Genomic DNA, 121,896 nt, shown 5'->3' with positions numbered 1-121,896 from the left:
GTGGAGGTGCAATCTTGCATATTGGTGTCAAGTCAGTCAAGTTTTTGTCAGTCCAGTCAGTCCCCGTGTTTATTGCTGATAGCAGAACCTCTCATGTCGCATCAAGTTTCTACTGCCAGTAATATGACGACATTTCAAAAAGAACAAAAAAAAGAATTTTAGAATGGATTGCCTCGCGAAATCCTTTATGGCAGGGACTCATTATCTGATTGCGTCCCAAATAAGTGACTTTCTCCAGAGCCCATTGTAAAGTGGAGAAGCTCAGTTTGCGATAATTTTCAAGCAAAAATTTAGTATAGCGCTTTCATATCCAATCGTGCAGGCCTGCTTGTAAGAGAGAAAATTGTCAAACAAAACTGTCAGTGCACTGTTAAAAAATAAAATACCAGAATAACCACATATATAAAATCGTAGCCTTAGGACTTGTCCCAGAATATTCCTTCTCTAAAAATTAAAACACACCAAATCTAATTAGCAGGTTCAACTTGGTAACGAACAAAAAATGTATCAGCCAATTAAATCCCCCAAACTTTTCCTAGTCATGCATTTTGTACTTATGTATGTCATTTTATTTACCTTCCCCCTTTTTTTCTGAAACAAAACTTCTTTTGCTCCACCTTTTTGTTTCAGAAACACCTAAATAAAAATTTAAAAATCTCAATCATAGTCAGGCACAGCTACATCCTAATGCTTGCGAGTTACCATAGGCAACCACGCTTTGTGTTGTTAACCCCTTCTACAGGTACCCTCTTGTGATGTGTGCACTTCCTGTATGATTTTGTGCTACCCCCAGTACATGTTGTGTGCACGTGAGGTGTTGCCTTTCCGTTTTGTCCAGCAGTGCACTTGCATACCTCAGTACTTGTCTTCCTCCCCCTTTTGTGGTGGTCTGGACACTTTTTCAATTCTTCACTTCAAGGCAGTCGTTTGTCTCCCTGGATTCCTTAACCCAATTTGATTCCCCAAAATAAAACAACAGCATTCCTCTGTCCTCACTTGCTCCTTCTTTCACTGTGGTCTCTTCTTCCACTTTGCAGTCCAATGGCAGTCAGTTCGCTTCAGCTTTGTCCTGTGTATTCTCCCACTGTCTCTTTCATTGCCATTTTGCTCCAAACATGGCAAATGTCAAACTCAGAAAGTCTCCTCATAAGTCCTTCACCCACAGTGAAGTTGCAGCTTGCTGGAACCGCATCTCTACATCCATCCAGTCGTGATGATGGATCTTCTCTTTCTTTCTCTGATGTCGTTTGCCCATAGCGCTGCTGGACCTCTATGCTCAGGACTCTGCTGTTGTAATGTTCATGCCTGTGCTCCTGAAACTGCACTCCGTGTCTTCAAGAAGAGATTAGCTTCCTTGGAGCTTTCTTTTTCAGGATGAGGAAGGAAAGCTGCAAAACAATTCAGCCAAAACTCGGGCTGGGTGTTTCTAATGATCTTTACCTATAATTGTCTTCCGACTGCTGCTTGTGGAGAATTGATCCAGGTCCATCTCCCCACCTGCAAGTGACACACTGAGACAACTTGATCATTCACTGTCCTGGTCCGGAGTCTGTGGACTCCGTGTTTATGTTTAAGTTTATTAACATTCTGTGGTTTTGTTTATTTTGGGTTGTTTCTAATTATCCCTAGTGTTTTGTGTCCTCTGTGCCCTCCTGTTCCACATTCCTATGTTCTGTCTCCCCAGTCTGTGTTAAATTTGCATCTCTGTTAGAGTTCAGTTGGTGTGTTTCCTGTTTTATTTTGAAGGTCTTTTCAGTATTTCTAGTTTCACTTCCCCTTGTGTTGTAATGTCCAGTTAATTCCAGCCGTGTCTCTCTCCTGTCTTAAAAACCCTGAAAGTAAGATTTTAGTTGTTCTTGACTGAGAAAAACAAAACCCTCTTCATATTATTATTACTTTTTTTCATCAACCACACTCCTGTTCTGTTTTTCTTTTGTGTCCACTAAGGGCAGCTGGTGACCTGCAGTATCACCCGCTCCCCCCAGTTGGAGACAGTTGCCCTCTCACAATTCCACACTTTTTTGGTTTTGTTGTTTTTTCTTTTTAATTTTTACCCTTTTTTTTTTTTACCATTGTTTTACACCCGCACATCAACGTCTTAATCCACTTCTCCAACCTCTCTTTTCCTTTCTCCCCAACTGCTCTCATCTAGCTCTTGATCAAATTCTCCATATTATTACTATTATTGTTTTGTCAATAATTCCCTGTAATCCGCTCTGTCTCCCCTTTTGTCCCTCAAAGGAACACACACACACACACACACACACACACACCTCCATTTTGCTCCTCAGGGCACTTACACACACCTCCTCCATTTTGGTCATCAGGTAGTTTAAACACACACCTACACAACTTTCCTTTGTCCTCAAAGGAGCACCCCCACACACACACCTTTTGTTCTTCAGATTCAGCCACATGCTACTCTCTGCACAATCACACTTCAAACCTAAGTTTTCTTAAAACACCAGCTCACAACAAAGTAGAATTTAGGGAGGAATATTTAACCAATCTGCTCCCTCGGCCTCAAACCGTTTTAGTAGAATTTAGGGAGGAATTTTAACCAATCTTCTCCCTCGGCCTCAAACCGTTTTAGTAGAATTCGGGGGTCCTGAACTTCCCAGGCCTCAAACCTAGCTCCAGAAACGCCGTCTGGGCCTATGAATTCGTCAACTCATAGGAGGGGCAGCCACATCCAAGGACAATAGAATTTAGAAAGTCCTGCTTTCTGGGCCTCAAACCCTCACTTTTAGAAAAACCAGCTCTGTTCTACACACATCTCTTATCAAAATTTACGGACTTCTGCGTTCAGGACACTTTTGGGTGAAATTTAGCTTATTTCCAATATGCAGATTCGATTAAACAGGTTCTGCTTACCTTGTTTTTTGCCGGCAATACCCTCAGTGTCCATTCCGCTTCAGCCAAGGTCCAAATGGAGATCAACTACCAAGATCCGGGTCACGGCACCAAATTGTCGAGACAACGCCGGTCTCTCCGATTCTTTTGGTCCTGGTAGAGATCACTCTGAGATGTTTCCATTTTTACACAATCCTTTTATTACCCATTATTCTTACAGATGCATCTGGAGATCCGCACACTGCATTCCTATGCAGTCCTATGCTAAAGGCTGATCTGAAGAGTTTTACACAGCAGCTACAGTTATAGTCTCTGGTCTCCTCCCCCTTACAGTAAACACCCCCACAATGGAAATACACTAGTACAGTGGCCAAGGGCGCTGACACCCTGACCCCCACCTCCTTTTAAGGTAGTGTCCATTTGCCCTTTGTCTGCCCCTCACCCTCAGTAACTCTTGCTTCATGCCCTGGGGGTGGGGGTTGATTGTCCTTCTGCCCTGCACCTCAGTTCTTTGTTCCCATCCAAGGCCTATTTTCTATTTTGTATACTTACACCCATTACCACAATATTATAATGTTGCAAGCAATCACAAACTACATTCTCTTTAACTCTGATCTACATTAAGGAATCTATTCTCAACACAGCTGACGTAACTGTGCAGGGGCGGATCTAGCAAAGTTTAGCCAGGGGGGCCGATAGGGCATGAACAGGGAAAAGGGGGCACAAAGACATACTTTTCTTTCTTATTCTCATTTAAAATGTCTAGCTTTTAAAAATAATTGTCTGACTCTTACACCCAAAGTTTTAATCTGATGTAAAATATATAGAAGTCCATTACTGTATATAGTAACTGTTAAGTCTAATATACCCTAGTAAGCTATAGTACTTTTTCCTTTGGGAAGGTACCATCTGTGCAGTCTGCAATTCTGTTGAAGAAAGATGTTGAATCTATTTAATTATTCTTGAAAAATAATTTATTTTTGTGCATTTTTCCCCCTGCATCAAATTAAATTTGATTACATCGATTAAGCATCATGAGGTGGAGGGTGGTTCCCTATTTTTTTTTTTTGCTGGGAGTTTGCAACCCTATTAGTTAGGTTGCTTAATATTTCTGCTAAGTACTCTTTAAAATACCAGAATAGGGAGGATGGTGCAGGTTTAAGTTTATTAGATTGATCAGTGTTGCTGAACTATGAAATATTTTCGGCGCAGTGTATTTTTTACATACAGGTATAACAGAATAGCTTTAGTGTTGTTATTTATTTAAACTTGAGTATGAACTTATACAAAATGCAACAAGATATTAAAAAAACCGTTTTATTGATTAAAAAACACACTATATCGGATTCATATCGGTATCGGCAGATATCCAAATTTATGATATCGGTATCGGTATCGGACATAAAAAGTGGTATCGTGCCATCTCTAGTTTTTACATATATTCCTTTGAAAATACTAAAATTTGTATATTTATTTATTTATTTTTGTTTTTTTGATAGCATTTATTTATAAAATAAATCTGACATTTTAAACAGTTACTCGCTTCTTGAGTAGTCTTTTCTAAGTACTTTTTTACTCTTACTTGAGTAACTTTTTTGACAACTACTTTTCACTTTTACTTGAGTAATAATATTTTAAAGTAATGCGACTCTTACTTGAGTACAATTTTTGGATACTCGACCCACCTCTGCTGTAATGATGGTCTGCAGTGAGAGGGCTACAAAAGTGTTGATCCCAAAAGTCAGAGCATAGCACTCCATGGAGAGGTTAGAGGCAATCTGAAACCTGAATTATGAGAGATTCAGCACATACTCTAAGACTGCAATAGATTTGTGTGGTAATGAACCACTAAGCTGACTCTAAACTAATATTGTCATCCTTTCCTCTGTATTGAACTGACAAAACAGTCAGTTTGAATGAATTCTTTAAGTTGTTCTTGTCATTTTTAAAACACATTTAGAGGAGCAGCGTGGAGGAATTCTAACATGCACTTATGTTGTGATGGTGATGAGGAGCATGTAACAGGATTTAAATATGACATAACCGACGTAGCATACCCAGATGCTGCTCGTGAATGTCATCAGAAACATAGCGCCTGACCCTATAGCTGAGAACATCCCCAAAGCCAGCTCTCCCCACACAACCCAGGTCACCTTGATGTAGCCCACAGAGAAGGCTGCTGCAGCACCTGGCCCATGAAGAAGAAAAATAAAGCAATTAGTCTGACATCCCAGCGGATGGTGCCTCCACTGTACATTTGCATCCTTCCCATTGTCATTCCCTGATTTATCCATTACTCCTAACCTCCCTTTAATGGGAGAATAAAGGCCGCGGTGGCCTCATGCACACTCATGCATTTCCTGGCCTCCACAACGCTTGCTTATTATGATGAACCAGTTTCACCCAACTCCTGGAAACAACTATCAGTAATAATCAAAGAATCCCTTACCTTTTAACTCTATCTCCTTAATAGAAGCAATTACTCTTCTTCTTCTCACACTGAGGCGGGCCGAGCTTAAACCAAAAGGACCAGGGTGCTGCTATTCCCTTTCAAAATCAATACACATTGTCTGTGTAATCAGTTAGCACAGATATAGCACAGCTGATTCCCTTTAATTGCAGGTTTTTATAGATCTATGTGCATTCAGAAATGGCAGCCTGTAATGACATTGTTAAATGTTATTTTGCTACATGATGTGGTCGTGCTGCAGTCTTCTCGCCTTTTCTAATTGAAGCAGAGACAGAGAACTCTGATTAGAGTCCTGCTTCCAGCTCACTGCAGTACAAATGAGTGGACCCCCTCTTACATCATTTTTCCTCTATCCATCCATCTTCATCCGCTTTATCCGAGGCCGGGTCGCGGGGGCAGCAGCCTAAGCAGAGAGGCCCAGACCTCCCTCTCCCCAGCCACCTCCTCCAGCTTATCCGGGGGAACACCAAGGCGTTCCCAGGCCAGCCGAGAGATATAATCTCTCCAGCGTGTCCTGGGTCTGCCCCGGGGCCTCCTCCCAGTGGGACATGTCTGGAACATCTCACCCAGGAGGCGCCCAGGAGGAATCCTTGTCAGATGCTCGAACCACCTCAGCTAGCTCCTTTCGATGTGGAGCAGCAGCGGCTCTACTGTGAGCCCCTCCCGGATGGCCGAACTTCTCACCCTATCTCTAAGGGAGAGGCCAGCCACCCTTCGGAGGAAGCTCATTTCTGCCGCTTGTATTCGCGATCTCGTTCTTTCGGTCACTACCCACAGCTCGTGGCCATAGGTAAGGGTAGGGACGTAGATCGACCGGTAAATTGAGAGCTTCGCTTTTACACTCAGCTCCCTCTTCACCACGACAGACCGGTGCAGTGTCCGCATCACTGCAGCCAGAACCCCAATCCGTCTGTCGATCTCCGGCTCCCTTCTCCCATCACTTGCGAACAAGACCCCGAGATACTTGAACTCCTCTGCTTGGGGCAGGAACTCATCCCCGACCCGGAGTGGTCACTCCACCCTTTTCCGGCTGAGAACCATGGCCTCAGATTTGGAGGGTTAGGGTTAGGGATTGAATGGCCCGTAGCAATGGGCCAGACACCCCATACTCCTGCAACACCTCCCACAGGACACCCCGAGGGACACGGTCGAATGCCTTCTCCAAGTCCACAAAACACATGTAGACTGGTTGGGCAAACTCCCATGCACCCTCAGGTATCCTTGAGAGGATAAAGAGCTGATCCAGTGTTCTGCGACCAGGACAAAAACCGCATTGTTCCTCCTGTATTTGAGGTTTGACTAGCGGACGAACTCTCCTTTCCAGCACCCTGGCATAGACTTTCCCAGGGAGGCTGAGGAGTGTGATCCCCCTGTAGTTGGAACACACCCTCCGGTCTCCCTTCTTAAAGATGGGGACCACCACCCCGGTCTGCCAGTCCAGGGGTACTGCCCCTGATCTCCACGCAACAATGTAGAGGCGTGTCAACCAGGAAAGCCCTACAACGTCCAGAGCCTTCAGGAACTTGGGGCAGACCTCATCAACACCAGGGGCTCTGCCACCAAGGAGTTGTTTAACTGCCTCAGTGACCTCGCCCCCAGAAATTGGCGGGTCATTCCCCTCAACCCTAGACTCTGCTTCCTCCTCAGAAGACGTGTCAGTGGGATTAAGGAGGTCCTTGAAGTATTCCTTCCACCGCCTGACAATTTTCTCAGTCGACGTCAGCAGTGGTCCGCCAGCACTATACACAGTGCAGGTAGAGCACCGCTTTCCCCTGACGGTTTGCCAGAATCTCTTCAAGGCAGTCCAAAAGTCCTTTTCCATGGCCTCTCCGAACTCCTCCCACACCCGAGTTTTTGCTTCAGCCACTGCCCGAGCCGCATTCCGCTTGGCCTGTCGTTACCTGTCGGCTGCCTCCGGAGTCCCACAGGCTAACCAAGCCCGATAGGACTCCTTCTTCAGCCTGGTGGCTCCCTTCACCTCTGGTGTCCACCATATGGTTCGGGGATTACCACCATGGCAGGGACCAACCACCTTGCGGCCGCAGCTTCGGCAATGGAGACGCTGAACATGGTCCATTCGGACTCAATGTCCCCAGTCTCCCTCGGAATGCTGTTGAAGCTCTGCCGGAGGTGTGCGTTGAAGATCTCGCGGACTGGGGCCTCTGCTAGACGTTCCCAGCACACCCTCACTACGCGTTTAGGTGCACCGAGTCTGTCCAGCGTCCTCCCCCGCCACCTGATCCAACTCACCACCAGGTGGTGATCAGTTGACAGCTCAGCCCCTCTCTTTACCCGAGTGTCCAGAACATATGGTCGCAGGTCTGGTGGTACAATTACAAAATCGATCATCGACCTATGGCCTAGAGCGTCCTGGTGCCACGTGCACTTATGGACACTCTTATGTTCGAACAAGGTGTTCGTTATGGCCAAAGTCCAATAACAAAACACTGCTCAGGTTCAGATCAGGGAGGCCGTTCCTCCCAATCACGCCCCTCCAGGTCTCGCTGTCGTTACCCACGTGAGCATTGAAGTCTCTGAGCAGGACAACAGAGTCTCCAGGTGGGGCACCTTCCAGGGGGCACCCTCCCCGGGCCTGGCTCCAGGGTGGGGCCCCGGTAACCCTATCCCGGGCAGGGTAAACTGTTCCCTCAATGTTCTCTTCATAAGGGTCTTCTGAATCGCTCTTTGTCTGGTGCCTCACCCAGGACCAATTTGCCATGGGAGACCCTACCAGGGGGCAAAAGTCCCCAGACAACATAGCCCCTGGGATCCCTGGGACACACAAACCCCTCCACCACGATAAGGTAGCGATTCACGGAGAGGTGTTTGTTTTGTTTTTTTTGTTTTTTTGAATAATCAGCCCATTGCTCTGGTGAACAGCCATATAGCTAGCATACTTTCTTCTCAGGTAACACTGGACAAGACCCTTAGTACACAGTCTCACTGCGTGCTTCCCTTTTTCGTTCTAGGGTGCGGGTCCACCTGCACAGTATCCAGCTGGAGGCTCTTCCACAAACCCCTTCTTATAGCGGTCCAATATGTCAGCTGCACTACAGGGTCAACAACTGGCACGCTTGCACCTATTGCACTGTTTTTGTTTCACAAGTAGCTTTAAAAACACAATGTTTGTAAGAATTTGTATTTTCTATCGCAGTTTGTCATAAATGGAACAATATGCGACACAGTCGTGCTGACACTGTCGAAGGCTACAAAACAGTGATGGTGTGTGCAGAGGGGGAGGTCGATGCAGTCCCCTTTATTTAACCTGTGAACTAGCCTGGCCTCTACTGAGCCACAATGTAAATTCAAGCTGGTTGAAAACTAAGTTATTGCATACAGTATATCCCATTCATTATGCTGCAATTCTGTACATTTTTTTTCTTTTAGGAAATTAGCTCTTTGTGCATATCAGTATTTGTATCTAACACCCAGAATTTGCTAAGACAGAACTGTTGCTTTGAAAAGCTAATGGGTACTGCCAGTTACTGTATTTGTAAAGAACCAAACTATTTGTGCAGGACCCTTTTAGATAAACTGTTCTCACTAAGGAAATGAATATATTCTGTTGTCAAGGTGGGGTTAGGGTTAGCAGGACTGAATGCTACATCAGGGATGGGTGGGGTGGGGGGCTCGTTCCTCTGTTGTCTCCGCCCTGCTGACAGAGTTGCAACACTTTAAATGACAGTCAGAAGAAATGGCTGATGAACTGAAAACCACTTACTTGCATTGGGTATTAAAAAAGTTTAAATTAAGGTGTAAATATATACAGTATATATATTAAAATGAATTTTAAGTAAAAAGAAACAACCAAAGCATTCATTTATATGGATGTATGAAACATTCTTTTATTGTTTTTGTACAAAAAAAAATGATTTCTATTCATCATGTTGAAGTAAGTAATTTAAATACTTTTTTTCTGTTACTTATGAACTAATGTGAGGTCAATTTAGGGATGGGAAACCGTAACTGACACACTATAACGCTCGATACGTGTTCAGAATCTGTGTTCTTCGCTGCCTGGAGTTTCATCTTTGTCTGGAGGAATTGTCTCTTTTCTGCTTCTTTGTGCTCACCAAATACTGAACAGACCCCGAAGTAAAAAAACAACAGAGATAACCAAGAAGTAGCTGGAATACACGGTGAACTGCAAAGAAGAGTACATGTTTAAAAGGTTAATGACACTAATGGACAAATAAACAGTGCTGCTGTACATATTTTGTGATCTGATGGCTTACCTGGGGAATGATGGCCAGGCCTAGCCCTCTACTGTCAACTACAACAGACGTGATAATCGTCTGTAGAGCCAGTGCTCCAAAGGTATTTGCCCCAAAGACTAGTGCATATCTTTCCATTGAGAGATCAGCTGCAATCTGATACCTGCAAGCATAGAATTTGTCTTAATCTAAAGGTTGGGGAGGTTTTGTTTTTTTTAGGTTTCTTTTTTTTTTTTTTTTTAGGCTTTTTGCTCTTATATCTGCAATAAAAGGTAAAGTATAACCCTGATGTGACTTGACACTCTTACATTGCTATAGTTATCAGCGTCATGTACAGTGACTTGAAAATGATGTAACCGCTGTAGCAGACCCAAATGTTGCCAGTGAAAGTCATGAGGAACAGTGAAGCTGCACTCAGTCCAGAGAAACCACCCAGGGCCAGCTCTCCCCACTCCTCCCATCTTACCTCAGTAAAGCCTATCCCGTAGGCAGTGGCTGCACCTGGAAAGCATGTACACGTGGGATAAGACAAATTAGGACAGCTGATTAGGTACTGAGAAATCTTATGTGTCCCTGATAACTTCCATTTGATTTAGGGAGGGGGGGAAATGCCATCTAATGTTGCTTACTTAAGAGGTTTGAGACTGCCTCCACGCCTCCGTTGTAAATGCTGAAGTTCTGAGAAGGCTGCACGTGCTCCCAAAGCACCTGTGCAGTATGGTGTGGGTATCATTAGGTTGTTCAAGGATGTGTGTGTGTTTAATTATTTCTGTTTAAAATATATATCTAAAATGCCTTTTACTAACACAAGAGAAGGCTTCAGCAGCTACAAGGCACTACTTGTTCACTGCAGGTACACCCATCGTAAAGCAGCTCCCAGTAGCAATTTGGATTGCTGCAGTGATTCAGATGCTTTTATAGCTCACATTTTTGTTTATGCTGCCTTCATAACTGACCTGCACATAGTTGACAGTCTGGTTATACCCACAGGTAGCCATTGCCCACCACACAGACCAGTAGAGCAGCTGTCTAGAGGAATAGCAGTGGCGGAAATCCCTCCACAGCTGGAGGAGGACTTGGCCGCAACTCTGCGTAATGATAGATTCCTCAAGGTTCTCAGCATCAGGCTCTCCTTCTCCACTCTCCATCATTTCACCTCCTCCATCTTCCAGTGATGCATTTATTGTGTTTGACTGTTCTGCTGCAGTCTGTCTCCCACGTTTTCGATGAAAGAACATACTCTTCTGTGGCATTGGCAAGAAGAAGGAAGTGAGGAGAGCGATGGCAGTGAGAACCAGAGTGAACACCAGGATGTTGTTGTATGACATGAGGTCGAAGCTGACAAGCAGCTGACCCAACACGGAGCCCACTGTATACCCCAGGAGCTGGACACTGCGGCTGTAAGAGGTGGCCTTCCGGTATCTCTTCAAATCTATTACACTGTAATAAAGAGCATATTCAAAATGTCAAGTCTCCCCTGAGCAATGCTAAAAATCCAAATCTGTGAGATGTACTACATGACCTGTAAATGTAGGAGAAGTAGGCCACGTCGCTGGCCGTCGCAACTCCGCAAAAGAACTGCATAGCCTGCATGGCTGGCACACTTGCTGTCCACAGCAGCACTGCTTGGGTGATGAAGATCATAACACACTGAAACACCACTACAGGCATGTAACGCAGCCAGTCAGTGACAAGGAACACCGGCACTAGCACGGACAGATAGGAGTATGTCCACACTGGGAAAATTTGATTGTTGACCTGACAGGGAAAAACTCATCAAAGGCAAGAAATGCATGACTTTATAGCAAATGATTAAAGGTTTTAGAATCTTGATTGGATTTCTATCACTTAGATTTTTTTTTGATTTTTTTAAAGATGCCAGTTATCTCTCTGCTATGAATCACCAGCTTGTGTGTGCATGTGTGTGTGATTATTTGTCATTGTAGCATGTACAAAAGAGCAAGTTACCAACTTTTTCACCATAAGGACCGAAAAACTGAAAATCATTTCTTTTCTAAGTCTGTTTTGATTGAATTACACTATAGCCTTTCTAGCATATGTCATATATACCTGCTCAGTTGTCAGATTCTTATCCGGTCCTGTCAAAAATGGGATGAGAAAAGGCTCCAGTGGTCTAACTGTGCTGAAGAATCCATAAATGCAAAGCAGAATAGTCGGATACTTCCAGTCTGATCTCCACTTCTTCACTGCCTCCATGTTGGCTTTCCTGTTTCATGTGTGAGTGTGTGATGGGGATAAAATACCTCACAACTCTCTAGGCATTTTGTTAATCAGCAACCTGGTCAAAGAGCAACACAATCTTGGTGACACTCTAGCACAAGCTGAGATAAAACTTTGATAAATTAAACAGGTAAGCCCCCCAAACTCTGGACTTTCATACCAATCAGAAGTAACTGTTTTATTATGTTGTTTGTCTTCCTGCCTGGGTTGCAGATAGCAAAAATACACAACACATAAATGTTTGCTTTTCAGTGTATAAACGTTTAATGTTACAGTTTGTAGTGTTTAAGAAAAGCATATTTACAAGCTCTCGTTAGTTAATTTGCAGCTGTTTAAGGTAAATTAGTTCCAATCTTCCAAAAACCTGTCGGGCACTGACACAGGTCAGAGACGCTCTGCAGCAATCACCTCCTCGACACACTCAGGTTCCTTGGTTTCCATGTGCTGCGGACAGGGATTGTTTACGCAGGCGGTGTAGGTTCCTCGGATCAAAAAGAGCAGCGATATGACAGCATAGTAGCTGCCGTAGATGATGAACTGCAGAGCAGAGAGACGACACATAATCCTAAGCATTATTAGAATTATTTTACCTATGCTATGGCAGTGAATCACCTGCATCAAATAGACCTGGATGCAACAGCTAATGATAACCACCAGGTGTCACTCTGTCCTCACATTTCAGTGCTTCAGTTAAGCAGCAGAACGCTGAAGGGGCCATCGGGTTCTTGACTTTGAGTTGTTGTTAAATCCCCGTGTGCTGCCATTCAAATACGCAGTAGTATAATTACAGCCTGTACACGTACCTGCGTCACGATGTCCAGCCCCAGTGCAGCTTCATCAACAACTGTGACTGTAATGATGGTCTGCAGTGAGAGGGCTACAAAAGTGTTGATCCCAAAAGTCAGAGCATAGCACTCCATGGAGAGGTTAGAGGCGATCTGAAATCTGCGGTGACAAAGTCCTTATAATTATGAGAGATTCAGCACATACTCTAAGACTGCAATAGATTTGTGTGGCAATGGAACCAGTATGCTGACTCTAAACTAATATTGTCATCCTTTCCTCTGTATGAACTGTTGGCCAGACAAAACAGTCAGTTTGAATGAATTCTTTAAGTTGTTCTTGTCACTTTTAAAACACATTTAGAGGAGCAGCGTGGAGGAATTCTATCATGCACTTACGTTGTGATGGTGATGAGGAGCATGTAACAGGATTTAAATATGGCATAACCGACGTAGCATAACCAGATGCTGCTCGTGAACGCCATCAGAAACACAGCGCCTGACCCTACAGCTGAGAACATCCCCAAAGCCAGCTCTCCCCACACAACCCAGGTCACCTTGATGTAGCCCACAGAGAAGGCTGCTGCAGCACCTGGCCCATGAAGAAGAAAAATAAAGCAATTAGTCTGACATCCCAGCGGATGGTGCCTCCACTGCACATTTGCATCCTTCCCATTGTCATTCCCTGATTCATCCATTACTCCTAACCTCCCTTTAACGGGAGAATAAAGGCCGCGGTGGCCTCATGCACACTCATGCATTTCCTGGCCTCCACAACGCTTGCTTATTATGATGAACCAGTTTCACCCAACTCCTGGAAACAACTATCAGTAATAATCAAAGAATCCATTACCTTTTAACTCTATCTCCTTAATAGAAGCAATTACTCTTCTTCTTCTCGCACTGAGGCAGGCTGAGCTTAAACCAAAAGGACCAGGGTGCTGCTATTCCCTTTCAAAATCAATACACATTGTCTGTGTAATCAGTTACCACAGATATAGCACAGCTGATTCCCTTTAATTGCAGGTTTTTATAGATCTATGTGCATTCAGAAATGGCAGCCTGTAATGACATTGTTAAATGTTATTTTGCTACATGATGTGGTCATGCTACAGTCTTCTCGCCTTTTCTAATTGAAGCAGAGACAGAGAACTCTGATTAGAGTCCTGCTTCCAGCTCACTGCAGTACAAATGAGTGGACCCCCTCTTACATCATTCTTCCTCTACTTTGATATAAAATTAAGTTGAAAAGTAAATTTATCTCAATTTATCTCATATGTCATTTATTAAAAGCTATATTATATATATACTTTTAATAAATGAGGTCAGACCAAAACAAACAATATGTATTTCACCCTGACTGATGTAGACACATTCATGCTGTTACAGTCGTTTGACTGGAACATCTTGTAATTATTATTTTTAATCTAAAAAAACCCACTCTAACACCAATCTTACCTACAAGAGAGCACGCAGCCTCTACTCCTCCATTGTAGATGGATGATGTGGCAGATGGCTCTATATGGTCCCACATAAGTTGGATGTAGTTAAAGACCTGCACGTAGCCAGCTGTGGCCAGAGCCCACCACAGGGACCAGTAGATTAAATGTCTGAATGGTGATAATTATTACAAGAGATTATGATGATGACTGTACAGCTACTTCTACTGTTTAAAAGAAGTACCCTATGAATACATTATAAAAATTTGGACCAATTAGTAGTAATCCCAGGTGTTGATTAAATGCAAGTGGGCACTCAAAGCATCTTAGTGATTAAAAAAAAATATTGAAAGAAAAGAAATGCCTGGAAGAGTAGGACTCCCTGAAGCTTTGCCAAAGCAGATGAACTGCAGCGGCCACATTTTCTCTGCTGCAGTAGCCAGCACTGCCATTATATTCCATCTTCCCTTTCCCCGAGCCTTCTCCATCCTTATCCGTCACTGACTCCTTCTCTCCCTGTGGCCCCTCTTGCTGGCAGTCTACAGCTGCAGCCTTCTTCCCTTCGAAGAACATGCTTGTCTGGGGCATGGGCAACCAGAATGAGACGAGAAATGCCACGCTCACAATTCCCAGGGTAATAGTATTGATATAGAAGTAGTCCAGGCCTGTTGGTTACAATTGATCATTCATTAGTGTTTAAAGTTCAGTTCATAATTTTCTTTCTTGTCATGCATCAAATGTTATTTTTCATATTATTGTGGTCAAATACTACGAAGCCCATACCAGCAAGGGAGACAAGCATTTGGCCAAGGGTGGCGCCAAATGTATATCCAGCCAACATTGCACTGCGCAGGTAACCAGTAGCTCTTTGGTAATTCTCTACTGGAATTACACTGTAAATATAGGAAAAGTAGGCAACCTCCGTGGAAGTCACTACAGCATAGTTGACCTGTTGATGGAATAGAGCAGTTGTAAAGAGGCAGTAGATCATGATAAACTCTATTAAATGCATTAACGACGGTATGATTTAAGTTACAATAACTGGAATAAATACAAAAGCTTTTAAAAGATTTCTTCAAGGGTAAGAAAGTGATCCAAACCTGCCCGGCCCTGTGTAAAAAAGATTGTGACTACATTTAACATTAAAAGTTGTTTGATGATCCAAAGGATGTAAGTGTGTCAAGTATGCAAAATAGTAAGAAATCAGGAAGTGGGCAAGTATTTTTTTCACAGCACCTTTCAGTGTTATATTAATCATTCTTGAAACAACAAGAAGTTTTAACTGACCTGAAGGAAAGTCATAGCAGGAAGACCTGGGACAAAGCACAGTAGGATATAGTTGGTGATGAGAAAGAACCCCTGTACTATAATAAGTGGTTTGTACCTCAGGAAGTCAGTCAGGAGGAAGACGGGGAAAAGAAAGGCCAGGTAGGAATACGTCCAGATAGGAAACAGGTAGTTGGTTACCTGTAGGAAACCACAAGCACCATAAAACAGTACTGATGATCCCATTTGTGCTTCTTTTTCATGACATGCATATCGCACTGCTTATGAAAACTGATGCATGTTTTTTGTTTCGTTTTGCTTTCATATAAGTACTGAAACTGCAGAACAGATTTGCTCCACTATCAAAGGACCCTGGATCTATATCGGACAACCATCCATCTAAAAGTAGCGAAGTAAGGTCTGAAAATCTGTTGAAAAGTAAAAGGCCACAGGGAAAGCTAAAGGCTAGGCCTGAAACTCTGATTGTTGGTCACTCTGCTGTAAAGGATGTACAAAGGATGTGCGGTAAGAACACTAAAGCCCTCTGCTTTCCTAAGGATATGGTCAACAACCTGAAGGAGAGAATTCTTCAAATTACAGATGAATATCCAACTGTGACAAACATTGTTCTGCATACAGGGTCAAACGATGTGTCCAAACAACAGTCGGAGGTTCTGAAACGGGACTTTACTGGATTATTAAATACTGTAAACTCTCTGAATGCAGCTGTATTCATCAGTGGACCTGTACCCCCGTCAGAGGAGGAGACGAGAGATTCAGCAGGTTGTTTGCACTGAATAAATGGCTTATATCTGTGATCTGTGTTGATTTCGACTGTGTAATTATTGTTGGGGATTTTAACATCCATGTGGACATCCCTCAGGACAAAGGGACTAAAGACCTGAGTAACACTCTGGGCAGCTTTGGGCTGACTCAGCATGTAGTAGAGACCACACATAATAGAGGACACACTCTTGACCTACGTCTCTCCAAGGGCCTGAGCATTTTGAAGGTTACTGTGTCTGATGTGGGCCTGTCTGATCATTACTGTGTTTTCTTTGAAAGTAAAATTTCAGCCCACACAAATATATCAACAGCAGTGATCACAAAACGGTGTATAACTGAATACAGTAGTGAGATCTTTAACCAGGTCTTCCCATTAACACCTGACCTGTCCAGAGGTTCAGTCAATGAGCTCGTCAATAGCTTCACTGCTAAAATGTTAAATGTAATGGACACTATTGCTCCCATTAAGGTGAATGTTATCTCTGGAAGGAAAAAGTCTCCATGGAGAAACTCCTCACTGGTGAAAAATGAAAAAAGAGAGTGTAGGAAAGATGAGCGCAGATGGAGAAAAACAAACCTCCAGGTTCATTATGACATCTATAAAGAGAAACTTCACAATTATAATTTACAACTGAGGAGTGCAAGGAGGTCCTACTTCTCTGACATCATCACCAAAAACAGTCATAATGCTCGGGTCTTATTTTCTAGAGTTGATAGGCTAACAAATCCTCCTGTGTCAGTGGCAGCTGAACTTCATTCAACCATGGCCTGCAGTGACTTCACCAAATTCTTCACAGACAAAATCCAAAAGATTAGACAAGCAATTGGTACATCAACAGCAGATTCAGGATATATACCGTGTCCACTGAAAAACTGTTTAAACACCATCAAACAGTTTCACCCTAAACAGCAAAGACCTGGAGGAGTCTTTGTCAATTAAACTCCTCCTCTTGCTGTTTAGATGTCCTGCCAACAAGTTTTTTCAAAAAGGTCTCAAAGACTTTGGAGTCAGACCTGTTACAGATCATCAACTTTTCTTTAATGTCAGGTGTGTTTCCAGAACCACTAAAAACTGCTGTAATTAAACCTATACTGAAAAAGGACAATCTTGACAAGACACAAATGAATAAACTACAGGCCGATCTCAAATCTCCCATTTTTAAGTAAGATCATTGAAAAAGCAGTTTCTCAACAGCTCAATTACTTCTTAAAACAGAATAACTGCTATGATGCCTTCCAGTCAGGTTTTAGACAGAACTACAGCACTGAAACCGCTCTGACCAAAGTGTTTAATGACATATGTCTGAATACAGACAGTGGAAAAATGTCAGTCTTAGTTTTGCTGGATCTCAGTGCAGCATTTGATACAGTTGACCACAACATATTACTCAAACGACTGGAGAACTGGGCAGGTCTTTCAGGAACTGTACTAAACTGGTTCAAAACATACTTAGAAAACAGGAAATACTTTGTATCAATAGGTAACTTCACATCTGAGCAGACAAGTATCACATGTGGAGGTCCCCAAGGTTCCATCTTGGGGTCCCTTCTGTTTAACATTTACATGCTCCCACTGGCACAGATTATAAAGAACAACAAAATAAACTATCATAGCTATGAAGATGACACACAAATATATATCACAATGTCACCAGGAGACCGAGGCCCTGTACAGGCTTTTGGTAAATGCATTGAGGAAATTAATGACTGGTTGTGCCACAATTTTCTCCAGCTAAACAAAAACAAAACTGAGGTAATAGTCTTTGGCGCCAAAGAAAAACGATCACAGGTCACCAGAGAACTTCAATCTATACACCTAAAAACCACAAACCAGCCGAGAAATTTGGGTGTAGTGATGGATGCAGACCTAAACTTAGAAAAACACATTAAGACAATAACAAAATCAGCTTACTATCACCTCAAGAATATATCAAGGATAAAAGATCTGATGTCTAAACATGACCTCGAAAAACTAGTCCATGCATTCATCTTTAGTAGGCTTGACTAATGTAACAGCATCTTTACAGGTCTACCTAAAAAATCAGTCAGACAACTACAGCTCATTCAGAACTCTGCTGCTCGAGTCCTCACTAAGACCAAAAAAGTGGACCACATCAGTCCAGCTGTGAGGTCTTTACACTTGCTGCCTGTCCGTCAGAGGATAGACTTTAAAGTTCTGATGCTGGTCTATAAAGCTCTGAATGGTTTAGGACCAAAATACATCAGTGACCTCCTGACCCAGTATGAACCTTCCAGATCCCTCAGGTCATCTGGATCCGGTTTTTTTTATCTGTTCCCAGAGTCAGAACCAGACACGGAGAAGCTGTATTCAGCTTTTATGCTCCATATATCTGGAACAAACTCCCAGAAAGCCTCAGATCAGCTGAAACACTCAGTTTATTTAAATCCAGGTTGAAGACTCACCTATTCTAAGCTGCATTTGAATAAAACACCAAATCAACACTTTTAAGCTTAAATTTCAAAACTTATATTTTAACTACTGATTTTATCTACTGTTTTTTTAATCAATTTTAAATCATGCTTTTTATTGTTTTTGTTTTTTAATGTCTCTGTAAAGCACTTTGAATCACCTTGTTGTTGAATTGTGCTATATAAATAAACTTGCCTTGCCTTGCCTTTTAATAAAAGACAGAAAGTGTGTCCGTAGTCCTTACCACTTCTTCAGAAATGTTCTTGCGTGGTCCAATAAGGTATGGTGTCAGGAAAGGTTCTGCAACCCTACAGTTTGCAAAAAATCCGTAGAGTGACAGGATGGCTGTGGGGTAAGCCCATCCAGATGACTTCAGCTTGGCCCAGCACCCCATGTTAGTATCTCAGCAAGATTTCCCTGCTGTTGCCTTTTGTTTTTAGTTGCACTTCAGTCTTGATTTAAAAAGCACTATCTGGTTTAATACCAAAGCACTTTGAGCTTTCGTCAGGTTACCTTGTAAGTAGCTAGAATATACCACATAATCTTTATGATCTACACATGCCTTATTCATGCTTTACAAGTAATAGACTTTGACCTGTCGGGGAGCAACAGACGAGAAGAACGGTGAGGAAATAAGTACAGTCATTTATTGTGGGATTGGAGTGACTCACACTCTTAATAGGCATACTGATATTGGGAATATACAAGTGACTATTCCCTCCCAGAGTATAAAGACAGAGCTGCTAATAAAACAAAACTTGAAATATTTGGATGTTTTCAAACAATTTATTACTACAAATGACTGCACTCACTGCATTGAGTTATATGAAAAGATTGGCTAGAGATTGCAGGCAAAATGAAGGCATCCGCATACAGTGGGGTGAAAAAGTGTTTGCCTCCTTCCTTATTTCCGTTTTTTTGTATGTTTATTACACTGAAATGGTTCAGACCATCACACAAACTTACATATGAATGCCACCAGACATACATTTAAACACAAAATGCTGTTTCGAAATGAAAGTGTTTATTATTAAGGGGGGAAAAATCCAAACCTACATGGCCCCTGTGTGAAAAAGTGATTGCACCCTACGCCTAAGAACTGGTTGGGCCACCCTTAGCAGCAACAACTGCAATCAAGTGTTTGTGATAACTGTCAATGAGTTACAGAGAGCAGAGAGCTGCTTTCTGGTATGCACCACAGTTCATGAACAAACTACAGTGTATAATAAACTTTGAAACTCATTACTCATCAATCAGTTTGGAAAATTGGGAAATTTTGCATATTTATTTATTTATGAATTCAGTAAATGAAAAAACAAGGGATCGTCTCCCAAAAAGGTGTTTTATGGCATTCACCAAAAACGGATTGTTGGTGTCGTAAATGACTTGTTAGCTCCTGATCTGGCAAACATACCGGAAACATATGTCTTAGTAGTGATAAGTCATTTTGAGCAGGAAATGCCCAGAAGACAGTGGAGATTATTGTGGACTTCAGGAAGCACACAGCCCCACTCCCCCCCATCATCCTGACTGAAACCCTCATCACCTCTGTGGACTCATTCCGCTTCCTGGGTACCACCATCACCCAGGACCTGAAGTGGAAGCCCACCATCACCTCCGTCATAAAGAAAGCCCAGCAGAGGATGTACTTCCTGAGGCAGCTGAAGAAATTCAACCTGCCAACACGGACGATGATGCAATTCTACACTGCAATCATTGAGTCCATCCTCACCTCCTCCATCACCGTGTGGTACGCTGGAGCGACTATCAGGGACAAACAGAGACTGCAGCATGTTGTGTGCTCTGCTGAGAAGGTGATTGGCTGCAGACTCCCATCTCTGCAGGACCTGTACACCTCCAGGACACTGGGGCGTGCAGCTCGGATCTCAGCTGACCCTTCTCACCCTGGACACAGTCTGTTTGACCTGCTCCCCTCAGGCAGGAGGCTCCGGTCCATTCGCACCAGAACCTCTCGCCATAAGAACAGTTTCTTTCCCTCTGCTGTTGGACTCATGAACAATAACCGTATGACTGTTCCCACCACTAACACATGACCCTACGCTGTGTTCACTGCATCATGCCATGTTTGGCACTGATCCCCACCTGCCCTCATGTACATATCTATCTACTTAGCACTTTTAATTCTTATTTTTATGTCTATATAAGCATTATATGACAGTATGTTTGCACTAAGTACCGCAGCAATTTCCTAATGTTGTAAACCTGCTCAACATTTGGCAATAAAACCCTTTCTGATTCTGATTCTGATTCTGAAAGAACATTCTTGTCACAAGGTAAAAGCTGCAATTTTTTAGTTTAGCTTTAATTAACTATAAAAACCTTGCATCACAGTTATGTACACATCATTTATGCCTAAAAAAGGACTTAATTTATTATAAAGTAGGACTAATAACGCAAAAACTGTTATTTGAAAAACAGGTTATTTCTTTATTTTATATACAACCCTTTCGTAAATCTAGTTTACTAAAGTCTATTAGAGCAAATATATTAGACATTGAAAAAAAGTGATCGTCTTCCAAAAAGTGACTGCCCGTGTTTAAACTGCTGTACATGACTTGCTGGCCTATAATATTTGAAATATATGTCAAAAGTAATCCTTATGAATGATATCAACTCATCTTGAGCTACAAACAACATTCCTGTCACAAGGTAGAATTTTAGAAGTGACTGTTATATATCCTTTAGGCTATGTATCCCGTTAAAAAAGTCTCACTGGCATTAAAAAATTATTTTTTAAGAGCGATCTGGCAAAGACGGCAGCAGCATAACAATAGTTCTTTAAAGATATTTTAACTGGCCAAAAAGGACCAGGTCATAAAGATACTTGCAAAACTGGTAATTATTTTATATATAGTCTAAAGTCTGTTTATCAGTATATGTAACAAAAAACACACATAGAAACTTGAAATCACTTTTTGGCAGACCAGCACTTTTTGGTACAACACCGGTCCTTTAATTCCCTTTAAAACCGGTCTGAGCGGGCACGCTCTGTTTTGTGTAACTACTTTTAAATCCCGGTAGCTCTGCAACCATGAGCTAGCGCAATAATTGTTTTTGCATATGAAACCGGAGGAGTTGTACTTACATCTTATGCCATCAGCTTGTCCTCGGTCACAGTTTCCTTCCACATATAGCTTTGCAAAAACTGCATAAAAAGCGCTTGCAGCAACAAAAACATAATATTCCAGAAACACGCTTTGCCGATCCGATCAGCTGTTCATAACACTTCCTACATTGGATTAGACGTCAGCGCGAACTATCGCATGTCCGCTATGACCTGGCCGAAACCGGAAGTGACGAAATGTAGTTTTTTACCGTCCGGGCCTCAATGAGCCTATACGGGTGTTTTTAAAAGTTATCTTTGACTTTATGACTTTCTGTGTCGTTTCTGGGATGCTTAGGTCTCATATTGCACTGCTGGAAATAGTTTATTTTGATGCATATGCTGCTTTTTTGCAAATTTGCATCATAATATTTATTTTTGTTTTTAATGCAGCATATAAAAATTGGTGTATTTCAAAAATAAAACTATGAAGACACTCAAAATAAATTTCCTGTGGTGGGAAACTATTTTGTGCAACTTTTTTGTATTTACAGTTTTGAGGGATAAGCCTCTTAAATTTCTCTAACTAGAAATATATGTTAAAAAAACAAAAACGATTTTCGATTTTTTTTGTAGTTTATTGCACTTTTTTTGCAATTTATGTAATCACTATGCACTTAATTCATACATATTATTAAAATCTAGGCTGTAATGGTTGTATTGATGTATAGCAACTTGAAATGCTCCCAAAAATGGCACTACAGCATGTAAAAATATAAAGTAAGCTCTGGCGGACTTGGTTCTATGGTAGGTCTTAAAGGGTTAAGGCTTGTATTAGGCATGCGCGGTAAGCGCACGCGAGTCCGGTCGCCATAACAACGGTTTGTTTCTATGTGATGTGATAGGACCTTATTAGAAGACAGAATGAAACTCAAGCGGTTTCTCCTCAGATATTATCCGCCAGGTAATACAAGTTATGTTTGTAGTCCTATCTAAAATGTTGCTTCTCATGGAGGTTATATGACTGTGCCTAACCTTCATATTAAATCGTTATGACCTAAAGTTTGTCTGACATTAGCTAGTTAGCTAACGCTTTTCAAACTCCAATCGGGAGAAGGGTTAGAGAGTTTGTCATTATAAGACATAACAGGTTAGGTTAACTAGAACCCAGGTGTTGTAATGTCAGCCTCTCTTTAATTGTTTTATTTTTTATTTTTTTATGCTGTCAGGTATAATCCTTGAATACGAGAAAGGAGGATTTCTGAGGACCAAATCAATAGATCTTTTGGATTTGACTCCAGAGTGCGTGAGTTGTACCTGTTAGGATCTCTCTCTCTCTCTCTCTCTCTCTCTCTCTCTCTCTCTCTCTCTCTCTCTCTCTCTCTCTGTGTGTGTGTGTGTGTGTGTCTGATTTCAGCACTGAAGATAATGTCAATAACCAAACTGTTACAACCTACGGTTACATTACCACTAAAAAACGACTTTCTGCAGATAGTTTGCCTGCCTATTTAAAAACACTCTGTAACCATGTTGCATTTATTATGAAGTTGGACTGTGGAGGAGTTGCAATTCCTTAATGTGGCATTACATTAGACTAGAGATTTCTTTTAAATGACCCAATTACTTTAGGAATACCAACATTACTCATTTCAGCTCTTACTGGCAGTCACAAGGGTGTAAATCTGACAACACGGGGAGTGATATTTTCACACACATTAAACATACTTTGGTGAAATTGTAGAGTAAATGTAATCTTTGTTAAGCTGTATTTGTTATCCTAAACCCATTTTCTGTTTCAATTTTCTTCCCCTTTTCTGTTCCTAATGTCTTGTTTTGTTTTGTTTTTGTTTTGTTTTTTGTTTTTTGTTTTTTGTTTTTTGTTTTTTAACTTTTTTTTCTCTCTTTTGCCATCAAGCTACCTAAAATTACAAAAAGACTTATCACATTTTATGTTTTAATATTGTAGAACAAATCCAGATGAGTTGGTGGAAGAAATCAGACAGTCAGAGCCTCTGGTCACAAAGGCTCAGGCTGATCAGGTCAAACAGCTGGTTATTCGACTTCAGAAGAAACAGACCCAGCAGGACCATCACAGGTTCTGTTTCTCCAAGGTCAGACACAAAACAGCAGTAAATAAATCAACACGTAGACATGACGCTTAGAAGGAATTCCTGCTGGTGAAGACATTTATCTATTTCCCTCACATTGTTGAAAGTTATTTGGTGCTCCTTGTAACCTTGATTTTAATGAAAGCATGGTTTTATGAACTAAAATTTATTTTGTCTGTGAAACATGGCACACGTGTTGCTTATTGAGTTATGATATTAATGCTTGTATTCCACACAGACTGTTGGAACAGTAACATTTTTTGCAGCATGAATAAACGGGCAAAATCCATTAGCTCAGCAATTAGCAGATGCTATTTACATATGTGGAATGTGATTTGTGAAATTAGTAATCACTGTTTTAGAGAGGCACTAGAAAGCAGCAGTGATCGGGTTACTAAGTCGCTAGTGCTTCATGTGCATGTATTAGGGGAGTTAAATGGCAGTCAGGGTCAGTTGCATTGCTGGAGATCAGAGGTTACTGAATTTATTTTGCCTGCATCTAAAAATTGGGAGATCTTTTTGTTCTTAATGAGAGCAGAAAGTTATTCCACCAGTGGTGGGCCAGGAGGAAGAAGCCTTCACATTACATTATAGTCAAATGAATTATACATACAGAAGTTACATGGGTAATTTTAAAGATGAATGTAGTCAATAACTAAATTGGATTTTTCAGACCAGTTTCAATTTCTTTTGCAGGAGCTCAAGGCACACATACTGCCACTGACAAATGTTGCCTTTGATAAATCTGGGTCAAGGTGAGTTTTTAACACTGAGTAACCTGCCACTTTGTTGTTTAGGAGAAATTACAGTTTGTGCAATTCCCCCTTTTCTCTCACACTGCAGGTTTATAACTGGGAGTTACGACAGGACATGTAGAGTCTGGGACACAGCCTCAGGCACAGAGCTGCACGTGCTAGAAGGTCACAGAAACGTGGTGTATGCAATTGCGTTCAACAACCCTTATGGGTAATGAGCTGTTTTAGGAAAACCTTTATAACATGGGAGGGCCGCATTGCTCAATTTAAGATTCACATGAGTGTTTCATCTTAAAAATGAATGTTTCCTTGCTTTATTTTCTCTCTATTAAACTTAGAGACAAGATTGCGACTGGCTCTTTTGATAAGACCTGCAAACTGTGGTGTGCTGAGACTGGCAAATGTTTTCATACTTATCGGGGACACATGGGAGAAATAGTATGTATAATGATTTGTTTTAAATGAATTTCATTTGTGTTAGTTTTTGGTTGATTGCTGATTCATATTCGAAACACAAGTCAGTATTTAAGCTACGTGAGCATTTAAACTACAAGGTTCTGCTATGGTATTGTGTTTAGTACTTTAACAGGACCTATTATTTTAATTACTGTCTACATTTTTATTCTTGGACTCATAGTAGCTTTGCATGATTTACAAGTAATATTCATTTATCTAAGACTGAGCCTTGGGCAGCTTGTTTCATCTTCTGTTTGAGGCAAGATATTTTACTCCCATTAAGTCCATCTGCGCTCTAAATGAGCTTTTTTTCCTGATTGGCTGTGATTGACTCACAAACAAGAGGTTGGGTTGGGCTTCTGTAAGCATATGGCTGAGATGACCATATTCAGTAAATTGCCATATAGAGCCAAGAATAGAAACAACTGTTTCAAATTGAGAGTTTAGAGCAGTTCGTATGCCACATGCTATTCAGCTTTGCTACGGAATACAATACAATACAATCTAATTAAAAAAGTTTTGTAGGTGTGTCTTGCATTCAACCCCCAGAGTACGCTGGTGGCCACAAGCAGTATGGACACCACTGCCAAGCTGTGGGATGTGGAGAGTGGGGAGGAAGTGGCCACACTGACTGTGAGATACCTTTTCCCCAAACTCTGTCCCATTGCTTTTCTTGCTCTTCTTATCCTGGTGTTGTGACCCACATTCATTCATTAATGATGATTCATTAACTTTTTGTCAAGTGCTCTTGATGACCAACATTTTTAGCCGTTCTTACATTCACAAATGATCTGATAGGAATGTGACTAACTCTTTAAGAAGGCGCTGATAGCCCTCTCTAAGGGGAGTAGTGAGACCTCTTTAATGTGCAGACTGCACGTGGGTTTATAGTGTGACTTGCTGAATCTGTCTCAGCAAGGAGCAACTCTCTGTCCCTCTCAATTCACTTAGCTTCTCACACCATGAAGAATCAGTAATGCAGTCAACTGAGTGCAGATTCTTTAATCTATGTTCTTTTTTTTTTTAGTTAACTTCAATTTTATAAATCTACCGGTAAGGCTAACCTGTGTATTTATGTTAACAAATTCAGGAGACTATAATGTGGGCGGCTCACACTAGCTATGACACCATTTAGTTGTCAGACTGCACACGCCTTTGAAAACATTAAACATTATGCACAAAATACCTCAAATGAGCCCTAAAAAGTAAAATAAATGAGGGACAGGTGATTTAAGTGGGCAAGAGCCACCACTTATGAATTGGACCACACTTACCTTCAAACTCATTCTGATCTTAAATACACACTTCTAAAGTTTGGAGGCTGTACTTTGCACTGTTGGGACAAATCCGTCCAAGGACAGTAAGACATAAACACCTGGAAAAGTACTTAAAGCTGCCTTTGATGTAGTTCCTTCTAGGACAACAGCCACATTTTTCTGCAGGGACACACACACACACACACAAGGCGAAAATAATCAGCTGTATAAGCCACACTGTTGTGGTTGGTAAATATTTGCATTTTATGATGCACTTTTTCATCCATAATGTGAGCGGCTGTGAGGGAGAAACGAAATAAGACAGTGAGAGATAATGCCATCTCCTTTCAGGGTCACACCGCAGAGGTCCTCTCGCTGTGCTTTAACACAGTGGGCAGTCAACTTGTCACCGGTTCCTTCGACCACACAGTCGCTATATGGGATGTTGCTTCAGGAAGGTCAGAAGTTATCAATATTATGCATCGATTTGTGCATGTGTCATCTTTTATACTTCACAGAGAATGTAACACTTATCGATTCTGCCTTACAAAGCTGTGAGACTGATTAATTGCTGTTCAATTCCTTGTTTTTTCCCCTAGACGGGTCCACACACTCATTGGTCACATGGGAGAAATAAGCAATACTCAGTTTAACTGGGATTGCTCCTTGATTGTTACTGGTTCCATGGATAAAACCTGCAAAGTAAGCTATCATTAAGCCCAAATATCTTTTTTGTTGTTGCCAAAATCTCTTGTCAGAGGTTGAAAACATGTCTGTTTGTATTTACCATCTCAGTTGTTTGAGCATTTGTATTTGCTCGCTTCAATTTCCCACTCTCTCGCAAACTCCTGTCTCTAAGGTCTATGGAGAAAAATTAAATCCTAATTCCTTAATTACACCAAGATGAGTCACGCTCACAAGTGAGAATTATCCACCTCGCTGCATTCCTCTGAGGGAGATGGCCATAATAAAGCCACTTTAGAGTTTAATGCTACATTCACACATGCATACTTCATGAGTTTGGTGTTTCCATGAATGCATGCTCCAGTTATGTAGTTCGCTCCTGTGTGCATGTATTATTCTGTTTTTTGAGATGTGTAAATGTGTTCGCAGGTTTGGGAGACTGTCAGTGGGAAGTGTGTTGCCACCCTCACTGGACACAAAGAAGAGGTGTTGGATGTGTGTTTTGATTTAAGTGGTCAACTCATTGCTACTGCCTCAGCTGATGGTGAGACAACACTTCAGTCAAAAGATTACATTCCGAGTAAAACTGTACTAGCACAGTATTACAAACGTACCCTAAATATACTACTTGTGCAGAATTTAAGATTCTGCATTTAAGATTTCTACAAATACCTAAGCTTTATTGGTTGTATAAATTTGGATTTTCCACAACAAAAGCAACATTTTTATAATTTTGTAAGCTGTACCCTTGTGCTGAGAACTCTCTCTCTTCCTGAAACTCTCAGGGACAGCAAGAGTGTTCAGTACAGCAACACATCAGTGTCTTGCAACCTTAGAAGGCCACGATGGCGATATCTCCAAGGTAAGTTGATGAAGCCAAACTGTCTGTTCTAAAAGAACAATTTAAGTTATGGCTATTTTTGTCATCTATTTATCTGTAATTAAATGAAAAAGCATAACTGTGTTGCTCAAGCTTTTTCAGCATTTTATCACTCTTCTCAACTTTGTGAGTATTAACTATTATTTTAACTTGTAAAGTGTAACCCTGCCCCTTGGTACACCTTACGTATATCAGGTTTTTGCTGTTGGCAAAGCTGGGTTAAGGTGAGTTTAGACATGTTTTGGCATTTTAAATAATGCTTAATCGTTACTAAGGATGTCGAAGTTTGCCATACCCCATACCATTATACCACCAGCAGCCTGAACCATTGGCTGTATCCCAATTCAGGGTCTGCAGCCTTAAAGGCCGCATTTTAACGGCGATTACCTCACAGTGACGCGACGAAGGCTGTCCCAATTCAAAGGCTGCTCGAAATGCGGCCCTCAAATGCGTCCTTCATTTCCCTGAATTTTAAGGACGTGGGGGTGTAGACTTCGTGGCCCAACATATCCCAGAATGCATAGTGCGGCGGTGGGTGTGGATAATTTTGCAGAAAAAAAAACGGCGGATGAGGGGCACCCGAAGAGTAAACTTTAAGTATGTACTGAATATTATGTCACTTATTTATGTGCACATGTTTAATAACAAAGAACATTAAAACTTTACTGTTGGCCACATGTCGGCAAAGTTATGTGACATTAGTGACGTTTGTGCTAACTTGGTTTTACAGCCTTTACTTTAAAATATACGCCGTTCAATAGCTGAGCTTAATCAGAGAAGGATCAAAGCTCATGTAGAAACAAACAAACAAATGAACAAAGGATTTTCTCCTTCATTTCTGTCAAACAAAGCTGTATGAAATGTTTCCAGCTGTTAGTATCATGGTTGCTAGGCAACCTGGGCAGCGCGACGGAGGCTAGACCGTCCCATTTCACAAGCCTAGCACTTCCGGCCTTAGCGGTCTTTAAGTACGCGGCCCTTGAGGATCGTTGAGGCTGCGTACTTTGAGGCTGCAGACCCTGAATTGGGATACAGCCTTTGATTCAGGGGTCAGGCTGCTTTCATGTTGTTTTCACCAAATTCTGATCGTACCATCTAAACCTTGCAGCAGAAATTGTGACTCATCAGACCATACAATATTTTTCCAATCTCCTGTTGTCCAATTTTACTGAGTGCCTTTGAATTGTAGCCTCAGTTTCCTGTTCCTAGCTGACAGGAGTGGCTCACAGTGTGGCCTTCTGCAGCTGTATTGACATCTTGTGTGTTCAGATATGCTCTTCTGCATATTTTGGTTGTAAGGAATGGTTGTTTGAGTTACTGTTGCCTTCTTGTCAGCTTGAAGGAGTCTGGTCATTCTCCTCTGACCTCTGACATCAACAAAGTATTTTCACCCAGAGAACTGTCGATCACTGGATATTTTCTCTTTTTTAGTCCACCCTATGGTTGTAGGTAAAATTCAGTAGACAGTAGTTACACTGGCCCATCTGACACCAACAAACATTCCATGCTCAGCGACACTAAAATCACCTTTCTTCCTAATTCCGATTCTCAATTTGAGGTCTTTTCAACCATGTCTATGTGCCTAATAGGTGCCTGAATGCACTGCTGTGATGCCGTGTGATTGGGCGATTACTTCTTTGTAGCTATTATAGTTAAAGAGCACAGATGTGAGACTGTTATGTTTTTTAAGTTACTGATTTCATAGCAAACTTTTACCCATTTGTGAGTCTTATGTTTGAAACCATTCCGAAAATGATCTCAGTATTCGTATGGCAAATGTAGTAATAAAAATAAGAACAAATTATTAAGTATTCTATAACCAGGGCCACAGCCACAACTTTGGGCATGCATCATGCAGCTAGCAGCTGTGAATAAACTTGTGATTTTTGTGTAATATTGACTCAGACCACAGTTTTCCTCGCCAGTGCTTTAAATAGGTCATTTTTTAAAATTACCTAGGTAACATGTGACAGAGTGTGATGCTGAAATGGAGGGACAGGACTCGAAGCTTCAGGATGTTTTGAGTTATCGCCAGAAATCTGTGGGCACAGTTCTAAACCTGATTAACATGGCCTGCTAGTAGTAATGCAAGCACATGCATGCGAATACTCTGGCATGAGGCACTGCTGTCTGACCCTGCACTGACCTTGTTCTTTATTTGGAGCGATATCACCCATTTAATATTTGTCAAGTGCGATGCTCTGCACGAGTGTGGGGTTTCCACAGGTCCTGGCTCAGAGGGCTTCTCTGTATGCATTTACTAAAACACATTAGACAGCCAGTAATAAACAGGCTGGATGGAAGATGATTCCAGGGGATTATGACACTAATCTCTCCCTAACAGGACACCAGCCATCCTCCTGTCCATGCTTCTTAACCATTTTCTTCCCCATGTTTTTCTCCTTCTATTTCAGTGTCTCACTCAGTAAGCTTTTAATTTTATTTTTATTACATCTCAGTCACTGTAGTAAATTCACTTTGCTACCCTTTTGTTTGTGAATAATAATATATTATAAATGATGGAATGCTAATTAAATGACTAGTTCTAAAGGTCTAAAGGTATTTTTTTCTTTGTGGAAGATTGTATAAATCAGCATTCCCCAACCTTTTTTGCGCCATGGACCGGTTTATGTCCAACAATGTTTTCACGGACCGGCCTTTAAAAATAAAACCAGTATCGGTAGCAAAAAAAAAAAAAAGATTTATCCACAACACACGGGAAAAGACCCAGGGAAACCGAGTTAATGAGAAAAACGATAAAAAAATAACGATAAAAATCCTGAAAACCATAACTTTCACACTCAAGCTTCAACTCTCGCGGCCTGGTACTAAACGACTCATGGACCCGAGGGGTTGGGGACCGCTGGTATAGATAGCTTCTTGTAACTGTGTTTTCAAACTAAGCATTAAGAGGACTCTTTCCTATTCTGGATGTTCCATTTGCTTTATTCTTGCCCTTAATTCAAATCAAAATGACAATCTAATGGAAAAAAATCAGTGTTTGATTAAATTTGTAGAGCCCATTTACAGCATGCTCCAAACTTTCATTGAAAAAATCCATATGGTGTAGGAAGTAGCATTTTTGCAGGTCCGTGTTGAAATGTGTTTTAAAATTAACTTTAACCTCTACAGCTAACCAACAAAAATGGTTCTCGTAGTTTTGAGTCATTCTTACGCTACAAACAAGATGTGATTGGTTAGGCCAATGTAACCTAGTGACCATGCAAGAGAGACGATATTGAGTAATGCCAGATTAAACAAATGCTTTAGCCTTGTTAATCCTTCCTCCATTTTATATATACAGTTATATAAAAAGGAAAGTTCACTTGCTTCCAGTCTGGTAAAAATAATCTCAGATTAACAAGAACACATGACGTGGTGTCATTATTTATTTAACACAGCGGTGTCCAAACCCAGGCCTTGAGGTTTTAGATGTGTCCTTGGTCCAACACAGCTGAGTTAAATGGCTAAATTACCTCCTCAACATGTCTTGAAGTTCTCCAGAGGCCTGGGAATGAACTAATCATTTCATTCAGGTGTGTAGACTCAGGGTGAGATCTAAAACCTGCAGGACACCGGCCCTCGAGGCCTGGAGTTGTCCAAGCCTGATTTAACATAAAACTAAGCCAAATGTAAAAGAAGTGTGTGAAAGGCTAAGAACACCCTTGTTGCTTCCATAGGGGTTAAGAGGACAAGTAACTGCTAACTGCTGCAAATCAAATGCATTTATTGATCATCACTATCAGTTACCATGCTAAATGTTAAAGTTCACAATGGCATAAAGAGAAACAGACTGAACAAGTTTGGCTTGTTTGTGAGGGTGCCTGGAGAAAGCGTGTTCTCTCTAAAAAGAACCACATGACACCTGCAGCAATATCCTTTTAACAGACAAGACCACAGTGGAGATGTTTGTCCACAATGCAGTGTTTATGAGGATATTTCCAAAACTGCAAAATAGAAAATGTATATCGACACAAACACCTCATACAAACTGTCAAGCACAGCGGTAGAGGGGTGATGGTTTAGTTTTAGTTTGAAGCTGCAGGTCCTTGGCAACTTGGAGTCACTGAGTTGTCTGTGACGTTTTCTGTATACCAAAATATTCTAGAGCCAAATACAAGGCTTGGACTAAGTTATGTAATGAAGCGGGACAGTGATTCTAAACAGACCAGCAAATCTACAACAGAATGGCTGAAAAGGTAAAGAGTCAGGGTGTTGCAATTGCCCGGTTTAAGTCGAGAACTCAAACTGATTAAAATGCTGTGACTGGAGCTTAAGAGAGCTGTACACATGAATGAATGCCCTCAAACCTAAGTGATCAGTCTAGCTACTTAGTATTTTTATCCTTGAGGTATTGGTTCTATCGCTAGTCAGCTAACATAAACTAATGTAAGGCAGCAACCAACAAAACAACCCTGTGACGTCTTGTTGTGTACTGACACAACATATGACCTTAAAAACACTTATTTCTTAAATCCAGCTTCTCAGACAGTGACATTAGACTAGTGCTCCATGATGTAATTTAGCCTTTCTACACATAGTGTTTCATGTCCACTTTAATATGCAGTATGCAACTGAGACACTCATCAGCTTTGTTTACTTTTTATCTCATTCCTTTACTCTTTTTGATCTTTTTCTCTTCGCTGTCCATTTTAAAACATCAACCTTCCATTTTGGCACCTGTCATAGCTTCCACCCACACACACACCCCACCCACACCTCAATCTTCTTTCCTTGCCAGCTTCTTCTCTAGACAGTTTCCATTTCCTGTCTGGGGGTCTCTCGTTGGCGCTGAGTTTAGAATTTTAATAAAAAAACATACTTTACTTTCATGGCCATCTAGGGCCAACTTCATTTAATCATCCCTTCCTTTACCTCACTGTTAGGATATAAAACCACTCAGGGAATGATAAACCCAGACTATAATACAATCAGTTTCAGCCATGATTTTCATAACGCTCCTCTATCATCTCAGAGTAGTTCCACTGGTGCCTTTATCCTCCTTAAGCATTTTAAGTTGAATGACCTCAATGGAGTAATGCTACTGATATGGTAAAATTGGTCTAGACTTACCCATTTCCACCCCTCATGTCATTTCTACTTTCTCTGGCATAATCTCTTATTCAGCAACTTTGTTGCAAATGTAGCACAACCCTCGAAAAAAGGCTAACTGTCCTGGCTCTGCCTCTCTTGGTAGATCTGTTTCAGCCCTCAGGGCACCAGAGTCCTGACTGCCAGCTCAGACAAGACAGCTCGGCTCTGGGATGCACACTCTGGAGTCTGCTTACAAGTCCTGGAGGGGCACACAGACGAGATCTTTTCCTGCGTCTTCAACTACGAGGGTGACACAATCATTACAGGTACATAGAACTGACACAGAAAACACACATAAACCCCATCTGACCACCGTACACTGTTAAAATGTAGCTGTAGGAGGCAAATGTACTCTTCATCACAAGCCGTCACAAATGCTTAATTGCAGTTTTTAGATGAAAAGCGTGCAGCTGTGTCCTTCTGTGCAGCTATCCATTTGTATTTGTGCTTCCCTGCAGGCAGCAAGGATAACACATGCCGGATCTGGTACTGAACATTACCTGAGGCTCAGGAGGGCATTTACATGAACACAAGAATCAAATTGTGTTTGCCAAATATCGCCCACTTTGTGTCTGCTCGATTGTGGACTACTGTAAAAGAAAAACACAAAAAAATCACAAACTCCTGCTCAGTTTATTCTTTGATTTCTGTTTGAAGTTAATGTGGTCCTAGAAATCAACAGCAGCTTGGAATCTCTGCTCAGAAGATGTCATCAAAAGGAGTCGAATTCTTCAACTTCAAAAGCTGTTTATGTTTTGTTCAAGCAATAATTGACGTTATAGGAAATAGATGGATTAACTGTACATCATATAGTACCATGCAAAAGTCTTGAGCCGCCACTTGTATTTTGCTAAATACTAAAATGATGATTTCTGGAAGCATGGAAATAAAGTACAGAAGCAAAAACAAAGTTTGTACAATTCTAATAATTTTGGAAGTCAATCTTTAAATTTGCTTTGTTGTCATTTCTTCAAGTAGTTGTCTTTAAATTGCGTCAGACTTTATGACACACTGCAGTCTATGCTGAGAAAGGACAAGTTGTCGGTTAATAGCTCTTTGGGAATGACGTTGTTGGTCCAAACATACTTTTATGTCTGTCAAACTGCAATTCTTGGCATCTTTGATAGATTCAACTAAAGAAATGGAAACAAACGAGTGTTTTTGCAAAAGGCTGCCACTAATAAAGTAGCAGCCTCTAAAGAAAGAGTTCTTTCCTGAGTTGTCTGTTATGTGTAGCCACAACACTCGTTCATCCATTAAATTAGATGCTGTTTAACTTATTATTTATAGGTCACTGTTAAGTGGCTTAATGTACAAAAACATCTGAAAATGTTCTGTTATAAGGACTGGACTGAAAATGAGTGAAAAAGCAGCCAATGTCCAAAGAAAAGCTTAAAAAGAAGTTCAGAAAGTCTTAAAAACTTTTTCTCAAGACCACTTGAAAAATGACAAATTAGTAAAGTCTGGGTTATTTGAAAATGAAGAAATGAGGGGTGGGTTTAGACTTCTGCTCAGTATTGTTGTTTTGAAACTAGCTACATAACTTGTGTCATACTCCAACAACAGCAATTGTAAACATTTTTGCATCTACCTCCTAAAACCATCGTGTTGGCGCATGCACAGAAATCTGCGACAAGCTTATTGGTGGTTTTCAGGTAACTTCACATCATTGTAGGAGTGCCCACCTGATGAGAAAACACAGGCTTTCCTTTGCTTCCCACCACTATTTTTTGCTATACAACATGCTGAATGAGTCTGTGACTTAGTTCACAGTGACAAACAAATCACACAGCAACGCTTGCAAAGTCCCTTCCATACAAGAGCAATGTAAAAATCACATAAATTCCTCCTTGTCCACACTAAGGTTGTTAGTCACGGGTAATTTAAACTGACATTGGAAAAAAGCTCTGATTAGATTTATGTCATGTTACATTGTGTACACCCAACTAACATATTACTAACCTGTCAACTACTGCCCCACAGTGTTGACTGTAGTGACCCTGAAACCTCTAAATACTGTTGGGTAGCTGCCTACCATTAGTTAATTAGCACTCACCTTTGCTTTGACAATAAAGAATTTCTTGTTCTTCATCACTCAAACTGCAGATTTATTGTCCAACCCAGACTGAAAATACATTGACTATCCTTTTGTAGTCTGTGACTGAAATTCTCTGTATTGACATATGGATTTTAAATCTCCCAAACATGATGTTCAATCAGATATCTTTATCTTCTTTCGAGAGCTCATCAAAAAGCTGGTGGTTTGAAACTGATGGAAAATTGGCAGGCAGCTCTATAAAGTGTCTGTCATAGCTGGCATGTTAGAACAGCGTTTTTCTCGCCAAGTCCCCGCATTATCACACAACTAAAAACTATGATGTTTGGGAATTCTCAAATTGCTACTTTAAAGCTCTGTGTTGAAATATGGTCTTATGGATTTTTTATGATAGGGAGATGTAGATTAAGATTATAAAACCTTTATACCTTCTTATAGATTTGTGCTAGACCCAGCTACACTACATGAACAGAGCTATAGGGCCACGGTATTAAATCTTTAAATTCAAGTGTCTTAAGTGTATAAAATCAAGCACCTAGCCACGCAGTCTGTCTTTGTGAGAAAATGTCTCTTTCTAAAGAGCTCATTCAATTAAAATGTGGGACTGTAATAGGACACCACCACTGCAAGTCAGCCATTATTTTTGTTCATACTACCTTCTCTTTCCCCGCACCCCCAACCAGTCACAGCAGATGGCTGCCACTCATTGAGCCTGGTTCTGTCTACCAAAGGTTTCTTCCTGTTAAAAGGGAGTTTCTCTTTCCCACTGTCACAGAGACCTTGCTCACAGGGGTTTGTGTGTTTCTTGGGGTTTCTAATATTGCAGGAGACTGCTGTTTTGAATTGGCGTTATACAGTTGTATACAACTGTGATGTATACAGCACTGTTCCTGAATGCAAACTACAATAAATAAACCTATCAGTATGGTTGTGTTTAGTAGTTTTAATTCTCTCTCTTTTTGGGGAAACAGTTCAATGGAGTGTAATAGTGTGCATAAATGTACCCCTGAATATTGAGATTTTATTTTCCCTGGTTTACAAATGACACAACACTTGCTCTTATTTCACATCACAGAAATTTATTGATGTCAAAAGATAAATACATTCATTTCTACTGTGACCAAGTTTACAGCTGTGTCATGTGCTTTTCCCCCCGCGATGGTGTTGTAACACAAGATTACCACTAAGTAGAGAAATATACTGACCAAATCCACATACAAATTCAACATTACAAACCTTACTCTGTCTTTTTAGACATAGCAAAAGCTAAAGGAGCGGTCCACTACTCCAAGGTGCAGCAGTTCAAAATCTACAGTATATACAGTACAGCTATCCAAAATAATCCCTTCTTAAGTAACATGAATAAAATATCATACGTACTGAGTTTCAAAGTCACAACAGAGGTGGTACGTTAGCCAATGGACACAACAAAAATCTGGACCTTTTACTTACATTAAGTAAATGTGTACTTCAATGTGACCATCAGAAGAAAGTGTCAGGGCTTTTTTGGGCTTAGATTTAAAGAGCCTCTTTTAAAAGTAGTTTTAATACAAAAGGTTTGACCATGTTGAGCTGCGGGAAGGCTACAACCTGATTTTCCTACAGTATGTCCTATAGGTGCCTTTCTCTGAGTGAATAAATAAATAAAATCATGATTCGACTGTGTGAATTTGTAAATATATATTTTCTATATAACCTGGAGCAGTTAGAACCTGCTGACTATGATCACTGGAGGGCTCATTCATTCCCATCAGGAACGTCCAACCCGTGTACCTACAGTTTGCCGTGTGTTTGCGTGCATGTCGCTAGAGAGGTAACTCTGGAAACAAGAACATGCTCTCGTTAAAGGGAGATCGGTCCAACTGGACAAGGGTGAGAGGTATGAATTTCTCAAGTATGCCGATTGCGTCGTGCTTTCAGCTCTCAGTAGGAGACACTTGGTGTGATGAGACAATACACGCGCAAACAGGAACATGTTACAAATGTGAGCGAATGAGTGAGCTTGTATTGTTACTGTTTGCGATTAGAGGTGGCAAGTGTCCTAAAGTGTCTCCAGAAGCCAATCGAACAGGCTTGACTGGAGAGACTTGCCCGCTTCTTCCGCTTTCTCGTGCAGCTTACAGAACTGAACCACAGCGCCAAACAAGTCTGCAATCCTCCACGCCTTCTGAGACATCAGGTGGACTACCCTCAGGAACTGGGACAAAAAAAAAAAAAAAAAAAAAAAAAAAAAAAAAAAGTACAGTCTCATGAGCTTTAGATTTATTTTTTTTCCCCCCCACAGTTAAATCAGGTAAGAAAATGACCAGAACAAAAAGCAAAAACAATACATCAGTAACATGATCTGCTTATAAATTTATTATTTGACAAGCCAGCAGCTTTGCCTACCTTTGCAACTCTCTTCTCTTTGGACTTCCTGAAGTAGAGAGCAGGAAGGCCCAGCTCCGAGGCAGCGATCCACTGTAGAGCCACTCTCAGCTCCAGGTCCATGCACTCTGGCTCGAGGTCACAGTTTACCACCAACAGCTCCCTGATGCTTCCGTCGCCTGCTGTTCTTGCTGAACTGCTCTCTAACAGATCAAATATAATATGGCATAACGTAGTACGAGTCAGCACTGAATAACACCTTGATGATAGCTATACTGTCCTCACTAACAAAGCAGTGTTGGGGTGCACAGACAATTCAGCCAGTTCTAAACTCACTGAAACATCAAAAGAAAATGCATGTAGTCACGCAGCATGTTCAGCTCTCCTGGGCTCAGTTTTGCTTCGTCTTTAAACAATGATAATCTTTGAGATGAAACACTTCTGGAACAATGGACCTTTAAGATTTTATGAAGATATGAATACACACACACGTGCGTGTGCGTGCGTAATTTTTGAGGCTTAATCACAGCACTCTGCCTTGAATCCCTCAAGAGTTCCTGATGAGTAATAAGATGTTTAAACTGAGGAAGGTGTATAATTCACAAGTGGATATAACACTTTAAGATTTTAAGAGCAATTATTTGGCGATTCAAAAATCCGACATTCCAATATATCGATCAGTGTTTTGTTTACACACACACACACACACACACACACACACACACACACACACACACACGATCCAACATTTGTTGCGTGTTTTTATTCATTTACTCACCCAAGTCTGCTCAGATCAGCTGGTTGTTGTACACCACTTTGCATTAAATTGTTTTTCATTATTAATCTCTGGCTGATCAACTAATAGGTTTCGACCTGTTAAAAGGACGTTTTTCCTTTCCACTGTCACCAACTGCTTGCTCATAATGGGTTATATGATTGTTGGGGTTTTCTCTCTATTATTGCAGGGTCTTTACATTTCAATATAAAGCACCTTGAGGTGACTGTTAATTGAACTGAATTGAGATTGTGCTGTGTTGCCAGTAGGGAAGTTGCAGATTGTCCTCTGGTGGACAAACTATGCGACATCAACACTCATAATTTCATTAAATGCCATTTCTCTACTTTTTGATTTTTTTTTAACAGTTAATAAATACCAATACCAGCAAATTGATAAATAGCTAATATCCACTAAATTAGCCAGTTTCTAAATAACACCATTGATGACTACAAATTTGAAACTGCACTCACCAAATACAGTCTCTTTGGCTCCTGCCAGGTGGCATCTCTCAGTCTCCTCGCTGTAAAGAAAGAAAATAATGGAGACTAAAAGTTTCACATATGTTTGACATACATTAATGAAGCAGTTTGAAATTTTGGGAAAAGCAGTACCATTAATGCTTAAGTGGGAAATAACCAACTTGCAATGCTATAGCAAGGAAAAGCATCAAGCCTGGCTCTCCAAAGGTAACAAAATCTGGATACAAGCACATCTTGAAAGCTCGCTAATTGCAAAGTTGCACATGTTCTGGTAACCTAAAAGCAATGCAACAGTATTTATTTTCATGTAATTAAAATATAATTACATATATTTGTGCACAAGGACCAAGGCTGAAGATCAATATTGGATGCCTGCGATCTTCAGGCCCTCTACATTAAAAACAGGATGCTGTGTGGAAATCAGATATCGCTGTCTGTGAGTTCACCGTGCCATCCGCAAATGCAGGTTAAAACTATCATGCGCAGAAGAAGACGTGTGACGTAATCTAGAAAGTGCTGAAAGGTATACACAGTCTAGAGCAACATCCAGATGACAACACTTTCAGAGAAGGCCTTGCATATTTCAGCAACAGGAGTCCAGTCCAGAGTTTTTGCCAGCTGACAACATCTGGTGCATGATGAAACAATATGAAAAAAGACAACTCAGGACTGCTGAACAGCAGAGGAGAGGAGAGGCTGCACAGTGGCAAACATGACCATTTTTCTTGGGGGGGGGGGGGGGGGGGGGGGACATCTTCGACCATCAAAGTGACCCTTTTTCTTTTTTTAAAAAAAAAAAATGCAACATTTTCTCAGTTTAAACACTGGATATGTTTTCTATGTTCTGTTGTGAGCAAAATGTGGGTTTGTAACATTTGAAAAATCACAGAATTCTCTTATTTTATGAAGCCTGCAAACATTTGTGGAATCAGGGTTTTAAAATAAGATTTTTTTAATAGTTCACTAAATTACAAACCTTTTTGGATATTTTTTAAAAAAAATCTGCACTGTTAACCTGATTATTTACTGTTTAGACAAATGAAACAGAACAGAATAAATGCAGAAAATTCAAAAGGCTTTTGTCTGTTAAACAGAAAATTGTTATTTGTTCTGGAATGACGCTTAATATCCTTGTTGAGCATGTGTGAGAGAAAATAATACCTGCAAGGTTTGTGTGTATTAAAAATGTCACTGTTGACACACCAGAGACATAATGAGAAATACAGTGATAGCAGAAACATACTGGATTACTGTGCTTTGAGAGGGAACATCAGAAAAAGAATCCAGGTCTACCAGGCCTAAGCTAGACGTGCTGCTGGTCCCATTCCTAGGAAGGAAAAAACAAACAAACAAAAAAACAGCAAAAGTGTCATTTAAATGATGTCTCGAGACATCCAACACGATCGTTCACTTGTGAAGAAAACAATGTCCAAGCGCAGGGATGCGGGTCATGTTATTAGCTGGTGATTAACATATAAATAGCAGCTGCAGCAGAACTGGGCACTGAAGCTGGGAGAGCTGGTGATTTGTGTTTTTTGCCTGGCAGCTGGTCTGTCTGGAAATGGGGATGAGGCATATTTGGAGGCAGTTAGGTGGAGAGGGTGGACAGGCAAGGCCGGCAGCCGTGCCCTTGTGTCACAACATAGATCAGGGATGAGGCAGAGTTAAAGTAAGCAGGTAGATGGAGAGGTTGCAGTGTTATGGTGGTGCGCACAACTACTCTTGCTCTGAACACAGTACCTTGCTACTTCCTATTAACTCTCAGAACTGCCCAGGTCAGTGATTGTCCAGTTTGAGAAATTAAATGAATCATTATGGTATACATCTCTTCTTTTTGTTTTAAGGAAAAAGGGGACCTTACACCATAAACTTATTTTAATAGGTGATTAGTTGGGTAAATAAATGAGAATTTGATGAAGCAGAGAATGGTTTAGTGGATGTTATGAGCTGGCCTTTTGATCCATGGTATAAGAGCTCTTGCACCACTGCAGCCTACTGCTGCAGGAGGAGATCTGGCCCTGTATGGCTTTGCAGAGCGAGCTCTCTTGCCATACACTGCATTAGCAGGTGTGGATACTGGAGCGGCAGGGAGTAAATTGGCATTGGCACAGGAGAACACAGTTAGTAGCAATGGGCCAATGAGAGCAGGGTGAGGGTGTGAGCAGCAGCGTTTGGAGCGGTATCAAAAGAGCAGCAGTTACTGACCCCTCGCTCAGGTGGATAAAACTACTGGTCTCCTCGTGGGGGTCATCTTCAGGGGTTATGTGAGACCAGCTCCCCATGCTCTCTTCACTGCTAGCACTCATAGAACGCTTGTCCCTCTTCACTACTGCAGCCACAGCCACGGCTGTCCTGTCCCTGTCACTGCTGGAGAGAGCAAACCGCAAGATGTCCACAATGTCGGCGGCAATGCTTTGGTCACGTTGGCTACTGTTCCTGCTCTTCTATGCACTACTAATGTTACGCAGACACCCAGATTTGTTACTACTAACCTCCTTTCTATAAGCCCATATCGGGATCATGTCTTACTGTAAACAGTAACTTTCTACAAATGACAAATGCCTTTGGAGTGTGAAATGATTATTAAAAAGAAAGCTAATTCCTTTGAATATCTTTAATGCATCAGCACACTGCATTTCTCATGGGCACTGTTGGATTTTCAGCTCTTTTTTTTCCAGGACACTGATTAAATTAAGTCATAATCAGATGATTGAGAGCTGCCATCCTCAATTCTGCAGGGAAATCGGGTTTTATTGAATAGGCGAGTGACTGACTTGCACTCGCACACAAGGGACAAACACATGCACTCCACTTGTTTCTGGATTACACGTTTTATCAAGCGTTATCAAAAAACACAATAAAACTCTACGTTGAGCTTTCATACATTCCACTTATCGGCTTCTCTTGAACATTAGCGATGCTGCTCATACACTTTAGTGGTGTCATTTGGGTCCAAATGGAAACATGCAGTCTTTGTTACCCTAGAAATGTGAATTAAAAATGTTCTCCTTGACAGTCCTACAATCTGCTGTCTCCCGTGAAAGCCCCCTCAAGACATTTACAGCATTAGAATAAATCTCACCACCATGCCGAGTCCCTGTCTTACTAAAACGTCAGTCTGGTTTCAATTACTCGTGTATCTGACAATGCAGCCCTAAAATTCTTTGTCATTTTGGCTGTCTCGGTAGAATCTCAGTTCCGAATCTATCTATTTCAAAATCAGTGAGTGTTTTGTGATCTTAGTGTGAGTGCAGCTTGTACCGATAAAGGGGACTTCAGCGGCCACTCTGTGGATAAAGGATGAAGCTGCTAAAAGCTTTCTGCACACACAGTACATCACCCAGACAATGTGAGTCACAGCCTAGACAAACCTGCTAAAATAGATTAGTTCACCCAGTAAATAGATCCTCTGCGTGCCCGCTAAGCTTTGATCAAACTCTATAAATAGCACTGTACACCTGCATTTTATGTGTTTAGTCCAGATTTTCATACTTGATGTTTAAAAATAGTCGAGCACTTTTTTAAATTCTCTCCCTTACTCTTGTCAGAGAGATTGATCTCTACGTTTCACATCCAGTAGATGACTATTCTGCTGCAGGGTTATTAAAGAAAACTCTGCCTGAAGAAGGAGGGGTCAGACTCTCACACAAAAGCCTGTGAGCAGTGTAATACCTGCTGCTGTTGGTGGGAGCTCTCTCCGTATGCTTGGTAGCCGGCGTGTCTGAGGACGCTTCTTGATGTCCCCCTGTTCTTTCAGGGTTTGAGACAGTCTCTTCATCTCGCTGATCTCCTTCGATGTGGATCAGCGGCACATTTCTGGGGCCCCTTATGCAGGCTGAACCACTGTCACTTCCCCCGATGCTGCCAGCTTGCTCCTGGCTCAACCTACTTCGGCTACAGCGTAGATGGGATTGCTTGAACCCCCTCCTCCTTTCACCAACAGGCATGTGCGCCTGTGGATGTGACCCAGGTGTGCCTCCACCTACATCTTGCTGTCCCCCCAGCGCAGATTTGCCAATATCCACTATGTCAGCTGCCAGGCGATTGGCAAACTGCTGCACATGGGGCTGCAAGTCTCCTGCAGCTTCCAAATCAATACTGTCTTCAGGATCAGCGATGATCTTGTTCTTTCTCATCAAGGACTCGATAGAGCTTGACCAGGTCTCATGAATTAGCATATCAGTAATCTGGTCAGTCTTACCCCTCTGATAGAGGCATGAGTCTGACTTGCACAGTCCTGTGGCTGACACAGAGTTGGTGGGGAAGATATTTAATGTGTCCCCGTGCACATTCCGCGCAAATCCATCAAAAGAGTTTGCTTTTATGGGCGAGTTGACAGTCAGGCGCGAGTCTGAGGAGCGCCGGTCTGGCACCGAAGACTGACGTATACAGAAGGGTGTTCTTAGAGGAGGTGGGAACAGGCTGTTGCTCCACTCTTTAGTCTTTGCAATGCCATATTCTTTGTTTTCCTTATCCATATCCCGAAGCATAAACCTGTAGAACTCCTCTGTGATGCTCTCGGTGCTCGACTGTTTAGACAGGCACGATGACGCCCTGACATTAAGGTGGCCGTTTTTCTTTGATGCAGCCTGCTGTACAGCAGCAGCCAGGATGCTGCTGGCATTCTTCCCTGCATAGTAGTCCAACAGAAGGTCAAAGCCTCTGCCCTCTGTCTCCATCTGGTTAACCATGAACCGAGAGAACTCATCTGTGATGCTCTCGCAGCTGGACTGCTTAGAAATCGAGCTGCCGCGACTCAAGTTCTGACCTAACCGGCTGCCCGGGCCCAGAGTGTTGGGTGTGCCGGATGGGTCCGCGTCTTCTTCTGGAATGCTCTCATAACTGGATGCCTTCCCACGGCTCCACCTCTCACACTGCAGTCTGCTGCGCTGCTGGCCTGTTTTGGAGGTATCCACCACATTGAGTTCAGGGCAGTTCAGGATCCTAGCCGTGACCTCAGAGGCAAAGAGGGCAAATGGGTCCTGCGGTTCGTCAGGGTTTACCGACTCGTCTACCACCCGGTTGACCAGCCGCTCCATTAGCTCTGGCTGCTCCTCAGTTTTCCTTTTAATTTCACTTAGGCGGGGCGCCCGATGTTTTCTGGAAGCTGAATTGCTGTTCTGACCCTCTTTTCTCCTCAGTACTGTGCGGCAAGCAGGGATCAAATAGCCCTCGGGGACTTCAGCAGAGGACCCTTTAAGGGCACAGAACCAGGGCTGTTTCCCAGTGGAGTTTTCTAGACAGATTGCTGCAAGTTCTGTGGCCATAGACACCACCGTGGAAGCCAAATCATCAGCATAGCAAGTAATTGGTGTCCTGGACTCTGAGTCTATTCTGAAAGAGTTCAGGGAGGACTGAGGTGTCAGAGAGGCCTGTCTGCTGTCACTGCCTGTCCCCAGTCGTCCTCTCCTCTCTGTGACCTGAACTGGGATTTCACTTAAAGGCTCTCTGATTGCACCACTGCCCTGCTGGCTGTCAGAAAAGTCTTTGGCTGGCAAGGAAGTGGGTTTAGACTGAGTTTGTCTGCACAATGACTGCTGCTGTTGTTCTTTGATGTTTGCTGCTGAGGACGATGCAATGACATCACCTTCCTCAAGCGCATATTTCTCCTTCAGCCCTGCAACTGTGGATAACTTATCTGTGCAGTGCAGCACGCTGCTTAGATTCTCATTATGCCCAAATAAGCACTGTAATTGGCTTAATGGATCCTTGGCGTCCTCCTTGATGTTAGCAGGTTCCTTAACACAAGCATCACCCTCTCGTGTGTCGCGTGACCCTTGGTCACACGTGGCGATATGGCTGATCTTTTTCTGTGTCAGGCAGAGAATATCAAACAGCAGATTGTTGACACTGTCTTGCAGAAATACCTGAAAGCTTGGCGCCTCCTTCCCGGTACCCTCCAGTTCCTTTTTCTTTTTTGCCTTCTCTAAAGCATGCTTGAATAGACTGTCTGCCACTTCATTTATTAATTCATCCACCTCCCTTTCATCCGTGTAGCTTTTTTTCGAAAACGTAATGCCATCTACTATCCTGTTATGCGTGGTTTCCAGCAGATGGGCTACACTCCTGTAGCCTTGTGGCTGAGTCAGCACCTCAGCCGCTTCCCGATGCAGGACTTCAGCAATGTTGGCACGAAACGCTTCAACGCTGGTTCCCTCTGCCACGCTGCAGTGCAGCGTGAAGGCTGCGGAGGCCTCGGCAGCAGACAGCAGACCGCGGGACGCTGTGTAACTTTCAGCGGGATCTGTGTCCGAATCGCCGCCGTCTCCGGGCTCCTCCATTAAGTCCACAGCTGCGACAGCGCCGGCTACCTGAGCCATGCCACACATAGCTGAGGAGAAGGAGTACTCTTCTTTATCTTCTGGTTCCTGCAGCTCCTCATCGACGTCCTCTTCCGAAGCAGATTCCATGGCGAGCTGTTCTGTTAGCTGCGGGGTAGTAATAGTGCCAATAACATTGGCAGCACAGGCCAAAGCCACCTCTACATGTTTGGATACGTGTCCGCCATTGTCATGGGGATTGTGAGCCTGCGTCTCAATCTGTTGCTTTTCTCCAGTTTTGGTAGCGTGGTCGGGCACGTGAGGCACCTGGTTCTCCGGCCATTCTGCAGCCCCGTCAGCGCTGTCTGGGCTCTGAACAATGACAATTTTAGGGAGTTCAAAAGAGCAAGTGTGCTGTTGGGAAGGCTGTTTAGTCTTTGAAGGGCTCTTGAAGTTGGGAGGGCAACTAGAGAGGGACACACTGATGGCTGCCTCTGAGGCAAAGGAGGTTTCATCTTGAGAGAGCCGTATGAAGGCATCCTGCAGTACCGACTCAGCCAGATTGGTGGCGTAGTACCCCGCTGACTCTTTAGTCTGGATGCTTGCTCGCTGATGCCCTTCCTTTTTCACCTCGGCATCCTCCCTTTGCTGATGACGTGCCAGCTGTCCCCGATGACTTGCAAGTCTGACACAGTGTTTCTGTGCAGCTTCTGGCACGCTCTCTCCCAGGTCACCGCTCTCTGGCTCTGTGAACAGACAGGGGAAAAAATAAAAGCCGTGGAAAGAGAGAATGACAAACGTCTACACCGATTAGGAAGCAGCACCACCGGTTTCCAAAATGTCACATCAACAGTAGAATATTATCCCGATTTGCCCTCCACTGACTCTGTGTCAAATTAAAATTTCCCTTAGAGAAAATACATTTCTGAGTGCAACAATAATTATAATTTTTACCCAGCTGAAAACAAACCCTGCTGTACTCACCATTTCTGAAGCCGTCGTCCTCGCTGTCATCTCCCAAGTGTTCTGAGGCCGTCAGGAAGTCTTCCTCTATGGATGAGATAGAGCGATTGGTGTCATCATCGAGGCGCTGTCCAGCCGCTTTGCCCTGCTGACACTGCCGCTCTTTTCCCCACTGGAGGCCGATCAGGAACTTGTTGATCTCAAAGATGATGCTACCAGGCTGTGTGGAGCGTCTCTTCCCTGAACACTGAAGCAGGCACACACCTGTGCATCTCTGCCCACCCTGAACGGAGCACAGACAACTTTTATGTACGCTCACACATACTCAGTATATAATGTATCCAAAGGTCTAAAAGTATTAAAAAAACCTACTACAGACAACACATAGGTAAGCACAGTTAACACATATAGTCACAAACTTTACTATAAATCTCTTAAAACATTATACAGCTCTATTGCCATTGTTTTTCTTCCTTATATTTGATATACTATGAATTGCTTCGGACCTGCTAATGAAAGTTTAATAGGCTGTGTAGGCTCCTAGGGCTGTTTATTGATTCTCACAGCAGTTTTAAACATTTATTTATTGGATGAGCTTCAAAAAAGCAACTGCAACAGGGGAATTTTTTTATTTAAAGACAAATACACCAACAGAAAGGCTTACTAGTTAGCTACGTGTCTGCATGTATTTTTAATGCTGTTTAAAAATTCAGAGTATGGAATTAAAAAGCCACTTTTTGCTCGGTACCTGCAGGTGTGTTTTCTTTACACGCACCTGCTGAAAAAAAATCTGACTCGAACAAAGTCGTATTTGCGGTAGCATCTGGATGAATTAAGTGTGAACGCATCCTTTGCGTTGAAAAAGTTCAAACCAAATGTCTTTTTTTTTATGGAAATGTTTTACTCTTGATGTTTGCTGCTTTGTATTCAGACATACTTTGAAACCAGTTATCTGTTACCGGCCCAGTTTTCACATGACTATATTTGGAACACGTATCGCTTTTTTTGCACAAAAATAAAAGTCAAACCTGAAGTTCGTGTTTGCCAAGATAGCCGTGTGCCTCAAAAGATGAGGACATGCTTTTACTAGACTAAAAATGGAAGAATTGCTTGAAAAACGAATGGACTCCTCATGTGGGGTCTTTTTCCCAGGACAAAAGGTTCACATCTAATCGCACAGCGCTGCTGTACGAGAACAGCTTGTGCTCTCGGCCAGTCAAGCCAAAGGCTGGAAATACTTGTAACGAATAGAAAACCACTACAAACTTACCTGAGCTGAGGGGTGTGGGTGTGCTTGGCAAGCTTCTGTGGCTTCTAATCCACCCAGCAGTAAGATCTCATTTTCTTTCGGCTGGTGGACGGTCAGTAACTCAACAAGCTTTGGCAGATCTGGAGACACAGATGCCAATTTCTGCAAGACACAATCCAAGCACAGAGACAATACTAGATGATAACAACACCACGTTTAGTCAAGTCACTTCAAAGCTGAACATAATGTGCTCTCTGCGGTTCCAAGTCAGAGACACATAATTATAAAATCCTTCCTGTGAGAGGACTTGAACCATGTGGAATGATCATTGATCGCCCACCACCGCCACCACCAGCTGCAAAAGACTGCAAAATCTGCATATTTTCTACATCATCCCTCTAATTTTGGGTAATGATCTTGAATCCATGGCAACTGAGCCAATGCATGTATTGTATGTGAAATACAAGGACCAGAGTTCCTGAGAGATGAAAAGTGGGAAGGAAGGAGGAAAAAAAAAAAAAAGGGGTGCAAGGAGAGAACAAATGAGCGTGGAGGAGAAATCTGCTTACCTTGACGCTTTTGTCATCACGACAGTCAGTTTTCTGTGGGTCCAGATTTACAAAACAGACCTGAGAGTGAAGAAAAAGAAGGCGTCAGGATGACGGGATTTTACAGTAATTTTGAAGTTTCTGCACGACTTGTCCATCAGCTACACTACAGAAGCCGTCTGTTCAGTCCACCACATTGTCATATTGACAGAGGCCTTTCTAAGGAGATGCTCTTGTCTCAGAGGGGCTGGTAGGAGCAGGTGTAAACCAGAAATGATTTTCTTTCCCCATGTCTCTCCTCTTTTGCTTTTCCTCTTCAGCTGTCTCCACGCTTTCACAGTGTGCCTGTCACAGTCCCCGTCTTTCATTCCCTGCCGGTCTCGCGTTCCCTCGTTCCCTCGGCTCTGACTGCAGGTTTAATGGTCTGTGATGGAGTTCTCATGTCAGTGCTGGGACCCCGGGACTGTCCAATACCTGCTGTTTGATTCTGCAGCACACAACCTCTGCCCTAAGTTGGTGTAGCCAAGTTTGTCCTGTGTGGCTAAATGAATACAGCTCAGCCGCAACAGCATTGGAAGGGGAGTGCAGTTCACCTTGAGTAGTACCCCTACTCAATATGAATGTGCAGGGTGCTTCGAAGTGCCTTGGGCAGAGCGATATGTTTGCAATGCAATCACGATTTCATAATTTAAGAGAAGGAAATTTTAGATACTCAGAAAGCGAGTATTATATATCTGTCATTGTTAATGGAAAGTATGAAAACATTCAGGATTAGCAAGGTAAAATCAGAACCAGTATTTTTCAGTTATTGGCCTGATCTGTTCTGTTTCTGTTTAACAGATGGGTATATATGAGTGCATTACTGTAATAACTATAATACAAAGGCAATTTCAGAGAAATACAATGAAGGAAATTCAAGAGGAGGGTGACCCCGCGCTTGATCGACAAAAGCCACTTGAAGAGAAAGGTGTGTAATAGTTTGGGAGGTCAAAGGAATCCAGGGAAGCAACTCTTGTTGACTCCTGCCCTGTATGTCCTCCTTGCAGCCCTGCATGGAGAACATAATGCTCTCCAGACAGAATCGTCCAGCCTGTCTGCAGTTTGCATTTAAAGGTCATAGTGGCAAACCAGAGGGTTGTTAAAAAATGTCTTGTGGATGGATGTGACAAAAAAATAAATAAATAAATAAAAATCCTCCAAACAGTTTGTTTGGAGAAGGGGAAACCTGGTTATGTCCGTGCCATGCGTTGGGCTGACTGCGCTACATCTCGGTCAGGGCTGCTCGCCACGATTGATGGAACAATGAATTCTGAATCGTAGCAGCAAACTCTAAATGAAAATGTCAGGATATGAATTGAAGCAATAGAGAAAGTGGGTCATGCGGCAAACAGTCACCCTGAGGATGCGAGTGGTTTTATAGAAGATGGATAAGGGGGATAAAGTTAACGTTTTGTAACGTGACCGTAATCAAACAGAAATTACATAAAAGGACCTGAGGGAAGCAGTTCGAGTGAGGAAATCTACCAACATCCTAGAGCTGAAGCTGTACAGTGAGCTGTTTTATACAGAGAACAAGCCAAAAACTCCAACAAAGGACTGATCCACAGTTACTGGACATATTCAGTTGCACCTATTGTTGGATTAGGTGGTGGAACCAAATACTGAACATAAGGTTTGCATATTTTGTGTCCTCACAAAGTCTAGTTTGTTTTCATTTTTAAAAAAATTTGGCTCTTGTTGTTGATTTTTTTTTAGGATCATGAAAGGTCACAGTGTCTAACATCTAACCATCTGTTGGTTGCTCGTTAAATTTAGTCATTCTTAGTTACTGTGGTATCTTCTCTTCTCTCAGTGAACTTGGGGGGTGGGGGGGAGAGAATACCGCTAGCTCTCCCTTTCACTGCCGCCACCTCCACGTCCGCTCTACCTGCTAACCCCATTCTTTCCTCTACAGACCTGCAAAAACAATATAGATTCAAATAACCAAATTTTGACGCCCATCACCGTTTGAAATAATTTCCTTTGAACCTCCTGAGGTGTGCCTGGCATTTGCTGCTAGGCGTTTAAACAGCAGTTGTGAGACGGCACACACACCTCACGACTTTCATCTTTTCCTCATTTATCGGTGTTTGCTTAAAGAAGATCTAGACCCAGAAAGTCATGTCAAAGTATAGAAGCCACAACAGATCCACATGTATTTTTTGGGTATTTTTGGTGGGAAATCATGTCACATTTTCTAGCTGCAGATGTTAAAGTGAAGCAACAACTGCTGCGATAAATAGGCCATTGTACTCATGAGTTTATATTCCAACAGGAAAAAGAGCAGAAGCAAATCCTCACATCTCTAAAACACAGTCAGGGCTTCTTCATCAAAGAAAATGGTAGGGTTAAAAGAAACAAAAGACTGGTAACTTTCAAAGAAAGGGCAGTGACAAAAAAAAAACAAAAAAAAAACCTGTCTGCAAAGTCAGATGGAAGCAGTCAAAATATCCTTCAGCCAAAAGCATAATGTGACACATTCAGAAAGGCCAATTTCCCCCCTCACCTTCAATCTGCTATCCTCCAGTCAAACAATGATTTGTAAACTATGAAGGCTAATAGGATGAAAAATGCTGCTCGAAAACAGATTCAGCCAAACAGAAAAGATGTGAAGTCAATGGCAGCTGACAATGACAGAATCTATGAAAAGTCTCTCCAGTCGCACCCTGATGAGGATGGTGGATTTTTATTTAATTATGGATGGATGGATATTTAGTCATTCATTTATGTTCGTCTGGTGCCCTTCATGGGCCGCATGTGTCACCTATAACATTCTCCTTTGCTGGCTCGCTATCAAAATAATCAGAGCAATCTACTCAGCGAGGAATGAAAGCAGTTTGCCGAGTTGCTCGTCTTTTCAGATCAGTTTACAGGGCGTGATGACGACCTTTTCTGTTGTCACAATTGCTGTTAAATGCCAGTGAGATACACATTAGGCATTAGATTACACACCAGTACAAAAATATTTCCACATGCTGGACCTAATCTGATCCAAAAATGAGGCTGATAATTGATTTTTTAACTTCTTTCACTTTGTTTGGTTTTGTGTCTGCAGTTTTTCACTTCCTGTCCACTTGCTCATCACGGGATGAACAGCCGGTTCCGTTCCCTAGCTTATGAACGTCTCAGCAGTATTCGCTTGTGCTGATTATTTGGAAATGTTCCCAGAGAAAGCCACCACGACATCTCCCACCCGTCTACCAACACGTCGCCTGCGCACAACCCACAGGCAGAACAAAACGAGCGATCCAGACTCGTGACCTTGAGAGGGGACTGAAGCAATTTAACACTATCTGACGGCGAGAGTCGAGAGGAGGTTGTTCTACATTTGGGAAAGGAGAGGACCATTCAGCCGTCTCATGGTGACACAAGCGCAGGGACATGCTCTGATTCTATCAGACATAGTGGACAACACGCAGGTGCGTCAGCCCGTCTCTGAAGGACTGACCAGGTGGGTGAGATAAAGAGGAATAAGAAATGGTTTGATGTTAGAACGTGATGAAGAATAATGGGCTCCAGTTTTAAGCAACAGCCAGTAGTAAGAGGTTATAAGCTTTGACTTATATTTTATATCAGTAGTTACATTATGGCTTCATAGTGTAGTGGTTTACACGGTTGCTTAGAAAGTCAAAGATCCTCAGCTTGAACCTGGGAGGAGATACAAACCTATTTGGGGTTGCATCAGGAATGACATGTGTACAAATCTCTTAACTCAAATATGCAGTGAGGCTGATTAACAGATAAAAGTAGCTTATCACTAATTATATTCATTTTCTAAGGGAAGTTCATGGTTAAAGTTCCACTAACTGATGGAGTAACAAACCTTGGACATGCTGACATTTACAATAATCACCTTCGAAGTGGTTTATTGAGCCCGCCGAGCAGCCGCAGAGCATATTAACACTCATTTGGAGTGTCTGACCACCTCATGAGTCTTAGATCAATACTTACTCCCTCTCCGTCTGAGATTTGACTGCTGCTTTCACCAGCTGATTGCCACCTACCAAACTGAACCAGGAGCAACACAGTGAAAGCAACGAGAGCGTTCAGAAAACAAAAAGCCAAAGGGGCTCATTTCTATCAAACAGCTGTTTCGCAGAAAGTAACGGTGTGGTTTAAGAGTATTGTGAAAATAAATTGTACATTTTTTTTTAAGGGTGTGCACGTCTACACGCAGGCTCGTGTTTGTGTCAGAACTCTGGCTAAGACCTGCCGTTGAGCGTCTCCCCACGCTTTCTTGCTTCACTAGGTGCTCAACCCGTGAAAATTTACAGCTGTGCTCGGCTTCAGCCCAGACAGTCAGCGTGGGAACTCAGGGTGACTCTGACCACCTGTGCTGACAGACCACCAAAACGGTCAGAGATGACCTTTACTAGAGAAGGAAAACAAATTTCAGTTTTACCATCAAGCTTGGGTGCTAGATGTCCTCGCCCTTGTTTTAACAGACTTGAAGGAAAAACAAGTCACATACTGAACTTTGAAGCCAAACATGTGTTAAATTGTGCATTTATTTTTGGAATTAACCTTGTGAAATGTTTGATACTGCTTAACAAACAGGCAAGCAGACCATTGGCTTTTTTGGGGGCTTTTTTATGATGTAGCTGATCAAAGATTACATTTTTCTTTGATTTAACCTTTATACAGGTACATGTAGGGATGGGTATTGATAAGATTTTCACGATTCCGATTCCATTTTCAATTCTGTTTAACGATTCGATTCTTTTTTTAAAAAAGGAGAACACTAAGGTCGATTAGCTTAGAACTTTGTTTTATATCTTCTCTTTGAACAAGATAGAAATTTAGGAGTAACATGGCCTTACAAACCCAACAGTGAGATCTTAAGAGATCCACAGCCTACGGCTCTTCAATGGGGTGTCACAGGGTCCCCAGGAAAAAAAAAAAAAAATTGTAAATGTAAAATAATAAAATAAATATTCTTCAGTAGCAATAACAAAGTATAACATAAATTATTCTGTAGCAATTACACAAGAATATCCAGTAATGTCCCTGCCTACAATTAAACACATTCACTTACCGAAAATTGGGGGCATCTGCTGTGGCAAATGGGTGCAAGCCTTTTACCACAAACTTAGTCACTGCTCGGTGACATTCGTCTATCCTGGTCTGAAAGGAGACGCTACCGGTAGACTGCAGCGACAACTGCCAGCATCTGAGCCAGCCAGACTCTGTCTCTCTCATCATGGTCACCTAAATGCACAGTAATGGCAGGTTTTGTAATGAGGCAGATCGCGCTAACTAACGCTAATAATATGCACTGTTAGTTGATTATTTACCTGCCGCATTAACGGGAGAGGACGTGCAAACGTTACCACTGATGCTGGGTTGAGATTCACGAGTCCGGAGCGGAATTAAAATCACGACATTCATTTAAGGTTATCTTGTGTTTTGTGAGCAAATGCTTTTGCATATTCATAGTGTTTTCTCCCTTAAATGAAATATCTACTTTGCAAGTATTGCAAGTTGCCCTGTTGTCATCTGTTCTCGTAAAGTATAACCAAACTTTTGAGTGTTTGTGCCGCTTAGTTGCTGTGTTCCCTGCCAGGTAAATGACGCTCCGCAACGTGGTGATGTCATTCGGGGCGACTGGAATCGATAAGGGAATCGTTTGCAAAAATGGCAAACAATACCAAGGAATTGAAACAGTGGGAACTGGTTCTCAACAAGAACCGGTTTTCGATACCCATCCCTAGGTACATGTCTCATTTACAGAGAACTGTTTGATGACCACTAGCATAACATATCACCCCTCCATTTTGAGCCTATTGGAATATATAGTGTGTGAATGAGCGGAGGATTGCCTGATACAGACTAAATAAATGTTAAACACAGAATACTTGTCAACATGCTGAAACTGTCCACAGGGCAGTTGTACAGTTTCAGCTTCTGTATGATACAGTTAGATTTATAGTGAGTGTCCATCTATGACCCCAACTCTGCAGGCATGCACACATCCTGCACAGGGGTACAATTGTCCTGACTTATTTAAGCATAAAATCCTATTTAGCCAAACTGTCAAGCAAGCACATTTCTTCCTTTGTACTAGTGCGCACACACACACACAAACACAAACAAACAGAGCCTTTACAGAGAGAGTTTCAATACAACATTATGTGCACAGACATGGACAATATAAGACATCATTACAAACATTCTGCGTCCTTTGTCCATCAAAGCCTCGTTCCTCCAAAGCAGCCCCCCTCTCTACTCTGATCCTCCTACACACAGCTGCTGCTCTTGGTTCTGCTGTCTCCTCTTTTTCCTTTAAGAGTGGCTCTTTTTTTCCTCGTGCCTTAAAATACATATATCCTGAACATTTAACCCTATTTACGCTTTCTCCTCATCTTCCCTCCCCCCAAAAAATAACAATAAATTCCACAAACGTGAACTAATTACTGAAATAATACTACATAAATAGTAGTACTTGTCAGACATTTACTTTGGTCTTTTTATGCAGTTGTCCTGCAGGTATATTTTGCATGTCCTGTGTTTCCACTGGTGGTGTAATTTTTTTTTTTTTTTTTTAAAAAAGGAAACACATGGACATGGTCCCAAGCTTCCTTTCTTTCTTTCTTGTAATGTGTTTTGACTTATCTCGGTAGCTGGCAACTTTAATTATAATCCATTTTAAGTGTAAGTGAATGCAAACTACGTTTTTGAGGGAGGGGGGGAGAACATCAAGGCTCAGTGGCTCTGCCATATTAATTTTGCAAGCTACACTGTGCTAGTGTTGAGACCAGACAGGCATGCTGTTCACACAGACTGATGATTATAAACAGCCTGAAATTGTGGTCGTACATTTAAGTACCTGTTTATAAAATGCATAACATCAGCTGTCCACGAGGCCATAAAGGAAAAGAACACATGCTGCACACCGAGACTGGCCAGGCTTAGTCGCTTCCTATTTGATATGCGTGATCAGATATAGCTTTAAAATAGAAAAACCAAACAAAGCAACAACATGTACTATTCTCAAATCCAGATGTGAAAAAGAGGTTAATTTTAAACAGCTGTGCCTTTCTATTGCTGAATCACACCGTGTTATACGGTCACTGCTTGGCAGTGAGCTGCTGAATTTAGCGCCCCAGGCTAAAAGAATGCTACATACAATGTTGTGAAAAAGTATTTGTTCGCTTGCCACTTACATGTTTCAGCTCAAACAAATTTACTTCAGTAATAACTTGAGTAAATAGAAAATTCAGTTTTTAAATTATGATTTCATTTATTGAGAGGAAAAACCAAAAACAAACACTGTATGAAAAGGTAGCTGCTAGCTTTCCACACCCAGGCCTGATTACTGCCAGACCTGTTGAATCATGAAATTCTTTAAATAGAACCTGACAAAGTGAATAGACTCAAAAAAAAAAAAAAAAAAAAAAAAAAAGGCATGATCTAAAGAAACAGATGGAAAAACAAAGCTGACATCTATCAGTCTGTTATCTGGAGGCTTTGGGACTCCAGTGAACTATAGTGAGAGCCATTATCCTTAAATGGAGAAAACTTGGAAAGGTGGTGAACTTTCGCAGGAGTGGGCGGTCCACCAAAATTACTCCAGGAGTGCATCGATAATTCATCCAGGAGGTCACAAAAGCCAGAACATTAAAGAACTGCAGGACTCACGTGTCACAGTTAAGGTCAAAGTGCGTGCTTCAACAATTAAAAAAGGACACTGAGCAAAAATGGCTTCCAACGGAGAGTCCCAATGAGAAAAACAAAGACCCGTCTCACATTTGCCAATGATGATCCTAAGACTGACAAGGCAACCCCTAAAATTTTTGAAACGCCTGAGTCCTGTTACATCTGCTGTAAAACTAACACGGCATTTCATAAACAGATCATCACACCAACATGCAAACATGGTTCTGGGGTTGCTTTGCTGCTTTAAGACCTGGGCTGTAATTCATGGAACCATGAATTCTGCTCGCTACCAGAAAATGCGGAAACACTCCAATGTGGCTGAATTAAAACCATTGCCAGGTGACACAAAATGTCTTGACTGCAGTTCTTGCTGCCAAGATTGGCAGAACCAGTCATTAGGTTTAGAGGACAAGGGCAGGACAATGCTCTTTTACACAGGGCAGGTAGGTTTGAGTAGCTTTGTCAAAATCTGTTTGATGATCTGAAACATTTAAGTGTGACGCAAAAAACTAAGAAATCAGAAAGGCGACAAATACAGCAGTTTTCTTCTGATTCTTCTTACTATATACGTCAGTTGGGTTGACAGATACATACATTCACCAAAGGGTCATATTTTTCAGTAAATACAGGTGGAAACATGTCAGTAGGATCTTTTAAGTGATCTCAAACCTTAAAGGACTGAGGTGAAAATGACTAAGAGTAGGTTATAGGTCTCTGAAGGCCCCGGGTAGGTGATGCTTCCGTTTTTGAAACGCATACATTCAATTGTGTCTACACATTTGGAGAAGTGCTGAGATGAGCTAACAATACAGTTTATCACAAAGTTTGCAATGCAAAGAGTGATTTGGCTTTATCACTGGATGAGAGTGCGTAGGACGTTAATCAATGCTATTTCTATTTACATCTGTTGTACAGTTACACTCCCATTTCCTCTCTCCAGAAATGTAATCCTATTATCACCAACCCCAAATCCATTCTGGTACGCAGCCACAGAAACACAGTCATACTAATATTAAATCTGTTAAATAAGACATTACAGTAAATGTAAGTGCTTTGAAGCAATTTCATTATTAGCCATTATTTTCATATTTTTTTCCCTCCTCCACTGCTTTTACTATCTCTATTGTCACCTTGCTAAGCTAAGAGAAACGCGTGTGTCCACGTTCAAAATGCATTGTTTTAAATTTGCAAAGTCAGTGTGCTAAAGCCAACGCACGGTATTAAGCCAGTGCATAAAATTACACACCTCCCAAATGTGTTACTGCACATTAGACTGGCTTCCAGCTCCAGAGACAGCTACACATCACTTAAACAAGACCACGTCCAAGCTACACGTTGAACTAAGACTATACGATCAATATTAAATAAACATGCACTAAAAACTAGATTTCCAACACACTATGGATTAAGAATGGTATGTCGCTCTAGTTTATGTGCGTTTGAAGGCAGGTGAGCAGATACTTTTGGAAATACAGTGTCTCTCAAAACAATTGCCTCTGCACTGTGGCCCCTGAGCAGACAAATTAATCTTCGCATCAACTATAAATATTCAGACTTAGTGACACACAATGCAATATAAAGACAAAAAAATAGGACTTTAGACCACAGCTTTGCAGCACAGGCAAAAATCTCTCAAAAAGAGGGACAGTCTAAAGAAGAAACTGCGAGAAGTGGTTTAAGTCTTGGATGAAGGAGGTTTTGTTTCCTGCTCCAATCCTGCTCTAAGTCAGCGCTGCTGCCGTGGCCGATGGCATATTTATTCTGTTCCCCCCCTTCTCTCTCTGCCAGGAAGAGAAAGGTCAGGACACGACACACTACCCAAGTGAGAAGTGTTTGAGTCTTGTGATGAATAGGTCATTTTCCTACATGGACTGCAGTTCAAAGGGGAAGATGGATGGTGAGAGGAATGGAAAGTGTTCGGCAGAGGCTCTGAAGGCTAACCTAAACTTCTCGTGTCAGTTTGGGAAACATTTCCTGCATGTGAAAAGTGCCGACAATAGTTTAAATATAAGGACTTCTGTTCTTTCTAATTCTTCTTTTATTGCTGGAGTTTTATGAACAGCTTAGTTTTAAATTATGTAGGTAAATAAATGTAAGTAGCAGATAGAACAATAGAAATTCGCAGAGGTTAAGCAACAATTTGCCTCGCAAATGAGAAAAAAATTAGGTGCTGCATTTCTCTTCAAAATGCTCATCTTGTCAGAGCACTCAGGGGTGTGATGAAATTCAGTGTGACTATTGCAGCAACATGACACTTCTCTGTGACTTCATGCATTAAAACATGAGTGAATGATCAAAGGTGACAACGCGATGCAGCCAGAGGTGGATTATGAAGCGAAACACAGAAAATCCAGAGCTTTTATCTTTTATTTAGCGCACAGTTTTTGGCCTTCCACACTCATTATTTTAGACTACTCCTGTTCCTAAACACGCAAACACTGATGCTTTTCCCCCTTTCCCTCACTCAAGCGATCATTCCTCAGAAAACTTAACCTAATAGACTTGTTGGCCTTTGGATATCAAGGTTTAAACTGTACATATATTTGTATATAAAAGTACATTTTCATCCGTGTGGTTCTTTCGTGGTGGCATTAACTGTAAATTCCAGTTTGACTGATTCTCTGTGCAAGCTGCAGAAAAGCTGAACAGCGAATTGAGAGTCACGAGAGCGATTTGTCATGTTGTCGTCCGAGAGCGTTGCTCCAAGGGGATGGGTCTCATCTGTTTGCAGTCGTATTAACGTTTTCCTCTGATTCATAGAAAACAGTAGAGTAAAGAAAACAAATGGCCGTCGTCTTATTTATACAAAACCTGAAGATTAAGATGCTAGGGCTTACGTTATATGGAAGAAAAATTAACACTGTTTGCATAATTCTTAGGTAGAAACTATAAACTCAGGTAGGAGCTGGAGAATAGTCTTCTGCAGAGTCGTCTTTATTTTAATGTTGGCGCTGGTCACACACAGCTTTTCATGGAAAGCAAAAAAAGTCCCTCCGTCCCTCACATCATTTGCTTCAATTCATTGATGTTTACAGGCATTTATGCATATATAAGCTTTCTTCACATTTCAATCAGGTTGAGGTTTGGACTTTGACTGGGCCACTGCAGCAACTTGATTCTTGTTTTTCTCCATTTGCTGGTGTGCTTGGATTCATTGTCCTGTTGCACGATTCAGTTATGGCCAGGTTTTCGCTGTCAGAAAGACAGCCTCACATTTGAATACTTTGCTCTGCAAAGTCTAAGGAGCTTGGAAAGAAATGCATCTGGACTTCCCAGATGCTCCCAGACTCCTCTTTCAAATCATCTGAGAAGAGTGAAAGAAGCCATCTATGTCCACTGTGAACAGAGGCCTGTGGCTTACGACACCAACTGTCTGCCATCTATAATCCAGTTTTGAGATCCCTTCCCAGAAGCCTCAGCACCCACTCACAACCTGGGCCATTTGACCTCAGAAAAATCACATGATAGTGTGGGGCTAGGTTTCACCTGAAACCTTGGCTGATTGTGACCCACACCCATTTTCACACCTTGGCTCGTGTAACTAGGTAGAGGATCATTAGGGGTCCTCTTGGGACCCACTTGGGGACACTCCCATAGGGCTTAAAATCTGGGACTCTCCACCAATCGCTCTTAGAACTGAAGAAGCTTCTTGGATAAGAGCCGAAAGGTCTTCAAGGAAACTTGAATGGATGACTCAGAACCTTAGCAGAGACATATCTGCTGTACAAAGTTTATGGTTGGGTCAGTAATTTTGCGATACCCAGATCCTTTGGCAGCAAAATATAATCAGCCCTCCACCTTAACAGTTGGTATGAGATGTTTGTGATGATATGCTGTGGTTGGTTTTTGCCAAGCATGGCGCTATGCATTATGGTCAAACATTTTCACTTTGATCTTATTTGTCCAATAGACACTGTTCCTGAGGTCTTATAGTTTACATGTGACTTTGCCAACCGAAGCTGTGCTGCCATCTTCTTTTAAGAGAGGAAGAGACTTTCTCCTGGCAACCCTCCCGCACAAGCTGTTCTTGTTCAGTCTTTTTCTAATTGTACTGTCTTGAACTTTAATATTTAACACATTTGGGGTTTTTTACGTTTGCTCTGAGCATTACACCGTCTGACCTTAAGGTGAATTTGCTGCGACATCCACCCCTGGATTGTCTTGTGTTGCAGTTTGTGTCTGGATTGATGCTACAGACCCAGAAACTGCCAAAACTTTCTCATTTGATAGAGGCGCGCACACTTGCTGATGATTCAAGTGCATCTGATTAGCAGAAAGTGGCTGCCACTTGTCCTTTTAACTCCTATGAAAGCTGTATGTGTGTACTTATTTTTTCACGATTGCGCAACCAGTGGATAACAGGTGCATTTTGAGCGATGTACAGATCATCAGCCCTCTATAAATCTATTAAACTTAAAGTAGACATTTTTTCATCTTGTCCTTTTTTTCCCCCTACGTAATCTTGCAACTCTGTTACTTTGGATTATTTTTTATTATTAAACATGCTCAAAGATAATAATAATTAAATAAAACGGGTCAGTGTATGTCTAAGTAATTCCTATAAGGCAAAAGCTCAAAAACCCCAGTAGATAATAGGATCATCTCAGACACACAGCTCTGAAACCCTAACCAACTGCTGTTCAAATGTTTTGTTTGTGAAAGACAACCAAACTGAAGCAAGTTGGTTTAAATTGATGGTGACCTTAAACGGCTTTTTGATGAAAAATGCAGGATCAGTATGTGAAACAGGAATGTCGGGATCTCAGTGAAATAGAAAACTGACAAAACAGTTGTTCGAAGCTTGTGCACATCATCTACAAGAATGCAGCTCATGTCGGGTGGTTGCAGGAACATTCAATTCAGCATGCAGCTGCTCACACTTACGAAGTGTGACATGAGTGTGAGAACGGTGCTCTTTGCTAAATTACTGCTATTCCTGTTACCTTGGTAATGATTACTAAGCACTCGAGGCATCTTTTATGGATGGGGGAAAACAATGTGCAAGCACTTTATTGCTTATTAAGTGGTGTTTTACTGCCACTTACATTAGCGACATAAAACTGACCATCTTAGCCTGTGACAGAGATAATTATAGAAATTAAAAGTAACTCTTGCTCGTGTATTGATTCAGTAGCGGGGATGAACTGCAGTAAGTTCAATGGCACTGGTTAGCTAAGGCTTAAAACCCTGTTACTGTTGTCAGTTGTGTTTCACTGCAGACACACCTGTCAAATCCCACTTTTACCCCCAACGCTAACCTCAAAAATGTGCTGTGAACTGAGAGCAACAGAAGTAGCAATAAAACGATAAAAATCCACAGCAGGTCTGTGACACTGCAGTTTAGCATGGCGATAATAAAATAATAGTAATTATCAGTGATTCTAACATGCTGATGTAGCACTTATCATGTTAACCATTAAGAACATTTACACCTACAATCTGGATGATTTGGGGAGAATCAGTTTGGGATACTTTCTACGACTGCCCTTCCTCACATCAGAAAATGCACATCAGGAAATTAAATTCCACTTCAAAAACTACTGGAAATATTCAGTGGACAGAGCATGTTGGACAGTCAATCCCGTAAATATTGGCTTTGTTATTCACAAATCTGTGCAATCCAACATCAACTTTGCACAAGGGAACTGTCCGTTTATGTGATTGTGGGATGCAGCACCATTCAGACGGAATATGACATTGAATGTGTACATCATGTATAAAAACTTGATGACAACTCGCTGCAGATGACCTGCGTGCTATAAACTGACAGAATCATTAGAACTTGTAGACGTGGAAAGCAAAGCAGCTTTTGGTCCATAGAGCTGGTCCTGCAGTCAATGAGACGAGGCTGCAAGATGTGACCGGTGATTTAGAAGTGTTGCTTGGATTCTCCTGGTAAATATGTGTAGATTACATATAAATGGGATTTTTTTTTTTTAAAAAAAAGTCAAGAAGCAGGGAGTTGAGAGATAATCTGCAGCTGAAGGTAAGAAATTTGATTTTATCCCTGAGGGGCTTGAATGTAGACTTATTATTAGGCTGTGACAGCGTGAAAGAATATGCCATTCTTATTGAGAAACAGCTGGTGTTATTAGAGAGAACAGATTGTGTACTTCAGCTACTTTCCTTAATGAGTCCCACCTACATTAAAGATTGTGAGACTCCGGGGTAAAGCATTTTATTAAGAGCGTTGATCTAGTTTATATCACATTTCAACGATGGTGTAAAATTGAACTGATATGCTTGAAGGATCAAACACCGGTCATTCCCGAACAAGAACTAAGTGCCTTTTAGCCCCTGACAGATGCAAATCCTGAATGTACTTCATACTCGATTTGCAATTCATAAGACAGAGTGACGCTAAGGAAAATAAAAGGCTTCCACTCAGTGTTTTCACTCTGTTAATTTACAATTTCACAAAGTGAACAAAACAGTAAATTGAAATGACGTGCGAAAAGTGTTCACGCGACAGACGTAATGTCACTGAAAGTGATGAATGATTATCAAAGACCCTGCTCGTTAAAGTGAGCTTTCAAAAGCAGAAAGCAGAATAGAGTTGCACAGTTTGCATCTACTCAAAGTTTTTGAGTAGATTATGAGCAAAACCTTTCAGTTCAATAGCAACAAGAAGCTACCACGAGCCTGCTGTAAAATATCTGTTTTTAAAGACAAGCTCAGTGGAAGCAGACTGAAGATGGGCCTTCACATCGTTCCTGCCTTAAATTTCAAACAGTTTCCTTTCCATCTCTGAACATAAAGACTGAACACTAGAGCCGATGTGGTCAGACTTTGTTGCCAACACGTATGCTACTCACCATGGTGCAGCCGCCCTCCATGTCGTCATCCAGCAGGCCCAGTCTGCACAAAGCCTTTTCATTCCTCAGCCAGTACTCCGATGAGTCCAGCACACTGTTACTGCACAGAACCTGAAGCACACAGATGAACTCTACTCAGATGCACCAATGCACACAGTGAATGACACCCCACCACCACCACCACACACACTTTGAGTCACCCATCCACTTTCATCTGCCACTCTGTGTTTTCCCTTTAAGAGGATGGGATCAATTGACCTTTCTCTAGGACATTTATTTCAGTTTAAGTGTCCGCAGCTAGGCATCAGAAATCTGTCAGCTAAGCAGTCACAGATATTGTGTCCTCCCTTAGGTGATATTTTCATGAAACGTCACAGCTGGTTATTTATAATGTTCTTCTCTGTAATAACCTGGTGTGTTGTAACTGCTGGCCAAGCTGTTTTAATAACCTCTCAGTTATTACTTATGACAGTAATTGGTATCGACCTCATTAAATGCATCTGTGATCTTTCATTTGTAAAAGAAGATTGTTTTGTACTGCTCAAGTGCAGCAGATAAAAGGTTAAAAATCACATTTTATACATTAATAGCATTCTTGTGCAATTATTTTGACACGTGACTGTGTTGTTCATTCTCACTATTTTTAGTGACAAACCATGTCCCCCCATGCTTGCACCCTCTGGAACAGGCCATCTGTGCAGGCCTTCAGCCAGGTAAAAGTGACGCAGGGTCAGCTGATCTCGCCGAGAGCGATAATATCAAAGGCTGCTGCCACAGGTCAGCGGAGCCAGAGGCCCAATTATAAGATAGATATCACCTTCTGTCTGTACAGGACACTTTGGTGGAAGTCAGTTAAGAACATGAGCAGTAGGCTAATTAGACTCCACCAGCACACATACATAATGTACAGTCAGGCACACACACACAAAAGATCTACGGTACACTTTGAAAGGAAATTCAATCTAAGCCACCACCTCAGCCCACTGATCTGTATTATTTCTCGTCCTGTCTCTGTGGCACTGGGATGTGATAAATGTACTGGGCTGACCCAGGGGGGCCTGACTGTTCCTCTTATTACACAACCCCTGAGCGTCACTGGCACCCAGGAGGAGGAAATGAAAATTTCTGGCACTGCTAGAAACATATAGACTGATGGAAAGGCAAATATGACAGACAGGTGCACAGAAACATGAGCTGAGAAACAGGCAACCCCCCATCCTGTTATACCCAAGATGCTATGATCAAGACAGGTTTTGAACACCCAGTCTTACCTTCTTACAGGCGCTGATGGACGATGGCACTGCGCTCTCTGTGCTGCCTCCCTCCACCTCGATAGACTCTGAGCCTTCAAACATGGCAGACGACTGGAAGTTACTGTAAGGCAAAAGGGCACAGAGTTGACTTTGTCAGAGCGAGTTCTCGTCAAAGACTTCCCTTTTTAAAAAAATCTGGAATCGGTAAAGAGCGGTTATCTGGGCTTACTGGAGCGGCCCATTGACTGTCACATTTGCTCAAACTGTAAAGCTGGGACACTCATCTATTGAAGCAAACAGTTATTGTCAGATGGGAGATGCATTTCAATATTCTGCACCGAATACTTCATTCACTTCAGCTCGACCCTTCATAACCCAACGAGACAGGATCAAAGCCATTACCCATGCCTGAGCCCTGATCCTACAGTCAAGAAAATGTAACAGTTTATATCCAACCAAAGTGACATTTCTCATGAATAACTGAAGTTGATTTATTATTTATTTATTGTCTGTGAATGTCAAGACCCTTTTATTGCATCATTTGTTAAAAAAGAAAAAAGAAAAAAAGTGGTCTTCTCCCCCAGAATGAGATGTACAAATACATTCTGCATAAATGTAAAGCCAAACCTTTGTTGCTTTTAGCAGGAGGCTTTCATGGTATTCATGAGCCTCTAAAGTGGTTTCCATTATCTGAAATAAACTGATATCAAACAAGCATGGAGCAATGGCAGTGCACCGTCCAAACATCAGAGCTTCTGTGCCAGATCCAAAAATGTGACTTGGAAAGCAGCAGCAGGAAAGGATCACAACATGTCACCTTTATTTGGAGCGCAGGACTAAACTATTCGACAAACTGTAGTGATGGGCGTGCCTGTCAGAGTGCACAACATGACGAAACAACACAGCAAACTCCAAAATCTCAGAAAGGCGTCATTATCCACTATGCATGCTTTCACTGAGATAAGCCAAATCGAAGCTTATCCGGAATGGCATCTATGAGGATCAATTTAGAAAATGAAGAGGCTGGGGATGCATATTTAAATAGGAACAGCTGTTTTTTTCTATAATCCACATATTTCAAAGCAAATTAAAAGCATTCTGATTCCAAAGTCCTCCCCCCCCTTCCCGGGGGAATCACACAACTGTATCCTGTATATGCAGTTAATGAAAATGTCTGATGTAAATAAACTGTCACCAGAAAAATGGGTTAGCTGTCAATGTCCTGAACCACTAGGAAAAAATAAAAGATAAAATAATGTACTGGAGATAAGTGGATATGATGTGCTTTAAATAGGCTGCTGTGTCTGCAAGGCGCACATCAAAACACCCATTCCACACACACACACACACACACACAGGCAATGATTCTGCGGTGAATTTGTTGGATGCTTGCACAAAACTAGATGGATGCAGGGTGAAAAATGGACGCGGGAAAACGCTTTTAAAGGGAAAGAAACGAAAATGGAAAAACGCCATGGTTTTCATGCACACGATGAGCGTTTCTCACAGAAAACTGAAGACGACGGGGGAAAATTATTTGTCACGCGCGACCTGCTTTCTAATCTTTGCACCTAACGACCTCTCCATCACGACACGGTGATGACTGACAGTTTGGTGCTCCCGGGCCCGAGGTAACCAACAGGCATCAGCCTGAAGTGAGGACACAATTAACCCCCTGCAATGTCTGGTTTTAAGACACGTCACCCTCCCCGGGTCTGCTGCTGTAATTCACTATGAAAGCTTGTACGATTGAGGATTTCATGCTCAGGGACGAGCGGGCCAGTTTACTGGTCCACAAGCTGATAACTTTTGACGTTATCTTTGAGATTCCACAACTAAAAATAACCAGCGTGGCAAATTAAGGTCTATAGACTGCACGAGCCTTCAATTTCAGCATAGATCTACATAAAGCAGAAGATTAAAACTTACCAAGAAGGGGCAAAAAAACAAAAATAAATACATTTGGAAACGTGACTGCTGCCACTGTCAGACATTTCTATCAACTAAGCCAGGCTGGGTAAAACACCTTATTAACGGCAGAGCACTGGCAATAGCCAATCGCCTTCTCTGAAAGCAGCTCTGGTGTCACACTGCATGGATTTAGTGCGTTTTTTCCCCCTCACAGTAAACAAGCACTCTGCACAGCACTGAAATCCTCACGTTGTACATCTGTAGCCTATACAACAAATTACACGCCGCACTGGCACATGTTGTAGGTAGACTTAAACTACCTAAAACCCCATATCCGAAAATATCACATTAAAATTCTGTGCGAACCCCCCCAAAAAACATTAAAGTTCCACTCGAGTGAAAGAAAAACACCACAAAGTCTGAACAACATTCTCTCAAATCAGTTGCTGCACAGACAGGATTTCGTTTTGGAATATGCGCTCGTCGACGTGTTATTTTTCTTTAAAGCTACTATAATTAAGACGTCTTACCTCGGCGTCTTCAGAAGGCACTTTGCGCCTGCCATTGTGTTAAAAAAAAAAACAAAATAGCCAAACTGTCCTCAGCCGACGTGTTTATTTCCTCTGCGGGGGCAGGACGACAAGAAGAGGTACAGTGGAGCGCTTTGACGCGTAATTGTCCCCTGGACACTCTCCGGTCCAGATGCGCATCCCTGATCGAGGAGTGAAGGAATCCCACACCGTGTCAGCGTGACTGGATGGGGACTGTGACGAGTCGAGTCCCCCCTCCCCCCGTGGAATCAGCAGCAGCATGAGCAGCAGCAGCGCTTGCCTGTCCGCTCTGCGCGTCTGTGCCGTGTGGAAGCGCAGGAGCCCCGCGTGGATCAAACGTAACGAGCTGCACGACGCAGGCAAGGGCATTTGACACGGATAGAGCGCGCGCGCGTCCATGCACGAGCACATCAAGCTTGTTAAACTTAAAGCGTGTAATTGTTTTGTCTGCTTTTGATTACTGGCGGTAATTATTTTTGACACTTGCGAGCATCCCAGCCAACAGAAGGCACAATTTTTGACTTATTATCCTGAAATGTCAAAATGGCGAGCCAGGAGCCCAGACAGTTTACACATTCAGCAGGCAAGGGGCAACAAGCATTCCTCTAGGAGCTCTGGTTAAATGGAAAATTCCGCACTTTTAGCTTTATCTCAATTAACCCCAGAGAGAAGTTGTCTCCTTTTAACCGGATGCTTCACTGTGTAGCTGTTTGTTACTGTGCAGGTAGTGTGTCGTTTGCCAGAGCTTGTTTGTTGGAAGACAGCTGCCAGTGCATCTGGGAATTATGCTGATGAGCACCAGGAGAGTGAACCAAAATAGTAGCCTAAAGCTGCTGACAGCAAATCCAAAACAGTGGAAAATGTTAAATGAATCTGCAGAGCCGGAAGAAACTGCAGAGCTGGCTATAATTCTTAGTGGGCTTGTCATTAGGAGTACTTTAAACAGGCATTTGATCCTTTACACGTGTCAAAAAGGTTGTAGCTTTAAGCCTGTTATGACACACGGGGCAGAATCTATACCACAAACACACATCACATGGTAGTTGCCAACTGAGAGAACCAGAGTATTGAATACATATATATCTGTATCTGACATCAACTAATGTTCCACCCTTTGATCCAAGGACATCACCAAAAGCCAGACTAGGGAGTGAAAGAACCATGACCTTCAGTTCTGTTATTGCAGTGAGAATAATGTTGCTGGAAAGGAGAGAAAAAGTGAAGAAAGTGGTGGATATGAAAGATCTGAGACAGCAGGTGTCCTGATGAGATGCAAAGGAGTGACAAGTTCTAGGAAAATCCAGCATTAAGAGTTTCAGTAAGGTTCTGGGCCACTGGGTGCCGTCATAAATGCTTAAATCTACCTTGACACCAATTCTGCAAGTCTTTCGAACTGGAAGGAAGGAACACCACACTTCCAAAGGATTCCCTCATCCAGTTTATTTTTTAAATCACTGGTGGCAGAGAAGGCTTCCTCACAGCTCTCATGTGTGTTGATACATGATGACTTTTACTAGTCAGCAAACCACTCTGTTACCCTTCATGCCCTTTAGGTGGGGAGCACCATCATCCCGGAAGAAAACATCGAAATAGAAATGTTTCATCGTAGGGTAAAGGTGATCACTCACAACTATTTTGCATTGATTTGCAAGTGATCCTGATCTCTGAAGGGGCATATGCAAACCCAGCAAAATGCTCCCTTAGAGTAGATCTCATCACTGTAGAGGTCAAGGGTTGGTCCTTTAATTTGACACTATACCATTTGTTTGTCTGCGTGTTAGAGCAAGAAAGGGGAAGAAAAGACGATTCTGTTGTAGATATGTATGGTGACTAAAGAGTTGGGCTCCTTCACTCTGCTCAAAGGAGCATTTTTACCAAAGGGAATGCTTTTTGTGCTCAAAGAAAATACATCTTCTTATGCTGTTATCAGCATCCCGCAATTCGTCTGCATCTCTACCATTTGCTTTCATTCAGCTCTAACAATATCAAAGCCTAATTTCTGTAGTAGCAGTCTTGGCCCCCTAAAAAAAGGGGGAAAAACCCACATGATAAAGTATTCAGTGTTTCAAATGAATCTTTTTCCATCCATACTTTTCTGCATTCAAAATTGAAGACATATAGATAGTGCCTATAAATTTGTCTTGCTCAGCCAGCTTCCATCCAAAGCTTCTTCCACATTCTGATATAAATAGCAACAGTCCTGCATTAGCCAGCACTTCTCACCAACTGTTAATGCCCTCCCTGGTTATGTACGGTACCAGCTAATTTCATGCTTCTCTTCTGTGGAAAAGCAGTTTTTCCTACCTGAATCTTTTCAAATAAACAAACAATTCTGCAAAGAGACAGGCAAAGCAAAACACATAAGGGAAACCCATGCAGCTCACAGGTCAACACAGAATAACTGCAAATAATGTAAATTTAAAAAAAAAAAAAATCCCATCATCAGTCGGGCTTTAGAGTTTCATTATTCTGTGTGTAGTAAAACAAAGCATGCAGCATATTTTCATGCATTTCCAATGCAGCTCTGTGTTATCAAGTATGGAGGATAGTGTCGAAGAGTATCTTGGTTTTCAGCAGAACAGAAACTCCCACGTCATCTAAGACTTTGCTGTTGGGCGGTGTGCATGAGTGACCTTAAAAGGTGACCCACATAGAATATCACTACACTACTCCCCGCCATCACCTGCACTTTCTAAATATAGATTTAATATCAGATTTAAGGAGAAAGAAGCATTCTGGAGTCACAGCAAAGCATGCGATTTTTATGAAATGCTGTGTTTACTGTCATGTAGATTAGAACCTTTCTGTCTGCTATCTTCGATGACAGGTTTTAAGCCTCAGCTTAGAGTGTCTAACATTGTGTTCTCAATAGATGTAGTAGAACCATAGAACACCTCAGGGAGTCACGCATTAACACCTAAAATAATTTAATAAGAGTTAGATCGTTTAAAAACTATACGTTTGGCAAACAACGCGTTAGATTCAATAGTTCTGTTTTAGTAAATGAACTGGTTCTTAGATTAAGTGCTTAGAGTATGAAAAAAGCTAAAGTGTTTTATACAACATGCATCATTCACCCATTCATACTCTGATCAATGCACTGGAGGACTACTTGGGTATCACTATCTTTCCCAAGGATACTTATGCATCCAAACTGGAGACTGGAGCAGGCAGGGATCAAACCTCCAACCTCCTGATTAGCAGATGACCTGTACTACTTCCCTAGCTACAGCCACCACTACTTGCCGATCTCACCCAGAATAAGTTCAATGCAGCGACTTTGACTACGAATGTGAAAAGAAGCCTCCACAGTAATAAAAACACCAGTCAGCACTGCAATTCAACGACACCACACACTGCAGCCACTAAAATCATCATACTGTTGAATCCAGACTCGCTAACACACATGCAAGCAAACACGCGCACACACTCTCCTTGTGAAGACTTCTTCCTTCTCAGGACTTCCTTTAATATCCGAAAACTTTCTCCATCCCTTCAATGCACCAGTGGGCCTTGTGTGCTGCGATGTGAAGGGTCGGAACTTTTCTTCAGAGCTCTCTTTTCTCATTCTGCGCACACCAGCTTTGATCATATTTTGTTAGAACTACTGACTGCAACATAAATAGCTTCGTGAAGAGCTTGCCTAAACATGTGCACCATTTGTACAATTCAATCACACTGCTCCCTGTGATCCCGGACTTTTTGCTCCATCTTAAAGAGTAACCACTGTGAGAAAGTATGAACACTTATCTCTAGAAGTGGTTGGACAGCACATGATACACACTAGCTCATCTGAGCTTACCCAGGCCTTTTGCCTGAGATTTTCTTCATCTCTCTAAAACTAACACAACAGTAGTAGGTGATCAAAGGGCAGCAAATCTTTCTATAGTCAAGGGTGTAATTCTGAGATTTGTGGAACCTTGTTTAGAAGTATAAACCTTGTTTTGGCAGAGGCAGCAGCATCTAACAGTTCAACAACTGAATTTAAGACAGTTGCAGCGAAACTGAAAACATCAAATCTTCACAAATGCTTTTGTTATCTTCGGTCAGTATGCTTCCCCTCCCATAAACCCTCAGCAAAGATGATATTTTGCAATTTTTTTGATACCCTAATAAAGTTCTAAAAGACAGGAAATATTCACATTACTACTACCGCAAGTGCCACAATGGCATGATCATTATGGAATAGATACCACCAAGTTAATGTCTGTGAGTAACAAAGAAAGTCTAGTACCCCAGATATTTTGTTTTCTGAAGATTCACTGACGGAAACTTTTTTAAAAAGTGCATTTGGAGTAAACTTCCAAGGGTCATATCACCATGGAAAGCATGTAACAGCTAGAGGCCCCATGTCGGTGTTGGGTTCCCCAAGGGCTGTGAAACTTTAAGCTACAGGAGCTTAAAGTATGAGCTCCATAAGAGGGCCCCGGCTGACTTGACTTACTCCTTTTGAAATTGGGATGCATGACTCATGGATAAACAAACAAGAATAAAAGCCGTGCCACAGAAATGAAGAGGAATCATCCTTCTGGGACAGAAAAAAGAAGAACAAAAAAGATAGTGGTGAGTGGGACAGAGAATCATTATTAAATTTAACACTAAATAGATCAGTGCTCTTAGTTTGGCCTTAATTGGGAGAGACTGTGATGGCTGCAGTTACAGCCACACATATTGGGTAATATCTATCAAACATCTCAGTGCTACTTACACATAACACTACACTTGTTATGTGTAACTTTTTCAGTTACCTCAGTGGCAGCTGCTCCGGGTCCTTTGGTTGATGAGCTAAGAAGTGGGAAAAAGGGCGGAGCAAGCCTATATGGAGACCTGCTAATTGGGTCATACCACAACTCTGGATCATGGGGGGGAATGTAATTTGTTATGTTAGTTTCAGTCCGGTTTTTGTGTGTTCTATCCATTTTTACGACTTTGTGGACTAATCAGCTACTATTTAAACTTCCCCTTTGTCCTATTTAGATACATCAGTTTGTTAGAGTTAGTAGTAGTAGTATTGTTTTGTGCTAGCTTTTAACTAGAGTTTGGTTGCTTTGACCTTTTTTATGGGCCCAAGGTTGAGATTTTTTTGTATAATTTAACCAAGTTTGTTTTTGGGTGAAATAAAAAACCTTTTTTTTGGACTTTAACCTGTGCCTGACCTTCTTTTATTGCTTGGTCTATCACAAAGACACTTAAATTACGTAACTTCTACTGGAATCATATTTCATAGAGTTTATTGTAATATTTAAAAGTAGTTAACTTAGTTGTCCTAGCTTGTCCAGTTGTGTTTGCTGTCAGGTGATCGAACCTGAAGTCAGAGTTGGGGCAGTCGTCTTGTTAGCATAGCTAGCAGGATCGAGGAATGTCGAAACCAGCAGTTGTAGCGTTAACCAGTGACTGTAAAACCATATTTTAAATAGTTATAGGGATTAATATATCAGAACCAGCCAGCAGCATTGTCACTGAAATCAACCTGTTGTCATTTTATAGCATACCAGTAATGGAGAGATTTGTAGCTAACTGTAGCAATACCTTTTTCCAGTTAACTGATGAACACTAGCTGTGTCCCAATTCTGAGGCCGCATTTGAAGGCCGATTACGTCACAGCCAGGCGACGAAGGCTATCCCACTTCGAAGGCTGCTCCAAAGGCAGCTGACAAATGCATCCTTCATTACCCCAAATTTGAAGGATGGGTCAGGTATATTTTACATGGAAGCGATACCTGCAGCAAACAGGGGTGAGTCTAAAGGCACAGGATGTGCTAGACCACATTAATTTCAAAAGCCAACAAGAATGTACATGGGCCATCAAACTATTAGCCACTAACCTGAAGGTTGTGAAGTTGGACACTGAATTATTATTAATATTAACATCAATGTCTACGCCAAAAACTTGTCTCATATTAAATCACAAAGCCTCCCATAAAGACAGAGTAAAGATACATTTTTTATGCCTTATTTAGATTATATGTATATCTTATCTAATCTGATTTGACCTTTTACTGTACTTGAAATTATTGATATATTTTTGCATTTGAGAAAGTGTTTTCTTTAAAAAAAAATAATTATTTCAATATACATACAATCAAAGGGTTTAGGTTTATTTTGACAGATTTGAAGTTAAACTTTAAAATGTTGCAAGAGTCAAAACTTAGAAGCAGTTCATTCTTCATTCATTAATAAGAAAAAGTATTTCCTATCTGAATATTTAAACAATTGATGGAATAATCAATAGCTTACTCAGTTACTAAAATAATCAATAGCTGCAGCCCTAGTGTAAATTATTGAACCAATCCAGTATTGTGTGTGTATTTTGTTTTAACATAGTCTAGGCCTAAAAATGATACTACAAACCTGATTCTCTGTACTGGAAATATTACATTGCCCCTGTAAAATTAAATGGAAATATCATTGAATTGTGAAAGGTCTGGTGATGAATGTTTGGAGAGGTTGTGTGGTTTTCTCTGTCATGCTGCATTTAATGTAGCTTATGGAAGGGAAATTCGGGTTCACAAGTTCTGCATTTTATGTTTGCATTTGAAACCATTTTTTCATTCGTTATATGAAAGTAAATTTCACATGGCTTCATTAAATGTCCAAAAGTTATTGTACCAAAACCCCAGCTGACTTTGAAGATGTGGGAACTTTTTCTAGATTGGATTGACTGTATATGAAATGACCCTGCACCAATTTTCTTTCTTCTTTGTTTGTAATAGAAAGTCAAAGTATCTTGACAGCACTATTTGGTATTCACACATTTAACATTCAGCCTCAGCATGCAGGGTACTGATGGTTTTGAAGATTTCAGCATTGCATTTTTCCAGCAAGGATTGCTGGGGTTCAAAACTGGCTTGAAACAGTTTTAAACAGTCGCATAGCAACAGCGAGTCAGTTTTAGCGTTTTCCAGAGGAGTCAGCAGAAATATGACAAACAACACGTAACAGCACACAACACAAACTGTTGCACCTGAAGCTTCACAGATGTTGACTACCCAACACCAACAGGAAAGATGGCTTTGCGCTGTTAATTTTTTCCCTTTTTCTTTACACCACTTCCTCTTTCTCATTCCCCTTCTGACTCTCCACCCTTCATCCTCTTCTCCATCATCCTCCACACCTCTTAATCCAAAGGCTTTTCAGGGGGGTGAACTAATCCATTGCACACTTTCTTAAAATAACAGACAGAAGAACAACTAAAGTGGAGATGAAAGTGCAGGCTGCTCTCATCTGCAGAGGGCAGACATCTGACAAAGGCCCAAAGTAAAAACCAAATTAGATAAGAATCAGCTGGAGTACATGCCCTCTGTCAAAAGCCTGTCACAGCAGGGGTATTTTTAATTTAGTGACAGAAATATCTCACGTGAGAGGAGAAGATGTGATGATGAATCTGAGCAGTTGTGACGTAAAAAGGTATTTTTAGAACATCAGGAGTGCGAAGAATTCAACCGTGAACTTGTGAGGGGGGTGCCTGTGGGTTCACAGTGAACGTTCAGTCAGTAAATACGTAAACAAGCCTTATCAGAATAGAAATGAGCTTGGAAGTGGCATTGAATTCTACCCACAGTTCATGCATGGACTTTTTGTACCTCTGCTTTGAAGTCTGAATCACAGATTATTGCAGAACATGCAAGAAAAAAAACAGCAGTCATGCTTTCTATGTCAGGCAAAATTGGGCAGGACTGGCTGCTAATCCTCAGTTAATAAACACTGAAACAGAACCTGTTAAAATCCAAATAACGGCACCTTCTGAAAATTAAATATCTGTACATTTTTCTGTAAAACTAAATAAACCGCTCCATTTCATCTTAAAACTGAGCAGCTATTTGCTCATACAATCAAATCAATAAATCCATGTTTTCACTTTTATTATTATTCCACATGAGCAGCAGGGTTTTGCTGATGGACAGTGATGTCAGGGATTGATGACGGTCAAAGTTAATGGCTGTAGCTGGCCAACTGAAGCAAATTTGATCCCACTTCCCCAGTGATGCATTAAGTTATTTTCATATTGAGATTCATAATAAGGGATATATAGTTTCATTTTGCACCTTCCACATAAAACTGACATATAACCATGTATGTGTGGAGCAACTACAGTGATGCATCATTACTATCATCAAATGAGAGAATAAACAGGAAGACATTAATGACCGCTGAACTGACTGATGTGACCACCTTTGTGCATCTCCTTGACATTTATCCCCACCGGGAAAGTATGTTGGTGAAAAATGTACCTTTGTGTAAGGAGGGACAGTTACACAGGTGTGATATTTTAAATAAGAAAGAATAAAACACAGTGGACGAGTTAGTATATTTGTATGCCTTTATGATTTATGCTTCAGGGGGAAATCTACACAGTAGTAATTACACTAATGCCAGCACAAGCATAAATACAGGCAACGACGTCGGCCACTTACATGAGTTTTGTCGTAGAGTTTACAAAGATTGTCCTCAGAAGTCTGAATCGGGAGTATATTAAAAAAATATAAGTGCTTACGCTCACTTACGATGTTGACTAAGGCTACATTCACACTGCAGGCGAAAGCGCATCAAATCTGACTTTTTTGACCCTATGCGACTCATATCCGATCATGGTATGACAGTGTGAACAGCACAAATCTGATATTTTCAAATCCGACCTGGGTCACTTTCGTATGTGGTACTGAATCCGATACATATCTGATGTTTTAGAAAGCGACTGCTGTTTGAACAGTCATGTCGCATTAAATCCGTCTTTTACGTCACTGACACAAGACAGACGCCAATTAACAGTGCCAGAGAAGACAAACGAGTAAGCATGGTGGTGGAAACTGGAGACGGAGCCAGTCAACCCAAAAGAAAAGAAATAGAAAAAACTTATAAAAGACTTGCATAAGATTTGGCTTACTTCATATAGTAAATCATACGGGCTTATATGATTTACTCATGAAAGTGGCCACTTTCTCATTACTTTCATATATTGTTTTAGAAAGTATCCAAAACATACAAGTTTCATTTATATAATTTTTCAAGGGATCTCATCAATCCCTCTATGTGCTACTAACACTACAGCTTCTAGTTTCCATGTATTAGCTTCTGCATCCCCACTACCTTCTACATTTCTAAGGTCCCACACTCCCAGGGCTCATATCCTACTGCAGATTCATCAGAGAAAAAAACTACTTTAATTTTCAGCATCTTTTGGATTTAAAGTTCATTCTTTTTTTCGACAGGGTTACTTGATACATATTCAGGTATTGTGGCTTTCTTTAGCTAAATAAAGAGGCACAGGGCAAAATCTGTTGACGAGTGAGCTTCCTTCCCTGCCCTGATCATCTACTCACAAAAGGAAAATCATTAGAGTGTTTTTGAATGAAAAAATCAAATTACAGTTGAAGCAATGAATCAATTTGCCGAAAAAATTGACAGAAAACGGGCTAAGCAGTTGTTAGCTCCTCCTTTCCTGTTGGCTGAACAAAGCATCTGTAGACATCACCTTAAACAGGAGGGAGACAAACTATTTTTCAACATTTAATATATCAAATGATACACTTTCATAAAATTCAACTGTTAGACTAATCAATAATGCTTATTTGGTTTCCTAGAACTGTTCTCCATTGATAAGATATTTAAACTAACTTGTCTATGACCAAGCAGTATCTGCAGCAATACTGGAATAGAGACTTAAGGGAGTCTTTAAATAGCATGATGATGGTGATGGTGTGGGTGATGACAGTGGTATCCTTGCAGGGCTTCTGTTCCCTGATAGGTCATGACCACAAAAGGAGAAAAGCTGCTCAGTTTTTCCCTTTCAGCAACTCAACAGGAAGTTTTGACCCAGGGGTGATTTCTTTAGGTTCCCTCCTGCATCAAGGTTATGCTTAGACCAGGAAACTGAACATGGGCTCTTTCTTGCTAAGTGGGCTAGGTCAGTCAGCCGTACAGCACTCCATCCCCATCACAGCCACTCACAGCTGCTGAATACATCTGGACGTGTCTTTGAGTAAGTTCTTCCTTTAAAACACAAACATGCAGGTAGACAGAACAAGAAACAGAATTCACTGACAATCAGTTCTTGGAAGCAATTGAAGATAATGACCTTGCTAATAGGAGTAATCGCAGTACCCACTCACTTCAGCTACTCCATATTTAATTATGTTCAACCTTTCCATCCATCTTTCTTTCCACCTGTGTTCTCATCACAAAATGAAATTATGATTATGGAACCTGATCATAATAATCGCATGAAAAGGTCAACGATGGGGAGGGTCGCTGCATCTGCTTTTCAGTGTCAACGGTGAGTGGTCATGTCAACGTACATGCAGTATCATTCAAAATACGTTAAAAAATAATGAAATACAATAAAAAAATATTTTTAGTACACTTTTATGGACTGAAAATAAATGTTCAATTAGTGCCACATGGGCTGCACACTAAAACACTTTGTTTGACGGTGAAAATGTTATCTGTCATGTTAATGGCTTGACAAAGAAATTGAGAGGCTGTAATATTTTAGTGAACCATATTATGTATGCAGATGATGGTGTGGTCTCCAGCAGCTCCTTCACATGTATGTTCTACTTATGTGTAGCATGATGTCAGATATGCCTGTAAGAGCGCTGTAATATTTTGTAGAACCAAGAAGGACAAACATCAACGCTTTTCAGAGTTGAAACTGTCAGATAATAATCTTACTGTCTGTAATAAGGTCAGTAGACAGATATTACTCAGTGGAAGTGAAATGTTAAATGTATACATTTTTTTGGAGGCCAAACACGTTTGAGAACGAGATCTTAATGGACGGAAATTTTCTTCGTTTCTATGAACTATGAGCCTGGAAAAAATAAAGACTAATTGATTGAAATGTTTATTATTTGCTGGTCAATTCCAGCATTCAAGCCATTCACCAAGTTTCAAACTATTCTGCATTAAACTCATGGATGGTATTGTGCCTCAGGGCTTTTTGGATCACTGTTATCAATCTCAGACACCGGTCATAATTAGTTTGCCAGGTGAGCCCAATGAAAGCAAAACTACTTAAGAAGCTTGCCACGGGTTTCAAACAATATGGAAAAGAAAGATTACTTCTCTGCTGCATAAAAGTGTCAAATAGTGCAATGGCTTGCTATGAAAACAGATATTTCACAAAAACTTAAACGTGATCATCATACTGTGAAGAAATTTGTGGCTGATTCAGAGCACAGACAGGTTTGCGCAGATAAAGGCATAATGAGGAAGGTTTCTGCCAGACAAATTCATTGGATTAAGACAGCAGCTGCTAAAATGCCATTACAAAGCAGCAAACAGGTATTTGAAGCTGCTAGTGCCTCTGGAGTCCCACGAGCCTCAAAGGGTAGGAACCTCAAAAGGCTTGCATTTGTGTATAAACCTGCCATTCAGCCACCTCTAACCAATACTTACAAGCAGAAACAGTTGCAGTGGGCCCAGGAATACATGAAGATTAATTTTCAAACAGCCTTGTTTACTGGTGAGTGGATGGTCCTCATGGAAGGAGTAGTGGATGGTCCCCATGTCCCACAAGGCTGCGATGTCAGTAAGGAGGTGGTGGAGTCATGTTTTGGGCCAGAATAATGAGAGCTGGTAGACCCCTTCCGTAGCAAAATTATCGTTCATACATGACTATGCACCATGCTGCAAAGAATACGTCTGTGGTGGCTGCTATGGGCATAAACGGAGAGAAGCTCACGGTGTGGCTACGATAGGGGCCATACCATACCAATGAGAACCTTGGGAGCATCCTCAAGCAAAAGATCTATGCGGGTGGAAGGAAGTTCAGCTCTGACAGGCAATTCTGACATCTTGCAAAGAAATTCAAGCAGAAATTCTCCAAAACTTAACAAGTTTAATGGATGCAAGACCGGGGAAGGTTATATCAAAGAAAGGGTCCTATTTAACACGTAACGTGGCCTGTTAAAATAGTTTTGATTGAAATAGTCAGTAAATATGACTTCCTAATGCTGCAAATTCAACAAATGACCATTTTCAGCTCTTCACAACTAATAAAATGAAGCTTTGTTGTGCATACATTTGGAACAGTGCATTTTGAGTTTTTTTATATTTAAAAAAACATAAAAAGTTATCATTAAAAAATGTAAATTGTGCTCTAACTCAGTATACTAAGTGACATTTGCATTGACTGTGTGGGACAGTCAGATCATCTGCTTAATAAATAATTTGGAATGCAGTTTAGAGACAGCTCCTGCAACCCTGGTCAATCAGCACAATAAACTCCTTCTCACTGTTTTATTACATGTTGCCATACATTTGCATCCATGAAATAGTTGACCATTTGCTTTTCTATATAAGAAAAATAGCTATTTGACCATTTCTGGATTTTTTCCCCAATAATTTTACGCCCACAAATGTTGTACTGTCAGTCGTGGCTACTATAGCATTAGTTTGCCTCTGACTTCCCACTATTCTTTTTACATTTTCCATCATGTTCTTTCACATAAACTTGAGTTACTGCTGCTCCAAAGCTACATATCGGATTGAAAGTGGCCCTTTCTGAGGATTTTTATGAAACGCGGTACACACCTTCAGTGGTGTCCAGTGAGTGTCACAGTCACGTCATCGATCTTATTTATAGAACTGAGACCACACATTTTGGGACTTTCATTATAAACTTAAAATTCAGTCAAAATATTGTATGCAAGTATTTTAAAGCTCTTACTTACTACATACAGAGGAATGTGGCAGAAGCCATCAAAAGAATTGGAAGTCGATGTCAATGCTGAACAGTTTCAGGGAAAACCTGTGGAAATGGTGCACTAAAGGTTGTATGAGGTATTAATGAAGGATGGGGAGACATGAAAGATGCCAGGGGAGGCTGTGTGCTGCACAGGGCTGCACTGTACTACAGTAAGTGCAGGTGGAGGTGACAGATTGTGGTTCCGGTCTACTGCTGGGAGGATGCCGGCAGGTTTGGGCTAGCTGCAGCTTTGTTTGAGCCAAGTCAGTGACAGGCCAGCTGGTGAATAATATAGTAAGTTGTATTTAATGCATAATAATTTAAATAGCATACATTAAGATTAAGATGATGGAATATCAGCAGTTTTTTAAATGCAGTCCAATCTAGGCGTGACAAATCCCAAAGCAGCAAAAAATTAAAAACAAAATCATTGAAAATATAAGAGACAAATTGAACCAAAGACTCAATTTATATTTCCTCCTCTCTCTCTCTCTCTCTCTCTCTCTCTCTTTCCCCATCTGCTTCTCTGTCCACGATCTTGCTACCACCTCCTACTCTGAATGTAAACCTCTCTCTGTCCGTCACTTTGGTCTCTCTTGGCAGTTGATTAGCGTCTGTCCACCCTAATCTTCTTCACGGAGCAGAGAAGTGGCTTTTTAACATTTATAACATTCACACGCAAGCAATCAGTTCACACCACTGGTAGGCATGTGGTGTGCAGTTTGAGCATAAAGTCAGTATTTAGAAAATCATGGTGGTGATTGCGATCATCATGTTGTAAAGCAGCAACCAATAATTTTCACCATCTAGTTTTTGTCAGCAAACTTTTTTCTGACAAAAACAAGACGATAACTAACAAGTTTTTCTCGGATGCTCCGTGTTCCTCACGAAAAAGGGACAAAATGACAAAAAGCGTGAGAGGACACATTTGGCATTTCACGTTAAAGAAAATTAAGACGCTCTGTAAACTGTGTGGAGCAGCTCTCGCCGGTAAAAACACTGACTCGACTTTAGATTTAGTCCAATAACTATGATACTGTAATTAGTTGACTAAACTAAAACTAGTTAAAACTAAAAGATCCTCTAATTCTAAATTAACAAAATGATGTTTTAGTGAAAAGACTAAAACTATCACACCATAGTTTAGTGCCTCCCTGGTCACCAGGAAACCCCCCTGATACCCTGGTGGTGCCTCTCTGTGAATAAGCTAGCACCTGTAACTATATTGTATAGTTACAGTACACTCTCGTGCCGAGTTTATAGAAAGTCTATGCATGTGGCAGTGAGCCATGATATAAGCTGTACTTTTTTCAAGAACACTGACAGCTCAAGCATGTCACTGTTCAATCCAAGTGTTCGCTGGTTCCTCAAAAACAAACAGTTGTTTGATGATGAATGAAACACCCAAATACAGTATGACATATTGCATTGTAACATTGTAACATTGTTCCAAACTAACTAAACAACTACAGCGTGAAAAACATTGATCTAAATCAACACCAGTCTGAAATACTCAACTGTGAAAAAAACAAAGAAATGGGATTTTTTAAAATTAATTTTTAATATGTCATTTAACAAGCGTGCAGGGGTCACAGAGGGATGCCGATCTGTTTAGTCAACACTGCTGTTAGGCATGTGCATCAGCAGCCACGAAGAAACCCTGCCAACACCAAAACAGACCTCAGTTAACATTTACAATTACCACCGAGTACAAATGGACTACCAGATGCTTTGACTCAACAATTCAATTACTGTTTCTTACTGGTAACAGAGTCATTAAAGGTCAAGATAGTGCCATAATTATGGGAGAGTTTAGTAAAAGGAGCCAAAGAAACATATCTTTCAAAGGTTAACTATGCTGTCTGTGTCATTTGTCATGTTTAATAAGGCCAGTAAAAGAAGGCAGGGTTTGTTTAATTAAGGGACTGTAAATCATCAGCTGCTAAACCGATGGAGATCATTACTGTCCAGTACCGGAGTGCTGGATCATTAGGACTTAACAGAGGTTTAAAAAACCAAAACACCAAATTGTTGTTGAGTTGTTATGTGTAAAGTCAGGATACTGCATTGCGTAAATGAAGCTTCCCAAAAAAATCTTGTCTAAAGATGTGCTAGGAGTCGATTGATGCCATACTTCCAGTGCCGTACAGATACTGGCACTGAAAATGTACGTTTGATTGATGCTGATGCCTTCACCGTGGTTGTTAACGGTTTAATTTCTCTACACTGAAAGATTTAAATGCGGCTTCAGGTGGCACAAAACAAAAAGATTTGTCGTGTGTGAGAAAAGGGTCTGGATTCAGATATAATTATCAGATGCATTTATGTCTGAGGATTTAAAGGTCCGGTCTCAAATAATAAGAGGTAATGACTTGCACACATCTTCCACATGCTGATCCTCACATATTCTTAAGCATGTAACACAAGACGCACACACAGCCACAACTCTGACATTTGATCAACCATGCGTATGCCATGAAATTACCTCCCACAGATTAATATCTTGGACTGTCTAAAGTCCATTCAACTACCTGTGGACTGAGAAAAAAGGACACCACACGCCTCTGTGAGACATCAGTGGAATCAGTCATTTATAATTCATTGCCACCTATTAAATCTGTGATCAATTAAGGTCACAGTGAACGGAGCTGGCTGTAATGACCGCCGGTGCCTTTAATACAGAATAAGGTGCCCACAACTGGCCACGAGTTAATTATGACTGATCTGAAAAAGGCATTCATTGTAAAGATTTCTGAAGCTTAATAATTGATGAAGAAACGCTGTGAATGGCAAGGGGGTGTGCGTAAACAGTCAGATCAATGCTCGCTCCTCGACGGGCTAAGTTTAGACTCCCGTTACACTCGGCGCCACAAGAGCGGTTTATCAATATCATTTATTAAAATCGGTGACAGGCTGGACTCCCGGCTGCAGAGAAAAGGGGGCTTTCTGGATGCTCACGAAGCGTGAAATCACCTGGTGAGTGTGGGGATAACACAGACGAATAAACCCTGAGTGGGAATATTAATCTTAGCAAAACATCTGTCCTTAGAGAGGAAGAGTGCGGGCAAGCTGCTGCTGACTCATTCTCTCTTTCTCACCCTCTCATCAATGCTTCATCAAACATCCAGCGTCTTTCCTTTGGTTGTTGGTTTTTTTCCTCTTCATTTTTTCCCCATCTGATACGACCCAGTAATGTGCTTTCATGTTTCAGTAAACATTTGCTGGGTACACAATATTCTTTATCCACAGAAGTGGAACTTAAAACCCTAGAGGTCTTTTTCTTTCCCCCATTATGAAAACATAGCCTTTGCTTTGTTTGGGAGTGATATTTTGGAAATGAAAGTAATCATTAGTTAACATTACAAAAAAAGAGAGAGATGAACTCTTTCAGACTCGCAACACTAAAAGACACGGAGGTCAAGATGTGTCAAGTGTTGTGGCTAAAAACTCTGCTTTAAGCAAGGGAGAAAATAACCAGGATTAAAACATAAGAAGCTTTATATCTTCTTAAAAAAACAAAGTTGGAGTGGAAATATAACACACCGTGGAGCAAGTCAACATCTACTGAAGCAGAGTGTCACGAGTTTTTCCATTAGGCAGTGACACCTGAATGACTGAAGTAGAAAAATACTAAAAGCCTCGAATCTTAAATAAAACCCTGTTTTCAATCATGTTATAGCAGTTTTTTCCTATGTAGAGCAAATGCGATGTCAGTTAAACCCAAGATCAGAGTGCTCTGTACGATTATGGGGATTAATGATGATGCTTTGACATTGTCAGGTGGCCAGAATTAAGCACCACATGATCAATAATTTCTGAAGATAATAGACAGCAGCTGTAATATGTTTCCACTGAGCAGCTCACCCTAACAAGGACAAGCAGAGGTGAATGGACGGATGAATGGATCTCACCCTAACATCAACTGACAAGTTAATTCATTTGTCATATGTTTAGGCCATTTTCCATTTTAATCAAAATGTATTCACATTGCAATTGACTATAATCCATACAATAATTATGCATAATTTATCTATTAAAAGTAATTAAAACAAATACAGTGTATGTAAAGATGGTCAGTGTTACGGCTCTATCAGGGCCTGTTGTGATTTTGTCTTTCCAGCTTTGGGTGCCAGGCGTCTGTGAAGCTGACTCTGCTCGGCAATTAAGCGAGAGTACCCGAGGCCAGAGAGAGAAGGGCTCCAGGGCCAGAGAGGCTCTGTGTTGGAGCTTGTGAGGAGGGTGTTGATCATTTAACTATTCATGACTTGCTCTTTCTGTTTAAAAGAGCAGCGTCTAGCTTTTGTTGTGTTTCTTTCTTTTGATGGGAAAAGCAGCCAGACCACCTAGTTTAATTATTTAATGAAAAGAATACAGTGTAATTTCCAGGTTGCCTTACTGTCTTTGCCTTTTTCAACTACGACACTTTTTTGTTACTGCCCCACATCCCCTGGACTTCTTGTAACAGCTAGCGCTACTGCTTGGACTATCTTTTTTTACATTGTTTAATAGTTTTAATAATTTATCCAGTTACCACAAGGGTCACAGAGTGGAATTATCAGGCAATACTAGTTATCTTGTTTAGCAACGAAGGAAAAGAAAACAGAGCACAAGCGTCCTGGAAGTTCTGTTAAATAGATTCAACATCAGCACAACTCTTCAGCCTTAAAACAGATCTGACCAATCACACCACTGCATTTGGCAACACGTGTGCTTGTAGCTCAAAACGTGCACTGGTACTGAATCCACAATGAGATGGAAATAGTGAAACACCATTTTCATTCAGACACACAGATAGATGCTACTCCAGGTAGATCGTCTCTCTGAAATGATTTCTCTGCCTCCGCGGATGTGACACAGCTTCAACTCCTGGATCAAACCATTCGATTCTCCCTGCTGCTGCCTTCTCCTGAGAATTTAATGAACCCCAAATTTTCCTTTCTTTCTTTTCTTGTTTAAAAACATCAGGACCAGCTCAACGTGACTTTTTTTCACAGTAGACCTACAAATTTTGAGGATGACTTTTCTGGAAAAACGCAACAACTCGGTGTGTATAAAGGTTACACGACAAGTTCGCTTGGGAAAAATTCTGAATTTTGTGTCATTCTTTCACAACATGTTTGAGCTACTAACCCGAAAGTGACTTATGGATGGCTGGGTACGATGCCATGATGCTTTAATAATCTGTACCAATAAGGTGAATGCTGCACTATTTGAGTCAGTTTTGATTATGCGGCAATGAAAAATTCCTGACTGTGAAAACTGCGTGTTTACTGAAAAAACACTTCAACTGGCAGACTGATAACTTTCTATCTCAGCAGTGTGTGTGTGTGTGTGTTTGTGTGTTCAGCTGATAGAAAAGACTGTAAACACTGAATGAAAATCTCACTACACACAGTTGTTTAGATAGGGCAGCCCTCCTCCACCTCTCCTCTGCTCTCCTCGCTTCACTCATCTCCCCCATTGGAGGCGGCTGAGTGCTCCTAATCAGCAATCATTTGAAAGGTCATGAACAAGATGCCTGCAGGAGAGGCTGCTGGCTGCAAGCTGAATTTTGTCTCAGTCAAATGGTGCAAAGAGCTGGCTCTTCCTGATTTGTAGTTTAAATAAATTAGCCTGAGATCCCCTGCACTGGACGTTGCAGTTTCTTCCCTGAGACTCTTCTCATGAGCGCTTTTTAAGCTTTTACAAAGAAACAACATTACATGAAACTAATTGTGGTTGTCTGCTAGTTTTTCAAATTAGTTGTGATTTTGGTATTTAACTCCTTGCAAGAAGTCTGTGGGTGTTGTGAAAGGTGCCCACAAATAAAATATATTTTTATTATTATAGTAATTCTCTCATCACAGAAGGTCTGCTCCTCTACACTGTTAGGAAAAAAGATCCCCTGGTTTCAGTGTTCAGCTTTTCACGCTGTTTCACCATCACTATTAACAACAATACCATAGAGAACCATTATTATTATAAAAAAACCCCTGATTTTGTTGCTCTGACAAGGTAAAATTTGAAAAAAAGCTTTTTCTTACACATATTTCATCAGCTGTAATTGTAATCAGCTGCCCCAATACTCTGAATCTTTAAATTTTGTTGTTTTCTATACATTTTCTACATGATTACAGGTGTGTAAAATCAAGCACCCAGCCCTGCAGTCTTCCTTCCTTGTGATAGAATGGATCGTTCTAAAGAGCTCACTAAATTCGAGTGTAGTACTGTAAAAGGCTGCCGCTGCTGCAAGTTCGTCATATTTAATATTTTAAATATTTCTTTCCCCCCACATATCCCACCATCGGCTGTAAGCAGTATTATTGCAAAGTGGACGAGTTTAGGAACCCTTGCATCTCAGCCATGCAGTGGAAGACTACATGAAGTCATAGAGGAGGGTCGCCGAGTGCTGAGGCATAAAACCAACAGTCTGCAGACTCAGAGTTCAGACGTCCTCTGGCATTAACATCAGCACAAAAACTGTGCACCAGATGCTTCGGGGTATGGGTTTCTGTGGCCCAGCAGCTCGTGTAGGTGTAATGTGTAACTGGACCCGCAATTTTTTTCTACAGAGTTTAGTTTATAGGCCTTTAAAGAACGGTTAAGAAAAGGAAACGGTAAAAAAGGATACATCTTTCTCATTCAATCTGGCAAAAACATTCTTAAAAATGTAAGTGGAAACAACACAACTACTGTTTTGGGTTTTTTACCACTACTTGGAGAAATTACTTCCTGAGGCCTCCACTAGCTAATTGGGATTCATGAGAAGAGTCACTGACAAATGCAAACAAAAACATATAAGAAAGTAATTTAAAATCAAAACTAGACTAGTCGTTAATCCATGTTTTCAGCGTTTCTGCTGAGTTGAACTGTAGCTTGATCTTTAACCTCTTAAGCCCCAAGCCTACCTGATCTCCTGCTTTTTGCCCCCGTATCAGGGGGCGTTGGGGCTTAAGAGGTTAAGTAAGTTTCATAAGAGTGGTAGGAATGATTTCAGATAGCACTGAAATTTGTTCTTTCTTACTCTAACAACCTGGAACATTCTCAGTCTTTGCTGACATGGCACTTTCACAAAGATTTCGTCCTGTCAAAGGGCCCTTCTGATTGTTTGCATCGTGTTGTGAGATCCAGTCTGTGTACAGGGAGTCACTGGGACAGATGGCAGAAGCCAGATTTACTCAAGCATCCTACAACCGTTCTGCTGTCTCCAGGACAGATACAACAGTGTCCATCTGATCACTACAACCACAGAACATCTGCTCAAAGATCCTGGTCTGTGTTTTTGTCTACGACATACTTTATATACATGTTTATGCGCTGTGGCTGTATCTGCTTTTCAGTATTTGTGTCATACGAGCAGCTATATGCAGCTATATATATGCAAATTTTACATAGGCTCATCTATATATATATATATACTGTTTGCTGCGTATCAGCCACAATTGTGCAACAAACAAATCTGTGTGCCCTTAATGACCTTCAATCTCACTTCTTATTATTCCTGCTCCTCCATGTGGCAAGCCAGGCCTAGCCTGCAGCTCAGCAGACACTCCTTTATATGCTGCAATGGAATGGGTTCGTCTACTATACCCGACAGTATACAAATACCACTGATCACGATTCATGACTTTCACTCTCTCCACGGTAAACACAGTATAATGGACCAGAATGCATGGCTGTTTCTTGTGTTTATTATATCGTAGCGCTCTTATACTTACTGTACTTAACTCGGTATTTTGTCATGATCATGACTTTTTTTTTTCTAAAAACAAGAAAATTTACAAGCAGTTAGTATAAACCTTTATGCTCCCTTTTGCATAATTAATTTCAATATTGATATCAGGGATGTAAAACTGATCCTACATTGTGGGCCAAATACAGGCCTTCGATCTCAAGGTGGCCACATCAGTTCCAAAAAAACCATCACCTCATTCTTCTTCTTCTTCAAGCCCTCTCATGAAAAGGTTGTCAACCCTTTTTTTTTTTTTCTCAGCATGACATCACAGCTTCTCTACAGACATACAAATCATGGTGAGAGAGTTTAATCTGTTGCTCCAGTTTCCAAACAGTTTCCTTGACCTTGGTGGCAAACTGAGAGGCGTGATGTTGGAACAACACTCATAACTGAGCCTTTCACACCTCCCACCATTGGCTTGAAAAGTCAAAGTTACTCTTTGTGTCCTTCTGCAGAAAAATCAATGTTTTCTTTTTCTGTTACAGAAAACATTTTTGCACTAGAGGGTAGACATGAGCGCAGCATGACTGTCCTTCTGTCGGTCTGTTAAACTAAGAGAAACACAGCCTGTATGGCAGTCTTGCAGTGATCCTGAGATTGGACACTAACCAAGCTATGATGAGACTTCTTGACCTTCAAGAAGTCTCATCATTGTCATTGTCCTTCTTTCATCAACAGAAAGAAGGACAATCTATATGGATAGGAAATTGGATATGAAGGACATGGAAGCTAAAATCCATAGAGAAGGAGCCCAGGTAGGGCAGCACAGAAGCCACAGACCATTATCCATTAGCATTGTTTCGCTTAATGGTGAGCTCATTCATGCGCAGAGAGAAACTGAGAGGCTGAGAAAAAAATAAAAAATACAAAGAAAAATCATTGCTGATTTACACCTGCTGTTAAAGTCCCATCTTCTCTCTGATTAGTCTACTTCAGACATGGCCCCCTGAGCACAGATTACATGTTTACAGCACCACACACCTGCACACCACGCAAGAAATGCAGCCCCGCTCGCCACGCTTGCATGAGAAAGCTCTTGATTTGACACTATTTTATGTTTACAACAAAGTAAAGCAGGCTCGCTGCCTTTAATACTGGTAGCAATTTTACCAGACAATTTGGACAGCTCCTAGAATGTGGAGCTGGAGTGCCGTGTAATATAGGATCCCAGCTGAGCTCAACCGGCTCCCTGTTCAGCTAGATCGCTATGAAAGCGCACAAAGGTTGCGAACCCAGCAGCTGACCCAAGATGACAAGATGCATCTTGCATCAAATACATGTGTCTAATAGCTGTTTAGGCTTTTACAGGTTAGACATTTTGGCAGTTTGTCAGCAAATTTAAAATGATATTTGAGCTGCTTTAAGAATGGTGCTCTATAATTGAGCCTGGGGGCTGCTGTCCGACTATCTTGAACACAAAAAATTTGTGTCATTGTGGGTGCATTATGGGAAATAAATAACACTGGATGGTGCCCACTCACCTGAATGAAAAACCACATGGCGCATGAGCCAAAACAGTTTAGTTTTCCAACCAGCCTTCAGGTCAATTTTCTGTGGCCCCCAACGCATGCCCACAAAGACTAGCAGTGACAAATGAATCCCATTCATGCACCTGTATGTATCCCACACATTCAAGTTGTTCTTTTCCCAAAGTGTAGTTTGACCTGCAATTATCTTCTGCTCTACTTCAGCGTGTCCCAGTTGATTGAACCAGAATAATCGGAGCATCTGAGCCAGGTGCTTCTGATGCCTTTTACCATTTGTCTTCTCTGCCCTACAGCACACGTTCACGCAGCCCAATATTATCATCCTTATTCATCTATTCTTATTTATAGACACATTAAACTCTAGATGACTATGTGATTCCAGGGAAATCTGTTCCATGCACATTGTCCTTTTGTTCATTAATATTACATGTAGTTTAGTCTACCGACAGCTTATTCTATCTACTAGCTAACAAAGATACCACTAATAGCTGGAAAAAATGGACAATCACATTTTCCCCTGACTGAGAGCAGCACAACCACCATCAGGTCATTTCAGCCTCAGCCTGTCACTGGTGTTAAGTTACCACAAAAAAACCCACATCCCTCTGATATTACATGAAACAAACCCCCTCTCCTAGCACCATCTGTCCCATTTATTTTTCTGTCTGACGAGGGACTGGTGGCACCTGTTATGCAAGTCGCACTGGTGAGACGCCGCTGCTGCAGCCGTTGATGAGGTGTATCTCAGAGTACCATGCTCTCTCAGCAGCTTGGTGTCCATTAGTGCTTTATGACCAGCGATGTGCCTCGGCCCTCCCAGTGCATGTAAGTGCTTGGCTTTTCATTTTTCTCTCTCTCTGTCTCCCTAACCAAAGTCTCTGGGGAAACACCGGCTCGGGCCCGGGTGATAAACTGAAGCAATTAAGTGTTGTAATCACACGCAGAATGAAGAAAGATGTCAATGAGGTGGAGCAAACAAAAAAAAAGCGTGCCCCCGCGTGGAAGAGAGGCAAAATGCCTGAGTTATTGTAGGAGCCTTTTACTGCTTGAGTTTAAACAAAAAACGTATATATGGATACCTAACAGCAGCAAAGCAACTACCTCTCTGCAGAACCACAGACAAGCTGCATAAATCACATTTATTTCTGTGCTTTTGACACTGCACACCACCACGGTAGACCGTAGATCACAAATCCAGATGTGACAGACTTGCAGCTGTAATTTAAAAAGTTTAGCAAAACCTTTTCATTAACTGTTTGGGAATTACAGCCATGTTTATACATGGTCCCTATTTTCAGAGGTTCAAAAGTAATTTGACGATGACTGCCAAGTGAGGGATGTTCCCTCATTATTTCACAACAAAAACAGCAAACTGACGCCAAGTTTAAAACTGAGCCAGCTGTTTAGTGCCAGAGAACCCATCTCTAAATGTGAGGTCTAAAAAAAATGCCAATGCAAGTGAAGGAGGCTGTCATTAGGCTGGAAAAAATAATAATAATAAAAAATAAACCTTTCAGAGAGACAGAGAAAAAGTTTTAGGAGTGAACAATCAGGTCAGCAACACCAAAAAGACCTTAAAGACCACAGAAGACGACTTAAATGGATGATGACAGAAAAACAGCTTAAGAAGACTTCAGGAGGCAGTTGTGTCATTTTCATAGTCTACAGTTATGAGATGGCTTCATAAATGGAAACACAGAAGGTTTACAATATGGTGGGAACCACAAGTTACACTCAAGACTAAGAAGTCCAGGTTAGACTTTGCCAGAAATCATAACGAAGAACCTTCACAACAATTTTTAGACAGATGAAGCCAAGGTTAACTTGATAGGAAGAGAAATGCAGGAAGAAGAAGAAACCACATCATCTGTCAAACATCGTGGCGGCTACATCATGGCATGGGCGTGTATGGCTGCCAGTGGATATGACTGATGACTCAAAGCATACTCTAACTGCAACCTAAGAGTTTTTCAAGGTGAAGAGATGGAATATTCTTCAATAGCTAGGTCTGTCACCTGATCTCAGGCCAATAGATCATGGTTTTCAGTTACTGAAGTTCAACAAACAAGCAGCAAATTAAGGTAGTTTTTTTGGCCACTACAAACGGTGACATATGGGTACCAGGTGGTGGGTACCCTTTGCTGCCTATGTTACTGAAAATTGTCACTTTGATACTGACAATAAATACTAAAACTACTGTTGGATTAGATTGCTACTCATTTATAACTGCATCAACAACAATTCTTCATAGCTGCAAACAGCAGGCACATAGCCCCTCCCCTCATTAGCAGCTTAACATGTGAAAAATTGACGGGTAACAAGTTAATGATAGAAGTTTAAGTATTTCTAATTACCTGCATTAGCCATCTATTAAGTTAGAGGCTGGAAACGTCATTTTCCTGGGTATCAGTATCAAGTTTATATTATTGTAGAGTATTTAGCTCACTTTGCAAAGCGCTTTAAGGCAATTGTTGTGATTAAATGCTATATTAATAAAACTGAAATGAACTGTATTGAATTGAAGCCCCTCATGGCAAAGTTTATCAAGGGACAGATCATAGCATTTGGTGACATCCATTTGGTTCTAGATTTCAGGCTGTTATTGTTTGAGAAAGATTTCCACACAAGTATTAAAAGTAGTATATTTAAAATTATGTCTGTTTGTCCAATTACTTTTAAGCCTATGAAAATGGGGGGGCTTTCTGGATTTGTTTAATTCCTGAATATTCAAACTCTCAGATTAAAGCTAAGAAGGTGCTGCACAGAGACAAAACTATAAAAATGGATACTGTTCAAACACTTAAAAGACTGAACTGTAACTGGACCGTATGGTTCATGCAGGAAACCAAGAAAAGCAGAAAGTCATGGTCTTACAGCTCAGTGAAGGTCCGAAGCACAGCAACGAAAGCTGACAACATCTTCAGTCTTATTCTTGTTTTTCTTTTCCAAATTTCTTAATTTCCAGGTTTTGCACCTGAAACACACAAAAACACTTGAATGGTTAGACGAGTTTATACAAGCACATATACAACCACGCAATTGGTGTCAGAAGGTATGAACAGATGGCTGCCTTTCTTTGATGCCACGTTTGTCCTGCAGGCCCACATAGCCACTGTTCATGCCCACATGCGATTAAGGAAAGACTAAAAACAAAGCTGCAGGAATACATGTGAAATCAAATCACTCAATATCAGCTAAAAATATAAGCAATTTAATGCCGTAATCCAAGCAAGCAAGACAAAGTAAAACTAAAATATTGTAGAGTTACATCATTCTATAATTACAATTAAACATTGGAAAAAATATCAAAACTATACAGCCAAAGGATCAAATGTTTTACTTTTAATGTAAAAGTTCTTGTTTCAGGCTAGTTTATTTATTGTGTCTCAACACATATTAAGGTATTAAGTAATAAAGCATTGTTTTTGCTAATTTTTCACCTTTGTTTTAGCAGTGTTCCAACATTTTAATTAGTTGACGATGTTTAAAATTGAGAGCCTATTTGTGAGAATTGTTAAACAAAATTTGCACATTGTTGTCAAAAGGAAGGTAATGACCTCACAAGTTTTAGCATTGCTGATAATGATGAAAGTGATAAAGTAACAGGGATACGTTTCCTGATATTAAAACTGGCTTATCAACTTTTGTTGCAACTACTTTTTTTCCGTGTTTATGTTTAACCCACTGTAATCTATAGACAAGAAGGTACAGTAACTTCTGATTGTGTTATTAATTTGAAATGATAGTCACATAGCACTGTTGTCCTAGTGCTATGATGAGGTCTTGGAGGATTGTAATGAGGTTTTGGCACCAATTAATGAAGTTATTGGGCATTTTAATGAGGTCTGAGTAGAAAAGAAATGAAGTCATTAAGCTCGTGTTGATGTTTATTTTAATCTCACACACACAAACACACATTAATTGCTTATCCTATTACGATAAGGCTACATCCTCTTGATTAATAAAGATATCAAACCAGCTTGGTTCAAAAAGCCAGTGAGTGGGAAAAAAACAGTTTGGTCAAAAATACTAATTGAGTCAAAAAGACTGTTTGCAGCATTTTGCTGCTTTCTGGAAGTTATTTATTTATTCATTCATTTATTTAATAGAATTAGCCAACAAAAATGTAACCTCTTGGTTTAACCTAATCTAATCTACTGCGTTAAATTAGATGCATAAAAACAGATTTATTTTGGATGCATTCATTGGAACAGGAAAAAAAGCACAGACAAATTACATTCAGATTATGTTAAAATTACATGCACTCACATGCAACCTTGCAATACTAAAGATATCTTAAAGTTGCTCTATTCTCAAACTTGATTTACACGTTTGTGGCTTTTAATGATTTCTTTGAACTGCTTTTTCTATGTATACAACGTGTACGTTTGAGTCTGCATGTATAGTTTTGTAAACTTGTGCCCTATTATGTGCCCATATACAATATGGTGTACAATCATTCCACGCTGGAAAAAGAACAGTTCAAAGAAATAATTTAAAGCTCAAAATTCATCCCATGCCTTGATGAGTGTAAATCTCTGAGCAAATTAAAGGCTTTTTTACTCAAAGTGTGCTTTAATATACAGTATTTTTTGTAGGCTAGGAATCGTGTACTGTATCTAGCTTTGAAGTACAATAGTAATTGGCATGATTAAGTCATATCTTAAAGAATGAACAGTAACAAAATCTTATTTTAAGACCTGTAGTCTTTTAGTCTTGAGCTTAGATGTTCCATATTCCAAGATAAAATTATTTTCAATTTACCGCACAGAGATTTGGGGGGCAGGTACTCCAACAACATGCTGTAAAGTTTTGAACACAAAAAGCAGACATTTGATCCTTCAAATGACTCAGTACTGAATTCTGTAGTCTAATCATCAGAGAATCACATTCTTCCTTTCTAAAGACTACATATACTTTTATTTTTGTTAGTTAAACTACAGGATGGCTTCATATTACATGACAGTAAAGCCCTTCTGCTGAAACACACCATGCTTATAACAAACATCTCTGGCTCATCAGACAAGACAATCAGTGGCCAGACAGGTGGGCCCTGATTGGCATCTTCAGTCTCTGCAAGCACAGAGAAAAGAAACACATTCGACTGGTACTGTACGGTCTATGCACAGCTAGAGAGGAAATAAAGGATCTGCACGCCATGTCCTCTTTAATTTCACTTTTTCCATCAACCTCTGTGCATCTATACAAGACAATAATGCTTCTTTAACAGAAGAAAACATGGTGGGGGTTAATCCAGGAGACAGCTTTGATGTCTTATTGATTTGAAAGACTTTGCATTAGGCTACCAGAAATTCTCAGGCTGACATAACCTTTTTGACGGTAGTCTTTCTTCCTCCTTTGATCGAAATGAAGAGGCAAGCTCCAAGCAACGCTATCGCACAGAAAGAGACTTTTTTTTCCCTAAGAGGTGGTAAGGTCCCAAAGGCAGAGAGTGATGGCTAATTCAAAATGCTTCTTCTAAGTGTGGAGATAAACATCAAGTGAAGCAATCTTGCTTTGATGGCTACTCTTTTGATCTCGTCCAGTGTCCACAAGCACTTATAAGGTTTGGGGAAGGAATATAGAAGAACATAAAAAAGAAAATAAATTGCAAAGGAACATTTTATTACCCCGTGTTCTCTCTTTCCCCATCAGTCTGTCTGGAGATGACTCTGGAAAGCCATTGCACGGCAACAACAAAACGGAATAAACAAACGGGTGAACAGAGGTGAATAGAGTCCAAGTCCAAGCAAAAACAGTACAAGAGCGCAGGGAAAGTGCAGTGTTACCGTCTGATCACCTTCCATATCTGCAGAGTTCTAAGGTGGGTTTATATGAAGTTTGTGAAGATACAAATCAACTATGGAATGAGTATGGTTTAAGTTACTAACAAGAAATACACTACATGGAGAATAATTTTGACCCACAGCTCTTAATCTTTGAATTCAGATGTTTTTTATCCAGTTATCTTCCAGTTACCACACATGTATACAAATTAAGCACCTAGCCACCCAGCCTGCCTTTACAAAAATATATGATATAATGCTGTAAATTCAAAAGTGTTTAGCAACCACAGCAACTCAGCCACAGAGTTTCCAAAGCTCTGCTTTCTCAATAACTGCAGTACCAAACTTCCCCTGGCATTAACATCAGCACAAAAACTGTACACCAGGAGCTTCGTGGTTTGGGTTCTCATGGCTGACCAGCTCCTCTATATGTAATGTGTAGGTGGTTCAGACTTTAGTCCATATATGGTTTATTTATCAACATACCTGTCACTGAATATGATTGATAGCTTGCCTAATGACTTGATTACCTAAACAAATGGAGTCTAATGTTATATTGCAATAATCAATGATCTAGCATTCGGGACCTGTTTTGCCTGGCAGGTCACCTCTTTCTGCTACTGAAGACTTTAAACTTTAAACTTTCTCAAAACAACAACAACTGGTTCTAAATATAAAGTTTACATACTGGACTACTACTACTATTACTATTGTTAACACTGTTACTAAATGCTAATAAATTTCAAAGCATGCTGTATGTGTTCAGTTGATTGTATGTCTACATTTCCGTTGCGTGCTAATTGAGAACACCTTTTGAGAATCACACTTTTTTACCTTCCTTTTCCTTCTTTTTTCTGGAGGCATCTGGAGCCTGGAATCCCGACAAACAATCAACCATCAGCAACAATCTTCAAACCACCGCCTAAAGCAATTTTAACACTGATAATTTCATACTGTAGGAAAACGGCACTTTTTGACAACTATGGGGTCAAATTGGCAAATATTCACTTTTTACCTTTATTGTTCTTCCAAATAACCTCTCATAACCTGGGGATTTGTTTAAAACCTGGAGGTCTGCCTGATGCATATTTGGTATGGTATGGTGCAGTGCTTCATAACCACTGTGCCGCGGCACATAGCTGTGGGGTGAGAAAAGATCAGGTGTGCCGTGGAAGATTATCTGGTTCCACCTGATTAGTACTCTCAGCAATCGGCATGAGTTACGGGCAGAACAATGACATCCTCTTCCACTAGAGGGCAGTACAACTACCTGCTCTAATTAAATGGGTGGCCAACTGCCAGTAAAACAGAAGAAGACAAAGAATAATAATAAATATTCTTTGTCTTAAACAATAGCAATAAATAGAGCTGGGCGATAGAACGATAACGATATGTATTGCGAAATAACTTTTTCTCGATAGAAAAATTAAACTATTGCGATAGACCTCACCGCTCTTGTCCTTTTAAAAAAAAAAAAGAACAGCCAATCCAAATTAAGTAGCGCAGAGCCGAACCAATCACAGCCGCCAGGAAGCAGCCAGCCGCCGTGCTGCCCGGGTGATGGAGGAAATGAGTGCCGACTAGAGAAAACGAGAGATTGTTGAACGGAAGAGCCATAGAAGTTCCGTAGTGTGAAGGTATTTCGGCTATTTCAAGTCTGACAAAAAACAGAGTAGCACGCACTGTAAATTGTGCCGAAAGCAAGTCTGGAAATACAATAAACCGGTACATGCTCAATCTCTGACTAAAAGCGCTAATTCGTCATTCGGCTTTTGTCAGACTAAAGTAACTGTTAAAACTGTTTGAAAAGCTAAGCTATACAACAAGGAGAGATTGAGAATTTCCTTTTAGTTCTCAGCTTATTTGATATTGACAAAAGTTAGTCAATTTTGTCTGTTCTTCTGTAAAACAAACTAAGATTTATTTTTAGAATTAATATTTTGTTTCTAAGTGGAATTGACAATTTAGTAGGCTGTTTTTTTTGTTCTATTTTGAAACTTAAACGCTTTAGTGGCTGCCTTTTGTGTAGGTTGCAATATTTGCTTTTATTTATCTGAAAAAGTCTCATTATCCTTAAGTACATCTACCATGTTGAACTTATTATGGGAAATAAATATTTAAATCAAAACAAGCTGCTGATTATTTCACATTTTACTTGTGAGCAACGGCACATTTAAATCTTACAAATATAGTTATTTGGCTTATATCGTGATATATATCGTTATCGCCTGAAATGAAAAAAACATATCGTGATATGAAAAAATCTTATATCGCCCAGCTCTAGCAATAAATAAATATTTGAAAAGAAAAAGTAGTCAATCTGAACTGGTCCTGGAGAAAATCCCGACCTAGATGAGGCCCTAGCATGAGTAGTGGTCAGAAGAAAGCAAAAAGGGTGTACTGGGGACAAACTGAACCAATTCTGCTACACCTGGTGAAAGGGGAAAAATTGTCAATATGCTTTTGTGACATTTTTGTTTGGTGGTGGGCCGTGTGATTTTTCTAATGAAACACTGGTATGAAGAACCTGCCCTTGGTCTCCACTGCATCGACATTACCAACACAAATAGCAGGGCCTACTCTGGAGATAACATTAGTGGACCTCATTTGATATCCAGTTACATAAAGTTGATGCTCAGATTACACTGTTGTTGTTATTATATAAGATTTAAGGCCTAGATAATGAAAGCTACAAGTTGCATAAAATAGATGGTTAAAATGTTCCAATAGAATAATATACAAAAGATTTAAAAATACAAATAAAAATAGAAATATTATACAGGTTAAGGATTAATATGATATAATATTCCTGTCTCATAGAAAATGCACATTATTATATAACAAAGCCTCTTTTTAACCTTTTTTTAACTTTAAGGTAAATGTCATGGGGTGCCCAGGTTATTGAGTCATTTTACTGTCAAAGCTTTTCCCACAGTACAGACACATGTTTTTATAATTTCATGTGTTTTCACACATCAGAGCTGTGACACCCTCACTCTGTCTCAGGTGTTATATCGCAGTGGTGCAACAACACATCTAATTCATGCTGAGAAAAACAAAGCAATTGCAAACAGCATAATAGCATTTGCTTAAACATGGTAAGGGAACAATCGCTGGGACTTTCCACGTGGGACATCATCACTAAATGTTAACCGCAAAGTCATAGCGGACTTTGTTATGATCATTTATTACACACTGTGAGGATTATTCTAGTGTGGGGAACAGACACAATATTAAGAATGATGTCAGAGTGATCTTTCAGAGCCGGTCTGGAGAGGAGGAAGAAGGAGACTTGGAGTGAGTGGGACCAGGGGAGCACTGTGACTTTGATGAGCATCTCTTGCTCTGCTTTCTCAACATGCACTGAGAAATCAGGATGGCAGCTCAGCGTCACTGAATCCACCACGCAATCCTTCTGGCAGTTTTTGTCCTAGTTGGGCTTCAGTGTGGTGCCAGGTCTGCCGGTAGCACCTGCGAGATAGAGTACCCTGTTTTTTTCCAGCCCTTTCATTAAAGTTCTGGATTAGTGACTCTCCTGTTTGTGACTTGATGGGAGCAGAAAAAAGCAGAGGCTGTGGAAATAGACAACTGAGCTTTCAAGTAGTTTGACATGGAAGCCCCTGACATATCAGCAGCAGCACCACTTGCAGGAACCCAAAACATGGTAGGCGTGTTTTATCATGATTCATATAATACTGGTGACAGATTTTTAGGCTAATAGTTAGACTAACACACTCACCTCTCATCTTTTCTTTCCTCACAAAACTGATAGATCCTCCACTTCTTTAAGCGTCTCCCAGCACAATTCTTAGCATATTTTGGTTCCTGTAACTGGTCCGTCAGGTTATTGTCTCCCCAGAAACACTTCCCTTGTGCTTTTGGAAATCTGTTTTTTCCTATTTCTGTTTTGTTTTTAACTATTTCCGTTGTCGTGTTTTCCTATTTCCATTGTGTTTTGTGTGCTTTTTTCTTATTGGTGGTGTTTTCTTAAGTTGCTGTCCGTTTGGCCTCTCAGGGCCACTGTAGAGAAGACTCAAAAGCTGGGAGAAAGACTAAAGACTGCTTTCTAAATATGCATATGCTTCAGTGTAACTAATATTCAAATGCTATGCCCCCCTATGACAGTCTCACCTGCACTTCCTCTCCATCATCACTGCAGACTTGGTCCAAACAGGAAAGGCTGGCACAGCGGTAATTTAAACTTTTGAAAGAACCTCAAAGCAAATTTAAATTCAAACTGTATGAGCATAAACTAACATATCATTCAAAAGCAACTATTGAGGCAAACCGCTATAAACTTGTAATTTCGCTTAGACAGAAACAGTCGTGACTTTCATTTCATGCTTTGATTTACAGATTATTAAAACGGAGGCAAAATCAGGCTACAGTAGTTTGAATATTTCAAAAGATTGGAACAGAAAATCATATGTGCCGCCTTGCTCAAATTTGTAAAAATCCATATTAAAATGGCTGAATTCAATTCCACTGAGCAAACTCAGATTCTGGAGAAGCCCTTTGATAACACCAAAAAAACCAGAAGAAATTGAGTAAACGTTTAACAAAGGATGCTGGCAAGGCAACCAGCGCAGACAGAAAGGCAAAAACCTGAAGAAAATCAAAAAACAGGTCACAGGCAAAGATCTTACACAAGGAATCACAGGTGAGTCATAAAACAGCTCAAGTACAAAGTTTGCAAAGGTAATTTGGCAGCTGAGTCATTGTTGTGATTGGCAGAAAAACAGGAATTACTAAACAACAGGAAATGACTCAGCTGGAGTTTAGTAAAAAAAATGTGAATTTAACTGTGCAGAAATCACACGCACTACAATTTTTCCAAAGTGCTTATTTGGCTGAAGCTTTTAAATCAGTGACCGTTCATGTTTCTCATACTTGAATTCTGTGGCAGCCATTCTTTCCTTAACTACTCGTTGAGCAGCTTCCTGTGGATCACAGGCTGAAATCAGGCCTCTCGCTTCACAGGTTGTCAGTAAGTGAAAAAGGAGCTCCGGCATGAAGGCATGGGGGTGGAGAGGTGGTGACACTTGCGTGTCACCACCTCTCCACCCCCACCCCCCCTACACGGCATGTAGGTGGAATAACCTACATGCCGTATAGCCTGCCGGTGTATGTGTCCGCATGTTGTCATGGTCTGCTGTCCAAATGCGTGAGCGACAGAAAGAATTTGTTGGGAAATCCTCAGTCTCCCATCAATGCTTTGTCAAAGACTCACTATTGGCCTCGGAGCTGCAGAGCGACTGAAAAATAGGACACTGCCATAAGTGACAAAATTGAAAATAAACCAATAAAGTATACACTAAATGAAGGATATAGATAAGTAGCGAGCCTGCCAGACAGAATGATAAATGAACCTATCATGGCCAAGAAAAGAAAAAACAAGAAATGTGACAACTCAGGTCAAGGAATGGTGAGTTTAGAGCTGCGGTACACTTTCTGCCTTCAACAGCACCCGATGGAAAAGCAAAAAGGAAAGTAGAAGGATGGAAGACGCTTGAGGGAAGGATAGGTAGAGGGCACGGACAGATGCACTGACATTTTCAACCCATTACCATGGTCCACAGAGTGTGTGCTTGCTTTGCCCACAGACACTGCTGCTTCTGGCGGGCATGTGCATTGGTGTGGAATATAGACTATTTGTAAATGGCCAGATATTTACAGAGTTACTTGAGGTAACAAGACCCAGAAAAAGTTTCAAAGAAACAGAAGAATTCCCTGAAGCTAGTTTTGGTTCCCACAAATGGCACCATTTTATAGATGATGCAGTTCATGCTTCATTACATTAAAAACAGGTTGATGTACATGTATAGAGAGTACTGTGCACAGGTCTTGAGCCACCCCTCATGTCTTTATGTTTTGCGCCAAGGAGCCAGAGTTTCAGACTTTGCAGTAAATAAATGCACAATAAAGAACTATCAGTAATGGATGGGCCTCCCCAGAGCCTGGACCGCAACATTACTGAAGCAGAGTTGGATCGTCATGACAGAGAACAGAACAAAAGGCAGCCAACATCCAAAGAGGAGCTTCAATTTTATTTATATAGTGTCAAATCACAGCTTTCACCTTGAGGCTCTTTATATTGTAAAGCAGAAGAAGGCTTGCCTTGGACAGTTCAGGATGTGTTGAAGAATAAAGATGGTCACACCAAATCTTGACTTTCAGGCTCATTAGAAATGTACAAGCTCTGGTTACCTCATATACTGTATTTCCATGTACGTTTGCTCATGTTTCAATACATCAATAGACACTTTGCAAGCTAGATATAAAGAAATAGCAGCTCAAAACTTTTACACAGGACTGCACATATCCAAAAAAGGCTTTTGGGATAGAAGATTAGTTCTCAAACTGTGCAGCAGGGCCCACTGGTGGGGTGAGGAACCACTTCAGTGAATGCAACCAGAGGAAAAAATATCAAGTGAAACTAGCTGAACTTAAACACATAAATCTGTTGTCTTCGTATTAGTATAGGGTCTTTAACTTACAATATAAAACTCTTTCAGGCAACTTTTGTGATTTGGCACTACGTAAATAAAACTGAATTGAATTGATTTGGATTGAATTGCTGGTGATATCAGGCTGATGTTTGTTCAGTTCACTTTGGATACTTATTATTTTTATTGTTAGTGAATGATGAAAAAAATGTAGGCTGCAGGGCATAACGTTTTTCCCAGATTCACCGGGACACAGTAAATATCACACTTCTGGTGTAGAAATCTTCTTGCAGTAACCTCTTGAATATGCCACAAAGTACAAATCACGTAAAAACATTTTACTTATTCTTTCGTCTGGGGATTCCTATTTCAAATCCCAGAACTAGCAGAAGATGCATACAGAATTGTAATGAATAAATAACCTTTTACGCTCTTTCAAGAACAAACCCAGATCTATTGGTGAGTTGGCAGACTGAACTGCTAACACTCTCGTCCTTTGTTATTTGTCAGTTTCTGTCTCTGGAAGAAAGCCTACATATCTACGCATGACAACGACAGGTTTGCTGTATGTGAGACGCTTTGTGTTTTAACAGCTTTAACATGTGGCTGGCATATGAAGGGTGCACTCCTCTGTAGCGAGCTGAGAAATAATTCTTTTTAATACTGACTGACTGACTCACTGGTTGAGATAAGGAGAAGCTGAGTTTTAGGAGGAAATACAAGCACAGTCTTTTTATCACACTCTTCAATGCCATGCCTCCTCTCATTTTTCTAACCCCTGCTGTATGCATACTGCATATTTGATAACCTAGAGTGTGTTTGATTCCATGTGCTGAGCCTTCCAGTCAGGCAGTGAATGTACTGTGTGGAATAAAAAGGTTTCTGTATTGGGCCATTGATTTTGTGTCTCCCTTGAAGGTTTCTGTGTATGTTTTCAGTTTTTCTCAGTGAGGAAATACACACAAAATATTAGTTTTCCTCCATGACATGCAGATGTCTTCTGTGTTCTTTTATTTCTAAAAGCAGAAGTCAACATGCTGGCATTTTTATATGGATGTATGCACAACTGCATTGTATGAGTGAGCAGGCAGAAGAACTGAATCAAAACTTGGGGAAAAAACAGACTACACATATTGCCAGGATTATATTTCACTGAGGATAACCGAGACACCAGAGGGACATATCATTTATTATCATACACTCCAGTCTTCTCTGAGGAAACATACAAATTAGGTACTTTGTGATGTAATGGCTAAACAAACTGTTGAGAAAAAAAATCAATACTCAAATGGAAAGTAGCAGCACAGTGGCCTGGTGCCCACCACTGTTTCCTCACAGCAAGAAGGTTTTAGTTTGAATCAAATCCAAAGAGATGCACTTAGCCGGGTTAGGTTAATTGATTATTCTAAATTACTCGTGAGTGTGAGTGCGACTGGTTGTCTGTATCTCTGTGTTAGCCCTGCGATAGACTGGTCACCTGTCCAGGGTGTACCCTGCCCCTCGCCCTATGATAAGGATAAGAGGATGGATACTCAAATATTAATCAGTACTAATTTACAATCAAGATACTAATTTGCAACAGTATCAATAAAAACAATACTATCTTGGCCTCGTGTAGCTGACGCACAACTTCACACAGCACCACTGGACCGAGACAGTCCGGCACACAGCTCCAACCTCACTAACAGCTAAAGCAGTTAACATTCATAACACTGAACAATACTTTAGGTATTTTTAGAGGTCATTAAAGCTCCAGTTTCAAAATAATTTCATTATTAATAGAATAGAATTCAACTTTATTGTCATTGCTCATGTCACAGGTACAAGGCAATGAAAACAGTTATCATGAATGTTAAACTGGTCAGCTAACATATTAACGTTAGCTGTTTAACTTTTAGCAATTACGCGAAATCCATCTGCTGTCATTAACATAGCAGCTAGCGGACTGTAGTTAGAGAAAAGATTAATATGTATAGTGAGCCATGGCAAAGCAGGTTATGGACATGCACAACTGGGTGGGCTGCTGGCTGTGCAGAGTATGACTCATCCATCCATCTATCTTCTTAAACACTTCAGGGTAGTGGGAGGCTGGAACTTTTCCCAGGTGATATTAGGTGAAAGTACCTGAACAGGAGGAGGAAAACCACACAGGCACAGAGAAAGGCCATAACTGACCAGGGAGGTTGAGCCCAAATACTCTTCCTGCACCTAATGTAAATGCAGTAATTAAGAGTTAAGGACAAAATTATATAACAGTTATAACCAGTGAAAATTTCTGGATTTAAAAGGCAAGAACACAGTCTAAAGACATAATTCAACTATTAATGTATCATTGTTTTCTTTTGGAAGGGGTTAGTAGATGAAGGAGCTTGAATGATAGTGAGATAAAAAGCAGGCAAGTTTGCAAAGGGCTGGGAAGCGTAGGGTCATTCCTGGGCTTGAGAAGAATATTTTCAAGGTCACTGTCTTTATAGATATCAAAAATATTCATAGTATTTGCTCTGCACGTGTTTCGATAAGTCAAGGATCTAATAATGAAAATGGTCTTTTAGTAGAAATTGAAGGAACACATTCTAAAACTGCACATGTGAGGTCCAAATAGCTAGATGGATATGGTGCAAGTTTTCCCTTTGGTTTAGTCTGTTCATATAACAAAGCTAGCTCTGGGAAAACACACGTGCCTGAGGGCATGAGGTGGGGTATACCATGGTCCAGTTGCTGGCCCATCAGAGGGCTTTTGATAGCTAGGTCTAGAAAAAAGTATTTCATCAACAAAAGTAGCTCAAATGCTAAATTACTGATAGAGTGGACACACTTTTAATGGTCCCTTTGTACTTGCTCAGAGTGTAAAATGTCTTAAAAAGAGGATCAACCAGCATAACAGTACAGTCAGTGCTACTTTTGCATTTTTACCTCTAAACACAGCGAAGTCTCGTCTGATATGGGGATGGCAATAGATGGTATCAAGAGGAAGCTAATGAAAATCTAGGAGGGAGTGAATTCATTGCAGTCATTCATTGGTGACACGTTCAGTATTACAGTGGAAAATGATGGGCAATTACAGTGTGCATCCTGGTGCTGCGTAGTGCAAATTTGAAAAAATGGTGGAGGAGCTGAGAGAGAGGGACAAAGGTTCAGATGAAGCCAATGTGATGACAGGGAAACATTTTGGTTTGATGAGAGTGAATGCTTTATTCATTTAGGTGCACAACATTGCTGACCGAGCTGCACTGACAGCAAATGGTAAATGGCCTGTATTTGTATAGCGCTTTACTAGTCTCTGAGGACCCCAAAGCACTTCACACAACCCGTCATCCACCCGTTCACATAATGGTGATGGCAAGCTACATTGTAGCCACAGCTGCCCTGGGGCGCACTGACAGAGGCGAGGCTGCCGTACACTGGCGCCACCGGGCCCTCTGACCACCACCAGTAGGCAACGGGTAAGGTGTCTTGCCCAAGGACACAATGACCGAGACCGGGGCTCGAACCGGCAACCTTCAGATAACAAGGCGAACTCCCAACTCTTGAGCCACGATCGCCCCACAAATGCAATTCACACAAATGCATAAAAACGCAATGTGAACACTGACTATTCATTTTAGAAGCATTCTTTGATAAAGATAAATCACCTCTGTGAGCTAACACCAACCCTAACCGATGAAGACAAGCCCAATCCACTGGCTGTCCCTGCACAGCGCAAAGCATAAAAAGCACTTCAGAACTTCATCACTAGACCCAATGTTATATCATCAACACAAACTCATATAGAATTATATTATTAACCAAAAATAATATTTCTTGATGCATTCTCAATCATCCAGGAAAATAAATCTCCAAAAGTTGATTCTGTTCATCTGGACGTAGCGTTTTCTGGGAGAAACGTTTCGTCACTCATCCAAGTGACTTCTTCAGTCTCAGCTGACTGCAGGCCGATCTCCAGCCGATCCAGGAGAGAAGGACAACCGCTGCCCAAGCGAAAACCTGTAGTGATCCCTTATGTGTCAGGAGTATCGGAACAGTTGAGACGCATTTTTTCGAAACACCGGGTCTCTGTGGCTTTTAAACCCCAAAACACACTGCGCCAAAAATTGGTCCACCCCAAGGATCGGGTCCTCCGACACAAACAGAGTAACATAGTGTACGCTGTTAAGTGCCAGGAGGATTGCCAGGATTTATACATCGGGGAAACCAAACAACCTCTGGCGAAGCGGATGGCACAACACAGAAGAGCTACCTCGTCAGGGCAGGACTCTGCAGTCTATTTACACCTACAGGCTAGTGGACACTCTTTCAAGGATGAGGATGTACACATCCTGGACAGGGAGAAACGCTGGTTTGAGCGTGGAGTCAAGGAGGCCATTTACACAAAAAGGGAAAGACCATCTCTGAATCGAGGAGGGGGCCTAAGGGTACATCTTTCGCCATCTTACAATGCTGTGATTGCAGCCATTCCCCAACTCTCTGTGAATCATACTCATGGCCACTGATCAGTCGTCTTTGATCAGTGGGTTTTGGTCAGTGGTTGTTGATCAATGGTCATGAGAATTTGCATAATTATGATTAAGGAACTGACCTCACAGCCCATTGTTCCTTCAGTGGGCTGGTTTCAGTCATTATGCAAATGTACTGTTTATAAGATTGGGGAAACCTGCAGTCAGCTGAGACTGAAGAAGTCACTTGGATGAGTGACGAAACGTTTCTCCCAGAAAACGCTACATCCAGATGAACAGAATCAACTTTTGGAGACAAAAATAATATTGTGTTACAAAGGCAGTCTTTCCATTTGATTGTGGCTGACTTGAAAGCAAATATAAATAATTACAAGTTCCAAATGTTTCATGAAAGGCTATATTAGTGCCTAATGTAGTGGTTTTGCTCCATTTCTACTGCTCAGTTTTCTCAATCATTAGCAATGATTCAGTAGTCAAACTGATATGGCTTTTTGGGATCCTGTTTATGGTTGGAGCATGCTGCAAAATGAAAAGTGGAAATACCTGCCCAGGTGTAAATGTTGTTCTTAATAACAGATAGCCAAGAAGACAAAATCCTAGGAGAACCCTATTCTCTGTATTTATTATTGTATATCGTAACCATTCCTCATCATTTATATTAACAGTTATTTATTTTACATTATCAGTAAAATAAAAAAGTAAGAAAAAGCATCAAACAGAAGCAGGCCTACATTCACTCTGGAATGCTCAGGTTAAAGGACTGCTGTGCACTCGGATGTGTTTTGACAGCATTCACAAACTCACGTACACGCTGTCAAATTCAGATAAGAGATTTGAAAAGCTGGCTTTGGCAGCGTAAACAGCTGCACTGATCAAATAATAACAATCAAACAAAAGCACCAAGACAGACGATAAATTTGGAGAGGCTGCGTGGCATTCAAATGTGTGGCAGTGCTCTATGTCTGCTCTGGTTTTATTAGGCACTAGAAGCATTTTGCATGTAGAGCCTGTGGCTGCAGCCACATTTTTGTATGGGCTTCAGTTTGTCATGTCTTTTACTGCAGCATCTCTCTCCTGCTTTCATATAGATAACCCTTTGAAAACAGCTTATCAGTGTTTGCATAGAAATAAAATATTTTTCTTTTATTCCCTTTACATCAAAAGATGACCAGGAATAGCTTTAAAAAAAAAACTTCTGAATTGTGCTGGCACATAGAGCCACACACATCGAGTCCAGCTGGTAGTGTCTCTAAAGCAAGAACAGTACTTAAAATTGCATGAATACTGTGGCGCTGATGCATCATCGGTGAAGGCTGGTGGTCTTTTAGCTTGTGTCTGACAGCTAGGTTTCAGGGGCAGTTGTTAACCGAATGTATTGACAAATCACTTTTTCAGTGCTCTGACTCACACGAGCCCAGTGTTTGTCTGTTTTTCTGTGTTCCTCCACTTCTTCTTAATCTCCTCTCCCACTTGTGTTTCACTCCTTAGCCCACTCTCTCAGTGGGGAGGAGGGACAGACGCTACTTTGCAAATGCTCCTGCTGGCGTGGTGTTAGTTTTAGTGTCAATTTTCACTTGTAACTGCAAGTTGACTATCAAATGGCCATTATTCAAGATGTAGCTAAAACTCAGCACACCTCTGGTTCACAGTGGGACGTCTGGAGAACTTGACAGGTTGCAACTAAACAGTCGGTCTGGAGAGAAGAATGATGCGCCAGGATTTTTCATATATTTTCTCTTGAAAGGAGACTTGCCCTTTTTTCCTTTCATGCAAAAAATTCTGATTTTAATAAGTGTAACCCAATATGGTTCAATCAGAGACTGAAACTTTTTCCAGGGACAGAAATTTACCAAGTGCCAGGGGAACGTTAAAAAAGAGAAGTTCTTGAAAACAGGAAGCCAATTAACTCTCACCCCAACTTCTCCAACATGACATGAGCCAGATGTATCTCAGGCATGCTTGTGAGAGACAGACGTCACAGATATGGTAGAAAGAGAAAATATACGCACTTACACATTATATTGTACAAATAATGTCTAAAGGAGGCCTTTGCCCTGCAGTCTCACTGTTGCAGCACTACTTCTGATGGCACACTATGGGTAAAAAGTATGATATGGATGACTGCGTTCTGAAGCAAGCACATGCATATACTCATGTCCTTATGATGCATGTGTCCTTGTGCACATTTTTGAGAAGAGCTGGCAAGGTAAAGGTAATTTAAATTCAATAGTACATATATATATGACTTATATAGGTCTTCTAGGACATACTAATGACTGTACTGACAGTGTATAATGTAATGTACTTTTCTACAGTCATTGGGACATACTCACGACTAAATCATAGAAAGAGATCTGTATTGCATATATAAAAATAATAACAAAAAATCCTATCAGTTTTGTCTATTTCATTTTCATAATGCAGACATGTATGCATGCATTCAACAAAAAAACTATACGGTTGTTTGCAAAGGTATGGTCTGCTGTGTGAGCTTGGGGATAGACGGGTGTGTTGAGTGTCTCTTTGTCTGATGTGGTCTGTCAGATGCGACCATGCAGTGCCTAGTGGGAGAGGACTGAGGTGACTCAGACAGACTCAGTTGTCTTGTTTCTACTGCAGGAAGTGGCGGGTTGTGGAGAAAAAGAGAACGGTAGAGACAGATGATCAAAATGCCGTGTGTGTGTACATGTGCACAGTTTTGTGTGAGGACAACTGAAGGGCCTCTATCATGACATGCACTTAAAGAACTCCTCTGGTCACCGAGTGTCCGCACTAATACAATGTACTTGACACTTGGCTGGGTCGTATACTGTCAGGGGAAAAGGGAAAAAGTAGCTCTACATTTTGCTTTTCAGCCCCCTGAAGGTGGGACTGTAATTAGGTGTTTCCTTCCAGCTTCTAAGGCTCTACATTTGTGTGCATACAGTGTGCTTGCAGTTTCTAGTTTGTGGGTGTGCAGGAAACTGTTGTGTGTGAGCATGCACAGTTTTGTGTTTTTTGTAAGTGTGCTGCAAAACAGCAGTGGGCCTATTTTTAGCGCAACATGGTGATGTATTTATCTGCCGGTTGTGGTCATGGGGCTCAGGCATCACAGTTGAACAAATAAATAAACCCTCAGCACAATCCTCCAATAAAACAATAAAAATAGAGGAATATTTCTCTACCTGTCAATTTAACCTCCAGTTATGCAGGTTGTGCTTCTGTTCACATCCATTTGACACTAAAGATATGATTTTATTTTAACAAATATAAGTGTCTGCACTGAGTTTAAAATAGCAGGTACTCCAAGTGCAACCATGACTCAAAGGATATATGTGGACTGAAGGCAAATTTCTTCAGACTGTGCTGCTAAATGCTTCTGATAGTGTTGTAGATCAAAGAAAAGACATTCTGATGTACACAAAGCAAAGTGACCTTCAACTCCAGAATAATCATTTAGCTCTAATCATTTAGCTAGTGTAGTCCAGTTTAGGTTAGTTATGTCAAATATTTAAATCGAACACGATCAAATCTCAGAGGTATAACAGTGGAGAACAACTGCTGGCAGTGAGGGCTTCACATTGGCTGCTAGAAACTTGTGTGCTTAACAGATACTAACAATACCAAAATTTTACCCATTTCATATAAGAGACAAATAAGTAAAATCACTAATAAAGACTTACTTTAAAGTCTGGAACTGAATATTTTCCATCTGGATGTTTTTAAATCATCAGATTAAGAAACCAAAATCATTTAGCCTGGAAAGCCAGTTTGCTGCTTTATGACAAAGCCCTCCGTAAAGCTAGAACATCTTACTATTCATCACTGAAGAAGAAAATAAAAACAATCTTAGGTTTCTCTTCAGTACTGTAGCCAGGCTGACAAAGAGTTAGAGCTCTGCTGAGCCAACCATTCCTTTAACGTTAATTAGTAAAGACTTCATGAATTTCTTTACAAAAAAATGTAGTGATCAAAAATAAAAAAAACTTGTAACCATTTTACAGAAGTAACATTATGCACAGCTGCTTTCAGTACCATTGATTCTTCTAATTTATTTAGTCTTTTTGTCTAATTTATCTTTCTGAGCTAACTTCAGTAATTACTTCCTCCAAACCATTAACATTCCTAAAGACTCAAAGAAGTCCTGCCATTAATTAATGCTTCAATCTTAAATATGATCAACCTATCTCTAATAATCGGCTATGTACCACAGGCCTTCAAGCTGGCAGTAGTTAAACCTTTACTTAAAAAGCATCTCTAGACCCAGCAGTCTTAGCTAATTATAGGCCAATCTCCAACCTTCCTTTCATATCAAAAATTCTTGAAAAAGTAGTTGTCAAACAGCTAATAGAGCCCATCACAGCACCGAAACAGCTTTAGTGAAGGTTACAAATGATCTTCTTATGGCCTCTGACAGTGGACTCATCTCTGTGTTTGTCCTGTTAGACATCAGTGCAGCGTTCGATACTGTTGACCATAATATTCTATTAGAATGATTAGAGCATGCTGTAGGTATTACAGGTACTGTGGTAAAGTATTTTAACGTATATCTATCTGCTAGACTCCAATTTGTTTATGTAAATGAAGAGTCCTCTTCACACCCCAAGGTTAATTATGGACTTCCACAGGGTTCAGGCCAATTCTGTTTACATTATACATGCTGTCCTTAAACAGAATCATTAGAAGACATAGCATACATTTTCACTGCTATGCTGATGACACCCAACTTTATCTATACATGAAGCTAGATAACACACACCAATTAATTAAACTGCAGGAATGTCTTAAAGACATAAAGACCTACTTCTAAATTCAGATAAAACTGAGGTCATTGTACTCAGCCTTAAAAATCATAAAAATACACTTAAGTATATTTTTATACCAATATAAAAATATACTTTTATATTGGCTTCCCTTCATTGGCTCCCTGTTAAATCCAGAATAGAATTTAAAATCCTGCTCCTCACATACAAGGTCTTGAATAATCAGGCCCCATCTTATCTTAATGACTTATAGTATTGTATCACCCCATTACAGCACTTCACTCTCAGACAGTGGGCTTAATTGTGGTTCCCAGAGAATTTAAAAGTAAAATGGGAGGCAGAGCCTTCAGATTTCAGTCCCCACTTCTATGAAACCAGCTTCCTGTTTGGATTCAGGAGACAGACACCCTCTTCACTATTAAGAATAGGCTTAAAACTTTTCTTTTTGATAAAGCATATATTTACGGTTGGATAAGGTGACCCTGAAACCTCCCTTAGTTATTCTTTAATAGGTTTAGGGTGCTGGGGTGATTCCTACGATGCACTGAGTGTTTCTTCTTTAGTCACCTTTTTCATTAACCATGTGTTTTTATGACTCTCTGCATTTAATAATTTGTTATTATTACTCTCTAGCTCTCTTCAATAGCATGTCTTTTTCCTGTCCTTATCCACTCACCCCCAACCGGTCACGGCAGATGGCCGTCCCTCCCTGAGCCTGGTTCTCCTAGTTTCTTCCTGTTGAAAGTGAGTTTTTCCTTCCCACTGTCGCCAAAGCACTTACTTATAGGGGGTCATGGGATTGTTGGGGTATTTGTTAACACTATGACCACACTATCCACATATTTACATTGAATGCATGTAGAATCACAGCTACTTGTTTGAACAACTAAGTATGCAATCTAAGTTAAAAAAAAACTAGTCTACTACATGCATTATAAGTCGCAGTCTGTATTACTAGGCTAGCGAGTGTTTACAGTAAAACTTTTAGAGTTAAGGCCATTAACTCACAGACTGACATGAAATTCTGAATTTTTCATATGTGAACTTGTTGTGTAACATTTAAACATGTTGCATTTTTTTCAGAAATGCAGTCTGAAGTTGACATCAAGCAATGATGAGCTGGTCCTGATGTTACAAGAAAAGGAAGAAACTGAGATTCTGGGTTCATCTAGTTCTCAGGAGAAGTCAGCAGCAGGGAGAATTTCATGTTTTGATCCATGAGTTGAAGCTGTATCACGACTGCTTTCATCGATATTTCAGCTTGTCAGTGGAGCAGTTTGAGCTCTTGTTAGCAGAGTTGGGACCACATCTGAGGAGGTAGAGAAATAATTTCAGGGAGCCAACTGACCCAGAGCTGCGTGTCTGGCACACTATTTCCATACTAAAATAATAATATAAAAATATTGCACTCGCACTTGCTGTGAGTGCACTTGTTGCCAAATGTAGTGGTGTGATTCAGATCCAAAAAAATCATCTAAATAAATACATTCAGAAAATTTGTCCACCAAAGTTATGCGGTCTGTGTGAACAACTGCAGTAAGAAGAAGCAAATATTGTTAATGCACAAAATATTAACACAGATTTTACGCATCCAGTGTGTAAGCACCTTTAGTCAAGCCTCTTACATATTTTCTACATGTTTCATTATCCCAGTCGCATTTCTTAAGGTCTGTCAGCTAATGCAGCTCACCTTATCAGGCTAGAAAAGCAAGTCCATTCCTTTTACCTATTGTCTTCCGCGGAGCATCGTCTGATTGGGCATAATGCTGAGACAAACAAACTACTCCCACTAACAGATCCTCTAACTTTCATTCATTCTTCTACAGCCTTCACATCCATTCTTCCTCTCTGCTTTCTTCCCTCCACGTGTTTGTTTTTGCCTTCTTTAATGGCCCCTCTGCATTATTTACATCAGAGGTCTATTTTCAGACACCGTGAATTATGTACATACAGTGTTTAAATGAAGCCTGTGAGCAGCCAGGAAGTGTTTGATAGCATTACTGATTTCGTTGCATGTCTGTTCAATTTCAGAGAGCACGTACTGACAGCACTGTGCGTTTTCCTCTGGACAGATGTGTGGGGGTGGTGCATGAGTAAATCGTGTGTTGAGTGAATGAGTGTGTGTGCCTTTTCAGTGTAAATTTCTCTACAGTCTAAATATCTTTACATCTATGAGTAAGGGTGTCTGGCAGCCTCATACCATCCATTCCAGTAATGCTGTAGGGATCAATCCACTCAGTATCCATTAGTGAAACGTTATGACCCTTTGGGATAAGCATTGAACTGAATGCCAGCACTATAAGAGCACAGCATAGAATGGATTCTCATCCATTTAATCCCCGTCTGTCCTGCCTCTCACGCTCTCCTTCCCTTCCAACCTTTCCTTACCCTGCTACATTTTGTATCACAGCACATTTATTCTCACTTGCACTGATGAAATGCCCTCTCCCTGCTGCTGTTCAATTTAGGCTTTGTGGTTACCCATGAATATAACGCAATGCACAGTCAGCCAGCAGAGAAGAATGTGGTCTTGCTCATCACTCCTTAACAGGATGCAGAAAACATGAATCGCATCCCTGGAACATCTGCTCCAGGTTGATAAACTGAAATGAAATGCACTCTGACACAGTGCAGCTCAAGAGGGCTATTTTTAAAAACACGTAGTACACGTGTGATGGATTTTTCTTATACAAATTGTGTTACTAGATACCCCAAAAGCAAACCTCAACAAAAACAAAACATTTTGTAGTCTTGTGTATTTGATTTAGTGGCATGTATCCTACAGAAAAAAAAGTGATGTGGCCGACTTTAACTTAGAGAAATGTCAGACCATTAAGCAGCTGAAGTTTACACCAAATAAATTTCCATAAATGTATTAAACAATAGGCAACATGTGTGCGAGTTACAATTAATTTATTATAAGATGTGCTTTATGCAACACACAGCTCAGGATCAGGACACTTTAATTTGTATTAATTTATAGAACAGGATTGTAGGATTGTATAATACTGCAGAGCTGGTTAGGAGTGTATTAACTTGTATGCAGTTGAATGTACTCAATGGTCACTTCATTAGGTACACCAGTTTAACTGCTCATTAACTTCAGTTTTATTTATACAGTCGCCTCGAAGCACGTTATAGTGTAAGGTAGACCCTACAGTAATACATACAGAGAAAAATTCAACAATCATATGACCCCCTATGAGCAAGCACCTTGGCAACAGTGGGAAGGAAAAAATCACTTTTAACAGGAAGAAACCTCTGGCAGAACCAGGCTCAGGGAGGGCGGCCGTCTGCTATGACCGATTGAGAGAAGCAGATGAGAGAAGGAAACTTAAATGAGCTAATCACATGGCAGCAACTCAACTCAACTTGGGCATGTAGATGCGGTCAAATAAATGGTAAATGGACTGTTTCTTATATAGCGCTTTTCTACTCTGTCTGAGCACTCAAAGCGCAAAACTAATTCCTTCACCCAATCACTTCTTCTAAGCTCTTAAGTGCTCTATCTAACATTCATACACATTCACACTCCAATGGATGCATCGGAGAGCAACGTGGGGTTAGTATCTTGCCCAAGGATATTTAACATGCAGACTGGGATCGAACCACCGACCTTCTGGTTAGTGGCTGACCTGCTCTGCCACCTGAGCTACAGCCAAGTAAACCATCAGAATTTGGCAAGATTGTTTGTACCAGAATGTCTGTTCTGAGTATTTCAGAAACTACTAATCTACTGGAATTTTCCCGCAAAACCATGTTTAGAGTCTGAAATAAAGAAAATATCCAACGAGCAGTGGCTCTCTGAATGAAAATCCTTTGTTGGTGAGAGGTCAAATGACCAGATTCCTATAAGCTGACAGAAAGGCAACAGCAACTCAAGTAACCACTCGTAGCAACCAAGGTATGCAGAAGAGCATCTCTGAACAGTAAACACATCAAACCTTAAAGCAGATGGGCTACAGCAGCAGAAGACCACACCAGGTACCTCTCCTGTCAACTAGAACAAGAAACCGACAGTTTATAAAGGAAAGCATTGTGCCTTGTATCAAAGCTTCTTGGCACATTTGGGAACTCTTGGTACCAACTGAGCATTATTTACATGCCACAGCCCACTTGAATCTTATTTCTGACCATGTCCATCTATTAACTATCACACTGTACCCATCTTCTGATGGCTGCTTCCAGCAGGAAAACACAAAACTCAGATAACCTCACACTAGTTTCATAAGCACGGCAGTGAGTTCACTGTACTCAAATAACTTCGACAGTCACCAGATCTCAACAGAGCACCTTTGGGATGTGGTGAAATGGGAGATTCTTCATGAACGTGCAGCTGACAAATCTGCAGCAACTGTGCTACAACGCCATCATGGGAAATGGGCCGAAATCTCTGAGGAATGTTTCCAGCACATTGTTTAATCTGTGCCATGAACCATTAAAGCAACTCTGAGAGAACAAATGGGTACAATTCAGTATTAGCAAGGTGTACCAAATAAACTGTGTGAGTAAGTAACAGATATTATCAAAGTATTATGTTGCACAGTGACCCAAATTCTGTATTATGACATTATTTTGGTTCATTTTTTTCTGTATGAGTTTGTTTATTACTGTATGAGTAAAAAACAGTACCAAGTTAGATTTATTGAAGTGGCTGAAGTAAAATTAGTCTGACCAAAGTAACTGCAAGCTGCACATTCCAAGACTCTCAAGCTTCGATGTGGTGAACACAACACTTCACATAAAATCACAGTGCATTAAATTGACTGAGTAATAAAATTGAGAAGTGTCCTACGGAAATATGTTTTGATAATGAGTGATAATAGGTGAGACACATAAAACGACAGAGAATGGCAGACAGCATTTAGTACTTGTATGCCAAAATGCCACTCAGAGCATATTAACAGCTCATGCTGCATAAAAAATTGCTTAAAAATCTGCCGAGGAAAGAGAAATGGAAGAATGAGAGAGTTGTGGAGCAAAAAAGATCATAAAAAAGCCTGGACGGAGACAATAAAGACCCATAGCTCTTTTTTAACAGATCTCAGTGCAAAGTAATGTAGATTTTATACGTCCAGGCTACTCTTTGAACATTTCCATTATAATAAAATCAATGAATTTTAATGAATTATAGGCACATTTTGAAGCAGTGGTTTGTAGCTACTTTGGCAAACCCGATTTGTATTTCACTTTATTTGCTTAACAAATCTAATTCCTGTTGTGAGGAAAGTGAAAAGAGGTCATACATGTAAAACTGAAGTTGATTTGCATCCATTAATTATGATTTAACATCGCATTAAAGAGATAATGAATGTGTTCCCACAGACACTTTACTAAACATGACGCGCTGTCTTCATTATGTACTGTCACTTAGTGAACAGGAAGCCCAAATGTTTTTTGAGTTCTGCCAGAGGAAAAAAAATGAACATCAACATGAGTCCAAACGAGCATCATATGAAAAAAAGTCAGTCTGGCCCTCGCTCTCATTTCCAACTCTTTCAAAGCCTTTTCTCCCTTTTCCCATACTCTTGTCAAGGAGATTAATTGATTACAAACTGTAGATTTGGCTCATTAGTGGGCTGCTTGCACAAACATGTGAGGTTTAACAAGCTCTGCAGCAGGGGAGCTCAGCCAAGAGCTTGTTAAGGTTTGTCAAGGCCTGTCTTAATTGCTTCATCACGCTGTTTGTCCGGTGTCTGTCATGACGTCCTGCCTCATTGACTTGGGCAGGTATAACACCGAAGGCTGACTTTATGCTTTTGCTCTTTATCTCCGGTGAAAACCATTAGCCACAACTGCACCAAGTTATAGACTCATATTTCCATATATTAGCTGTGATATACACATGGCTTATGTAAATTACATCGTTATGCAGACATTTACGTGAACATTCTTCACACAACTACAGGCGTGAATGTTAAATACACAGCTAATGGTTAGAATAAAGGTTGGCGTGGAAATATTGTGGAATTGTTAGTGTAAAAACACCAACAACAAAAAATGATTAAGAAATGAAAATGAAGTCCAAAGAAGGCCTAAAAATTCTTTAATCAGGAAAAGCAAAGGCTCACAGTTTTTAGTGTTTTTTGTGGATAACTTTGCAAAATATACTCGGTTAACTTTAGTTGAGCACCAAAGTATCACGTTAACCTCTGATGTACACAGGATATGGTTCTATCAAAAATAGACCAGGCCTGTATTTTTAGGTAAGCAAAGATGGGGAAAGCTTCTGAAATAATTTGTGAAATCATGAGCAAGCAACTATCCTCTCTGCTCATCTGCCTTTCTGCCTCTGGATCAGTTTTTTCCAGCCTGGTAGCTTAGTGGCGAGCACTGCTATAACACTCATGGAAAACATTCATCTCGAATTCTGAATTAATTCTTCTTCTGTCGGCTGCTCCCTTTAGGGGTCGCCTCAACCTATTCCTAGCATTCTGCCATATCACACTAACCCTCTGCATTTCTTCCTTCACGCCATCCACAAATCTTCTCTGTGTTCTGCTTCATTTCCTCCTGCCTGGCAGCTCTATAATCAGCATCCCTTGTCCAGTATATGTCAACTACCCCCCCCCCCCACACACACACACACACACACACACACACACATAAATCCAAACAATCTCAGCCTTGCCCTTGATATACTCAGTTGAAGATGCTTGAAGAGCAAGTCCCACAGTCCTGTAGACCAGTCAGCAATCCCATGGTAACCACTGAAAAATATTTCTTCCCCTATTGGTTGGCTAGTGGTTCCTCTAAGTCAAAGACGGTATATGGTACAGCACTGAAAACCTAGTTATGAGTTCTTTGGTTGCTAGCAGATCTGTCTTTTGAAAGGTGTTGTTTGCAGCGGTAAATCACAGCTTTTATTTTGAAGAGGGATATTCCCCATTTCCGTTTTATTACAGCTTGGCATGTAGTGGGAAAGTGTTTGCAGGCATGAAGATGTCTTCCATGCAAACTACAGGCAACAATGGCAATCTGCTAGCGACCAAAGCAATCATAATGTTGATGTAGCAACCAGTATTGGTAATGTTTTACATATATAAAGGTGGGCATGCTAGCCGATCTAGAATAATCACCATAACTCTGGTCAACTTGGCATGTCAGTGAATTTAAAAAAATAAACATGCATGTATGGAGGCCTATCTCCCCCCACCACTCCCCCTGCCAGTGGCAGACGCCCTCAGACATCGGTGCGTTGGTGGTTCTTTGTGTCCGGGGATGGGCGTCCAGGTACCCACCGGCCCACTCCTGGTGGCTGCTTGTCAGGGCCTGGAGCCTGGGGCTCGCCTAGGCTCCTTCGGGGGTGGGGTGCCCTCGGCCTCTTGGCACAGCTGGCTGCCGGCAGAGCTCACCCTCTAGCACAGACCTTCCCAAAGTGTGGGGCCCGCCCCCTAGGGGGGGCGCAGAGCCATTGCAGGGGGGGGGCGTGGCATGAAAAGGGAAAAAAAAAACCCAAAAAAACAATGCTTGGACACTGCTAGCACAGGGTGCCCACAGAAACGCTAAGCAGGAGATGAAGCATTGCTGAATATGTTTCCAAACCAACTTCATTCTAAGCCAAAGACTAGAAAATATGGTGAAGCAAATCTTCCCTTTGGTTTCACCTGCACAAGTGCCGAGGTAGGTCTCCCTGCAGAATTGGTTTTCCCTTAGTCGGGAACAGCGCTGGGCTGTTTAAATCACGGACAAACAGTATCCCACATTCTTGATTTGTAGTTCACAAACACTTGTTGTAATAACTAACTACTCCTGACATTTTGGAGATGTTAGCTCTTTATACAGTAAAGTTACAATGGGATACAAATAATATCAGGCTGATCCTGCCACGATTTGTTCCCCCGGTTCAAATCACGGACAAACAGTATCCAACAGTTGTTTATGTTTTTGAACCCGTTTTGCAGAGGGATTTTTTGAAAAATGTATTGATAGCAATGTTGAATATTATTACACAGGAAAAAAAAAACAACTACATGTAAAATAATTACACCGTGGCGCCTCTGCCTTTCTAAATGGAGGGACGGTAACTGCGTGTAAAACCTGCAGACAGTCAGATTAACAGTATTTTGTCTCTATCTGCCATTCTGAAATTCATCTCATGTAAACAATAACGTGCACACAGCGTGACGTGAAAAAACCTTTGACGTTGTGTGACAAACTCTGTATTCCTCGTCCACACGTAAACGCAAAAAAGGAGTTTTAAAAAATCTCCGTTCTCGGTGATTCGAAACGCCATCTACGTGTGGACGAAACAGCTGCGCTTCCAAAAATACCCGTGTAGGTGTGGACGCAGCGTAAAAGAGTTAGTAGTTTATTTTCTTACTACCTGTAATTTATTGCAGATTACTTGTATTTGCTTAATTGTTTACTAAATGTTTGAGGTGTGAAATAAACCGCAATGGAGCAAAATATGGGTGTGTGTGGTTGGAGGATGTGTTCATGCGTGCGGCATGGGAACCACTGCTCTAGCAGATCATTACATGAAGGAACCTTTTAAAAAACAAGCGTGTCCATGCTCACAGGTGTACACACGGGTGATCACACACACAAACTACACCCTTTTTGGCTGCTACCTCAGAGCACACTGTGCGCTGTCGATCTTACGTGCTGCACAATAATATTTAATATTTAGTATTTACTGTTATATTCACATAGATCTTCGCGATGATGTTGTTTATTATATAGCTCTCTTTTTCTTTGCTTGTTTTCTCTTTTTTTTTCTCAACAGGTGATCCAGGTGATTGATATATGTATTTTTTGTCTGTTTGTTTTGTTGGTTTTTGTTTTTTGCCCTTTATCACCGTTCCTCTTCCCCGCTGTTTTTCTTTCCCTCTTTCTTTCTCCCTTTTCTTTTCCCCAGTCAAGTCTGTCCCGTGTTCAGCAAATGAAAATAAAATAAACAATAAAAGCAAAGGTGAATCAAATAGACCAATGCGGCAAGGCTGGGATGGTCCATTTAGTCCAAGTAAATCCATTGGGCATCTTTCTTTGCCTTTAGACAACAATTCTGATGGCTAGAGATCCAAACAGGACAGGCAAAAAAACCCCCAAAAAAACAAAAACATGCCATTATCAACTCAATAGGTGAAAAAACAGATTGGTAACCACACTTTAATATGCTAAGCTTTTTTAAGAAGGATACAAAATGAGAGAAACACTACATAATAGCAAGCTTTGGAAGCGTGTGTCTGTCTGATTCAGCAAAAGGCAGCTGAATAAAGTCTTCAGAAACGTGACATCCCTGTATTACTAAGCACTAAGACACAAGAGTGCACATGGTATTAAACTGTCTAAATCCCCAAAATTGCAAATTTATGTACGTATGTACTTATGTAAGTAACAAAAACACTGACAAGTAGGCTGTTGGCAAGCCCTGAGGCTTTAGTTAATCCACTAAACAATTTTGTGTTATGTCACATCTGTATCTCCAATAACATCTATGAATCATTCTGGGTACTCAAATCGTCAAGACAATGAGCATTTATCGTTTTTGAGAGCTCATTTTATGGGTTGTGATGATACAAGAAAAAAAATATGAAGACATCTCTGAGCTTTATTACTTTACTTTCCCAAAGCAGGATACAGAGATTAGTTGTTGAGGAAAGCCAAAGACATAATTCCATACAGTAAGAATAAATGTACTGATATAAGGAGCTAAAACAAGCTTGCCAGATTGCCTGTGCAGAAGAGGCACATAATCTAACTTTTAGACATCAACCTACAGTAAAAACATTAATCAGTAAACTCCCAGACTCCCAGAAAAAATGTGAGTAATGTCAGGCACACTGTTTTTAAAAAGGAGGAAAATGGAATGAGTGATCATATGGTGGCCCCTGTAGAATAAACTGTAGAATAAATGAATAAATAAATGTTTTGGTTACCTGCAAGACATCACCCGAGAGAGTTCAAAAACATTAAATTCAGACTGTACCCCACAATAGCAATGGCTGCCATGTTTACTACTGTTTGTGTAAAAAAATACATTTTATAATATGCACTCTATATTAACATATTCAAATAATATCTATCGCTGTGGAGACTTTTGCTGGCTAATCAGGCAGTTAGCACCCCATTTACATCACCTGGTGTCCACGTCTGTTTAGTCTGGAGGAACTTCTGTCTGATAACAACAATAATGGTGTGAGCTGTTGAGAATATCCTGAACCTTTCTGACAGTAAGTGCTGCTGTTTTTGCTGCTTTTAGCTCCTGCTAGCCTGTATTAGCTGCTATTAGCCTGTGTTACCTGCTGTTAGCCCCTGTTAGCCAGTGTTAGTTAAGGAGGCATAATGCTAACTTATAAGTTAAAACCAGCTGTTGTTGTTCAGCTTGCTCATTGTCAGTTGATGCTACGGTAACATGTCTAATCTGATGAGAATAAGTGTGCCAATATCGAAAGCCAATTTTCTAGCCATATACAAAAACACGATTAGGTGAAACAGCGACGTCCACCTTGGCCACTGTCTTAAAGATGGTGGGGTAACGTGTTGGCTACCACAAACTGGTGCTCACTCCTACATACTTGTAATAGTTTATGAAAATACAGCAATTTGTAGAAATTACACACTAATGAAATGGCTTGGCTTGTATTTGTATAGCGCTTTTACTAGTCCCAAGGACCACAAAGCGCTTTAATCCAGTCATCCACCCATTCACACACTGGTGATGACAAGCTACATTGTAGCCACAGCCACCCTGGAGCGCACTGACAGAGGTAAGGCTGCCAGACACTGGCGCCACAGAGCCCTCTGACCACCACCAGTAGGCAACGGGTGAAGTGTCTTGCCCAAGGACACAACGACCGAGAATGTCTAAGCCGGGGCTCGAACCAGAAACCTTCCGATTACAAGGCAAACTCCCAACTCTTGAGCCACGATCGCCCTGAATATGAATGCATATTTATGAATACAAAAATCATTTTTTTCTAATAAATAACCTAAAAATGACTTACATATAATAAGCTTAAACAGTTTGTTACACCAACATTGAGTTTCATGGCTTAGCTTCTCCACCTAGACGTCAGAGCATATGGTCACTGCTATGCTATCATTCTCATAAAATCAGTTTTTTCCCTCTTACTGCACAATCCTGCTGCAAAAAATTATATTTCAGACATCACTTATTGGTAATGAACTTTGGATAGAGAGCACCACACTGTGCCTCAGCCTTGATAGAGCTCTAATTTGACACACTCACCATCACCCCAAATTGTCATTCAACAGCCTTCTAGCAGTGAGCTTTTGATCAGCCACTTGATCAATTTTCTGCCCTGTCAAAACCCATTAGCCAGTCAGTGCCTCTTATACGGGTGCCGGGAACCAGGGAAGGACACTGACAGTATCACTGAACATGGATCATGTGCCAGTGTAAACACATGGGCCAGAGAGGCATGGCGTGACCACATACACACATTTAAAAAATACTTTTTTTACAGTGCTATTTGAGTGCAGGGTGCAAACATGTCCTAAATTTAAACTCAATTATAGGATTTTATTGCTTAGGCTGTCTTGACTATGTGACTGAAGTTCACACTTTCAGGTTTAATTCAGTGTTACAAATTATTATTAACAATTAGAGCCCTTTTTATTCACAGTCCCCCATTTTCAGACACTCAAAATTAACTACAGACTTGACTAACACTCTTTTTTGCGGCTCATTATTCCATGAAAAATGTAACAGAAAACACCTGATGTTGAGTCACTGTAATTTTGATGTAAAATTAAATATGAGGCCCAAAGACTTGTCAATGCGAGGCAGTTTGCTCATTAATAATCAGAAAAAAATCAAAATAAACCTATCAGAAAAAAAGCCATTTCTTTAGAAGTAACAATTCAACAATCTGGTTCTTTCTCTAAATGAATTCACTTAACAGCTGAGCAACACCAAAAAGGCCTAAAAGACAATAAAAGACAACTGAAGTGGATGATGACAGAATTATTTCCAAAGTTAAGATAAGCAGCATCTAACATCAAACCAAGTCAAGAATATTTTTGAGGAGGCAGGACTGTCATTGTTAAAGTCTACAATCAGGAGACGCATTCGTGAATAGAAATGCTGAGTGTTTACAACAAGGTGCAAACCACCGGTTACACTCAAGAACAGGAAGGTGAGATCAGAGTTTTCCAGATATATTTATAAAAGCAAGATTAGCTTCTACTCAAATGATGGGAAAAGAAATGTATGGAGAAGGAGAGAAGAATTATCTGTCAAAGATGGAGGGAGTAATGATATGGTGTGGGCCTGTATAGCTATCAGTGGAACCAGGTCACTAGTTTATATTGATGATGTGACTGCTGTTAGAAGTAGCTGGATGAACTGTGAAGTGTCTTGGGCTACACTGCTCAGATTCAGCCAAATGCTGAAAAACTGACTGGACAGCACAACGCAGTGTGAGTGAATAATGACCCAAAGCAAACCGCAATCTTTTCCCCCTAAAACGCCTTGAATTAAAGCTGATTGTTTGATTTAAAATCTGCTGTGTTGGTATACGGACACTATATCCTAAAAATTCTGTGCACCTGACAAAACTGATGATGCTTGATTTCATTTAGAAACAATCAAAACCCAATGAATTGGTGAATACTGAAACTGCCTAGGAGTTTCAGTGGCTAAAGGTAAATTTCTGTTATGGTCTGTGGCTCAGTATCCAGGGAGTGTTCGGGTTGCCCTGGTGGCCACACCCTCAGGTTGGGCCGTCACCATCGCACCTGCATTCCATTCCAGGCAATTACTGGAGGACTACTTCTCCCAGTGCGGACGGCTGCTCCATGCCAGACCAATAGTGACCCCTTAGTGGTCACCGTCTGGCGTTTGAAGCCTGCCACCTGCCTGTTTGTATGCCAGAGAATACCTTCAGTTTCCGTCCCTGCCTCCTTGG

General features: G+C 40.9%; 4 protein-coding genes across 5 annotated transcripts; 1 reads left to right on the top strand and 3 right to left on the bottom strand.

The window, feature by feature from the left end:
- Positions 1-9,392: 9,392 nt before the first annotated feature.
- Positions 9,393-11,760, bottom strand: LOC148098835 (thiamine transporter 2-like). Its single transcript, XM_087851496.1, has 7 exons — positions 11,608-11,760; positions 11,060-11,295; positions 10,494-10,977; positions 10,167-10,245; positions 9,846-10,038; positions 9,559-9,700; positions 9,393-9,467 (listed from the first exon to the last, which is right to left on the bottom strand). Exons 1-7 carry the CDS (start codon positions 11,752-11,754, stop codon positions 9,393-9,395), a joined length of 1,356 nt encoding a protein of 451 aa, XP_087707622.1. The 5' UTR covers positions 11,755-11,760.
- Positions 11,761-12,162: 402 nt separating this feature from the next.
- On the bottom strand, positions 12,163-18,876 carry slc19a3b (solute carrier family 19 member 3b). Its single transcript, XM_006799897.3, has 8 exons — positions 18,727-18,876; positions 15,287-15,466; positions 14,783-14,948; positions 14,364-14,664; positions 14,019-14,170; positions 12,960-13,152; positions 12,582-12,723; positions 12,163-12,315 (listed from the first exon to the last, which is right to left on the bottom strand). Exons 1-8 carry the CDS (start codon positions 18,874-18,876, stop codon positions 12,163-12,165), a joined length of 1,437 nt encoding a protein of 478 aa, XP_006799960.3.
- Positions 18,877-22,427: 3,551 nt separating this feature from the next.
- daw1 (dynein assembly factor with WDR repeat domains 1) lies at positions 22,428-33,626 on the top strand. The gene is made up of 13 exons (XM_006799898.2): positions 22,428-22,510; positions 22,776-22,848; positions 23,513-23,657; positions 24,351-24,409; positions 24,498-24,620; positions 24,748-24,847; positions 25,391-25,498; positions 26,473-26,579; positions 26,721-26,823; positions 27,235-27,349; positions 27,591-27,667; positions 32,883-33,045; positions 33,238-33,626. Exons 1-13 carry the CDS (start codon positions 22,471-22,473, stop codon positions 33,270-33,272), a joined length of 1,248 nt encoding a protein of 415 aa, XP_006799961.2. The 5' UTR covers positions 22,428-22,470; the 3' UTR covers positions 33,273-33,626.
- A 2,309-nt stretch (positions 33,627-35,935) lies between these two features.
- Positions 35,936-65,998, bottom strand: sphkap (SPHK1 interactor, AKAP domain containing). 2 transcript variants are annotated; one of them, XM_006799899.3, is made up of 12 exons: positions 65,684-65,998; positions 63,261-63,363; positions 61,990-62,100; positions 47,501-47,560; positions 46,953-47,093; positions 45,704-45,965; positions 42,132-45,465; positions 40,665-40,826; positions 39,703-39,786; positions 38,451-38,500; positions 37,224-37,405; positions 35,936-37,032 (listed from the first exon to the last, which is right to left on the bottom strand). In XM_006799899.3, exons 1-12 carry the CDS (start codon positions 65,716-65,718, stop codon positions 36,877-36,879), a joined length of 4,680 nt encoding a protein of 1,559 aa, XP_006799962.2. In that variant the 5' UTR covers positions 65,719-65,998; the 3' UTR covers positions 35,936-36,876. The 2 variants fall into 2 exon arrangements, with proteins under 2 accessions (XP_006799962.2, XP_006799964.2); XM_006799901.3 differs by lacking the exon at positions 40,665-40,826.
- Between the last annotated feature and the right edge of the window lie 55,898 nt (positions 65,999-121,896).

The sequence above is a fragment of the Neolamprologus brichardi genome, chromosome 14, assembly GCF_056152115.1.
Source record: "Neolamprologus brichardi isolate AB-2024 chromosome 14, ASM5615211v1, whole genome shotgun sequence".
Lineage (NCBI taxonomy): Eukaryota > Metazoa > Chordata > Actinopteri > Cichliformes > Cichlidae > Neolamprologus > Neolamprologus brichardi.
The sequence above is the reverse complement of the archived record's forward strand: the minus strand, read 5'-3'. Positions and strand labels throughout refer to the sequence as shown.

Coding starts and splice junctions, on each gene's coding strand:
- LOC148098835 (XM_087851496.1), bottom strand. CDS start 11,754: ATGGAGGCAGTGAAGAAGTGGAGATCAGACTGGAAGTATCCGACTATT. Junction 11,296..11,607: donor AGAATCTGACAACTGAGCAG/GTATATATGACA, acceptor TTTCCCTGTCAG/GTCAACAATCAAATTTTCCC. Junction 10,246..10,493: donor AGACTGTCAACTATGTGCAG/GTCAGTTATGAA, acceptor CATACTGCACAG/GTGCTTTGGGAGCACGTGCA.
- slc19a3b (XM_006799897.3), bottom strand. CDS start 18,876: ATGGGGTGCTGGGCCAAGCTGAAGTCATCTGGATGGGCTTACCCCACA. Junction 15,467..18,726: donor AGAACATTTCTGAAGAAGTG/GTAAGGACTACG, acceptor GGTTTCCTACAG/GTAACCAACTACCTGTTTCC. Junction 14,171..14,363: donor AGGGAGTCCTACTCTTCCAG/GCATTTCTTTTC, acceptor ATCACCATTCAG/ACATTTAATCTACTGGTCCC.
- daw1 (XM_006799898.2), top strand. CDS start 22,471: ATGAAACTCAAGCGGTTTCTCCTCAGATATTATCCGCCAG. Junction 22,849..23,512: donor CTTTTGGATTTGACTCCAGA/GTGCGTGAGTTG, acceptor TTAATATTGTAG/AACAAATCCAGATGAGTTGG. Junction 26,580..26,720: donor TGGGATGTTGCTTCAGGAAG/GTCAGAAGTTAT, acceptor TTTTTCCCCTAG/ACGGGTCCACACACTCATTG.
- sphkap (XM_006799899.3), bottom strand. CDS start 65,718: ATGGCAGGCGCAAAGTGCCTTCTGAAGACGCCGAG. Junction 45,966..46,952: donor ACCCACACCCCTCAGCTCAG/GTAAGTTTGTAG, acceptor TGCTCCGTTCAG/GGTGGGCAGAGATGCACAGG. Junction 39,787..40,664: donor TTTATCCACCTGAGCGAGGG/GTCAGTAACTGC, acceptor TTTCCTTCCTAG/GAATGGGACCAGCAGCACGT.